Source organism: Argopecten irradians, chromosome 15 (assembly GCF_041381155.1).
Source record: "Argopecten irradians isolate NY chromosome 15, Ai_NY, whole genome shotgun sequence".
Taxonomy (NCBI): Eukaryota; Metazoa; Mollusca; class Bivalvia; order Pectinida; family Pectinidae; genus Argopecten; species Argopecten irradians.
The window spans coordinates 20334678-20478856 of record NC_091148.1 but is presented as its reverse complement, the minus strand read 5'-3'; the positions used below and the strand labels follow the sequence as shown (position 1 = coordinate 20478856).

At 33.8% G+C, this 144179-nt stretch overlaps 5 protein-coding genes and 1 pseudogene across 5 annotated transcripts in view; 3 read left to right on the top strand and 3 right to left on the bottom strand.

The window, feature by feature from the left end:
• The window catches only part of LOC138309178 (probable serine/threonine-protein kinase pats1), a 12710-nt gene extending 8539 nt beyond the window's left edge, over window positions 1-4171 (bottom strand). Inside the window, exons 1-3 of the mRNA XM_069250331.1 lie at window positions 3813-4171; window positions 2793-3008; window positions 2401-2534 (exon numbers count right to left, since the gene is read on the bottom strand). Of these exons, the coding sequence (XP_069106432.1) occupies window positions 2401-2534; window positions 2793-3008; window positions 3813-3864 (402 nt within the window). The 5' untranslated portion in view covers window positions 3865-4171. The remainder of the gene's footprint in view (window positions 1-2400; window positions 2535-2792; window positions 3009-3812) is intronic.
• Window positions 4172-21905: 17734 nt separating this feature from the next.
• LOC138309723 (uncharacterized) lies at window positions 21906-29417 on the bottom strand (annotated as a pseudogene).
• Window positions 29418-30504: 1087 nt separating this feature from the next.
• Window positions 30505-40959, top strand: LOC138309722 (probable serine/threonine-protein kinase pats1). Its single transcript, XM_069250941.1, has 7 exons — window positions 30505-30753; window positions 31054-31184; window positions 36246-36586; window positions 37273-38179; window positions 38484-38523; window positions 38713-39018; window positions 40221-40959. Exons 1-7 carry the CDS (start codon window positions 30507-30509, stop codon window positions 40511-40513), a joined length of 2265 nt encoding a protein of 754 aa, XP_069107042.1. The 5' UTR covers window positions 30505-30506; the 3' UTR covers window positions 40514-40959.
• A 6068-nt stretch (window positions 40960-47027) lies between these two features.
• LOC138309017 (uncharacterized) lies at window positions 47028-77674 on the top strand. The gene is made up of 2 exons (XM_069250110.1): window positions 47028-47277; window positions 74200-77674. The coding sequence occupies exon 2, from the start codon at window positions 74243-74245 to the stop codon at window positions 75275-75277; it is 1035 nt and encodes a 344-aa protein (XP_069106211.1). The 5' UTR covers window positions 47028-47277; window positions 74200-74242; the 3' UTR covers window positions 75278-77674.
• Window positions 77675-78236: 562 nt separating this feature from the next.
• On the bottom strand, window positions 78237-85072 carry LOC138309016 (uncharacterized). The gene is made up of 8 exons (XM_069250109.1): window positions 84829-85072; window positions 83057-83227; window positions 82328-82502; window positions 80989-81274; window positions 80463-80570; window positions 79852-80100; window positions 78882-79007; window positions 78237-78510 (listed from the first exon to the last, which is right to left on the bottom strand). The coding sequence occupies exons 1-8, from the start codon at window positions 84995-84997 to the stop codon at window positions 78295-78297; spliced, it is 1500 nt and encodes a 499-aa protein (XP_069106210.1). The 5' UTR covers window positions 84998-85072; the 3' UTR covers window positions 78237-78294.
• A 5357-nt stretch (window positions 85073-90429) lies between these two features.
• Window positions 90430-105006, top strand: LOC138309198 (uncharacterized). Its single transcript, XM_069250349.1, has 5 exons — window positions 90430-90580; window positions 92692-92728; window positions 95268-95411; window positions 99957-100187; window positions 104405-105006. Exons 1-5 carry the CDS (start codon window positions 90578-90580, stop codon window positions 104437-104439), a joined length of 450 nt encoding a protein of 149 aa, XP_069106450.1. The 5' UTR covers window positions 90430-90577; the 3' UTR covers window positions 104440-105006.
• Window positions 105007-144179: the final 39173 nt, after the last annotated feature.

Sequence of the window (144179 nt, the reverse complement as noted above, 5' to 3'; positions counted from 1 at the left end):
TTAGTTGACAGACGATACCATTCATTGAATGTGACCTAATTTATGCACGCGAGACAGCAAATGTGACCCTAGGATGTAGTTATCTGAAGTAGATCGTGACAAAATACAAATCAAGTGCTAGAAATCTTCGAAATCACTTTTCCGATCATGCAATGGGGCAGCAGGCAAATTCTAAAATCCCACCTTCAGTGAAGGCTTTGCTGGCAATAAATTCATATAACAAGCATAAATAATTTAAAAACCTGCTTTAAAACATAACAAAAAAGTATGCTTAGTGTATAGACGATACCATTAATTGAATATGACCTAATTGATGCACGTGACACAACCAATATGACCTTAGGATATAATAATTTTATGCAGGCCATGTCAAGATCCACAACACAGCCCATGTCATGCTGCAAAATCATTGAAAGGTCTTAATTTTCAGCAAAAATATTAAAGTTTTTGAATGCTAAGATAGAACAAACACTTATTTAGGTCACTGTGACCTATTATTTGAAGTTTCATCAATTTTCTAAACTTAACTTCACAAACCTTTACAAAGATTTTCAGGCAAAAAATACAATAAAAGAAAACAATCTCTATTATAATATTAAATTAATTTGGACTTAAACAATGAAAATTTGACCTCTGAAATTACTATGAGCCCAGAAATATCGGATTTTCTGAATTGCATACAATATGCAGCTGACCCTATTGTGTCTTCGTGCAAAATATTTTGCTTATCACTGCGTGGCCGTAAAACGGTCCAAAATGATATCCCTTCTTCGGCATTCCAAGTTCAAAGTCACTAGAAGATTAAACAATTGTTTTAATAATGATTTCAATGCTACCCGCGGAAAAGAAATTCAAAACGAAATGATAAACTTTAAACCTCCTGTGAAATTAGAGATTTGAATTATAAATCAATTACCGACTGCGGATTCATGGTTCAACATATTCGACGTTGACGTATATATTCGAGGAATATTTGATTTAGCGATTTTATATTAATAGGATAGCCAAATGTAATTAATATGTTTTCTAAATATCAAAGAAACACAATTTAACAAAGCATAGGATGTGGATGTGGATGTGGCGCAGTGGTAGAAGGCGCAGCTATGTTTGGCTAGGCGATTGGGTGCCGTACATCGTGAGTTCGAGGCCGGAATTGTGTTTCTGTGATATTTGATATGTTTACAATATATACATGTTTATGTCTTATGTGGCCGACAGCAGATTCAGCATATAACCTCTATCAAGACATTTTGTACTTAATATATATTATATAATATTTAGGTAAAACAACTTCAAATGATGAAATATTCTGTACCTAATTCATACATAATATTTAGGTTGTCAATATGGCATCAAGACTTTATCGGTTTTTGATTGCTGCGGGATTTAAGTGTATAGGCAATGTAAACCGTAAGGATTTTTTTTATATTTCGTTAAGGGGAAACGGCAAATTAAATGCACCGGAACCACCCTCTTTCGATACAAAAAAAGCCAAATTTGCCCTTTGCAAAAATATCCCAATTTATGGTATTAGAAAATATAAGATATATTGAAATGATGTAGCATCATCGGGTGTTAGTCGCGTAGGCTCACTTATAAAACTATAAAACAAATTATGTTTAATGCAAAGTCTAGATAAATGGCCATTCAGTGGCGACATATCAACATCAATATCACCATCAGTATAATAGTCATAGCAGTATCAGAAGCTCTATTTAAAGCATGATCAAGTTTGATTCAGTAGCCAATATTACTATTTGGTTATCTATATAAACAACCTAGTAGACATTTATGATTATTAAGTAAGACTTCAGACCGTAGCAGCTCAACAACATCACTTTTAAAATCAGCTGTCCTTTTCATAATTATACTATTTTTAGTGGACCAGCTCTATCTTTTCTGTATTGATGGTGGTGAAATGAGTGCAGCTGTATGCCACTTTTGATAAAAGGATTTAAGTGTGTTTAAGTTATGCATATTATATTATGATTATATTATGATTATCAAGTTCAGCTTCTATTGACAGAAGATATTTTTCTTCGAATTTGTGCTACATTAATATGAGCCATATAAAGATTATGCATGGAACCTTGGCGACTTTCAATAACATTCAAACGAGCAAAATAAGAGAGAGTGTACTTAAGAAAATAATAAATTAACAAAACATGAACATAATGGGATATTCTGATACTCCGGATAACTTACACGGAAAATGTTCATACTATTTAGATAAACGATATGTGGTGACAACGAAAACAGGAATATATGAGATGGCCTAATAACTTTGGGAGACATATACATGTTTTCTTTGTATATACATACACTTAAATTATGCACAAAAATAAGGCATAATCAAGTATAGCTACGCTCGAAACTTCCACGTCGTCTAAGTTTACTTACCGAGAATTGTGCCTTTAACTCGTCAAGGAATGTTCCTACCAATATTAGTGGGGGGTAATGTTCCTTCGTTCTTCCTGTATTATACTCCACTGCCGAGAAGGTTCCAATCATCCTTATCCATTTCTTCAGTCGATCTTTACCCAGAAAATATAATTTAGTAACTTACAATATAATTTAATTTTATACCATTGATATCATATAATCCTTATTCATTTTCTATTATACCAAAAGTAGCATACATTGGATACGTTTAAAGTCAACAAATGATGAAGTACGGTCGCTCTTAAAACATTGGATAAAATATTAAAATGAAGAAGAGATAGCAAAACACGCCATTTGTAATATAATTTATTATCATAATTAATATGATAACATGCATCTGTTCTATTTACCTGTTTCCTGTTTGTCTTTCAGAAATTCTTGTAACTTGAAGACTAGTAAGTATATGCCATGTGACGATAGGAAGACATTGTGTGATGTCTGGAACTGCAAGTGACCACCCATATCCCAAAGGGACACAAAAGCCATATCAGATCTAGCGGTGTGTGTAGCATTTTGAACTTCGATTAATTCCATAAACATTTCGTGAGTAATGTTCGACGAGAACACTGGAATAAGAAAACGAGCATTTATCTATACAATTCATTTTTTTATTCGATTTCATAGTCTCATATGCTTCACTACATCAACATTATGTAGATTCCATCGTCGGTATTGCCCATTTCATCAGAATCATGCATTGAAATTATGCATGCTGAGTGGGTTCGAGGTAGAATCCTATAGAAGAAATACACGTCCAAACGTTAACAACTGTTCGAGAAATTAATATCATGAGATTCATTGTGTAATGGAATGCCAAAGAGTATATATTCTTTCAAAAATAGTAAAAGGTGCGAGGAAAAAGAAAACAGGACAACTATACCTAACGATCTGTGTATTCCTGTCACATGCGTCGAGAATAACAGTTTCGACATCGGTGTAACGTAAACATCATGTTATATCAACGTCAAGTCAAATCACCACTACTGAAAATTGTCACTGCGCGCTGCTGATAAGGTATTATTTCAAAAAACGTACAACAAATGTAGGTACGGTGTAAAACAATGTATTTAAATGTTTTCCAAACTATGAAAAAAAGAAACATAAGTTGACAGAAAAAAAATGTATGGACACTTCTCATGGTCCAGACATATTTTTCTCTATAGGTGTTGCTATTAACACCTACAGTGGCGCCAATTAAAAATTTCCCTATAATTTGGCTATCACACAAATCGCCGCATATATCATATTGAATACAGTAGTTATTAAGTGGAAGTATAAGCTAACGAGCTTCACACAATAGTAAATCACTCCAATGCAGATAAATACCCAATCTACAGATAATATAAAAAATAAAAAAGTATAAGTATTACCATCAGACTGATTAACTTCACTTGCAGGCGGTTTCGTCATCATTGCGGCCATTCGTGTTCTCAATACTTCTTTGAATTTTTTGTCATCATCATGATTCCATTTCTTTGTCTTTGATCCCAAGTCTATTGTAAACCAATGCTGATATAAATCGGCTCCTTCTGTTGGTTTACGTGACGTTAACTCGACATCTTTATCTCGAAGACGGCAACACAGAGTTGTCTTGCCGACCCCTTCACGGCCACAAAAGACAGCTCGGAGGTGTTGAAACCTCTCCCGTCTTCCTTTAAACTTTGCCAAATAGTCATCGATGTAACCTGCAATGATTCCGCATGTATTTTAGTAATTTTAATCTCAATAGTAGGGCATACCACACTTTCAAACTACACTTGCACTATATATATTCGGTAATATTTCAACCTTTTATAAATTCTCATGGATATTGTGTTTTACTAAAGAAGCTTAATAACACACTGCTATGCTGTTTCAAATGTATGGATATCACATTAAAGTTTAGTAACGTTATCCCGTAATTCACATCCAAATACTAGCGACGGAAGTATAACTTTTTGGCAAATACTAATACTTATAGTGTGTACACAATCAACGAGTGATTAAGTGTAGCATATTACATCCTTTCTTGCAGGCGTTGTCAACAGTATCAGGGTTTTCCATGTTGGATGAGAATAAAAGCCTAGATGTGTCTTTAGCGCCATCATGGATCGCTTCCAGACTAGTGAGCATGTCATTAATATGAAGTAAGTATAGAAAAGATGTAAGTATCTGATATTTGAACTTTGAGTCAACGCGGTCAAGAACCATTATGGGTTACCGCGATATACATATTCGACTGTAGAAGTCATGAAATGTGTTGTATATTAATCATAGTTTGCATGAACGCCTTGATTTCAGATTTAACCAATTTGGAAAGAACAAGAGAAAAGCAAAAAAAAAAAACGAAGTAAAGATTAACATTATCATTAAGTATATTGTCGATTTGTGCTGTAATGGTAACCGATAATCCTAATAATAAAACGATTCATTTTATTTAAACTAATTAAAATGTTGAAATCATGACCTTGAAGATGTGTATAATTACACGTGACAGAAGAAGGAGTAAACAAGTTCTGAATCTAAAGTTAATATATTGAAACATTAAACTGAGGTAACGATTTCATTGCATTAACAAAAATATATGTTAAATCGACAATGTATCCTGAACGACATTTAGTGGGAAGAGAGATTCATATATATGTTGGTGACATTTATCAATTCATCCGCATGAGTTTTCAAAATCTTGTTTACAAGTTTCGGTTACTTTCAAATTGAACGCTGATATACATTGATATCTGGTAATCTCTGTCATATCAATAACATAATGACTGATATGATCTTTATGAAGCCATTATAATAATTAATTAAAAATCCAAAACTGGAATTAATAAAACAATTTCGCTTCAAACATGCTAAGCTTCTCCCACCGAAGAATATGTTGAAAGATATCAGACGATATTTAGTTAAGAAGTGGGAGATATTAAACTATTTTAATATACCTCTACTTTATTTACTCTATATAAAATATACTTTGTTAAATTTACTAGCTCCCTGCTTTTTTCCAAAAACCTTTCTCAGCTGTGTGTTAGTCATCGAACTAGCACACCCCTGGAACCTAGCAGACCCTTGCACTCGGATATTTCCGTTTAACCAATCAGATTTGAGGTGGGCGGGACTTGTTTCCGATCACGCCAGCAGTTGTTAGGTGACGTAACAATTGGACGGATCTATTTTCCGATCACGCCATCTCCGTTGACGTACTCAGACGACGTTAGTATCGATCGTAAACTGTTACCGAACACGTCGTCATGTTTATCTTGTAAGTGGGAGGCTTGTGATAAATGTAATAGGTTCAGAGGACAATACCTTTTACATGTACGTACAGTTGTTATGTATATATTTAGGCTACCTGTAAGTGGTTAACGTCTCGGAATTTCAACAATATTTATATATAAATTTAGTATTATGCCTAGTGGTATAAATGATGAAATATCGAGAAATCATAGCGGAATCAAATTTTAACCTGCGGTTTGAATAGAAGCAAAATAAAACGGACATGGAATCATAGTTATCATCTCGGAATAATTTGTGTGTTTGAAGATAAGATTACGTAGATCGATTACAATGTAAAATTATCTCAATCTATAATGATCATTGCCGTACGCGACAGGAATATATAGCGTATGAGAGAAATATATTTTAGTCTAATCATAGCTTTTGTATGTATCGGTATATTAAAACAGTTAAAGTATGGGATTGAGGGATATAGCAAGTTTCTGGTTTCCCGAGACTTGTCTATTTCCCGAGACAATATATTGTCTCAGATAGAAATAAATTATCAAACATAATCATTGTTGTTTATTTGGAACTTGATAAACCAGCTTTACAGTCAATACATCTTGTCACCTGACCTATTTCTTTAACCGACTTGTATGCTAAATACTTCTTATCTTGGATTGGCAGAGACAATCAACTCAACTTACATTTAAACTATTTCGTTCTATTCATTCGTTGGGAAATCTAAGTAATTCAAATGAAAGGATAATCGATCAACGATAGTTTTAGCATTTTATAGTCTCTTCATATCAATCTCGTTAAACCATTATTTTTTTTATTACTAATGTAAAGATTACTTACCAGCTGTTTCCAGATCAAACCATACCAGAGAGGTAGTGAAAAGAAAAGCAAATAAATATTTATATAAGAGAATGATATAATATTGAAAATAAATGAGTTTGTACTAATACAATCATTATGACTGATATGATCTATATGAAGCCATTAAAGTAAAATATCCAGAATTGGAATGAATAAAACAAAATCGTTTATTGCCATAACGACGCACGACGGACGACGCGTCGCATGGCGAAGGGCAAAAGGCGATTAGAATAGGTCACTTGAGACTTCGTATCAGGTGACCTAAAAAAAAACTGTGAGATATCAAATTTAGCTTCTAACAGTTTTTAGGTAATACTGCAAACATATTGTCTAATGTAATGCAAATGTAATACATTTCGACAATCATAGTAATCATAGTTATGTAGATTTCATTTTTGTCGACTTTAATGAATTCACCTGCACGATTTCTAAATCTTTTCTCACATTTCGAATACATTGTCTATTGAACGTTGACAGACCTTGATGCCTGATAATCTAATCCACATCAATAGCATAAATACACGATATTATTTTCATCAAGTCATTTTGATTATCAAATTTATATCCGAAATGGAAATGAATGACATTTTTTTTGCTCCAGAAATGTTAAGCGTTTCCCGGCGAAATACGTTATGGAAAAAATTCAAAATATACTTAATCAAAAAATGTGATTTATCAAATTAAGGTTCAATTTCCATTCGTTATTAAAGTGGTCTAATTGAAACTCGATTACCTAGCTTCACATTGATCTCTTTGATGGACTTGAAAATGAAATGCAAAGTGATACCCATTTAACCTTTAACCTTTACATAGACAATAAACAATCATTACAGTTTGATCAATTCTGTTCTGTTCATTTGTCTTTACATCTTAATATTGATTAAGAATCCATAATCTATCAGATCATTTTTTCTTATTGTATTGCCTCTATATGATAATTCCGTTGAAGCATTAATTTCAATATGAGATATAGTAATGATTACTTACGTCCTGTTTCCGGATCATGTCACATCAGAGAGGTATTGAGAAGTGAAACAAAATGAATAAATACGTTAGGAGTATAATATTGACAACAAGAATGTTAAGACAATGTAGAACAATTTACGGTAAAATTATACCATCTTTCAGAATGCATGATGGATCAGGTCAATTTTCATATTCTATCCCCTCAACATACTTAATATTGTAGCTGTGATAAATTAAGTATTATATGCATTTACGATGTTTTCAGATTTTACCACGACCGAAAAGAAGTAATGAAGTGAAACAAGAAATGAAAATTGAAAATTAGATTCATAATATTGTCATGAATCAAATGTCGAGTTTTCTAAAGGAAACTTTTAAAGGAAGGAACAACAAATTTGTATATCGAAAGTAAATATATCAATTCATCTGCATACAATTTCTAAACCTTTTATCACATTTCGATTACATTGTCTATTGAACGTTGATATACCTTGATGCCTGATAATATATATACCACATCGATAGCATAGTAAACGATATGATTTTTGTCAAGTCATCTTAATTTACAACTGAATATCCGAAATTGAAATAAATGAAATCATTTTGCTGCATAAATGTTAAGCGTCTACAGAAGGAATGTGTTATTGTAAGATATCAAAATATATATATTTTAAAACTGTGATATCAAAGTAAGGTTTCATTAGTTTTTAAGAAATACTACCAACATATTGTCTAAGGTAATATCACATTTCATTAGTAATCATAGTTGTCTAATGAAAACTCGAAAAACTAGCGTTACATTCAATAAATTGTGTCGACTGATTTGTCACTTTGACTGGCTTGTACATTAAATACAAAAGTAATACCATCTAAGATTTACATACAATATAAACTGTAATTACAAATTAGTAACTTTGTTTTGTTCATTTGTTGTAACATCTAAATATTGACATATAATGCAGAATCGACCAATTGATGCTTCTTATTCTATCGCATCTACATACTATTCACGTTGAAGCATCCATTTTAATTTAAAAAATATTAATGATTACTTACGTCCTGTTTCCGGATCAAACCACAGCAGAGAGGTAGTGGGAAATGAAACGAATTGAATAAATACGTTAGGCGTGTAACATTAAATACAAACATATTAAAACAATGCAGAGCAATTTTTAAGAAAGATACAGATGTATTGTCTCGTGTAATAATACATTTCCATCCGTCATCATAGACGTATAAGGTAAACTCAGTAAGCTACCTTTACATTCAATAAATGGTATAGACTGATGTATCTCTTTGACCGAATTGTTAATTGAATACTAAGTAATACCCTTTTTAGATTATCTTAGACAATGGATATTAATTAAGATTTGGTTAATTTGTTTTGTTCATTTGTCGTGAATTCTAAATATGTTAAGAATGCATATTCGATCAGATTTTTCTTCTTATTCTATCGCTTCTTCATAATAATCTCGTTGAAACATTGATTTCTATATGAGATATAGTAATGATTACTTACGTACTGTTTCCGGATCAAACCACAGCAGGGAGGTAGTGAGAAGTGAAACAAAATGAATAAATACGTTAGGAGTATAATATTGACAACAAGAATGTTAAGAATATGCAGAAGAATTTACGGCAAAGTTATATTATTTTTAAGAATACATGATAGACCAGGTCAATTTCCATACTCTATCCCCTCAACATACTTCATATTATAGCTGTGGTATATTAATTATCATATGTATGTACGCCATGTTTTCAGATTTTATCACGACCAAAAGAAGTAATGAAATGAAACAAGGAATGGAAATTAAAAATTAGATTCATAACATTATCATGATTCAAATGTCGATTTTTCTATAAGAAACTTGTAAATAAATATTCAAGTCATGATAGTGATAGAAGGAACAACAAATTTGTATATCAAAAGTTAATATATTTTCAATATTTTTGTTGACTTTGATTTATTCCTCTGCATATGATTTCTAAACCTTTTATCACATTTCGGTTATATTGTCTATTGAACGTTAACATACCTTGAGACCTGGTAATCTATACCACATCAATAATATAATACACAATATGATTTTGTCATATTAAATATCAATTTAATATCCGAAATTAAAATGAATAAATCCATTTTTTTTTCAAAAATGTTAAGCTTCTCCCGAAGGAATGAATTATTGTAAAATATCAAAACATATTTTATTAAACACTGTGATATCAAATTAAGGTTTCAGCAGTTTTTAAGAAACGCTACCAATATATTGTCTAATGTAATATCACATTTCCATTGGTAATCATAGTTGTCTAATGAAAACTCGAAAAAATAGCTTTACATTCAATAAATTGTGTCGACTGATTTGTCTCTTTGACCGACTTGTAAATAAAATAAAAAGTAATACCATCTAAGATTTACATATAAAATAAATTATAATTACAATTAAATAACTTGTTTTTGTTCATTTGTCGTAACACCTAAATACTGATAAAGATTGCATCATCGACCAATTGATACTTCTTATTCTATCTCCTCTACATAACAATATCGTTGAAACATTGATTTCTGTATGAGATATAGTAGTGATTACTTACCTTCTGTTACCGGAACAAACCAAGCAGGAAGGTAGTGGAAAGTGAAACGAATTGAATAAATACGTTAGGCGTGTAACATTAACTACAAACATATTAAGACAATGCAGAGCAATTTTTAAGAAAGATTACAGATATATTGTCTCGTGTAATAATACATTTCCATTCGTCATCATAGACGTATAAGGTAAACTCAGTAAGCTACCTTTACATTCAATAAATGGTGTAGACTGATGTATCTCTTTGACCGACTTGTAAATTGAATACTAAGTAATACCCTTTTTAGATTATCTTAGACAATGGATATTAATTACAATTTGGTTAATTTGTTCTGTTCATTTGTCGTAAATTCTAAATATGTTAAGAATGCATATTCGATCAGATTCTTCTTCTTATTCTATCGCTTCTTCATAATAATCTCGTTGAAACATTAATTTCTATATGAGATAAAGTAATGATTTCGTACGTGCTGTTTCCGGATCAAACCACAGCAGGGAGGTAGTGAGAAGTGAAACAAAATGAATAAATACGTTAGGAGTATAATATTGACAACAACAATGTTAAGAATATGCAGAAGAATTTACGGCAAAGTTATATTATTTTTAAGAATGCATGATGGATCAGGTCAATTTCCATATTCTATCCTCTCAACATACTTAATATTGTAGCTGTGGTATATTAATTATCATATGTATGTACGCAATGTTTTCAGATTTTAACACGACCGAAAAGAAGTAATGAAGTGAAACAAGAAATGAAAATTAAAAATTAGATTCATAACATTATCATGAATCAAATGTCGATTTTTCTAAAAGAAACTTATAAATAAATATTCAAGTCATGTTAGTGATAGAAGGAACAACAAATTTGTATATCAAAAGTTAATATATTTTCAATATTTTTGTTGACTTTGATTTATTCCTCTGCATACGATTTCTAAACCTTTTATCACATTTCGGTTACATTGTCTATTGAACGTTAACATACCTTGATGCCTGATAATCTATACCACATCAATAACATAATACACGATATGATTTTATCATGTCATATTACATATCAATTTAATATCCGAAATTAAAATAAATAAATCCATTTTTTTCTAAAAATGTTAAGCTTCTCCCGAAGGAATGAATTATTGTAAAATATCAAAATATATTTTATTAAACACTATGATATCAAATTAAGGTTTCAGCAGTTTTTAAAAAATACTACCAATATATTGTCTAATGTAATATCACATTTCCATTGGTAATCATAGTTGTCTAATGAAAACTCGAAAAAATAGCTTTACATTCAATAAATTGTGTCGACTGATTTGTCTCTTTGACCGACTTGTAAATAAAATAAAAAGTAATACCCATCTAAGATTTACATATCAAATAAATCATAATTACAATTAAATAACTTGGTTTTGTTCATTTGTCGTAACATCTAAATACCGATAAAAATTGCATAATCGACCCATTCATACTTCTTATTTTATCTCCTCTACATAATAATCTCGTTGAAACATTGGTTTCTCTATGATATATAGTAATGGTTACTTATGATCTGTTTCCGGATCAAACCACAGCAGAGAGGTAGTGAGAAGTGAAACAAAATGAATAAATACGTTAGGAGTACTAATATTGACAACAAGAATGTTAAGACTATGCAGAAGAATTTACAGAAGAATTTACAATTTTCTAATAATACATTTCCATTCGTCATCATAGACGTATAAGGTAAACTCAGTAAGCTACCTTTACATTCAATAAATGGTGTAGACTGATGTATCTCTTTGACCGACTTGTAAATTGAATACTAAGTAATACCCTTTTCAGATTATCTTAGACAATGGATATTAATTACAATTTGGTTAATTTGTTTTGTTCATTTGTCGTAAATTCTAAATGTGTTAAGAATGCATATTCGATCAGATTCTTCTTCTTATTCTATCTCCTCTTCATAATAATCTCGTTGAAACATTGATTTCTATATGAGATATAGTAATGATTACTTACGTCCTGTTTCCGGATCAAACCACAGCAGGGAGGTAGTGAGAAGTGAAACAAAATAAATAAATACGTTAGGAGTATAATATTGACAACAAGAATGTTAAGACTATGCAGAACAATTTACGGCAAAGTTATATTATTTTTAAGAATGCACGATGAATCAGGTCAATTTTCATATTCTATCCCCTCAACATACTTAATATTGTAGCTGTGGTATATTAATTATCATATGTATGTACGCCATGTTTTCAGATTTTAACACGACCGAAAAGAAGTAATGAAGTGAAACAAGAAATGAAAATTAAAAATTAGATTCATAACATTATCATGAATCAAATGTCGATTTTTCTAAAAGAAACTTATTATATAAATAAATATTCAAGTCATGGTAGTGATAGAAGGAACAACAAATTTGTATATCAAAAGTTAATATATTTTCAATATTTTTGTTGACTTTGATTTATTCCTCTGCATACGATTTCTAAATCTTTTATCACATTTCGGTTACATTGTCTATTGAACGTTAACATACCTTGATGCCTGATAATCTATACCACATCAATAACATAATACACGATATGATTTTATCATGTCATATTACATATCAATTTAATATCCGAAATTAAAATAAATAAATCCATTTTTTTTTCTAAAAATGTTAAGTTTCTCCCGAAGGAATGAATTATTGTAAAATATCAAAATATATTTTATTAAACACTATGATATCAAATTAAGGTTTCAGCAGTTTTTAAAAAATACTACCAATATATTGTCTAATGTAATATCACATTTCCATTGGTAATCATAGTTGTCTAATGAAAACTCGAAAAAATAGCTTTACATTCAATAAATTGTGTCGACTGATTTGTCTCTTTGACCGACTTGTAAATAAAATAAAAAGTAATACCCATCTAAGATTTACATATAAAATAAATTATAATTACAATTAAATAACCTTGTTTTGTTCATTTGTCGTAACATCTAAATACTGATAAAGATTGCATAATCGACCCATTCATACTTCTTATTTTATCTCCTCAACATAATAATCTCGTTGAAACATTGATTTCTATATGAGATATAGTAATGATTACTTACCAACTGTTTCCGGAACAAACCACAGCAGAGAGGTAGTGAGAAGTGAAACAAAATAAATAAATACGTTATGAGTATAATATTGACAACAAGAATGTTAAGACTATGCGGAACAATTTACGGCAAAGTTATATTATTTTTAAGAATGCACGATGAATCAGGTCAATTTTCATATTATATCCCCTCAACATACTTAATATTGTATCTGTGGTATATTAATTACCATATGTATGTACGCAATGTTTTCAGATTTTAACACGACCGAAAAGAAGTAATGAAAGTGAAACAAGAAATGAAAATTAAAAATTAGATTCATAACATTATCATGAATCAAATGTCGATTTTTCTAAAAGAAACTTATAAAATAAATATTCAAGTCATGGTAGTGATATAAGGAACAACAAATTTGTATATCAAAAGTTAATATAATTTCAATATTTTTTGTTGACTTTGATTATTCTGCATATGATTTCTAAACCTTTTTTATCATCACATTTCGGTTACATTGTCTATTGAACGTTAACATACCTTGATGCCTGATAATCTATACCACATCAATAACATAATACACGATATGATTTTGTCGTGTCATATTAATTATCAATTTAATATATACCACCTTATGATTAACAATTGACGCAATCCAATACAAATAATAGATCTCAATTTCCATATTTTCAATGTTCACTTGTGAATTCAAGAGTTATTGATGAGAAATTGCATAATCGAAATAAGATAAGTTATTTTTATTCGCTAATCGCACTCTACTTAATTTTCGACTTAGAAGTGGTCTTCTTTTTTATTTGAGAGTATAATCACTGTGAATAATTTGGCTTTTATATCAATTAAACCACAGCGGTAAGAAGTAATTAAAAAGTGAAACACAATGATAATAAAGAGAGTTTAGGAATCACTTTATTGACAAAGAGTGGGTATATCTAAATAATGATATATATTGTTATTAAATTATTTTGTATGTTACTCGCGTTAATATCTAGGCGAGGTATGGAGGGTATAGGCATGTTGCTCGTTGTCCCATTCCCACGACATTCGGCCTATGTAAACATAATGACAAATATACAATTATTCTGAAATGGAGTGTATTCTTCGAACTTGTTATCTACGTGTATCCACTGTAAAATGAATTAACCACAATGGTTACTTTGATCACTAAACACTCCTATTACCACTTGTTAATCTTACTTACACTTTAATCACACTCTGACTAATTCCCCTCATTTTTAGGTTTTGATTTCTTTCTAATTGAACTGTAAGAATAAACAGTCTGGATCACCAATTCGATTATTATTATAATTAACATTTATTTATGTGTGATATATACTACTGATGTCTTTGATAACATGATATTACTAACTATCATGTAAGTCATGGATTGTAGTATACGTTAATGGTGTATGTTTTATTCAGAGCTTTGGGTTTAGTAAATGTAGTAAATTGAGCACTTTATTGTAAATTACGATGCAACAAAAAGAGTAACATCAGCATCATGACCGCATAAGTTTTTGTTTTTTTTTTAATGTAAACACTTACCCACATGGGAATTTGAAATCTATTGGGTATATGTGTGTTAACGTGGTGTAAAACTGCTTGAGGTCATTGTGACGGTCAATTTTATAAAACGGCATTAGTGTATAATTTACTCATTGTTTTGATTGTTTGATTGCTAAGTGTTGTTGATGTATCAGAATCTAAATGTGGCAGCGAATTAACGAATGAAACTGTTTATAGTACTTCTGTCCGGGTAAAGTAAAGTAAAACAGTTATTCGTTATTCAAATGTGGCGCGATTATCATTATCATTTAATAGGATGCCGGTTTGTTTTGAAGCCTGTCTTAATTTCAAACTACGTTATTTATTAAGTTGTACTTCATCATTTTGTCAACGTTATCGCTGCATATATTCTAATCAAAGCTGAACCAAAAGGTCAGACTGGAATCTTAACATTCCTCATTAACCAGTAAATGCCTCATGTGCCCTACACTTTGTCAATTTATAAATGTAAACAGTTATCTAATCAGGTAGTTGTAATTTGACAGGCTCAAACGGGCCATCGTTAATTTCATATTAAAATTGCATAACGATATTAAAGCAAAATGGATTAATTCAGTATGTACATTTTTTTATTGAAATTTAATTTTAACTCGTTGTCTAAAAATAACAATCCGTTTGCTGTTGATCAAATTACTGTTATTTAAATAAATGGAACTTTTAAAATTTCTCATTCCTCTATTTCAAAAAACCACACAGTTACATCGTTGATATAGCGTAATTGCCGTTTTTGCATGGGTTACATTCACTGATTGTCATTACTTACAGATTACTGTATGGTATGTCCATTTACTTCAAGTTCCATTAATTATCATTTCGTTGCTTGATATTGGTATTTACCCCATATATACATTTTACTGATGTCAGGATCTATCTAAAACATTTGTATGATATTCAATAAACGTGATGCACGTATAACTTACGAAAAGTGACAGTTACGCAACGTTTTAGTGAATGAGGCGACAATTATAATTAAACTGCAAAAATGACAATTATCTCCAGCTATAAACAACCTCATAAAGAAAAAAACTATTCTTAATCATGCATATGGTATTCAAATGTAGGCTTGCAGTGAGTTCGAAAAACGAAATTGATTCTTTAATTGAATTATTAACTTGTTAACAAGTTAACACTAATATAGCATTAGAAATGTTAGTAAAACATACATATATTTAGAAATACACGTCACTAAATCATTACGAATACACACCTCTACATGTAGTTGAAAGTTACAATACGACACACTTGTTCACTATCCCAGGCTACCATAACTCAACCATGGTGTCGGATCTGAAAAATATAAGAATGTACATAGTATTACGCAATTGTACAAATTGTGTTGATAAGATGATATACATAGAAACGAAGACTAACATTTTACCATATGTCTCCCTTTTCTTCACTTTTCTGTTTAAAACTAAGAAAGCGTTTTCTTTGACTATATATAAGTTCACAATGAGTGATATACGCCAGACGTATGCTTGTCCTGGGAATTTTGAAGTCAACATGGCACAAAACTACCCTGTAAAAACTAACACAAAAATGTATTGGCAATTAAAACTGCATCAATATCAAATCAACCTTACATTAAACCAGTCTGGAATGCAAGACCTGTGAAACAACTAATTACGTAAGCCATGGATCCGTGTAACATATCTTATCTTTACATGCAGAATGCAGGCAAACACAAAATATTAGCATCGCTCATTCTTCAAAGAACAGTCAAATTACATAATAAGGGCTCATCCCAAAGTAACAAACTAACACGCTTACATCCGTCACCGTGATTAAAGCCAAATGATATTGATTTGGTCAGTGAAACTGCTTTAAATTAGTAAGTTTTGCTGAACAAGACCATTCAATATCGGTCACATATTTAAACGATTTAATCCACGTAGTTCTCAATTTGGTTCTTACGTTTTCTAGCTCCACTGTGCTAATATTCTGTGTTCTATTTTAACTCAACACACCTTAACTTGCATCAATAGATTCGGCTTTTCCCTTCGAGCCCCATCGGATGCGAGATAGAGACAACGTCATTAGATAACAGTAAACACAATGTTTGGTATAGCGTGCTTCTGAACAAATCATTGATGGTGATGTTAACGAAGTTTACAATGAAGGAGAAAACTCTGTGACAGACTAATACTTACTTTTACACACTTCGATGTACAAATGTAGTCAAAATACTTCAGGTCAAAGATTTTTTGTGTTAGAAGGAAAAAAATTTCTGTAATTTTATTACCTTGCATATTAATTTATAATGTTTGATATCATGTTTTTGGGGCCATTCATTTAAAAAAAAAACTTTGAAGCCGTTATTCCAGTATGGTACATGATCGATATCATGTTTCTTATGTCTCATTCCTGATAATTATTGACAAGAAGTCTTTTAGATAACACTATTTTATCCCCTTGACCTTGAATTAAGATCAATTGTCATTTGAACAATCTTAATAGCTCAATCGATTTCGGAAAATCACGAACTTGCATTAACTGATGAAGTCACCAATCCCGATTCCAATATATAAAAAGCAATAAAATAACGACCGATGCTATGACAATTTAAGTGAATGTTTAGGATGATAGCAAAATTCCATATTAATATCCCCTTGAAAAATATTAATATTATATTTAAATCATTTACGCCAGGAATTCATTTTTAAAATCAGTTTACTGAACATTGTAGTCTAAAAGTTGTCAATAGCCAAATCATTGTCTATGTACTTAAATTTTAGGCTTGTAATATATAAATATTTATCAATAAATACCGCATGATATAATTCTACATATGTGAAATTCAAATTCATGTCGCATTTTCAAATCTATTTAATGATTAACTTGAATAATGTTACAGCTTCAATATAAAATAAGGAATGTAATTTATTTAGAATAGTAATCAATTTTTGTGTTATAAACCCATAACATAAAAAATTCCATTAATTAATTTATAACATTTTCTAAAGATAATGTTCAATTCAATATTACAAAATTACCATTTGGGACTCTTTTGTCTATGAAATCATTACGCGAGTCAAACCAATCAGAAGCAACGTTAAAAACGCGACACCCTTTGTAAACTTGATTAGGCTATTATAAATAAATTTACGGACAACGATATAAATAAATCTCGTAACAAGAAAATTGAAATTATCTGTTCTCTTTATAAAGACAAAAAACCTATACTTATCTTACGGACGAACAATATCTGTTCAATGTTATCAATTAATCAAAATATCAAAAATACCTACAAGCAAGGGCAGATAATCCACTTATACAATATGAAAATAAAATACTAAAACAAAATAAAATACTAAACAAAACCTACTTAGTTTGATACGTCTGGGTTAGATAATGAAACTGCTAGAATATACTTTTAAAGTGATTAAGAACGTCCGATTACAAAGGCTATAACGAATAATTACAAGTTGGAAAGATGATATCTTAATGAAAATGAAGTGATGAGTAAGAATTCTCCAATAATTATGCATTTATCTAATAGATACAAATATTATCTTGAAATTAAAAAATCAGCTTTAAATTCATGATTAATTTTTAACAATATGTACTATGCGTTACCATACTTACGAATGTATTAAAGCATTATTTGATAATTGAATTAAGCGTGTAAGAAGTGTGTAGACAGTGTAAGCGTACCTTCTAGATATCACATATAAATTTCCGATAGAAAATAGGTACTGTGTTCGATACAGTCATCAAATGTCCATGACTTGGATCCTAATAAGATATAAATATGGATATAGATGCATATTTGAAAATAACATATGTTATGATATGTCGAATGTTTTAGACTTCAATAACTGTCGTTAAATTCCTTGTGAGAAGATATACATTTAATCTCTGTCGTGATTTCTGTGAACAAAATATGAAAAGAAGTATCGCGTAATATGATTAAAACGAAAAGCATATAACTCTTTCAAATGCAAAAATACACAAGTATTAAACCAAAATGGGAAAAAAAAATATTCAAGGGAAGAATAACTTTAATTTATACGTGTGTGTTGAATGCATGCATTAGTAACTAGTAAAAAAGACATATTAGAGCATTTGATATTCGATTTTAACAATAAGACAGGGCTACAACTTTACATTACCATGATTTATAATATATTACTAGAATCATGACGAATAAATTTAATTTTTGCCATAGGAATAAAAAAAACAATACAACCGATCATTGCATTAATGACATTAATTGCAAATTTTATTTCATTGATTGCAAATTGTTTCTCAAGATTGAGAAATACATTTTAAGTCAAGTGTCTTTTACGATATATGCGACTTGAATATAATCATAAAAATAGCAATGTGATTATTAGTAAAACTAAATAATTGACCCGGGTAAGGGGACATAACTCATATGGGAATACCTCACACACCTGCTACACACTATACATTCACACCAACATGTACAGCAAAAGTGAGATTATAATAATACCTTAATATTTAACATATTTATTCAATGGCAGGCTTGAACCAAAAATCCATGTGCAATTATTGCACTGGTCACTGCTACCAGCAACTATGAATAGGATTAATTATTATGAAGAAATTATATGAATATATTTTATTCACAATTTAAGGATACTATTGAATGTACCGGTGCTGTCAATAGTGATGCTCAACCTTAAGCTTATTAGAAATATGTGACCGTATGCGCGATTCGGCATGTCTGAAAGTATAGTTTGAGTAGTGAAATCAAATCAGGAAATTATACCTGTTACGTCGTATTATCTAAAGTACGCCTATAAGTGTTCCGAAAAGCAAATGTATACGTAAACTTTTCAAGTTTATAGACAACTCGAAAACAAAAAATTTATCCCCCGTAGTGTGTGCACCTTAGTACAAACTAATTTCATTTCGATCCAAATTCAGTAAAAGCTTTCGTGAAAGAGGCTATAGCCATGCATGAAGATCGGTCTCTGAATGAGAGATTGACCAATCATAGAAAGTGATCAATAGTGCGAATTAAATATATGAACTCTATTATACGGGCATGTTACAGTGATATAGATCCGCGATGTTATCGCTGAGTGAGCTTTAATCAGTAAATCCAAATTTAAATAGGTCCCCTTTCAATATATTCATTTTACCTCTTTTTAATTCCATGTATTCTCATCAATTTGAAGAATAAAGAATGATGCTGATTTCTTTAGTAAAACACAATTAATAAAATTATCTCTGACATCATTTCCATGAGAATTTATAAAATGTTGAAATATTACCGAAGATATAGTGCAAGTGTAGTTTGAAAGTGTGGTTTGCCCTACTATTGAGATTAAAATTACTAAACTGCATGCGGTATCATTGCAGGTTTACATCGATGACTATTTGGCAAAGTTTAAAGGAAGACGGGAGAGGTGTTCAACACCTCCGAGTTGTCTTTTGTGGCCGTGAAGGGGTCGGAAAGACAACTCTGTGTAGCCGTCTTCGAGATAAAGATGTCGACTTTACGACACGTAAACCAACAGAAGGAGCCGATTTATATCAGCATTGGTTTACAATAGACTTGGGATCAAAGACATGGAATCATGATGATGACAAAGAATCCAAAGAAGTATTGAGAACACGAATGGCCGAATGATGACGAAACCGCCTACAAGTGAAGATAATTACTCTGATGGTAATACTTATACTTTTTATTTTTTTTTATTATCTGTAGATTGGGTATTTATCTGCATTGGGGTGATTTACTATTGTGTGAAGCTCGTTAGCTTATACTTCCACTTAATAACTACTGTATTATATATGAATTATGCGGCGATTTGTGTGATAGAACAGCCAAATTATAGGGAAATTTTTAATTGGCGCCACTGTAGGTGTTAATAGCAACACCTATAGAGAAAAAAATATGTCTGGACCATGAGAAGTTTCCATACATTTTTTTCTGTCAACTTATGTTTCTTTTTTCATATTTTTGGAAAACATTTAAATACATTGTTTTACACCGTACCTACATTTGTAGTTCGTTTTTTCGAAATAATACCGTATCAGCAGCGCGCCGTGACAATTTTCAGTAGTGGTGATTTGAATTTGACGTTGATATAACATGATGTTTACGTTACACCGATGTCGAAACTGTTATTCTCGACGCATGTGACAGGAATACACAGATTGTTAGGTATAGTTGTCCTGTTTTCTTTTTCCTCGTACCTTTTACTATTTTTGAAAGAATATATACTCTTTGGCATTCCATTACACAATGACTTTCATGATATTAATTTCCCGAACAGTTGTTAACGTTTGGACGTGTATTTCTTCTATAGGATTCTACCTCGAACCCACTCAGCATGCATAATTTCAATGCATGATTCTGATGAAATGGGCAATACCGACGATGGAATCTACATAATGTTGATGTAGTAAAGCATATGAGACTATATTTACATTTGCTAGGCTTGTTCACTATACGCAAGTACTAGCCGATTTTGTTAACCATAACTGCATGGTAACATTGAACTTTGAACTTGCGTATGAAAATGTTCTATGCAAAGTAAAGGGGCTACTTTTTTAAAAAGAAACACATGGCTTTGTTTACATTTTGACACAACATTACGTGTATATTGTTGTTTTTCATAGAATTTTGGGGAAATATAAACAATACATTTATATCATCGTATTTTGTTTAACCAGCTGAAAAACTTAACCCACAAAATTCACTGCTATCTTTTTTTTGGCCACAAAACAACAAAGACTGTATATATGTCGAAATTGAGCATTTATTAAATGCCAGTGATAATCTTGTTTTACATGCCAAAAAAGATGGGGGTAGCTTACAAATAAAAAACGCCATCCCATCATTATATCAACAGAAAGAATAGTATCAAATTTTAATTCTGATGCAAACAAATTATATAAAAATCTTCTACTACACTTGTCTGGAGGAAATTACAGAAGGGGAGGTGGTGGGTATTTTCAATTTCTTTCCCAGGTCGTTGCAAAGTGTGTGAAATTTTTTCATCGAAAGTCACGTGATAAATCAACGTCACGTGACTACTAAGTAAGGGAGATAAATCCCAGATACGGAACATAATTTTATACTGATGAACCGGAGAAACATAATAATAGATGAAAAAATAGTTGATATAAATTACTTTATGCTGTGCATAAATCCAATTATATCATCGTATTTTTTGTTTAACCAGCTGAAGAACTTAACCCACAAAATTCACTGCTATGTTTTTTGGCAACAAAACAACAAAGACTGTGTATATGTCGAAATTGAGCATTTATTAAATGCCAGTGATAAACTTGTTTTACATGCCAAAAAAGATGGGGGTAGCTTACAAATAAAAAAACGCCATCAACTTGAAATTAAATAACGAGTATTTAATATCAAGTGCCCCCCAGCCAGTGAGATTTATGTGGGTATATCAAAGAATAAAAAGTTATTTGCAAAGGTATAAAACTGACTAATACAGGTTTTAAAAATTGAATTCTTTAACATAAATACTGTATCTGCATAACTTTCTTGAAATTGAATTTTGAATATTGCCCATACACCTTGTAATGGAAAATTAACATAACTTGCTTTACACATATTAACATTTTATATATTTGCATACACTTAACCAGCAATTAACAAGCAATTCAGGAGTACCTCCTCAACACAGGTCTGGGTTTGGTGTATAATATTGCATAAATATGTTGACTGTTGCTATAAATAGCAAATCAACGTGCTACTGTTAAATAAAATGAGTGTAACTGTAAATGAATGCAATTCAAAAAGAGTTGAACATAAAACATGTATCCCAGTACTGTCTCAAGACAGACACTGTTTATAAAATGATTGTCACTGAAGTGTTGTAGAACAATGTTCAATATATTAACAGATGTATCACATGTACAGTGCCCTAGATAGTTAAACAGAGTTCACATGTATCACAGTGCCGCCTCAGGCAGCCACTGTTTATCAAAATAATTGTCACTCTAGTATATATATATATAATATATATAATTTATATATAGTTAAACATTTCACATGTTATCACAGTGCCGCCTCAGACAGTCACTGTATCAACTTGATTATCACTCTAGAACATAAACACAGTTCATATGTATCACAGTGCCGCCTCAGACAGTCACTGTATCAACTTGATTATCACTCTAGTACATTAAACACAGTTCATATGTATCACAGTGCCGCCTCAGACAGTCACTGTATCAACTTGCATTGATTATCACTCTAGTACATAAAACACAGTTCACATGCATCACTGTGCCGCCTCAGAGAGTCACTGTATCAACTTGATTGTCATTCTAGTACATAAAAACACAGTTCACATGTATCACAGTGCCGCCTCAGACAGTCACTGTATCAACTTGATTGTCATTCTAGTATGTATACATAACTATATAAACACAGTTTTATATATGACAGTGCCACCTCAGTCAGTCACTGTCCACCAATATTTGGCACAACCTATACATTTATGGTATATATGTCATAGAGTACATAACAGAGTGTTAGGGAATGACAAACCAAACTACGAATTAGAAGAATATAGAGCAATAAACAAGTATGTAGTACGTTGACCATGGCTTTCATACAAGAAAAGTGAAAATGCTTCTTGTAAATGGTTCTTATTAGATATTTCAGATGTTAATGTGCATGCACTCAAATACATATATTCTAAAGTATCTGTTGACAGCATCTGATCTCCATCTACCTATCAACCTGATATGATCTTCAGGTATGTTGCATTGAAAGGCAGTTGTTGCTGCACCAATGCGAAAACTTTGAGATTTATAATGAGATGTGTTGAGACTCGCAAAGACAGAGTCTGGTTCAATTATGTGATGTAGAAAGCCTGGGACACTGGGAGAGATCCATCCATTTTAAATATTGGACAACAAGCACCGTTATTTCTGAGGTTCATGTGCTTTGGCATAGCTCGAACAGGACATATGCGTTTACATGTTTGAGCAGTAATGTACATCTCAATAGGCTTCTGTGAGGTGTGGTGTTTGAAATTATGAAATGTTAGAGACATATGCTGAGGCTTTTTGTGTGTTATCTCTAAACACAGATTCGAAACCTGTAAAAGATTTTTATTTCTACAATGTGGAGATTTAGATGTTATTTCCCCCACTCTCAAAAATGCAAAGAAACTTAATGAAAACATTGCCTTCAACATGTACTGGTCAAACCTGTTAGGTGCTGTATGGCAAAGAGCAATCATAAGTTTCTTCAGGATAGCAGGTGTAATAGGGAGGCGTACGTCTGGACTAGCTGACAAATTGTATACACCTTTTAGCACTTTTTTAATCAAGAAACACTGTAATGGATCAGCATATCCTTGCATTTTCTGACCATGTGCTAACCCTGCCAAGTATGTAGAAATGGTATTTGGTGATTTCTTTTGGTCATACAACCAAGCAATGTAGTTAACTACTTTTGCAACTGTTAGTGGAAATTTGAACTCACTCCCAAACATTTGTAGATGAAATCTGTTGTATGAGTTCATGGCGGTAGAATATGCCAGGTGCGTATTCTCTGATACTGAGGCGGCAATCAACTGCCTTGCTGTTGCTGTCAACGATGCAGCAAGAGTTGTGGAACCTTGGTAGGACATCGATCCATAGCCGGTGCGAGTGTCCTGAACCGATCTATCTGTAAACGGGACAGTAAATCAGGTAAAATATTTAACCTACCCGGTATATGCTCAGCTTGGAACATCACATTATGTTTCATACATACAAAAACCAACCATCTTAAAAGGGTCATGACATAGGCATGTTTTGGGGACATTTTGTTGATAATTTCAACCACAGCCTGGTTATCAGAATGAAACAAGATACACTTGTCAGCAAATTTGTGCCCCCATACTTCCATAGCTAAGGTTATTGGAAAAAACTCTTTCATTGTTATATCATGGTTTTTCAAACCACACTCACTCCACTGCCCATAAAACCATTCTTTCCAACATACTGCTCCAAAACCTATCTTGCCTGATGCATCTGTATACAAATGGAGCTTGGATGAATTCTGCCACACATCATCTAAAAAGATAGATTTTCCATTAAATGACTCAATGAATAAAATCCATGCCTGAATATCTAAACGGGCTTGCTTATTCAGTCTAATGTAATGATGAGGTCTTGACTTGCCTTTCGTGAGATTAATCAATCTACGTAGGAAAGCTCGGCCAGGGACAACAACACAACAGGCATAATTCAACAAGCCAATTAAAGATTGTAACTCCCTTAAAGACACCTTTTTCCTGTGTTTGATTGAATGAAGGGCCAACTTAATTTTGTCAACTTTCTCTTGTGGTAATCTTGCTTGCATTTTCATAGTGTCTAACTCTATTCCTAGAAATGTCAAAACAGTTGAAGGGCCCTCGGTGTTCTCTGATTTTATCGGAATGCCCAACACAAAACACATATTTATAAACTGTGACAAACTTACAGAACATATACCCGATTCTGGTGGACCTACAAACAAAAAATCATCAAGAACATGAAGCATGTTCGGTATCCCAAACTTTGTACAAGCAATCCACTGCAAGGCTGTACTAATTTTCTCAAAAATTGAACATGAAATTGAACAGCCCATTGGCAAACACTTATCATAATAATACTGACCCTGAAAAAATATACCCAGCAACTGATGGTCACATGGGTGAATGAGGACAATACGAAAAGCTGACTCTATATCAGTTTTTGCTAGCAAACAACCTTGACCAAGTTTTTTAATGATGCTAACAGCATCATCGACTGTATAATAAGACACTGAACAAAATTCATCTGGAATATGGTCATTGAAAGATAGCCCTTCAGGAAAAGACTAATGTTGAATCATTCGAAATTCACCTGGTTCCTTCTTTGGAACCAAGTCAATGGGAGAACATTTAAACGGAGTTAAACGGAGGGTTGTGAAAGATACCCGCTATTTTCCTGCCATAATTTCTTTGTTTAGTTTCTCCTGTAATATATCAGGATGTTGAAAGGCTGATATCAGATTTCGACTTACTCTAAATTGCTGTGGGCCTTCAAAGTTTATACGAAAACCTTTTAAAAAACCATTACTCAAATACTTCTTTAGATCCTCATCATAGCCTGTCAAAAACCTGACCAAGATATTTGCTTTGACTGGTGTAACAACTTCAGTACCAGTCGACTGCATACTACTTTGCGCCGAACTGATTTTTGTTTGGGACTTTGGAGTTGTTTGCTCTCTTTGAACAATTGAGGACGGAATGGGACTGACCACACTGGAAGCAAGAATGCTGGCATGCACAAGATTGCTTGAGACATTTGCCTTTTTTATGGAAGGCATAACATTGTCCAGTTGGTATTCTGGATTTGTGTCTCGCACGAAATCCCTTTGACTTACCTCGAAATAGCTGGTCGGTATTAGGATACGACCTAGGGGTGTTTGCCATTATCCAATACTCATTATGGAATTCTCCCCAAGGAATAGATCTGACCTCAATATCACGTCTAACATGTTGGTCGTAATCCAACCAAGCCATTCCCGGTTCTCCTACTCGCCAAATCTCTGACCAACTCACCATGTTTAATGACATGAGGGGTTTCTTTAGGGTATTTCTCTGAATAAACAGCCACAAACCTCAAAAATGCTGTTGTCCATTGCTCAATGTTGCTTATAACATTTTTAGGTTTTGATTTGGTCACTTTGAAATGTGAGTGACCAGTAGCCTGATAGCTTATGGAGTCGGAATGCGAAGCTCTCGTTTGAGGCAGCAATTTAGCAAAGATAACATATTTATTTTGCCAAATTTTGTTTTTCAATTTAACATCAATTTGACTGGATATTGGGCAAGAAAGGCGAGCAGAAGATGGGGTAGCGAGATCATCATCAGAACTTTCATAGTCACTGCTACTACTAGTAATATCACTATTACTGCTACCACTACTAATGTCATTGTCAGATTCTGTACCTGATGGTGAAAAAAGATGGTGACTCTCTACGCGTTTGCTTTCGTTTGTGATTCCGAGACCGTGATCTGCCTCTGGCATCCAACCTTGACAGAACTTGCTGCGTGATATTATTTACCATTTCAGCTTGCCGCTCCTCATTGGTTAATGGTACCGGCTGGTCCATTAATTGAGCTGCCTCATGGTCACCATCATGATGACCATATCTTGAGGATACCTGCAGCCTTTCTTGGCTGGCCGATCCTGTTGCTGCTGTTACAGACCTCTTTCTCGCAGGCCCCTGTCCAGCACTAGCTAGAGTTGGCATACCTGTGACTTGTGCACGGGACCTGGCAGGTGGTACTGCTGTCATCCGTTTTTTGGGCACAGGTTGACTTTGTGCTGTCTTTTCTACCTGTCCACTGTCCTTGCTCTTTCTGACCATCTGTAACATCAATCACTTGTTAGCCAATTCAAATTAAACACTGCCATATATTATCAAATGAGTCTGAATGGCTGAACAGGTGCTATGTATATATTAATTCATTTTCATGACCAACCATGCATAACCTTTTGGAAGTTTGGTTGATATATATGATTGTATGATAATATGATGTATTTAAGCACCTGCCAGAACTGTAACACAAATACTGTTACAAATAAATGATGAATTGATCAATACACACATATATATGTGTGTAATAGACTGATATGGCCTGGAAGTGCTGGCTAAATTAAACTTGTGCTATATATATATATATATATATGATATTTGCACAAATTTGCAATAACTTGCAATTGGTAATTGATAATTTAACACAGCACCTTAAAGCTTTGCAACATGTTTAAACAAAAAATGTTACAAATACACGACCATAATCTGACCTGCAGGTCAAGTAGCAATTTTTATATATGCATGCACATAAAATATAAGCATGTCAATGAATTATGGCCTAAAATTGCTGCATAAATGCCTGTACATGTGCAAAGCCACTTACTTATTATAATAATACATTCTGAAACAACAGCACTTTACAGAAATGTAACACTACTAAGTATTGTTACAAATACACGACCATAAACTGACCACTCGGTCAACTAGTATAAACACCTATGATGGTAAAATGTATGGCCTGAAGGTGCTGTATATATAGTTACATTTGTATTATCAGTATAAACAACTGGTAAATGGTACTCGTGCTAAACAAACACAGCATGAACAGCACCTTACAGAAATGTAACACCGTTACAAATACACGACCAAAATCTGACCACACGGTCAACAAGTTATGTGCACTTGAATTGTATCACTATATGATACATGAATGATATTTATATGTGGCCTGAAAGTACTGTGTAGGATATATAATCAGTATGAAACATCTTGTATTTCCGGTATACCACAGCCTTTACAGAAATGTAAGACACTTACAAATACACGACAGCAAACTGACCTTTATAGGTCAACATATAACCACCATACATGTATCAAAACGGGTATGTATATATATATATAGATACAAGATGAAGATTGCAATTGTCAAATGCATGCACAAAACAGATAACCAAACACCGGCTTGAAATGCCGGCTTATAATAATATCTATTTTCAGTTTGGTAACAAAAGCAATTAATTACGTAATGCATGTATCACATAACAATAATGGGGTACCGGTCAAGATATAAACTGACCCACCTGACATATTCTATTCATGTAAGTCAATTACGGTGAGTGACTGACATACAAATGTATAAAACTCTATATATATATGCGACCATACCCACCTTACTACTAGGCTACAGCTGTTTCAATGCTGATACCAAGACACCTCTCAGATTATTGTAATACTTCTTATTCCCTTCTGAGTTGAGGTGGACACCATCCGAGTCATAGACTTTCATTTGACTTTCTTTTGACCAAAAACCTGTCAGTTTATAAAACTTAACCCCGTCTATGCCTTTCACATAAATATCCAGTCGACGGTTAAGTCTTCTGCTCTCGCGTTAAACGACACTGTATCGACAGCATATCGAATGGGTCTGGAAGGGGGGAGGCGATGTAACACCTGCATCACTATAACATGGCGCACTGCGAATTTATACCTAAGGACTAACAACAGATCAATCATTTGCCGGAAAATGTCCTCCAATGACTTAGATTGATCACATAAATCATTCGATGCCGTTTGTAGAATTACTATATCCGGTCGACGAGATTCCACTAACGGCAGGGTCCTCCTCCGAATACTATCAATACGAGCCCCCCCCCCCCCCCCCCCCCCGCCCAGACACTGAACCGTCACTTCACTTGGACTAAAATTAAAATTCCTATTTACTCGAATGTCTGTCGAACTTTGGACGAAATCATTGATCCTTCGTATAAAAAGAATGTCCTAACAACATTGCCGTCACTACCATGATTAAGCAGATCTCTGTAAGCGCGGTCACTCAACAGTTTGTTTACAAACAAAGGGCTGTGCTAAATATAGTCGCTCCTCGAAGCGACAATCCAAAAATTTGGAAATAATGCTACTTACATCGGCAATATAAGAGAAATTTCCCTTTACACACACCCCTGGGATCTCACCAGATGCTACGGCTATTCTGGATTGGCTTTTAGTAGTAAAATATCTGTCGTATTTTCAATTTCTTTCCCAGGTCGTTGCAAAGTGTGTGAAATTTTTTCATCGAGAGTCACGTGATAAATCAACGTCACGTGACTACTAAATAAGGGAGATAAATCTCAGATACGGAACATAATTTTATACTGATGAACCGGAGAAACATAATAATAGATGAAAAAATAGTGGATATAAATTACTTTATGCTCTGCATAAATCCAAATATGTTTTGTATGTATCTATGATACCAACATTTTTCAAATTAACAATTGTATAAAGAAACGGGAAAATATCCCGACCGGGGCGAGGTGCAGTGCTGTCAAATGTAAACATTACCTCTGTGTCCATCCTACGATCGCGTCTTCGAGGTGGACGGGCGTGAGCCCCTCTAACAGAGAGCAGTTATAAACATATCCTCTTGTCTTTGTTCTTTGAGAATTTAACCATGTGTGTTATAAAGCATGCACCGCTAGTAATCCACGTATTGACAGTTGCGCGTCACCACAAATATATTTGTACCCATCGAACACAAGTGAAAATGTTCCGTCTGTAGATGGCGATGGATCTAAGCGTAGATTATATAATCACATGGCTCCTAAGGATGTAATATCGTCAAGTCAGACGACAATCTCAAACACGTTGAGCTACTTGAATATCGGTGTTTTGACAACTTCGGCAAACTCCAGTGTGTAAGCGTGCGTCAGGTTCGCCTCGCTGCACAAAAACGGTCACCGAGTTCACACACGTGGCTGAGAACAAATTCTTTGTGTTATTTCGCTATATATTAACTTTTAGCAAAATTTAATATATATTTAAAGTTCTGATCAGATGAAAAAAAAATTTCTCTGAAATTTACTTCGTTTGTCATGTTTATTTTACAATGAAATATTGAACTTTATTGTCGTCGCGGATGAATAATTCTACCTCACGTGAAGAGTCATCTTTCGCTGTTCAATTGAGTAAGCTCCTCCCACTTTTAACCGACTTTTATTGAATAATTACGTCAAATTCAAATCACGATTTTATAGTATAAAATATAAATAAATAAAGTCGTATGAGTGTAAATATAGGGATTGGATTTCGCTTTTATGTTAACCATGCTTGTATGGAGCAATTCCTCTAAGAATATATTCAGAATATATTCTTAGAGGAATTGCTCCATACAAGCATGGTTAACATAAAAGCGCAATCCAATCCCTATATGAAATCGAATAAAAATTGAATTGTATAGATAAATGTTCGTTTTCTTATTCCAGTGTTTCTCGTCGAACATTACTCACGAACACACCGAAATGCTTATGGAATTAATCGAAGTTCAAAATGCTACACACACCGCTAGATCTGATATGGCTTTTGTGTCCCTTTGGGATATGGGTGGTCACTTGCAATTCCTGACATCACATAATGTCTTCCTATCGTCACATGGCATATACTTACTAGTCTTCAAGTTACCAGAATTTCTGAAAGACAAACAGGAAACAGGTAAATAGAACAGATGCATGTTATCATATTAATTATGATAATAAATTATATTACAAATGGCATGTTTTGCTATCCCTTCTCCATTTTATTATTATATCCAATGTTTTACGAGCGACCGTACTTCCTCATTTGTTGACTTTAAACGTATTCAATGTATGCTACTTTTGGTATAATAGAAAATGAATGAGGATGGTATGATATTAAATATCAATATTTTAATTTTATTTCAGTTTAATAAATATCAAATAATATAAAATTAAATTATGTTGTAACTTACAAAATTATATTTTCTGGGTAAAGATCGACTGAAGAAATGGATAAGGATGATTGGAACCTTCTCGGCAGTGGAGTATACAGGAAGAACAAAGGAACATTACCCCCCACTAATATTGGTAGGAACATTCCTTGACGAGTTAAAGGCACAATTCTCGGTAAGTAAACTTAGACGACGTGGAAGTTTCGAGCGTAGCTATACTTAATTATGCCTTATTTTTGTGCATAATTTAAGTGTATGTATATACAAAGAAAACATGTATATGCCTCCAAAAGTTATTAGGCCATTAATTTATTTGGTTTGGTTTGGTTTGATTAGCTTAACGTCCTATTAACAGCCAGGGTCATTTAAGGACGTGCCAGGTTTGTTGGTGGAGGAAAGCCGGAGTACCCGGAGAAAAACCACCGACCAGCGGTCAGTACCTGGCAACTGCCCCACATGGGATTCGAACTCGCGACCCAGAGGTGGAGGGCATGTGGTAATATGTCGGTACATCTTAACCACTCGGCCACCGCGACATCATATATTACTGTTTTCGTTGTCACCACATATCGTTTATCTAAATAGTATGAACATTTTCCGTGTAAGTTATCCGGAGTATCAGAATATCCCATTATGTTCATGTTTTGCTAATTTATTATTTTCTTAAGTACACTCTCTCTTATTTTGCTCGTTTGAATGTTAGTGAAAGTCGCCAAGGTTCCATGCATAATCTTTATATTGCTTATCTGAATGTAGTACAAATTCGAAGAAAAATATCTTCTGTCAATAGAAGCTGAATGTGATAATCATAATATAATCATAATATAATATACAAAACGGAAACACGCTTAAATCCTTTTATGAAAAGTGGCATACAGCTGCACTCATTTCACCACAATCAGAACAGAAAAGATAGAGCTGGTCAACCAAAAATAGTATAATTATGAAAAGGACAGCTGATTTTAAAAGTGATGTTGTTGAGCTGCTACGGTCTGAAGTCTTACCTAATAATCATAAATGTCTACTAAGTTGTTTATATAGATAACCAAACAGCAATATTGGCTACTGAATCAAACTTGATCGTGCTTTAAATAGAGCTTCTGATATCTAGACTTTGCATTAAACATAATTTGTTTTATAGCTTTATAAATGAGCTTACGCGACTAACACCCAATGATGCTACATCATTCAATATATCTGATATTTTCTTATACCTTTAATTGGGATATTTTTGCGAAGGGCAAATTTGTTTTTTTTTATCGAAAGAGGGTGGTTAAATTCCGGTGCATTTAATTTTGCCGTTTCCCCTTAAAGTGAACAGTCGGGCAAGGATGGCTAAAGTCAGTAAAAATGGTGTGAATGTATCCAGTATAATTTCTTATGAAACAGAAAAATAAAATCTCTCGGCAAAATCTGTCTGCGTACAAAGAAATTTATTTAAACTATAGCAATCCTAAAACGTCCTCCCGGCTGACTATGTCCGTGGTTGCGTTTCCACGCAGCCTCGCTTTCAATGCTTTCAACTTCCTTTATTTCAATGGTCAGAACTGGGAAACGTAAGCAGAACTTGATAGTCCTAGTAAAAAGTGAGGACTTTTGGAAGGGCAATGAACGCATTTAGACTGGTTTTCTTTGCCCGACTATTCACTTTAACGAAATATAAAAAAAATCCTGACGGTTTACATTGCACTTAAATCCCGCAGCAATGAAAAACCGACATGATTAGTTTTGAAGCCATATTGACAACCTAAATATTGTGAATGAATTACATACAGAATATTTCGAAGTGGTTTTTACGTAAATATCTGCTGTCGGCCACATAAGACATAAACATGTATATATTGAAAACATATTAATACATTTAGCTATCATATAAAAATAAAACCGCAAAATAAAGTATTGCTCAAATATATACGTCAACGTCGAATATGTTGAACCATGAATCCGCAGTCGGTAGTTGATTTATAATTCAAATCTCTAATTTGACAGGAGCGTTATAGTTTATCATTTCGTTTTGAATTTCTATTCCGCAGGTAGTATTGAAATCATTATTCAAATAATTGTCAAATATTCTAGTGAATTTGAACTTGGAATCCCAACGGAGGGGTATCGCTTTGGACCGTTTTATAGCCACACAGTGATAAGCAAACTATTTTGCACGAAGACATATTAGGGTCAGCTGCATATAGTATGCTATTCAGAATATCCTATTTTTTTTCTGGGCTCATTGCATTTTTTTTGTCTGCAAATCTTTGTAAAGGTTTGTGAAGTTGAATTTAGAAAATTGATGAAAACTTCAAAAATTAGGTCACAATGACGTAGTTAAGTGTGCTCCATTTAAGCATTAAAAAACTATTTTTGCTGAAAACTAATACTTTTCAACGATTTTGCAGCTTGACATGATTGTGTTGTGGATCTTGACATGGCCTGCATAAGATGATTACATCCAAGGGTCAAATTGGCTGTGTCACGTGCATAAATTAGGTCATATTCAATGAATGGTATCGTCTATATACTAAGCATACTATTTTTTTTATTTATTTTTTATATTTAAAGCAGGTTTTCAAATTATTTATGCTTCTTATGGGTTTATTGCAACCAAATCTTTCACTGCAGTTGGGATGATAGAATTGTGCCTGCTTCTCCATTGCATGATCAGAAAAGTGATTTCGAAGATTTCTATCACTTGATTTGTATTTTGTCACGATCTACTTCAGATAACGATATCCTAGGGTCACATTTGCTGTGTCACATGCATAAATTAGGTCACATTCAATGAATAGTATCGTCTGTTAACTAAGTGCATGCACTTCTGGATTTTCCATGCAAGTGTATATGTAATTTACATTTGTTTTAAGAGAAACTAATGAGCAACATCTAAATTGCAATTATGAGTTGCCTACTGCCTCTTTGCATGATCGGAAAAGGCGACTAAATCTGGGATTTCAATTCCAGGGGCTACCTAGATAAAATATATTGGATTTCTGTCTCAATCATCACATAGAAAAGGATTCATTCTCAGGAAGACTTTCCTATCACTACAAACCAGTTATTTTCAAGATAACACCCTCTTATGGTGAATGCTAGATGTTAAATATATTGTTTTCTAAAGCCACTAGATAGAGATCCAATATTTAGTCGCCTTTTACGATCATGCAATGGGCCAGCATGGCACAATTCTAGCATTATATTTGCATTTTAGGTGTTGCTCGAGATTCTTTCACAAAACCAACTTAATGAGCTTAAACACTTGCTTAAACATTAAAAACTTTTAAGTTACATAATTGACAGATTATACCTTTCATTGAATATGGCCTAATTCCTCCCCATTGCCCATCTTATGTGATCCTAAGATGCAGTCATTTTCAGCAGATCACGACAAAATCATAATAAAGCTCTACATCACTCTATAAAATGGCTGAAAATTTAAAGCATTTTCATCTAAGAAACTACAAAATTAAGATATCAAATTTAGTCGCCTTTTACGATCATGTATATCATACAATTATAGCATCCTATCTTTAGTGAAATAATCTCATAAGACAAGCTTAATTATTTTATAAACCTTCTTTAAGCATGGGAGAACAGAGGATGCTTAGTGACCAGATGATACCATTCATTGATTATGACCTAATTTATACACGTGACATAGCTAATGTGACCTAGGATTTAATCATCTTAAGCAGGTCAAGTCAAGATCAACATGCAGTCTAAAACATCAATCTCAAACTATAAAATCGTTGAACAAATCAGCATATATGAATGTTTTTAATGCTAATATGGGATAAATACTTAACTAGGTCACTGTGACCTACTTTTTGAATTGTTCACCAGTTTTCTGAACTGAACTTCACCGACCCAATATTTACATCCAAAATTTAAATAAAAGATATATTCTCTTTTATAATATTTAGTTAATTAGGACTTCAACAATGAAAATATGAATTTTCACTTTTTGATCTTTGACCCCTAAAATTACCATGAGCTCAGAAATAAAAATCGAATATTCTGAATAGCATATGCAGCTAACCCTAATGAATCTTCATGCAAAATAGTTTGCTTATCTCTGAGTGGCCGTGAAATGGTTCAAAGTGATACCCCCCCTTTCTGATCCGTTTTAATCATCAATATTTATAACGAAATCATCTAAGTGATCTATAACATTATATATCATACAACTAGATTTTCTGCTGAATGTTTCGAGAAAAAAAAATTCAATATATATGTTTATATAGCACGATATTACTATCTAAATTCCGCTGTAATCACATTATTCAATACCTGTAATTTGATCTGGCAGTGGTTATAAATTCAAACAATATTTCAGTATATGTCTTTCTAAACTATTATCCTACTTCAGGATTCGTAGTTAGAAATCGGTATCTTTTTGGGCAATTTCGTTAATATCGTTAACAGCATCAAAACTCAAATGAAAATGACTTCAAACTGAATTTTAGAATTTAGAATTTCTAATCCACTGTCGGCAGCAGATACGTTGTACGTTATTTAAATCCCCAACTTAATACTGGCTGTTTATTAGGGATTTAAATAGCTTTCCTAAAAAAACAAAATATGGCAGCATAAGTGTAGTGGTAGCCACATCCGTAATACATTCATGCTCTTTTACGAACAAAGAAATGAAATATATGTAGATGTTAGATAGCTTAAACAAAATATTTGTTTATTTTGAAGACACATGTATGATATCGAGATATCCACGTAACCTCAATTCATATATTGAATATAGCATTGTGTTTATGCAGCAAATGATATGTGTATTATATCCATTGGCGTCGTTATTTTTTTCTTACCCGAAACAACTCAATTTGATCTGTTTTGAAAGGGACATGAATGAATGTCCACTACGAAACAGGAATTTCGTGAAGGCCCACTACCTTTCTGGCTTTCATACTCTGTTGATGTCTCACCAAGAATTTCAATCCATACATATTTATAAATTTTATCTTCTACAAAGAAAGAGCCCAATGAAAATAGATGATTGCACTTTTTTTTCTTCCTTTTTGCATTAAATACGTCTTATGACTATTAATTGTTTAATCAGTATTTATCAAATTGTATGACGATATCAAGAATGATACTAAAGTCTGAATAATTTAGTTTTAATAAACACGAATTTCTCTTATATACCTGGGTTAACAACAACTGACATTAACCTATGCTGTTTGACTTTCTGTTGATAAAGGTTTTAACAGATAAATTTTATGATTTTGTTTAGGGGGACTACAAAAGTCGGATAGACGACATAAAGTCAAGCATAATAAAGTTCCCGGAGCTGTCGTCTCACAAACATGTCCGGTTCTGTACAATAGACAACACTTTAGACCCTAAACAAGGTAATGAGAACCTGGAGAAGCTGCGTGGACAGATAACCAACCTAGCAGAACACCAAGACCAATGGGGCAGGGAACTTCCTTACAAATGGCTTCATTTCGAGATGGAGATAATGATTCAGAGAGAAGAGGGAACCAAGATACTGACGTTAAATGACGTGCTGCAAATCAATAAAAAGTCTATCGCACCATTTAATGATGAGGAAGAAATCAAAATGGCCCTGGAGTGAGTATCATGAAAGCTACGCATTATCATCAAATGCGATCATATATAATAATAAAACTATAACAATAGTGTTTTGTCAGCATCAAAACCTTGTTCAACATTAAAATCTAATAATATCGAGTAATCAACGTGTTCGTAAAAATAGTGGTTATCTCATTCGATTTTACATTTTGTATATCATCGACGTTTACTTAGTAATATAGATATATATCATTCATAATAGAATATACATACTGCATTTAACATGCTTTAAGAACAAGTGCAGTGATGTGTAACTCAACATTTAAACATTTACTGCATATTAATACTTCAATCATATCTATAAGATTTTGCAATTTAAAGTATTTGATTCGATATCTTTTGTAACCGTCTCTTTATTGTTCTAGTAATTTCTGGAAGTGTCTTCCAATCCCTACATAAATTGCAAATAGTCGTTGGAACAATGTTCGTGTAAGAGTTGGAAAGTCGAAATACTGTATGATATTATCAAGATCTAGAAACAAAAATTAAAATATTGACATGTTACCTGATAGGGAAATATTAAAACGACAAAACGTTAAAGTATACTTTTATTACTTTAATAGTGACAGTCACGACACATTTTGAGTATGATAGAGGGTGCTGTTATATTATCATGTTTATGGTGATACAGTAGATATTTGAGAGTGTTGTGATCTTTTTTCTAGATATCTACACTGTACGAGGTCGGTGATCTATTTTAGGGAGATTGACTGCATAGTCAACGATCCACAGTTCCTTGTGGATTTTTTCTCTGTGCTGATAACAGAGGATGATTTTTTTCTGAAGCAAGACGATATGATCCTGGCCCGCGATCTAGAACAATATAAGACTAAAGGCGAGCTGACTCCAGAGTTGATCAATGGCATTCTCAACCAAAGACAAAACAACGATTTCCTATGTCACGCCGACAATTTGCTTGCATTGATGGAGAAGTTTGGCCTTATTGTAAAAATGCAGATAACTGACAACACTACGGGTGATGTCCGCTTCAGTAAGACGTATACCGTCCCAAGCAAACTTGCAGAGCTCCAAGATCTCAAGGATATCACCTACTCTCTGAAACAACTTGCTGTCTCAAAAACTCTGTGTTTGATATTCAATGACTTGGTACCAGAAGAGTTGTTTAACAGAGTCTTTGCTGTGGTCTTGCGGACTTTTAAAATATCAGCACTACCCGGAACAGCTGCACAAGATACCATCTGCCTTTTCAGGGGATTTGGATGTTTCGAGATCAACGATCTTTGCAGCATGATACTGTCCATGCACTGGGAACGATCAACCATAGCGGTCACTGTGTTCAGTCCTTCACAACCAGAACTTCCTCCAGGATCGGGGCGTCATGCTAGGGAAACTCTGGAACAGAAATTACAGGAGACGTTGGCAATGAGCTGTCAACAGCATTACCAGTATTCGTTCAAAATGCACTGCGGCTTCTACCTGAATCCATACGACACTCCAGTGGATATATACAGTGTGATGTACGCCCACGGAGGGATGCCCTGTAAAGGAGACGACTGTCGAGGGAAACATAAATTGACAGGATCGGATCTACTGGTTTGGGGTATAGCAGAGGTATAAATAATCTGTAAATAATATATATATTAGATACAGTTTTCTTGAAATAACGTGTTTGATATTTATATTAGTTTACGTGCTAAATAACATAGTTCCATTAATTGAAATATGAAAAGAAAAATACTTGTTTGCATTTATGTAATACCGTTCTAAAAATCTAGAATTAAAATTTCACTCAAATCTAATTCAACTAAATACCAACGTCAGTATCACGTTTCATCTCTACCAACAACATTCCCAAACATGTTAAGCGTTAACATCACTTCTCTGTAGTAAAGTTTGTTTTCCAATCATCGTGCAGGCCGCCGGGATAACACAACAGAGACTCGGATTCGATAGCGGTAAGTAGGCACCATAAAGATAATTGATCCATGCAAAACTACGCATCATGTATTGACAGATTCGTTTTTGTTTGCCTCAACTTTAAGTGATAATGTTCATGAATTATTTACTTCTACACATTACCCAATGTACATGTATTTCAAAATACAATATATATCACTAATAATATCATTCATGCTCTATTTTAGCGGAGACATTCCTTGACAGGAGGCCAACACCGAAGGAACTCGGTCGACTCTCTTTTGTGATAGAGTCATCTCTTTGTGTCAAGCTTTTTATCGAGCTTGGCCTTTCAGAAGCTCAGATTTCGAATATCAAGGACGAGGCCAGGATTTCCGGGGTTCAAACACGAACTACAAAGATGTTTCTGGTTTGGACTTGTTGTTATCCCAATCACACATTTCGTCACATACAACTTGCCATGGAGAAAGCTCAAATGACTTGTAATGACCTAGGCAACGCTATACATGCAGGTTCAGAAACCCTCACACTAGGTATATTTAATAATTTGAAATCAATAGACTGTATAAGAATGCATTGATTTAAATAATACCAATTATCAAATCTTTTTTTTTTTTAAACAAACAAATATATTCAATAAATGCATGTTAATAACAATGTTCTTCCTTTCTCAGAAGGACTTACATACCAATTTCCATATTTTAATTAAGTATTTCAATTATGCACTTCCACAACTTTCACATTAATTACATATATAATCATTGTTTACACATCCATTCAAATTATCAAATCATGATTGCCGTAAAAAATGTTTTTCCTGATTATTTTCCCTATACATTCATGTTATCATAAGTAACAGCATTTTCAGGTCACATGATTTCTGTAATTTTGGTTTAAATCTTTTTCGCATCGGGTTATTTCGCAAATTCGCGAAATCCAATCGCTCTCGAAAATGACCTGGTCTACAATATTCCTAAGTTTATCCATTTGCGTAGTAATTCATGTAATCAATGTCATATCACTAAACGTGTCTGTGTTAAACGTCTCTGAATCCGATTGGCATAAATATAGCTGTAACAGTAAAATAGTTAATCAAGTAACTTGATTGATTTAACTGCTCATATGTTTCTATTTTTTACTTTCAGTTTCCCGTTTAATCTATGTTAAACCAGATGGGAATATATCAGGCGATGAACTCCCATCTGGTCAAGCATATGCGTATGTTACGTCACTGAAAATGTATACATACGCCTATATATAACGGTCAAAAATTTAAAATGTGGTTTTGTAAAAGTGTGCGGTCTTTAAATTCGAATAGTATTACCGTTTTGACAAAATAGCATGGACTGAAAATAACCTTTCCAACCGGTCTTATTTTTTTATGGGGGGGTGTGCTTTATTTAGAAGCTGATGGTATGGCTGTTTCGTTTATTGAACTTGGTGGCATGAACACTAGAGCAAGCGGGGAAATTAAAAAGATATACACGTATGGTTTTCAATTGTAATGATCATAGAAATGGAATAAATGATAAATATAAGTCATAACCGGTGTCCAGATTCGACATACAGTTGATATGAAACCCATCCGGATGAAAGGTAAATATAATGGCGCATGTAAAGGATATAATACGATCACGAGGTGTAATATGAATATTTTGGTGACATATTTTACGACTACATATTAATTTGATTCAATACTCAGTGATTGACAACCGTGTAAAATTATTTGTTGCAGATGGCATGGAATCAAATGAGGAGCTTGTGAAACCTGTAGACGTCGATAAAATCACATGTATTGTGAACAATATCGGTAAAAATTACTTCAATTTGTTTCTGGAGCTTGGGCTTTCCGCCTCTGCCATAGAGAGATGTGAATTGAATCACCCTGATGTTGAACGACGGTTCGAGGCTCTCCTTAAGCTTTGGATCTTTAACTTCCAAGATCAAGCAACCGTCATCAGGATACTGAAGGCAATGAAAATGTGTCACATGGACTGGGTTGACACTGCCTTGACATATTGTCGTTAAGTGCTGTCAGCTCTGCCAGGAAATCACATAGGGAAAGTGACATCTTATCAACCGACATGAGTCAGTTAATCGATTCCATGGTACCACCTTCAAAAAGGTTACATACTTTTAAGATACGTAATTTGTCTACTTTGTAGTTCATTGATGAATGCTTTTTGCATCGTTGGATAATTATGATTTTATCTTTTGTGTTTTCTTTCCATGAAGATGTATTCAAATGTATGTGTTTTTCGTTTTGTATATTGCAATATGCTTTAATCATGCTTCAATTACTGATATTGCTTTGGATAATTCAATACCATTTAGGGGCCCAATGAAATGTTTCTAATCATCAATCCGTATAAGGGTAAAATACTATCATCCTTTACACAACGTATAAGCGGCATTTATCAGTATTTAGGCAGGTTTTCATGCTACTACATGTTTTTCGCAAATGTCTAATCTCATCAAAATTATGACAAATTGAGTTCCATATACTGTCATAACTATTACAAAAAAGGGACGATATCGGTTAGTTAAGTTCAAATACCATTTATTTTGTCATGGAAGCATTATATATTTCAAAGAATGTTTTTTTATATATCAACATTGCGACACAATGTCCGTATTATTTTCATCTGATTAAATCTAAAGCTTAAACACCCTTATTAAAATCATATTGGAAATGGAACTTCCGAATTGATCTGTATATGCTGAATAACATTCAAAATAATAATATATCACCATTGCATATCAAGTCATCAAACAATAATTATGAAAATGAACACTTGAACGCTTTTCATAACCTATTGGTTGTGAATATCAATTGAGATATTAAGTACGGTTGTAAAACTTATGTAATACATCAGGTTCTTATGTCGTTGAATCTGCTGATGACATACGGCTATGACATCGTTCATTTGAGTAGAAACATATTTAATATATGAATACGTTTAGGGGTGGTCAGGAATGTCAGGGGCCACCTGTCCAATCAAATGGATTTATATACTTAGGTTTCATCCTGCTCTTCGACCACTTGCGATCTTATATCCCGAACCTGGAGAGGGATTATTGATATGAATAGATTCGCAATCGATGTAAAATAAATAAAGTTCACAGTGATAGGCCGTAACAGCAATCGAATTATTAACATGAATTAGAATATTTTTGATTTGGCAGATTTGGTCAGATTTAGTGTGTAAATAAATGGTAATGTTATTTGATTTTTTTCAAAATTCCTTTCTGATAAATATAATTTATCTAAAGGCCCACTATCTTTCCGAAACGGCTTTTAATTTTTAAAATGGGAATATAAAACAAGACTGATAATTTCGAAGTGTTGCAAAAGTTATTAACTTACCGTTAATATTACATTTATCATCACCTACTGAACAATTTGATTAAAATAAATTAAATATTATTTTTCATAACGTGGGTTATCTTATGTTTCCCGTCGTCGTCCTTAATACTGCGCGGTAGTTGACTATCACAGCGCCAGACGACACAATAGCGAAATGACTCTCCACTGTTTTCATATATTTTTCAATCTTGCATATATTGTTGTAACCTCATCATAGGCCATCGGTTATATTTGCAGATGTTATTAAAGTTGTTTTTAAGAAACAATCATGTTTTGCTTCAGAGATTTAGTGGGACTTTAAAGTTATGATTGTATTTTTCCCAGACTTGTTATGTGGGTATCCTACGTTAAATGAACGCTGAAAAACAATTATCTTGAAAGATCTCCAATGTACTGGATCATTATATTTCTTAATTTCTTTTTTCAACAATTTACAGTTTCTGTGTATTCCTTTATCCGTTGATAATTGATTACATATTATTATATTAACATTATCTTTACACCATTGATGCTTGATCGATTCAGTCTTTTTGTCTGCTTTCATCTCGATATAATACCTTAATGTATTCTCGATGATTATTAGTAGTTTTTTAATCAGTTTTATGTTCTCAACTTTATTTTTTGATTAAGCGAAAACGCTACAATAGGTGTGCCGCTAAAACACGTACGTTTATAGTTCTGGGATATAGTTATTCACACAAACTGATGTAAAAACCGTACATAAAATATGTACGTATATAATCTTCTGGGACATAGTTATTCACGCAAACTGATGTAAAAATCGCACATAAGATATGTACGTATATAGTCTTCTGTGACATAGTTAATTGAACAAACTGATGTAAAAATCGTACATAAGATATGTACGTATTTAATCTTCTGTGACATAGTTATTCACACAAACTGATGTAAAAACCGTGCATAAGATATGTACGTATATAGTCTTCTGTTACATAGTTAATCAAACAAACTGATGTAAAAACATTATATGAATGTATGTATATGTTTATGTAATGGAATCCTTCAGTATGAAAAAATGTTTATTTTTATTTGCTCGTTATGCTGTATTGACAAATAAGTTTACAAGATGATAGAAGGAAATATTTAAATCGCAATGAAATACATTGTATGAATGTATTTATCTGATTAATATGTAAAAAGTTTATTATATTTGTAAGTTATTGTATTATACGAGACATGTTTAAATGATGATCAGATTGCTATACGTCTAATAAAACGATTATATACTACTCAAAACCGCTGTCAAATTGTTTACGCTCGTAGTTTCCATGAATAATGCCACACTATTAATACTTTAATCCAGTTATGTGACCGTATACATACTTAAAATGTCATGAATTTGTAAACTTTCGTAGTTGACTGGTCTAATGATTATCACTTCGTTTTTGAAAACAAACATGTCTTAACACATGTGACAGTTTTGAATTCGTTTTCTCCCATTTCATATAACTAATCCTATTGGTCAATTCTTAAGTTTTACTAATAATCACATTGCTATTTTTATGATTATATTCAAGTCGCATATATCGTAAAAGACACTTGACTTAAAATGCATTTCTTTACTTAATTAACATGTCTTAGGATGTATTTGTGTGTTCTTATCTACATGGTATTATGATGATTCAACTTTCAATTTGTATATATTAAAAGATTGCAAACGATTTCTTAACCATTTCATTTGATATTATTAATATGGAGAATTTGTTTTACTGTATGACTTTGTGTGTTATCATTAACTAGAAACAATTCACTTGTTTAAAAAGCAAAGAGCACTTTTGTTTAAAAATAGCCTTATCCGCATTAAAACCACAAAATAATCTTGAACATTTGCAAAGAATGAATTAAACACAATATAGCATGCAATAAAAGGTTTTTGTTTCTGTTTATTTCTTCTCAGTTTAAAAGGCTATATTAAAATAATGAAAGGAAGCATTCTCCAAGAACGTTCGGAGTATCAACGTCACCTTTACAAAGCTGGCCTCAAGTTCGACTTCATTACTGATTAACGTCAATATTCTCAATATTCAGATTAACTACAGAAGTGTAAAAAATAAGGGTATTTAGATAAAGAAACAATTTTCTTCGTTATCTGGTTCAATGTATTCAAATTTTAAATCGAATTGAGAATCATTCAGACAAATATCCGGCCTACCTACAAATAAGAAAAATCCATCTTCGACTTCGATTATTTGAAACTAAAACAATATAAGGTTAATCCAAGAAATGTATCAATAACATATTACTTTTGTTCGATAAATTACAAAATGCTGATAAGCTTTATTGACGGATATCCCAGATAATGTATGAAATAAGAACTACCTGTATCATAGTGTCATTGTTTGATTGAATGTTTCCACCATTTCAGTTATTCAATAGGGGTATTAGTGACATAAAATATTAAAAAAAACCACCTCCTTCTATTTCTATACTTTGTCGTTTATTGTTGATGAAATTACTCGATTTACAATCAGGATTACTATACAGTTCAAACCTATAAAGAGCCATAAAAGGACACGGGATAATGATCTTTATAGATAGATGGTGTTTATACACAGGTTAAACTGTGTTACAATTGGTCAGTTTAGACACTAGAAAAAATGATTGTACTACTTAGCTCAGGTATATACAGAGTGTTGGCTCTATCTTCACATCCGTATATTTTCTAGGACCAGATACTATCCAGCCATCCAGCAGTATCTTTGTTTTTTTGACGCTTGAATACATATAAACAAGATTACATTATTCGTTCAGTTTAGCAAGAAACGTTCTACTTTTAAAATGTAAATAGTTTGTCCATCATATTGAGAATTATGTGAACAAATTAAACACGTATATTTCGCTATTTTTATAAATGTAGCGAACTTATTTGTGCACAGGAGTAACTGTGCACACAGTACAGATAGTATACGACCCCATTTCAAGGGCATCTGATCGAGGGATATTATCTTCTTGATGCTTCAGTTCGTAAATTATGCGAGCAAGTGCGTGTTTAAATTCACCATGAAGGAGTACCTAGCTATGTTGACAAGTCCTGTGAGAATGATCATTATAATCATTATAACATCGGAAATATCTCAGAATATATTTTAACTTTTCCCTATACTATCCAATCATATGGGAATGTACGGACGTACTTGTTTATTTTCGTAAGAAATGTCCCTTTTTATATTATTCTTGTTCTTTTGTGTTTGTTGGGGACTGTCATGTGTTGAGATACGTTAATTAGGAACATAGATATTAAGATTGTAAAACGTTCATGTATGTCCCAGATAACGTAATGAGACTTTACAAGATGACAATTAAAGGGAAACAACTCTTGTGTAATTGAGACGCTTTCAGCGTCATTCATTCTGTTTACTAAAACTCGTCCATAGATATGTAAATCATAAACCTTATATAACACTATATGGTAGAGAGTACTTAAATAGGACACCTCCTGTACTGTTTCTATAGATTGTACCACACCGTACCTTCTAGTCTAAGGAGTATGATATTGCAAAAGAATGTATTCAAATATCATCCTATTCTGATTCATATATCAGCTCTTCGGCACATCTCACCTTTGTTGCCATAGATAGCATCATTAGAAGAGGTGTCACTTGAAAGATAATCTGGTGGTATTTCCATAGAGTTCAAGGCTTAGGCTTTAATGTATTACAAAAGTGATATTTTTGTAGTTATATAAGTGGTTGAACATTTTGATTTGCAATTTTTTCTTCGGTAATCTATTGAAAACTATAAGATTTGATGAATTAAGCTGTGAAAATCATTTAAATTGACAGACAAACATTTATGATGCCTTATAAAATGTATTACATAAACGGCCTAATATTCAGTAATATTTTGCCTATCTCAGTAGTATTACTTAATTTTAACCAGTTTTAATTGGGTGTGCCGAACAGAAAATCAATTGTGACGTCACGAGAAAAGCAATAAGGAGACGTTAATATGACGTAACGTCAGTATGCGAGGACACCGGCCACACTGACTGCCTCCGCCGGACCAAAGCAACTTAATTTGACGTTAAAATTCTTCTAAATTCATATGAAATTTTAATAAACTCGACATTAAAACTAAAATTACGTCAGGAAAATGACATGGCGTCACAGTTTCGATGGCGGAGAGACAAAATTTCATCATCCGTTGAAATTTTGTAAAACGTGTTGACGTGAGATTCGACGCGGACTGTGGGTTGTAACTATGTGATGAAACGTATCTTAATTTGTGTCCAGTTCATAAGAAACTTGTTCATGAGAATATCGATAAGGGAAAATCTGCCAAAGAAGATTTTTTTTCGACTTCGGAATTTGTCAGTTAGCTTAGTAGCTACGTTGATTCGGGGTGCAATCAGCCTATGACTTTAATTATTTTTTAGTTTCGGAAACGTTACAAAGAATTTCTGTGATAAAGAATTATTTCGTCTAGTCCCATGGGATTCGTTATGGCAAAGTTGTATTTTATGATGTAAAACTGAAACTAATATATATATATATATGCGACTTATTAAAGATGCTCCACCGCTAACTAATGGAGATTTTTCACTATCAAAAACATTTAGTATATTCCTTCAGTTACAAAAGTTACTCACTTTTCATTATTACCACCATTAAAAAGTTTGAGCTTCTAATTTTACTTTAGGTTAAAAAAAATATAAAAAAAAAATAATTAATTGCATCCCGAAAAAATTGCGTGGCACTATATCCTATAAGGAATGAAGTACTAATTGTCCATGCACCAAAGACAAAATAAATTATTTACATTATTTATTGTGTTAATTAGACATATATCTACATGATTAAACACCAGTTACTGTTCAAATGATTAATATCATATATGGTCTGTCGGCGGTGGAACATCTTTAACATCTGTATGATAAACACCACTCGTTCATCCACCCGTATTAAATCTCTCCACAGCTGAAATCGATAAGGACCCAATCAGTCTTTTTTTTAAAACGACGACTTCAATGCTAGTTGTGTTAAGCTTGACTTAAGTGTAGGAATACTCGTGAACGGACGTTCCTATATACACGCACAGTAGTTGATTGAAGTATTTTACTGAGTAGATCAACAATAAATATTGAATATGAAATCTACGTGGGGAGGCTAACGTTATTCCCGGAAGAGCCATAAATCTGTTTGGAGGCCCGAGCGGGTGTACGGAAGGGTCGACGTTAGGATTAACGGGATTATCGATGAGAGGATAAACCAGTGTATTTGCCCACGTGCTCACGAGGAGCTTTATTTAGATGTTCGGTCAGCAACGTCATTGATCCGGGTCAAATCCAAGGTAATACATTGTGTATAGCTATTGGGAGACAGATGATGACAGCTTGTGCTGCACTTGTAGTGAACATATGTGAATTCAACGTGTGGTCCTGATACATGTTTAACAGTCATCCAAGGTAGGTTTTGTGTTCATATTATATCCTATATTACCATTGAAATTATTATCTTATTTACAGATCACACCTAATATTACATATGCATATCATCATGCAAGGGACGTTCTTATTTTATTAATTCTTTCGAGAAAAAACTATTCACACATAATAATATCAAGATCTATAAATAGTATATAGGCCTATTATCATTTTGTTAATGTTTCTCTCGTGCTTAGCAATTAAAAGCTCAAATGCATTAAGAGAAAATTTCGAAACACGTGTTATACGCTCGTTTGACCCAGTGATAAACTTAAATATAGTATAATTATCACACCACAAATGCAAGGTAAACAGATTACCAGGCTCCCTAAGCAGGATTACTCCCTATTGTACTGCCAAGGACTTCTCGAGCAGCTTATCGCAAGGAGTATTTAAGGATTGGTGTAGCTTGATCTTTAATGCTAATTGTTTCATACATGTAGATATAATTGCATACTGTATATGCTGGTAAATTTCGCGAGTTATTCATGTTCGCTTTATTCGCGGATTCACTGAAATTCGCTTATTCAAACACTTACGAAACAATTGCTGCATTTTGTGTTCCCTCTTTGGCATTGCGCTCAAGCAAATATACTCCGAATTAATTGCAAAGGATATCTTAATAACATTGACACCATTAAAACGTGATTGTGTACCGCGAAATTAAAACCCCTATGTTCCGTTTACGAACCCACGGAAAAAAACCTTAAAAACGTTTTTTTTCATACAACCATACCACAATATATTTCATAATTCAAACTGTAAAAGTAATTATTATTTAATTTATGTTTATCAATAAGTCATTTAAGATTGTTCCGCTCCAATTTTCGGATAATTTGATATTTTAAAACATCTCATTTTCTAAAGTGCGATTTATATATAAAATTGATAAAAAAAACATATTAAGGAAAACTGTCACCTTTATTACGAAAACCCGTCTTGAATCGCAAGGTCAATGTTATGTCATTATTTTCACATTAAACCGGTATGGTTGTTTTGGGCTGTATATCTTATGTGCGGAACCTGTTTGCAAAAGTATATTTTGTAGAAACGAATATCAAGTTTCAGATTTTTAACCTTTATTTGATTTAGTAATGATAAGGCCTTGCATTATGCATAAAGATAAGAAAGTACTAGCCTAATAGTGGTTTGAAAACATTGGTGTTGCCAGAATATAATAAGCCTAGGTTTACTTTATATATGTCTTATTATACCTATACGATCAAGCATATGTGATCTTTATTAAGCCATGTTCTGGACTTGGTACAATTTTCGTATTTACAGACAGTATCACATCGTTTAAATACATGTTTGCCCTCAAGCAAATTGATTTGGTGAATGATGAATGGAGCATTAAAAACATCGTCTTCGATGTAGTGAATATAAGAGTTATACGATGACTTTTCATAGACTAAACATGATATAGTTGTGTTTATCATAAGCGGATTCTCACAAAAGTTTGCAAACATTTTTTTTCATACCCCGATGAAATTAAAAAATAGTGAAATCAATACTTATAACTAGTTTTGTACTCTATTTGATAAAATGAAGTATGTTTAAATGTAACATTATAGTGGTTTTTCATGGGATTCTTTATTCCGAATCAATACGCAACGTTTATGTCTCTATTGTGACGTCACGATAACGTCGGGGTTTCGCACCATTCTCGGATTTTTTTTTCATAGTGGTATGCAAAAAAAAATTGGCCAATCAGAAAGCCAGATTTGGTATGAAAACAAAGAAAAATTAATTATACTTGAATGAAAGAGAGAGGAGGTGATACAACATCAGCAGTCGTTCTTTTTCTTCTACACTAATCGTATTTAACATAATTTCGCAGCTATTTTTTGTACAATTCACAGCCGAAAGTTAAAACTACTGTTAAAAAATTCTACTTAACCTTTATAGATAGATGATATGATACTATTAAACGTTGATATCTCCGTATAGCATTACTTTAGAGAGTTCTGAAATGTGTTTTACAACACAATTGTTTACAAAAGCTATTATTCACATTAGTATGGGGATTGGATTTCCTTCACTTAAATGTTTAATGTATGTACAAATAAAGATACCGCCTTGGGATACGTGCGATAAAATTTAATTATATAATTTATAGCACACAGTAAAATCATGTGAATGTGTCAGCTTATTCTAATATAAAATGTCCTATTATTTTAATATGTATGCAAGTAGTATAGTAATGCATTATACTGTGCAGAAACAATTATAACCAAAATAAACCATTGTTATGTTTCTTTTATTTAACAATATTCGTATGTGTATGGATTGAGGATGATTAAACTTGATTGTTAAGCTAATGCTAAAGTGGAAGTAGAAGCAAAGGTCACAGTTTACCATTACATTAACCTATAACTTACGGGCAAATTTTACCAGGCCAGCGAAGCAAGCAAGGATAAATCTGTATCGATGGGTAGTGAATATAAATATAGTATTCGACATAAATTTTTTACACTACCACTTCACGGTATGGGTCGGTGAATAGACATATATTTGACCTAGATATAAATGTGGCATAATCTTTCGAAATAGTTGGTATGATTATGCATTTGCATTAGAAAGAGTTATCTTTCCTTGAGGGAAGTTATTAATCGTTATGTCATTGTCAATGCGTGCATCATCGTAGATGTTGTGTGTCAGTACTGTAATATGGATATTCCTTATTTGCATATTACAGAGTTATTAGCCCTTGCGGTGAGGTATTGATTGTGACGTCATGTGTTTACGAGCGTAACGTCATACTTTTCGGAGAAATGTGTATTGCGCTCAGAAAACAATGACGTAACAATCGATATCTACCCGCAAAGGGGCTAACTCTGTAACATACAAAGACAGAATATTCGCGATTTGTATGTATACAAATTTCGCGATGTTGTTATTATCGTGATAAGCATGTCTGTTTACGTTTTTCAATATATCTTCATTCATATACAGAATATTTCCCGTTGGGAGATTTTCGCGTTAAGAAAGTCTTCGCGTGTTTAGCGTAAATTACCCCTCACGAAAATTACCACATGCACAGTATGTGACCTTTGTCAAATATAAGAGTCGCCCTCTCGTTATACTACAAATCACGAGTGACCTTGCTCGCAGTGATGTTTAAAAGGTAACATGAGAACACTTCAAGGAAGCATTTAAATGATTTTGAGAAAGGGCGGCAAAAAGGTACTCTGTGATACTTATTGAACCGACGATAGTTATAGCATGTCCAGAATGACCATTGAGTGTAAGAAAAGGTCAAATGGCTCGGACGTGTAATTTGAGAAAGAGAAAGCAATTAAAATGGACGATATATGGCTTCATCACATCATGCCTTTGTCCTTGAACACTACAATGGATGTGCTTATCTAAACAGTTATATCGATCGACACTAACTATTGGTGTATACTATATACCTTGTTAATGAATAAGTGTGTTAGCTAACGCTCACTCAATTTCACAATTAATTAATATATTCATTTCACGTTTGATAATATTGTCCAATAATGATAAATATATTTTTTTAATTGAAATTAGTAGTGTAGACGTTGAATTCAATAAATATAAGAATTTTCTCTATCATCGATATTTTTCAGCAAAATAAAATTTAATTTGTTCATGTGAAGCTAACAAATCATTTCATTTTCGTCAAATTGGTGTGAATGGACGGTGAAATGAAATACATATCTTAATTGAAATCTCGTTGAAACACAAAAGTCTCAATGGTAATGATTTATTGATTTGTAATGATTGTGTATCGGTGTCACTAGTTTAAATGTTGCAATAACTACACATTCAGTTTGTCAGCGACAAAACGACAATAGTGTGTCATTTCAGTGGTTGATTTTCCCTGAAATGCTTATTTTTCACAAATGTATTTCATTATAATATAAGAATATCATATCGCCTCTGTTCAGTTACTAGACATATTAGGCACATATTTAATCCATATCATTGAACATGTCCAGTGAGAAGTCATTAAACTTGCTATTACAATCTTTTTATATTTTCTACATTAAATTCCATTAGAACCCTAATAAAACACTAGAGGAAGACTTTGCAAAATACAGTCCATTGTAATGTGAAAATATATACAATTACCTGTCGTAATTGAACTAGTTAGATAAACGTCGTATCACATACTTTGATAAAGAGTCGTGTAAGTATGGAAGCGCTAGGCAGTATGTCGACCGAGTTTACGTTGGGGTTTTTTGGGTTTTTTTTTTTTTTTTTTTTTTTGGGGGGGGGGGGGGGGTTTGTTTTTAAATAAACTGTTAATATATTGTTATCACTACTGGAAATTGACTGTCACCTTAAGACAGGGATAATGCAAAATTTCAAAAAGGATACACACAGATAATGATAGCTACATGTTTAATCTCACACTGTCCCTTTAATGAGTGTAGCACCACGTTCTGTCGACGAATTCTATACCTACCTTCAATAACTATCTGATGTCGCTAACAGCAATCAATGTATATTACACATATATGATTTATGACTAGTCACCTCCTCCCTTGGTCATTCTTACAACACTGTCAACAGTGCCGTGTCAATATTGATAGTACATATAGAAGCTTCGGGATGATTAATGACTCTTAAACGTGCAATATTACATAGACATTTGTACAACTAGAAATGTTGTTCAAATTTAATCCTGTTACACCTGTCACGTTTCTGTCCCGAGATTAACTCATATTATTTTACCGTGACTGGTCGGTAAGTGGGTTTTATGTTCCATTAATGACAGTCAAGATGAAACATAGTGATATATGTGTAGTGCTATTTTTGACAGAGTATAATTTTTTTTCTATGCTATACAGGGATATCCTCTAGTAACTACGAAATGAAAAATTTGTATCGCCCTGAGGGTGGAGGATTACTTACTTACTTTGAAAACGTGACATCATCAATGCATTCAACGCAATCCATTATTGATGACAGTATCAATTGTGAGAAATATATTAAAATATGTGACTATCAGGTGGCCAGGAATATCTCAACATTTTGGACAGATTTTGGAAGTCAACCCTCATAAGCCAGGGTTTGGCAAGTCAAAACATTTTACTCGTGCGGAGACATCCCTGTCAACTTATCCGGTCCAAGAAAGAGTATATATATATTTTTTTTCTATTTTCGTGGAATTCTTGTCGAATATTTAGAAAATTCACCTTTTTTATAATCCAATAATGAATCATTTTAGTTTTACATTAGTATCATCCAACCCCATTTTATACTGTCGATTGGGCTATTTTTGATGATTTACATTAACAATGTATGTACATTGTACTTATTGTCTCAACTTAATGTAACATTAGAAGATATTTCACAAAAGCTTTATTATCTATGATAAGAGTATTGTTTTTTTAAGAACAGATCAATCATAACAGAAAGACTAAGCATGGATGAAATATGATTTATTATGCTTTTTTTTCGCGGTGACTTCATTTCGCGTTTTTTCTTGCTCGACGACATTTTCTTTTCGATTAAGTTTCGCCATCCATTTTCAAGGTAAAACGTTCTATTATACCCACCGTTGAATCTTTTTTCGCGGCAATTTTTTTCGCGAAAATAATTTACACGTGAAAATTATTTGGTATACATTGTACATATACATTAAAACACTGTTGTAGCATCGTAACCAAAAGGAAATGTATTGATAATGGCGTAATCGTAATAATATTCCACGAACTTTATAGTGCTAATTAAAACGGGAAATATACTGTTAAATCTACCCTAACAAATTCTAAATATGAAAAAAATGTACATAATATGTACATTTTATTGATACATACAATTACTGATTAATCACCTTAACGCCAAAACTATCAAAACGCCAATGGCTGGACACTCCTCTACTTTCAGCAGAACATATGACTATATATAAGCATATCGTTCAGCGAAAACTATCAAAATGTAATTGTTTGAACACTCCCCTCCATAAAGCAGATTTTTTTCTCGCAAAATTAAACACATACACTGTCTTAAAATAGAAAATTAAGAAACGATATAGATATTTTCATTTTTGAGTGAGAGCCACTTCAAATGCATTAGGAATGAAAGAGCATACATATCGCAATATTTGACAGTGGTTTCTTTGATATTGTAGATGAAGTGTGTTCTAAACTAACACAAGGCCTTGTCTTCAGACATTGACAATAGTCGATCATGAAATGTACATTTCACCTCAGAATAAATTTACACAGGGTGGCTGGAAACCTCTTGAACTTGAGTTGATCAAATACGGTAATTCTACCTCACATAGCCGTGATATCCAATCGATCATACCCGACACTTTTAATACAGTCTCAAGTGGCTGTTACACGGGGGGGAGGTTGACGGTAAGGTCACAACGGAACCGAAACAAGTTTTATAAACAAATAACAGAAATTATCTTTATTATTTTCCTGAAGTTTGTCTATATCGATTCGATGTACATCTGTATATGTACATAAAGATGTGATATGTTCAACTTTGTATATCAACACAAGCCTACAGCTAATTACTGCCGCCATATTCTTGTGTCAAAACGGCCTAGATCTCGTTTCTGGACTTCGACAAAATTATAAGAATAGTTTAGCCATATATTAGACCTAGTGTTTCAACTAATGCTGGTTAAGTCATTCATCCCTAAGAACACACTTGGACTCTCCTTAAACAAGAACTAGAACGGGCCATTATGCAATTTTGTGGTTAATAAGTTAAATAAATTACCAGCTTATTTAAGTTTTGTTGCATGTGTATGCATGTGTGTGGATATAAGTACTGTATCTTTATAAATATTTAAAATAACTATTTAATATTCTTTGACAATTACATTTGTCAACATTGACAAAAAATGTAAAATCTTTGTGTTTATAACAGGGGTTTTATTCTTAACTAGAAATATGCATTGTTTGATGGTGGAGATATAATTGAGATTACCGTTCTTGTAACAGTCATGTTTTAACGCCATTCTTAAACCAATGAAGAATACATCAACAAGGTTTTTGTGATAGTCATCATATATATTATATAAGTGTAGATGTATAATTTCATACCTACACACACGAAACCTTTGTTCAAGGGTCATCGCTGTTAACAGATCCTTAGATGACATTCCATTGTATACGGTCTGGTCGGAATGCTTTCATTATGTTAGGGTTATTAGGGTAGAGGGAAGGGGGTAAGGGTAAATGGTATGGGTTAGAGGGTAAAGGGTAATGGGTAAATGGTAGCGGGTAAAGGGTAGGGGTAGAAGGTGGGTGGTAGAGATTAGGGGTAGAGGGTAAATGGTAGGAGGTAAAAGGTAGTGGATAAAGCGTAGGAGGAAGGGGTAGATGTTAAAGGGTAGGGGTAGAGGGTATGAGGAGATGGTAGGGGTAGATGGTAGGCGGTACAGTGTACAATGTAGATGGTAGAGGGCAGGGATTGAGGGTAGGGGTATAGGGTAAAGAGTTAAGTGTAGGGGTAGGGGTAGAGGCTACTGGATAATTGGTAAAGGTAGGGGTAGGGTTACAGACACGTATGTATGTGTATGAATTATATCAAAACAAACCAAAGATTAAATTATCTTGTGATCTTTTCTTCTTAAAACATACAATAACCTGTATTGTACTTGTGTGTGTTAGTACAAATCCACCATTTGGTAAGATAAAGAAAGATAGTGATGATGAAATGGTTGTTTATTGTTATATTGGTGTCTCTATATTTGTTGGACTTTACAATCGATTCCAGCCATTTCGTCAATGATAAGGTCATAGGTCAGTCAAACAATATGCTTGAAATAGACGGATGTTTTCCTCATAGCATCGTCATACATATAGCGGTAAGATAAGAGGTCTATACGACACAGGGACATGTCCATAGTCACATACATATTGTACCACGTTTGATTCGAGCCGCCTCCAGGTAATTAGATGAAAATGGTCGTATGATTTAATCGTGCGCCTGTGTATAGGACCATTAACGCAGGAATTGTTTTGGTATGAATGCATTAAGTCCTTTTACCTTTACACATATTAAGTGAAGTATTTTGATACTGATTTAATCCTATTTTTATATACGCCTTTAAGAGAGGAAAAACTTTAATCAGTACATTCCCGATATATTTATAAACATATACATTTAATTTACTACATATTTCTTATTACTACACCCTATGTTTATTTACTGCGCGTTACCAATTCACCCACTTCAATTATGTGTTCATCCGATAAGAAACTAGTTCACTTTAATACATGATTTATGAATCTTGATATAATTACACCACTATATACATCTGACTCAGTGACCCCCTCTGTATAAAGACAACCTGCTTATTACGACCACTTTCTTGAAGTTTCAAATGGCTTTCAACATTACTTGTCTATAGAAACATTTGCCTTTGTCTCCTGGATGGTCTCTATAGGCAGGTTTTAATGTAAGTTGAACATCACATTGAATCATTATAAAATGTGAGTATGTACTAAAGAAAGTCAAGTATTATTACGTTGAACTCTGACCTGGAACTGATTGGAATTTATAGCTTTCCCATTAGCTTAACGGTTAGCTCAGGTTACGACTAAAGTACACATTATATGTATTAACTTTGTTTTTCTTTCTTACTCTGAATTCAACTTTTTCCCCTTTTTTACTCTAATGCCATTTATGCATCGTTCAGCTGAAAAAAAACCAAATAATACATACCAATACAATTGCTTCACGAAGGTAACGATTTGTTGATTTCAGTGTAAAAGAAAATGTCTAAGTTGAATAATTTGTGCCTAAATCACGGAGTTTTTTTATCAATTTAACGAATGTTTAAAATCAACCAAATTTATCAAACGGATGATAAAGGATGGAATGAAATTATACGAAAAATAGGTTTTGTTTTTTTAAAATAAAAATTGTACATACGTTATGTATGCATATATATTCCAAAAATGACACGTGACTATATATTGCAGAGTGGTATTTACCAAATGCACTTTGGTATATTTAACAAGAAAATCCTAACTTTAATATCGATCGAATGCATTCTTAAGATAATGGAAAAAATACACAGGACCTCATGATATCACAGATTAGGTCCCGATTTCTTGTAACAAAAGTGCAGACTAAAGTCATATTTAAAAGTTTTTCTTCTTGAGCAAGTTATATGAAAAGTTGTGATTTAAGGCAGTTTTCCACTTAGGTTTGTTTCGAGAAATCAGGGCCAGAAATAACGGTCGATAAAGGCTTTATTTCTTGTGTTCTTTAGAACATGCACTGATGTTATCAATCATCTTCGATTGGCATCCGCGTGGATGTTTGGTCATTTTAATATCAAAACTATTTACCTGATATTATCGTTCAGCCATGTCATCAAACATCAATTTATATTTCATGCCAAGCGTTTTGTAAACGTTTTATTTTCCTGGCAACCTATTTGCTACGACCGGTTTGTACACGAACCATATAACATATCTATTGCTGAAATGATCAAGACAACCTAACTAGCACCATTGTCCGAGAATGGTTGCAGCTTCGTCTGGTCACAGGTCTATCGATATACTTGTCTGGTCCGTTACTACAGTACGCATGGGAAATCAGGGCCTGGCATCAGTGATAAGAAGGACGTTTTATGATATAATTAAGACCATTTATGAATTCACGGCGATACAAATATTGATTTACACTTCACAGTATGGGACATGGTTGGTGTCAATAATATACTCTCTGGTAGCAGAGTTGTGTATTGTTGAGTTCGCATGCTGTAAAAGACAAAAGAAACCTGCTATAAAAACACACCTCTAATTGAAACCTACAGCCAATACTTTACATCATTTAATTTCAGCGAATCCAATATTTTGTGCCGTCGTTAATAGCAGCATTTTGTTGATTGTAACATTTTCGAATATGTATGTATTATAGGTCAAAATATCGTAAACTGATGGACAGAAATTAAATTGTATAGCTTACAGCTGATTTGATAATCCAAAGTCAGGAAATGTCTGTTGACCCACATCTTTCAAGGCATTTCTAGATAAATCAGTTATTGTTTGATAAGCTGAGTGACGTTTAGAAAGTCAGTGACAGCTGAGGTCATTCATGAAGTACATTACGTATTCAGTTCGCCTTTTCATGTTTTGGGAGGCTTCATTATTTGCATGTTTACCTGTCTTTGTAATACTATTTGTACGGCTTAATTTGCATATCACAGAGTTATCTGTGTTTGCGGGGACAGTTATTGATTGTGACGTCATGCATTTGCAAGCGTAACGTCAATTTTAGAGAAAAAGACGTGCGTCTCTATCACAAACTAATGATGTCACAAAAATACCTTTCGGCAGGGGAGATAACTCTATACAAAGGCGGACTTAAACTACCTCACAGACGTGCACTGCCAAACAAACGTTCCAACGAATCAATTTTTACTTTGTAGATACTGAGTAATGCGTTACACCGAATTCTTAGTAAATTTACGATAGCTGTGTCTATTTCGTCATGAAAAATTTCGCCACGTAAAAACCGTTAATGATTGTATACAAACCTAAACATGATTCACGTACTAATGGCGTTGATATGTTAAAAGAGACATGTCGCCGAAGATATCAAACAGCACACCCCATCCGGTCACATTATACTGACACCAATACTGAAACAAACGACCCACTTCTCATTTTATGACGGGAGCTAAACAGAACAGAACTACAAATGTACCGCTGTTTTCGACCATGGTGTTCCTTTGCTCCGATAAATAACCTTACGCTTTTCTCAGAGAAGTGAACGAACGCTCATCTCAAGACCAAACTATGAAATAGTCGTTAACCATGCCGGGTCTGTTTCTACAACGAGTTGACAAACTTGACATCCATCGTGTTTTTCACATACAAAAGATATAGTGATATTATGGAAAACTATCATTTATAACAACAGATACATTATAGTGACGAATAACGTCTTCTCCAACATCACATTATTGTTATTTTCTGATCAGTATTCTCATATTATGTGTGAGGACACATCTGAACTTGCTATGAACTGTCGGGTTGCACGTCAACTAGGCCAACTGTTGTATATAGTTAGTACTAACAAAGGTGACGCTCATTAGATGCATATAATAACTAAATAACAATATGTTTATTATTTCTTTCTTAATTTAGTATTGATATAGTGACAATGCCGCTCTCCGAACCTTTTAACTGCCCTACGGTTAACCCCAATTACATGTCGCTAAATAGCCACGTGTGTGGAAATACTGCCTGTCATTGCTCCCTTGTAATGAAACATATAGCTTTGCCATCGAACGCATGGCAACTAGTATTCCAAGCCAGCATTCACTACATATTAATATTATTAAATAGTTCACGGTGGCCGAGTAATTACATATTATCACAATACCTCAACCTCTAGGCTCTAAGAATGTAGGATATTGTAGGATAGCCACAAGGTACTGTCCGCTGGGCGGTAGTGTTTTCTCGTTGTATTCCGGTTTTCAATTTCTACATTTTATTTTTCTTTAAATACGAAAAGGGATAAAACAACAAGCTAAGCCTATACATGTTCTCTCCCATTGGATATATTCAGCCTATCTTAAAACCGGAATACGAGACAGCCCCCCCCCCCTAAACAAACCAATCCAATGTTAGTAGACGTATAAAAGACTGATCGTAAAAAAATGTCTTAAGCTAAATTAATTTAGTTAGTTTAGTTTAATGTTCTATCTATATTTTCAAAACGATAACTTTACTGAAGACAAAGTCTGTCGAAAATGTAGTTTCGTTTAGAAACTTCCAAGCGGTTTTTATCCAAATCATTATTTGTATATTGATGGGTTGAATTTGCTAGTGGTTATTATGTTTTTCTAACGAATGTTTCAACGGCCTCTCCGTTTTAAGTCTTCATTACGACATTAGAGTATGTTTAATTGTAGCCTTTCCGAAAGGGAGGTGTTGGGCGTGGCTAGTGAATGTGTTTTGGAAGACTGTGGTATGTTTTTGTTTAATTTGGAGTAGTGGACTTAACATCATAGTAACGGCTAACGTATAGTATAAGGGCGACCTTCCCAGTGTACAATTGGTTGTGTGAATGTTTTTGGAGGCTGCGGTATATTTTTTTGTTGCATTTTCTTGAAGAATCTCACTCTGCAATGTGACACAGACGACATGTTCAACGGGTTGAGATGTCCCTGTCCACTTCACAGCCCCATGTAGGATTCTATTGTTCCATTTCTTTGTCATTTTGCAACTTTAACTCGTGAAGTAGGCTTTCTCACTGAAACATGTTGACATTTTATTAACACATGTTTATCTACCCCTAGACTATGGAAATGTCTTTTAAACGTCTTTCTTTAGCTATTATACCAGACAAGCAACATCCATCTCTACCATTCCACAGACCTTGTGGATGAGTTTAAGAAACCTGAGATTATGATTGCATGTACATTGTTTTTAATATTAATTCAATTTTGCTTGTTACAAACATTTCCGTTGGCTTAAAGAATTTTATTAGTCGATACAGGACAACAATGACTTTGACGTTTGTATTGCGGCTTCTGATTGGCTGATAAACGTCGTTATGATTTCATAAATACTGAATTCGGAATTATTAAGAGATTAGTTAGAAAGTTGAAAAATTTGAATAGATTTTCATGTTATGCACATATAACAAAAACAGTCTTAATGTTCTTTCGTATATCTCAATAACATAGCAAATCTATTCAAAAAATAATCCTTAATTAATGTAAACTAATGTCTATAATCTATTAAGTATAGGCCCCATTAAGTATTGTGTCGATAGATACAAAATGACCTTTTCTCTAGCTATGTCATATAGGTACATGTACAACATGGTACTAAAATTCCACGTCCATTAAACATCATCAATAACGAACCCATGCGATGAGATGAACAGATCGATATGTATTGAGAATAATTTACGATTAATGGCGGAGAACGTGTCCACTTATAAGTTCGATTGCGATGACCATGAGAGTTAAGTTCAGCGTATAAATGTCACATGACTGATGACTGTGCGGTCGCGTGCGGAAGGGTCATAAAACGTCTGGTCTAAGCTTGACAAGGTTTATGTTGTTAGAAACATGTGCATGAAATACAGAGGAAAATAATTGTAAGGGTTTTTCGGCATATACCATGTGATCATTTAAACTAATATGAAAATTTATGCACGAATAGAAATTCCCAAATCTATTTCGGGACTTTTTTTTTCTCTGACTTCATTACGCCATTACATCAGCCAATCAGAAGCAACGTTACAAACGGCAACGTCATATTGTCCTTAATGACCTGTTGAAACGGTTTTTTAAGCAAATTTTTAAAAGCGCTTGTTACAATAATGAACCATTCACTGAGAAAATAAAGAATGTTAAAAAACAAATTCATGATAGCATATATATACAAGTATCATCTGATAAAAAACGAAAAAGGACAGATAGGAAACAAAAACAATAATGCCTTATTAACAGTGTGTTTTATAGCAGGCTAATTACATGGCCCTGGTTTGACTCGTGTTAATCAGAAATTTCAGAGATTTTATTGTGATAGAACTGTAAAATATCGATTGATACTTCCAGTCCCTTTAACTAGAATGGATGAGATCATTCTAACACAATTTAAGGAGTTATCGATGTATATTTACCACATCACTTCCGCGTTTTTCTATGTAACAAACTCATTTCAAGATTTTTACATATTTACATTTCTACTATATAAAATAACCAAGGCAAAGTGAAGTAGGTCTATATATGGGTATAACTGACATCCAAAACGTGACTATTATGACGTCACTGATGTTGTCGTGGTGACGTCAACTGATCACCGTCAAAATGTCTGTTCCATCTCGGGGATTAAATCGTCGTTAATAAACGGTTTTCCTTGTCTAGCTTAAACAATGTTAATGCAGAGACCCCAAAATGAGTTGATACTGTAAATATAAGCATTAAACTATCTTCCTATGACATCTATGGTCTATATAGATACCTGAGCTTTGCAGAAAATCTTCATAATGCGAGCAAGCGCATTATGAGATGATTGTCTGCAAAGCTCTGGCAACTGTATAGACCATAGATAGTTTAATTCTTATATATTACACACGCGTAACATCACTTTCTTGAAATATTCTTTCTTATTAGGAATTTCACTACGGAATTAAAACAACTGTACGGAGCATCGAACGACGAAATATGAACTGCGCAAAAAATATTGAAATAAACGGTTTCAACAATAAATTCAATGGCATTGTAAGCTACGTTCAATTCGAAAAGGATTTTTTCAACAATAAGATTAGCTGAGATAAAAACAGACAACACATATAAGACTCGTAAAAAAATGAAAAAAATAAATAAATAAATAATCTCATATAATGGTAACCTTACAACTGATAATCTTCGTATAAGAAAGTCCAAATATAATCCAATATTTGGATTTATGACTCGAAAAGCGCTACCCCGGTTCTGCCGACTGTATGGAGCGGTTTATTTCGTTACATGTTTAACTAATAGCTTGTTTGTGCTTAAAGCTATATCGTTTACACCCAATCTTAATGACACGTATGACACGACATGAACACACACACTCTCTCTCTACCTCCCTCTTTATTCTCTCTCTCTCTCCTCTCTCTGTCTCTCTCTCTCTCACTCACTCTCTCTCTGTGTCTCTTTCTCTCTCTCTCTCTCTCTCTCTCTTTCTTATATATATAATATATATATATGGGACAAGGAAGTAATTCCAAGCGTGTGGACAAAACAAAATTGTCAAATTTTCGAGGCGATCTGCCCCTTTATAAAGACATACAAAACGAACACGATTACATAATATGATACGAACATTAATGCGGGAGAAAGCAGACAAATATTAAACTATATAGCACAATGGAGCGCAATTAACCCTTCGGCCAGTGGCAGCCGAAGGCCGGAAATACACAAATTTATCCATGCTGTTCGGCAGAACGCTAAAATATGAGCGATGACTGGAAAGCGTGCCACGTGTGACGTCAAATGTGTGGCGGAATTTATTTATGGTGCTTATTGGTATAGGATGCAAAGTTAGTCGCCTATCTCCTCGGTGTGTTGGCAAAGAAGCAAAGTCCCAAATTTAGTCGCCTTTTGCTGGGCAGCATGTAAAGGATCAAAAACGCGTAGAACAGAACGGGAAAATGCTGGAAGTAGGGATATATCCCTCTCCTCCCCTCTCTCCCTCCCTCTCTTAGTACAAAATGACCTGTAATAGGTCAACAAGGTCAATACCAACACGATGTTAATCTATCAATGGGAAGCTAATGGGAAACCTTATTTATAAACATTGTGTTTATGAATTCTTCTTATGGTCGTCTATATGCTAATCTCATTACAGAGTTTTAAATGGAGGGAATGGAATATAGTCTGTTAACGCTTAAGTATGCACAGGTTATTATGGAAATGTATGTTTCGTAATGAAAAGGCTACTTCAATCTTCATCAATGTGTATCTTTATAGCGTTCATGTTAAACATATGTTACAAGATCAACTACTACTGCCCATTAAGGTATGTCAAACCCTTAAGTTACTGAATCACCGATGCTGTACGTGCTAGCTCAATGTTAAAATTGCAGGGTAAATGAAATATCGAATGAAAAGCTGAGTATTACATTTCTGTCCATAATGATAGGGTTATTGTAGAGATATGTTGAAGTCAGTGTTAGATTAACTCGTTGACCCCTGAAAGTTCATAATGAACTGGTCTATGCATTAAATAATTGGACCTTAGATGTGTATAGAGGGGTAAATGAGTTTAAAGAAAGCGAAAGACAAAGTTATTGAGATCATTGTGAATTAAATTTATCATCAAAATACATCTTGAATTTGAACTAATTTCAGACTTAATGCTGTAAAACTTGTCAACAAGGCATGTATCGCTTTGAATGGTCTTCAATATCATTAGGTTTTGTACATGAACTTCTTTACTGTAAAATCTATTTTAATTCCATTAGCCGTAAATAATTAAATGCAAATCGTAAATGGGAACTTGTTTTGTGTAAATGTAAACAAAATACAATCACGTTGATATAAAATCAATTTAAGAAATAAAACATATAAATGAAATTATTTTTTGATTTAAATGTATGAGGTTCCACTGCACTTGGTAACACTAACAGTTTAACAAAAGGCACCCTTAATATATTCATATTATTGAATTGGACAAACTTTACTCATGGTAATCTTGTCATAATTACAATAATTTGGTTCTGATGATAAAGGTAATCGCATATATCACTATATGTAACCTAGCCTTTTTAATAAATAAAACATAAATTTGTGAATGGTTATGAATACGAATTTGAGGAATAAATTGAATATTACTGTACAAGGATAAGAGAATTTGAATGGCAATACGACCACGGACTATATGTTCTGCCTGCGATCACAACTGAGAGTTGAGTTATTTGCTGCTTTTACATGTACATCAAAAGAATTGAAAAACGGTACACTGTGGTTGACTGGGTGATGTTGAAGATGGGCTTCACTGCTTTTGTATTTTTAAAGGGAAACTTCTGAAGGTCTGCGCTTTCCTCAAATAGATACAATGTATTGAGAATAATGCATAAATAATATATTAAATTAGACATGTTTATTTTGTAACAATTATAATAAAAGGTAAAAAAGGGTAAATAGGAAAACATTTTTGCTGATTAACGTAATTTAATATCAGGGACATTGCAATTGAAATTCCATTTATGCAACTTAATAAAACAATAACCTAGTTTTTTTTCACTTATCTTGAGATACATGTATATGCAAAGAATATTATATCTATAATATATACATTTTACATAACGTTTGATATGATATATATGTTAGACTTTCTTTGTCGGTATGCTTTTTTATAGAATACGTATAGGCGTTTATTTAAAAAATATATTTAAAAATATGTGTGATAAAATTTCCTTGTCTTTGTGCTTTTTGAAAAATAAGTAAAGGCACCTGATTGGAAAATAAAATATTATACGGTTATTTCAATTGTGTCTGCAGTAACTATGTATTTGGCTAACGTTGTTCAAGTAAATCTACGTCGTACTGATGTGCTGTATGGATTTACATTTCCCTGACACCGGATCATGGAAAATATCCCTATATCACGACTGCGTCAATAAAACGCTTGTTTTACGATGACAACAAAGTCAAACCTTGATGCGGAATGTTATACAGTGTAATATGATACATGTTGTCAATTAGATGTTTAAAATTCCAACAGGAATCAATCTTAACGATCGGCCATCAGAACACGATCCGAACAGTAACCGATTAAACAAAAACAAAACCGTGCAACACAAACAACCTTACGCATGCGTACTTCGTCCGTTCCTTAACCTTTGTTACCGACTTCCTGTTTATAGTGGCGGTAATTTGATCATGTGATTTAATTGTCAGCTGATGACGTAAATTCTATTCCATTTAGTGACATAAATAGTTTGATGATATCGAGCAGACAGTACGTATACAGTGAGTATACGTGGCCTAATTCATAAAAGGAACCACAAACATTGTAATTGGATCCTTATGGTACATATTATATGAAATGTTCAAGAACGATCCAGATTTAGCGATTTTTATCAAGATTTAATATGAAAAGAATACCGTAAATATCAAAATAAACATTTCATAAACAAGTACATACGCAAGAAACACGATGAACACTTTTAATTAACATTGGCAGTATGTATGAAAGTGAAAAGATGAAAATAATTTAATTTGGTTTCAGCCAATATTCATCGCCTAACTCCCCAAGTTATTTCATGGTGGATACGTGCATCTGTAGCACAGGTGGCGAGTTAATTGCCCCTGTCGGTAACATTTCCATCTTTTCCCGATTTAATGGAAATGACGTCATAATGCTTCCATCTGTACTTTACTCAGTCTGAAGAGAAAGATTTTCATTATTGATATAGATAAACTTATATGCCATGTAGGTATATGTTTCAAATTCAACAAATTCCATTAACAGCTTTACAAAAGAAAAAAAGAAAGGCTATGCGTGTATCACGTGCATCATCAAAAACATTAAGAGGCATCCACTTCTGTAGGTTTTTTTTTCTGTTTGCTCTGATGGTACGGTACGATCACGGCACTTCGAACGCGCAAGTAATAAATTATGTATGACCGAGGCGCCCTCTATCTGCAACTATCGCAACACTTCTCTGCGTGTTAATACCAACACCTTAATGATCTATTGAAATTCTCTATAGATTGTAGATTGAAGTGCTAAATAAAATATACTTGCCTTTCTATAGTAATCGAGATTCCACAATTGGGTCACATCAACACCTATATAGGTCCCCAGTAATGAGGTTAGGTACCTGTAACTGTATGTTTATATACACGTTGGGCAGGTGTATCTCAACTGTTGGCTATTTAGGGTACTGTGTGATTAAACTGTTGGCTATTTAGGGTACTGTGTGATTAAACTTTCCCTAATATCGACACTCAGGAAACATGTACATGCATAATAACGAACATTTTTGAACAGTTTTTGTATACTGACGAACCTTTTATATAACAGCTTTTGTATACTGACGAACCTTTTTGTAACAGCTTTGATACACCCAGACCAGGTGCCAAATGCCTGAATTTTCCGTTCATTTTATATAAGGCCTGACTTGGAGCTAGCATGCAAAAATAACGATTTAGTTACCAAATGGATTACAGCTATGGTGTGATCAGTTGCTTAACCGCAGAACCTCCACATTTAGCCATAGACAGAAGGCGAAAGCACAAGTAGCAAATGTAATCCAAACACCTGGAATGTACAGGTAATAAGAGTAAGAATATGTAAGAAAATTAAATAGGTTCTTCGCAAAAAAACCTAGTTATGTCCTAAGTGTGGGTAAGGAAATGAACAGTAATTGAATATTAAAATTCAATGTTTGTAATTTTTCCCGGGGGTTTAATTTCGCAAATTGAAGTATTTGACTTTGGAAGTCATTCGAACGAAACACTATTATATGTAAAACAATTATTTTGATCAATACCGTAATGATTTTGCGAACATGTAGAAATCTATACAGAGAAACGTCACATTGAAAGTTTTATCAAACGCATGATCTCATACACGAAAATAAAACTCCTTATTAAATTGTTAGATCTAAGATATGACACGTAGTGTATTTAAATCCAATTGATATTTAAAATTTGACATTGCCGCTACCTGACATTTCATTTCGCCCGTCTGTCGTCCCTTTATCGTTACAAACCTCTAGGAGGAGATACTGTCCGTGCTGATGCCCTACAACATGCTTCCCCTTTTGACCTTCTAGTCACCTTTACAGTTTGACTGTGTCACTAATGTCATGTGTATGATTAAAAGAGGCGGTTTATCACCATGAGAGTGTAGTTTGTATAATGTGATAGCGATATAATGGGTTAGGAGATATCAGTGTATCCCCTCATCTCCTATAAGACCACTAGGATTTTCTGACAATAACTGACATCTTGACCTTGTCATTTTTATCTAATTCGAAAACTTTCGTGATTGGCATTCACAATAGTAGTAGCATTACTATTACTTAACGGCTTTAGTCTAAACCGTTGTTTATTTCAATTTGATGAGTAAATCACAAAATATTGCGATGTAAGAACTTAAAAAATGTGTCTCCTTAAATTGCAGATTAACAACAGAATATTGCAATGCAAGAACTAAGAAAGAGTATAAAATACTGGTATGAATCCAACTCCGAAATAAAAGAACATTGATTATCATTGATAATTGAACATTTTTGTATTGCTTATTTTCAGAATTGAGCAAGCTAGTGATACATGTAACATTGAACAAAGCTTTATGAAGTAAGTTTAAAATTAGCATAATAGTTGGTGATATGGGTTTCTATATTTGGGGAAGATTGAGACGAGAACGTTAGGAAGAAAGTAGAGACGAAAGAAGAAAACAAGAAAGAGAGACTGCGTGGTGGATGAAGGTCAAAATCTTAATTCAGGGATTCTTAATCAGAATGTCAAACTAACCGGCTTTTGTATTGACCCGCTGAATGGGGAGAATTTTAACTAATAATTGAAAAAAAATGTTTGCAAACAATTGTTTTATTCATAACTCGATAAAATTTTAAAAAATTGACATCGATGCTTTAAATTAATCTTATGATCTATTTGATAAAATATACGAAAATTTACCATTCTTGTGATTTTTCAAGGGATTTTTTCCGAATTAATACGCAACGTCAAGGTCTCTAGTGTGACGTCACGATAACGTCGGGGTTTTCGGAATTTTTCATAATGATATACAAAAAAAGTATTGGCCAATCAGAAAGCCAGATTTGGTATTGAAACAAGTTAAAATTAATTACATAGATATGAAAGAATAATTATCAGTAAGAACCTGTGTTATTTGCGAATTCGTTGGACACAACGAATATTGTATACGCAAATATGAGGTGGCTAACAGTATATAGTGTTACTGGAATATCAACCATCAGCTTCGATGTCATTATTTACTTAATTACATGAGGTAATTAACAAAGAAATGTGGGAATTTATGTATGAATAAAAAATGTATCGTATATCATTAACGCTTTCAAATGTATTGCAATGGAAATTGCATTAATTTATATCTATTGAGAGAAGAAATGTATTTATATGAGACTACAAAATACCTTTTCATAGTATATTACCCACATTATAGTCCTGTATCAAAAACATAATTATACTCAAGGCTAATATACCCCGTCAAGTCATACATCTACGATTCCTCACAAAAAGCACCTAGTCCTTTATTCGTAGCCAATTTGTACACACCAAAACATAATTAAAACATGAATATACTTAACTCATACGTTCGAATGTAAATGGAATGTTCCTTACTTGTCCCTCTCCTTATATGGTAACATGTAGATCAGATTCCCTGTTCCGAAACTGCACAGAAGAAAACAATCAGGGGTTTACCTATCTATGCCATCAATCAGCTGTATTTTGGTGGAAATGCATTTTGTATCGCTTGGTCGTAAGTATGCAGAGCGATTTTGACTGGAAAATTATACTGAATATATAAACACCGTTTTAACCAACTTAAGCCTTCATTTGCTCAACCATTAACTTTGTTAACTAAAAATTGGTAAGAAAAAACACATTAATCACAAAACAGAAACATATTAAATCTACTAATCATCCTCTTTTGATGATAGGTGTGCATGTTTTGTAGAAGTTAGTGTGTCTTCTATCATACTTACAGTTATAATTCTGGCTGATCTCATGCAATACAATCATGTCACCTGTCGATTTTCATATATTCAAAAGTAAAACCAGCCTACCTTCTGAGAAAAAAAAATGTCAAGAAATCCGTGATGTCACGATGCTATATTCCACGTTTAACCATGTAATACAACCTTAGTACCGTCACGACGTCAACAAACATTAATTTCTCAGTAAAATTTTAACATTTTTTTTCAGAACGTAGACTGGTTTTACTTTTAAAGATACAATCAACATGATTTGCGTTGAAAATATGCAGTTTTCGTATATGGAGAATGGGTGTGCAGTTGCGGTTTTCTTCGTACTCATTTTAAAATGGCGGGGTATCATAATTCCAAAAGTGCTGCGATAACACGTCGCGATATGAGAGAAAACTTCTCTTATACTTTGAAGAATAGGATTATCCCTATCAGTCATATCACAGATATGAAATGGTCGTATAGCCCATAATGCAAAGTAAAACCCTTTATATATAAGGTATGAGTGTGATATATGTACGAGGTATATATTCTAACAAATAATGTATCACATAACATTTCAATAACTATTTATCAGCGAGAAGCGATGCAATATGGCCGACTTTCATCTAAAATACAATCAATATCGGGGTTACGAGATCCCAAAACAACCTGGCTAAAGTGCAGTGTACTATTTACCATCAATTAGTCTCACATTCCGATGATCACAATGCTCATGACGTCAAAATAAGCGGATGGTAGTTCAAGCACTGGTGAACGCCAACTGCGTTTGATAAGGTTTAGTGGTTGCATATAATAACCATAATGATTACGTAACCAAAGCGAGAAACGCTTTGATCGATTATCAAAAGATATATAATTCATATTGAAATGTTTACGACTTTGTTTTCAAATCCAAGATTTCCGTTTGGACAGGGAGTACAATACTTAAAGTTTGATGTTGCTGTGTTAGACGTTTTAAAAGAGGATAAGAAATTGCTTTTGTTTACAACTCTGTTATCTCGCTATGCTAGAGTTCGCATACATACCCAGTCATAGACCGATCAATGATTTCCTGTTTCTTGATGGCTATTTCGTGTTGAATATTTGATATACACGAAGCATTAAATTCATCGTCTTTCCTTTATTCCTTCCCGGTTAGATACCCCCTGTGACTTCTATAAAAGGGTGAAACCAGCCTAAACAACAATGTCTTCTTTCAACGAGATTAATTAGACAGGAACTTTCCATCAAAAATCCCCCTTACATCTCCCTTGATAATGTCTCTATCTTTTGCCTCGAGTTGAGGCAAATGCCTCAGTGAGATAGACTCTGGGTTTAATACCCTTGCTGAGACACAACAGAGGTTTTATAAAAGGGGGCAGACGTTTGCAACAAATTTGGTATTGGGGATTGGAGATTCCATTAATGAATAACGTGTGTCCGTAGCCAACAGTCGATAGATTTAAAACTGAAAAATTCTTACCCTGCCTATATCTAGCGCTCAGAATAAAGATAGAGAAAATGAAGTGGGACGACTGGTTTGCCCTTTGTCAGTATTATGTTACAGAGTTGGTTAATATTATACTGACAAAATATCAGAAATAAGAAGTTTTACAGTGTGTACATTTATATATCCATATTCTGTGTTTATGGGACAACATACTTGTTTTTTCTGTTTCTTCAAATGACATTCACAGGTTAAATCATTCAGACGTATGGATTCCAATAAATTAATGGAGAAAATGTCAAAATGTTCGCCCATTATGGCTCATACATATATAACTTTAATGTATACCGTGAATACAATAAAGATGAGTTAATCAGATTATTACAAAAGAAAAAAAAACATGTCTTTCTTTAATTCATTTGTCATGCAAATTCTGTAATTTAATGAGATACACTTTTACAAAAATATCACTTACGGTCCGTTTACTGTACAGCCCATCGTATGGGTGTATGTATATTTAAATACACAGTTACGATATACACTAGTGAAGCCTCTCACAGCTATATATACTTACACCATAAGGAGCACTGCCAACAGGCTGTCTCGGATACTTACTTAACTCAGCGGTATAGTATTCTTTATCTTCTGTACATTTACAGGTAGATGAGTATTAGTGAATTATAGTAATTGAATATAGATTTTGTAAATGGTTGAAATTCATAAGCATTTCGGGTTAATAAAGTATTTGAACTTAACATGAATATATGTCAGTTATGTACAGATAATTTAAACGGTTGAAAGTTAAATACAATTCTGGGATGATAACGTGTTTGAAATGAACACTAGATGAATATTTGTCAGTTATATGATTGAAAGTTATAAGCATTTTTTGTTTTATAACGTGTTTGAACTTAACATTGGTTTCTGTATTGTGTTCAAATACATGTAAATGTATGTTTTTATTGTAATATGTGTATATTGTGTAGGGTAAAACAAATGATGTTAATCAATACAATTCTTTGTGTTGGAGATAGCTACGCAGTTTTTACATCGGAAACTGTAAACTTATCTCTTTTGCGAGGTAAACATTTTCGCGAACCAACACGAGTTTAAATGTGTTGATGCTAATTGTAATAAACGAAATATATATGAAGGCACGAATGTAAGTTACAAGCATTGATTGTTAAATTATGTTTGAATTATGGAAATATTGTATCGAATTCTATTGTAACAATGATTTGATGGTGGTATCAATTCTGGTCATTCATTCATCAAAACCATATAGATTTCTATTGCTCTGCCATTAAATTGTACTATTTTATATTTTTTTTATAATAATCTCAAAAGCACCAAACATCACATTAATTTCTCCCATACTTGACAGGGTTATCCGTCGGTTGCTAGGGAAAAGATAACTCTCTTTTACCGCGGTAGGGGAAAGACAGTTCACACGCGCTTGATAGTGACGTAATCATACAAATGCGGCGACCATTTTTAAGCACAGCGATGTTCTTCTCCATTTCTCTTAAAGTATGGGAGAAATAGAATCAAACATGGGTCTCTCAGGTGAACAGGGATATCTAGACCCTCGTGAAGATTTTGACCATCACCCTCGGCAAGCCTCGGGTCGACAAGCCAAATTCTTTCACTCGGGTTGAGTTATCCCTGTCCACCTAACAGGCCCTTGTAAGAGTCTATTAGTTCTTCAGTAATCGCTACGACTTGTCTCACACAGGTGTCATGTGATTGGCGTAGACGATTGAAAAGTCGATCGAATAGTTTACAAACACTTAAAGAAAGAAATGAAGATTTTACTGAAGTATGTAAGGAAGAAATGTTCTTTGATTGCAATCACACACAACTTGAACATACCGTAGTCTCCCAAATCACTAACCTGGCACTTCACACACGCTGACCACCGCATGCGTGAGAGGCCGTCCTTACATGACCCTTGCGGAATAGAAAGTCAATTATAGTCAAACAGCCAAACAAACAAATAATTGTAAACTTCATAATGAGTGTCTGCTTTACTGATATTGTAGTAAATGTCACTTTGTATGAGTGGTTATGTCACAGTGTGCACGTGATCGATGATACAAATACTTTGCCTTTATTATTATCATTTATTTCCGAAAATTCTTTACTTTTGGAGAATATAAAGAAACTAATGATACCATCCGTTATTTCAAGATTTAATTGAGGTCGTTCGATTTCCAGACATACATGTATATCACAAGCCCCCAATCTCCAACGCGCGAGTTCGAATCCAATGGATGTGGATCAGTTACCCGTTGCTGACCGCTTTTCGTTGGGTTTCTTTTTTTCTCCGAGTATTCCTGCTTTTCTCCATTGACTTAATTTACACGTCCTAAATGTCTTTGGATGTATATAGGACGTTAAACTAATCAAACAAGACCAACCAATTGTCGTCGACTTGATGCAAGTGTTTTGTATGATTATTTAATTGGACTATCAGGTGCACACTGCTGCATGACAATGAACCTGTAAAAGAAGGAAGAATCGATTTATTTATCATTTGTGACAGGGGAGCCCAAGGCCGTGAACCCATTAGAAATACCGAGTATGTAATATCACACTATAATGAATTGTTCTCACTTATCAAAACGGAGCCAAAATAACACTTAAAGGGAAGCTATAGAACGCGCAGGTAAAAGGTAACCATTTAATCAAGTACCGATATCATTAAACATTAAACTATCTTCTTTATCAAATATATGGTATGTATCTATACCAGAGCTTTGCTATCTTCAAAACCTCATGTATTTATATAGACCATAGATTTCATAAAAAAAAATTCAGCTTAATAAAATGAATATTTACATAATTTACTCATTTTGGGAGTCTCCTCTTTGAAGCTGTGGGGTGTAGACCAAGTGTATCTTAGATGATTTACATTGTAATTCATAAAACGAAACAGTAATTTCGACGTTTCGACGTCTACATTAGGCACGTCATATTAGTCACGGTTTGGGTGAATATTAAAATACTATGAACTTTATTTTCATTTCAGAATATTTTATTGTTGGTAACAAGCAATATGCCTATACACGTCCTCTCCTTAAATAATAACTGTTCACACAAAATATTGATATATAAATTAAGAATCAATGCCGATTACCATTTTATCAAATAAGGAATTTCACCTCTACTTGGTTAGTTTATATAGCAATTAACTAAATAACTATTGAGCAATAAGCCTCATTGTACATAAATTCAGTGACTTCAAGTTTCATTATGAACAAAGACACCTCAAACCCGTATAGCATTACACTCCAAACAATTTCGGGAATAAAAAATCTGATTTTGTGTATTTATATTGTTGCAGTGACATAATTTTTAATTTTATCATACACTTTCATGAGATATCTTAAATACCGTTCTCGTATATTTAAGAAAATATTTAGGGATATAAGCTCTTATGAGATGTAAATTGATCAAAATCATTTGATATTTTAGTTATGACTCTCGATCTAGAATGAAACCGACTTTAATGTCTACTTAAATAGACAGCTCAGCACCAGCTGATAAATAATTTGTTACTTACTGAGACGGCAAATCGTCAGTAACGTTATAATTTATTCTGAATTATAACCTATATTTACATTTCCTTGTCAATGCCACTATTTCGAATTTGCATATTACAGTTATCTGCGCTTGCGGGTAGGTATTGATTGTGACGTCATGTTTTTGCGAGCGTAACGTCATACGTTTCGAAGGAAACGACTTGAATTGCGCTCACAAAATAATGACGTAACAATCGATACCTACCCGCAAGGGAGCTTACTCTGTAATATGCAAATGCATAATATAAACTAATCAAGGCAAAGCGAAGTATATGACGGCATAACTGACACCCAAAACGTGACCATTATGACGTCACTAATGTTTCATCTTGTGGGTGAAATCGTCGTTAATACATGGTTTGCTTGGTCTACCTTAAACAATGTTAATGCAGAATCCCTAAAATGATTTCATAATATAAATATAAGTATTAAACTATCTTCCTATGAAGATAGGTTAATGCTTAAATAACGCAACTTTGCTTGTAACATGTATGCAATTGCATTGGCTTAAACAATATGTTATCAGCTTATAACGTAAATCATGACTTCGCCGTTTAAAAACGTCGCATTTGATTAGTGAAAATGCAGCGTAATAATTTTCTAAATGGAATTACAGGTGAAAAGATTAACTTGAATATATTTCTTATTATCATTAACTAATACTTTAACCACATGATCAGTTATACTTATTTCTGTTCTATATTTTCTTTATTCTATTTGTAGATGATGGAATGATGTAATCTTCCGAAGTACGCACGTATCAAAGATGGCGAAGCGTCCGAAGAAAATTGTGTACGGGGACCAGATACAGCGGTCAGAGTATAATGATGGTGTCCTTAGAAACAACAACCGAGCTAATAATAGACTCTCTCGCGAGATGATGATGTACGAGAAAGCACAAAGGGTCATATTAAAGGACCTTGGTAAAGAAACACAACTACTACGTACAAAACTTAGCATGTCCAGCATAGCTTCCCCGCGTTTATCAATCGCTAAGAATACTGTGTCAGATATCGAACCTTTTGCTGTGTTTGGCATGTCTGCCAATCCCAAGAACAAAAAGGAACCAACTCGGAAAGTAACTTTAAAGCCTATTTATCCATCTGCTGCGGACTCCATCCCGACCCCAAGGGGAAACTTCAATCCAGTATCAAGTGTCGTAAGTTCAAAAGGTTATGTTGTGGTGAGTTCAAGCTCACGAAACGGGTTAGTGGACACAAGAAACGAGAAAGTGAACTCGAGAAATAGCTTTTTGGAATCACGGAACAGTGTGCTGAATTCCCGGAATGATTTTATTGATGGTTCTGTTAGTGCAAGAAGCGGTGCCCTTGACCCACGGAGCGGAAAAATGAACTCACGTTCAAATTTGAACAATTTCCGGAATAGTGGGGTTCAGTTAAGTGCGTTAACTACTACGTCAGGTAAAGCCCAGTCTTCAAAATCTAGGAAAGTGTTGAAATCTGGTAAAACTGGACTTTCTAATACAGACAACGAAAGTGATGTCTCACCAAATGAGCCACGAGGAGGAAGAGTAAGTGTTATTTCTGATATAAAGAGTCGACAAGCTCCGTCCCGTCTGAGTTTTATTGAAATCCTAGCAGAAGCGGAAGAACGAAAAGCAAAAGAAGCAAAACTTGAACTTGAAGTTGCAACTTCTATGCCTCCATCAAAAACTCCGGTTCGTCCAGTTGATACCAATGACGCAACATCGCAATCAAATGACGTTATCAAAACAGCCAGGAGAGGAAGTCATATAGGGGCAACACCCAAGGCTACAGCTGTAAGTGCCGACCATGACTGAAAGGTCAAGGTCTTTATGTGTCTAATTCAAAGAACCGCTGAATGAATGGATCGAATTGAAGGAGGATCGTCAGTTGAATTGACATGACACCGAATAAGCTTCAGAGGAAAGTCACGACCTTTAAAGTCGTTAAGAGTTGTCTTACCTTGATTTTCATGTCACGCCAGGCTTTCGCAAGAAAAGATTAGTATTTGCTTCGACAAGGTTGAAGACGAATTCCTCGTGAACAAATGGTATATCTACATTTTTAACATGTAAAAGGTTATTGTTAAATTTATAAAACGCCGCATTCTTGACTATTGTATGCAAATACTACGACCAAGATGATTTAACATGTTAAAAATCCATCTATAAAAAGATTGTTTTACAAAAGGTAACCATACTTAATATCTACTACATGGAACACATGTTTGACAGCGTTTGTAAAGCTCAGAGTCCATACAGAGAAGTAAATAAAACAACGTATAGTCAGTATAAACTAGGAGTACTGTAAACCCATTTTCTTTCGCGTACACTAGATTTCACGATTTACGCTTCAAAACATTTTCCCGGATTTAAAACTGGATAGAAAAAACATTTGATTTAATTGTGAAAAATTATATGTGGAAGATTTCAATACGCACAGATAAATTTTCGCGAATTTATTTCGATCGCGATATTCGCGAAATAAATCGTACAGGAAAGGCACATTGTAGGTTTATGGCACCTGTTCTTGTGAAGTCAACGAGATTTAAAACAACAAATCCTGATAATGTTTCTGTATATCTAGTACCGCCAGGTGGCTCTTCGAAATTATATATCGGTACATCCTTGGGAAAGGTAAACGTTTATAAGTGTCATAAACATAAACAAGTTTAGTAAATTAATGATATACAATCAATTGCATATCGAAAAATGCAATTCTACTCTCTAAAGGTTCACCTCGATGAATGTGCTGCGGAGATAAAAAAATGTACTACACTTATTATTGTGTAAGTCACATCTATCCTTCAATTGATAATGCAATTGTCGGGATACATCTATCATATCAATGCTTTCTATATATTTGGCAAATTGACACTAGCTCGAAATAGTCGGTATTAAAAATTATAGCAACTGCGGCAACTGTACACCAGTTTTCTTTCGCGACTGTTAAATTTCGCGATTTCCATTCTTTAAAACAAGTTCGCGAGGATGAACATTCGGAAATTTAAAATCTAAATAAAATCCCTTATGAGTTTAGGTTAATGCTAATACGCGGAGATCAAATTTCTCAAATTTGCATGGATCGGGAAATTCATCAAAGTTAATAGCACGCGATAGAAAGTTTGTTCACAGTATTCGACTATTCTTGTCTAGAGGTGAGACTTTCAAGTTTTCAGGTAACACATGCATATGTTATATCTAAAGATAAGCCGTACTTTAATATAGGGCAGAGAAACAAATATAGCTTATATTCATTAAAAATAAACACATATTATTTATCTATCGCACTGACTGGATACAAGAACAGATAACTCTGTTTATCAGGTATTGTTTTTATAGAATATTCCAGGGGTTACAATCACTGTTATTTTTTGGTCCATTGGCGAACATCACAATATCAGAAGCACACAGTGTTTCATTGTCTGGCTTTGATGTTGAAGTCGCTGTATCTACAGTCTTCAAAGGAAGTCTTTGTGGACATGTTATTGGCCAATTCTTTTCTCCGGAACTACCTTCAGATTTTCGATGAAATATTCCAGAAATGGATATCGCGACAGTGATAGTAACCCATGGAATATCGAGGATGGGTGTTAGTCGGATCACCGTTTACGTTTAAGAGTATTACATTTGTTTATTACATTCTGTGATAATGTTGTATTTATTTCATGTTGTTTATAATCGTTATTTTATAACGAATTCTGATATATTTAAAAAAAAAACACTGCTGACAGTATGATTATCTGTCTTATCTTGTTGTACAGTATTTGGTAGATATTGTATCAAATTAGTGAAAGGAAAGATAACTCCTGTTCGTTTTTTTGGAATAGGCCACCAACAGTTAATAACATGTTATTTATTGTATGTATTATTGTATAAAAACTGTAATATTTATTAATGAAAAATACATGTCCTTAATTAAACTAAATTTTGTTCAAATAACAATAAGTTTAAGGAATTCAAAAGAATTAAAAACACAAATACACCAATTGTTTCAACTTTTTTTATGTTGACGCTTGAAGTCAGGCATTAAGAGGAATGACAAAAACACGATTTATGACTGGGCCATGCAAACGGACATTTGTGTAATTGAACAGTGGACAATCTATTCAACTTAGTATTAATCTCGTATTCCCTGCATGCACACACAGCACATTCAGGGATTCCACAATTTAAAAGCCTTAGTTATCGCTAGGACGTGACCGAATACCATTTGTATACTAATAATAACCCTTATTCTTATCAAATGAAAAGATGAAGTGGTTATGATGGAATAATTGATGGCAAGACATATTACCACTTGTACTACACATCCAGGTCACGAGTTCGAATCCCGTGCATGTAGTGCAGTTGGCAAGTACTGACTGTTGGTTAGTGGGTTTTTTTAATATACAAGGAATATTTTATTAATAACATTTTTTACTTTTATTGATTTATTATTCCGCACATGTATTTCAATCTGCTGCTATAACTTTTTATTACTTCTTTTGATTATTTCGCGCCTACATATTTAGTTCTACACAAAACAAATTATCATTAAATAATCAAATGCAACACATTTATTTTGCAACAAGTGAAAATGATAACTAAATAGGAAAGATGTAAGCGTTATAATTGTATTTTTGTTTAGGTATTTCAAAAACATATTCCCGCAAAAACAACATAATTATTTACTGTAAATGTTGTGTTCTGATTGGCCTATATTGTAAGAAAATATCAAAACCCGATAATTCACTGTGAAAAAACCACCATATGAAATAAAATAACAAAAACAGTATTCAATGATTCATATGATATATTTGTATACCAGAGGAAATATTATGATAAGGTTTGATTTAAAGCTTGATTTTATGCTCGAGTTCAGATTCCAGAGATTTAAGTCCGTCCAGTTTCCGTAGACCATCTACATAGATCCACTCCATAGCTCTGTAAGGCGCGAGAAGCTTACAAAAGTACAAGCCGCTCGTGCTAGCGCGTGAGGCCTTGTACGGCACTTGGTAGGATTCTGACGTAACGTGAACGCCATCTACGTCATCATCATATTGAAGTTCCTGTAAAAAATGTTTAGACAAATTTCACTGGATACATTTGACATAGAGGTTAAGACGAATAATCTCCCTTGTATATCAAATAATAGAAAAAAAATGAATCTCTATTCTCAGCTTAGTTATAACCCAAAGCTTAATATTACGTTTTCTTTAAATATCCATTTGCAGAATGTATGGACATCTTGGGTGTGTGTCTTAAATTGAGGTAGGTTTCATTGCGACAGTGACCCCAATGTTGCTGACAATTATCGATTATTCATTGTTCAACTAATTCAATTGCCAAATAAACATATATAAATAATATAAGAAAAATCATTTTTTCTAAAAAATAAGGATTAACTAATAAAAATATTACAGAATAGTTTGATATTTACCTGGAGCATCCATAACTGAACGCTTGGGGCTTCAACATCCGCTTCCGCTACAACAGGGCGTCCTCTTTTGGCGAAACGACTGACAGCAATGGGGGATGCCTGTCCAAGTGCGTACTGCAGCGCCGCCTGTCAACATTTACGGTAAATTGTTATTTATGTATTATATATACATATACGTACAGTACAGAATAATCTGCTCTTGTTTGCTGTAATTGATTGAATGATTATGTAATTACGAGCGTAACGCCATATTTTCAGATAAACTGAAATTAGTTTTGCTGATCATTGTTAAATTATCCTGTTTGTATAATAAAAAGAAAGAAGGAAACAAACAAACAAAACTCACAAATAAAACAAGAAACAAAACAAAAACAAAAAACGAAAACGTCATAATCGATACCTACTCGCAAGGACAGATAACTCTTTATAAATTATGCAAAGATGAAGTGTAGCAGTCCAATTTCGCTCTCTTTAGATTTAATTAAGAGACTAACAACCAAAACACCTAATTCACGTTAGCTCTACAGATTTGCGTTGCTTAAAAACGCTAAGCACTTACATTTCGGTCAACCAAGCCCATATATTTCAAACGTGAAAAAAAAAGTTATCAATATGTTTCGTATATAAACCGTCTCTTCTCCAAATTTTCAGCTGCATATAGCCGTCGTTTAGGAATCACACTGAAGTTAACTTTATTATTCACCATTTTGCTACAACCTGCTCGGAACTTTTTGAGTAGGACTGTTTCTATTATGAATATTATAAATTATGTTCCCTTTGGACAAATTACGCGAAGCTGTAGTAATTGTTATGTATTCTAGGTTTGATGCAATCTGATAAAGTACGTATATAAGGAACGCACGTAGAAGCAAAAAGAAAACGTTGAAATAACCTGTAAGAAAACATAACATTTTTTTCTGGTCCTACACAATAAAGTTAACATATTTGAATAAAAAACATATATTATTACCTGATTTATTGAATTACAGCTTTCGTTGTTTTCCATGTACGTTTCATTAGGTAAGAAAGCCTTGACTGCATCACGTGACTTCATCTCTGCTTGGAGTTGGACGGGAGACATGTAGAATGTGGAAACATCTAATGGGTTCCGCTGCATAGAGACTTGTGTATAGGTTGTTATGGTCAGCAGGCCATCTTTAAACCTCATTTCCGGTGTGGATCTTTGTAACTGACTCTCGGATACCACCTTGTTTATAATCTGGTGAATGAACGTATTCAGTCATGGGCCCCAGTAATAATCTATTAGTTTTTCATTCACATTTAAAACGATAAATTATTCGCTGTAGCATTAGAATTTTCGCTGATTTTGCTTATTTTAGTCTCCACGAATAAATTCATGTGCAAGCATTAGTCAGTGCATTTATACCGGAATTGATTGCGAATATTAGCGCACCGTTATGAGTTTGAAAGCTGATTAAACCAAGATATCCAGAAGCCAATACATCCAAGTTTTCAGTATACATTAGACAATGCATATTTAGGAACTCAAGTACACAAAAACACGATACAATATATTATGCATACGAACTCTGACATAAGAGGTGTCCCGTATATACGAACCCTGACATTAGAGGTGTCCCGGAGTCCAATAAGAACCGTTTGTGCCTCACTAGTCCACTTTGATACGTGCAGAGGGTTGTTGGAGACACTCTTCATGTTCGTCAACGGCTAATAATAAATAAGGATTCGTATAGTACATTGTATGTTTAAATTTCAAAAAATATATTTTAATTGATTATATTTACAATACTTATTCCTATCGGTTTAAAGAATATGTTGCAAAAAGACATCAATTTCATCGATATGAGTGTATTTTATTTAGATTTTAAAACTGATTATGCAAGTTAAAACACTTAATTAATTTATATTTCTAATAAAAAAATACTTATTTTTTATTTATTCATATATACGTTATGACGCAAGCATTTAGATTCACTCAAACGTTATAGTTAAATTTTGTATAAAAATATAATATTACATTTCCTTGCGTCTGGAAAAATACTGGGAATAGAGAGGGCTTGAGAGCGCAAATTATTGGATTTTTTCAAATCTGGAGAACAATGTAAAACATAACACATCATCTTACCGCCATGATGTATCCTGTGGTTGTGTACCCCTCTAGGAGAGTTTTCCGGGCATCGGTGATGATGGTACTAGGATTTGTCTTAACGTTTGCCGCCATGAAGGCGTTTGTATACTTAGCGATCAGCGAATATGCCGTCGTATTGGTCACTTCCGGTTCAATGTCGTACGCCTGGACCTCACTGGGCATGGGACCGGAAGCGAATTGGGCGTGGTTGACTCCCTCCAATGAAATAACTGGTGTTCGATACATATTGCTTTGGTTTCGTTGTACTTCTAGTACGAGTTCCCTGAAAACAAAAGTTAAATCTTGTAGTAGATATCTGCTGGAAACAAAATACACCTCTACATGTACATGTCTGTTCGTGGCTTTCAACGATTTTCTCAGGCACATCCGCTCCGAAATATAAAAAGAAATAAATGACTATTGCATCTCTAAATTTTAGCGACAGTTTAATTAGTTAAATATATAATAACTGTGTATAAGATCAATTTAGTGATATCTACAAATGCATATTTATGCAAGCGTATTATTCTTTTTGTGTTATTTTTTTGTTTGTTCTTTATTAATTGATTATTTTTTGTCGCGCTCGTAACTTGACCAGTCGAGTTATAATGTACAGTTGTTGACTGGGGTTGAGGTCAACAGATGATTTGTTGGACTCGAAGGCAAACTGTTGCCCTCAGCCTTCGGCCTCGGGCAACAGTTTGTGTGAGGGTCCAACAAATAATCTATTCCCGAAAACTCAGTCGATAACTGTTTTGTTATACCCATTGACTCAAAACAACGCATTGGCGTCACGAATTGCATGTGCGACATCACTCCGGTCCAACAACACATTTTAACAGTCGATTTTAACAGTTCTTTGGATCGCTCGAAGGAAAAGTTCATTTATCGGCATTTTTATCAATAGAGTTTATATAAAAACTGATTTTTAGGGGTATAACAACACGTTGATAAAGCAACGTCACCTATGTGACTTGCAACTTGGAACGTCGACTTAACTTAGGACGAAAAGCCTGTCGCAATAATGTCAGATATTCACTCGGCTTCCAAAGCTGATTATTACGACAATTTGTGTTATAATTCGTCTTGCTTACATACATGTAATGATCTAGTCTAAGTCGAGTTACTATAATGCAGCCTGAATATGGTCCGAATATCAACTGATCGATTGATTGGTCATTTTGAAGAAAACTCCAAACAGTAAGAAACAAAGGCAAATATTAGTCATAAAATAAATGGAATCTATCATTCAAACTAAATCTGATATGAAGGGAAACGAATGACATATCTCCTATAGATTTGGCACCATAGCAAGCTAAGAGCATATTTTACTTACTCATAAGACTCTTGTATTCTCGTTAATCTGGTAAGACCATCAAGATCCCCAGCAATAGTCAATACCGGAACCGGATATGACGTAGGTTCAACAGTCCGTGTCAGATAGGACCCGAACAAAAGCGCTCCCGAAAGACCTCGATGGTGATTAAGAACATAGTTTGCTGTGATCTGCCCTAATTGAGCCAAATACAAATAAAATAATGAAAAACATCATTCCTGAAGTAAAATTGTTAAGCAAATGATTCAATTATGCTTGTTACTTTTCATTGGCTTAAAAATGTACTTTATCAGCCTATATAGGAAAAAATGGCGTCGCCGTTCCTTCTGATTGGCTGAGATGACGGCGTAATGATTTCATAGACAAAAGAGTCCCGAAATGAATATTGAAGAGATAGTCTTTAGTAAATTGAATTATAAGGATTAATTTGAATAGATCTTTTATGTTATGGAGATATAACACAAAAATCTGAGTGTACTCTCATTTTAAACCGCTTCGCGGTTTATTTAGAGTACACTCAATTTTTTGTGTTATATCTCCATAACATAAAAATCTATTCAAATTCATCCTTAAATATTTAAATGATATCACATTAGTTATGTTATGGTTTTCAATTAACAGAGTTTAAATAACAATCTTCTTCGGGCAATTATATCCCGCTCATTTTTGCCTCAAACTTAACCTTTCATTTTTCATTTTCAAACGCAAAAAATGCAATTCGCTACTGACCTCCAAGACTGTGCCCAGCAAGGAAAATGTGGTTCACTCCACGTTTCTTCAGTTCCGACTCAGCTTTGCTCACAGCGCCCCCTATCTGCAACGGGTTTGCGAGGTTTCCAAAAAAGCCATCCAACAGTGCTACCCATACCTTCAGATCACTGTCAGCTTGGATTGCCTCCCCTTTGACGTAAACAGATACATTTTATTTGTTAATAATATAACTTTGAGAGCATCTTCCGTAGTAACACGAGTTGTCAATCACTAAAGATGACAAAGAGGTAAATGACATCAGAGATGATGGTACAAATTAGAGGATATTTGCGTTGCGGTATTTTCACTGTGTATAATTTACTATTATTTGTTTACGCAATTTTGATAGAAACAGAAAAGAAAACTATAGTATATAACATTACATAATGTATTGGCTTTTTTATTTTGTTTTTGTTGTTAAAGCTCTCAAATTCCATTAAATTGACCTATCATATTGCTTAATACCACAAGAAGACCCATATGTTCGGGATTACATCCAGTTCTCGTTCCATTTGACGATAATTCGCTCGCACGCATAATCAATTGACCTCAATAGTGCTTTTATAATTTCCAGTCTACAAGAACTGATATCAAAACGAAAGAGTGCCCTTTTAGTTAAGGCACATCGATTTATTATCGCAAGTCTTATGTGGAAATAAACATTCTAGTGTCAAATTCTGGCGGTATGTGTATGTTTGATTTGGCAATGTGATTTTATTTCATGGTAGCTATCAGACAGACAGCGACTAGCACAGTTAGCATCATACACAATCCTTACGCCGAACGAGCACAATTATGTAAAAAAAAACATTGTAGATCTAACATTACGCGCGACATTTTTATGTCGTTTTTCAGAGACCATTTAGTTTCATCTCAAAAATATAAAACAACACCAGACATAAGTAAACTGTAATAAATTGAGCTAGAAAACCTTTTTAGGGTGATTTTCGATTATTGGTTCTGAGTGCTGTAAATAGCGGCATAAAGCGTGAAATATACAATAATTCAATTTCTGATATACAGAAACGATTGCTTGAAATTACACAAAAAAGAGATAAATGTCACAGTAACACTAAGTTTATCGTATTGTCGCATTTTGTATATTCATATTCAGTGGTCAAACCTGATAAAATAGTTGACGTTTTATTTTTTTCAATAGGAACTTTATGGAGACAAAGATGCGATATTTTCAGTCGGATTTGCATTGTAGTAATTTCTATTACGATATAAAATCCACATAAGTCCAACACGAGTACAATTAGCCGTCATTTCTCTTCCAATATTGAAAGCAAAACGTTTTGACAGACGTGGTCGAATATCTAAAGGCCGTATTATTTTAGACTGCTCCATTAGGGAGCCCACACGTCACGGGGGTCTAGATGCCCCGAGAAAGGGGTTAAAACAGTCTAGTGATCAAGCCGATGTTCCACCGCCGATAGACATAAACAATAGCTTCATTTGGACAATATTTGATATTTAATCATGCATATATATAATTATGTAATTAACACAAAAAAGACATATAGATTGATTCGTTTTAATTTTGTACAATTCATAAACATGAAAAACATCGTGACATAGCTTTTAAGGGATGCAAATTAAATGTTATTATTTTGAATACTTTCAAATGCCCTGTCGGTGGTCGAGCATCTTTAATAATATTTTCGTACCTACGAGACATTTCTTGGTATCTATTCTGCTTTAAGAATTAAGCTTACGATTGTGGCCTTTTTGAATTGAAAGAATCTTACCGACAGGTTTATAGGCACTTCCACTTATGTAGGCCCCGGGAACAATTATGAGTCCCACTTCCGGTCCAGTTTTCGTCGGCGTCAAAATGGTGACCGTGATTCTCTGTTGCGATGGAGTTACAAATACCGTTAAGATTACGGACACGAGAAGTGTTTTAAAACTTTCCATTACGAACTTCTTAAATCTTCGACACAACGACACCCAAACAGATCAACTATCAAAACCGGAAGTGACGTGTGACTGTTAGAGGTAAAATTGATGTCATGTGATTGTTACACTGATTGTTCAATGACGCTTAATCAACTTCAAATGAACTTCGCTTTTTAATTTCATTGGTATTTCTAATAATTATTCATATGGTTCTTATAACGATACAAGAATAAAACATCTGTAACATGCGTGTCAGAAAAGTGTGTTCTGAAATCATTCATCTCTATCATATAATACGAACGAAGTGTAACGTTTTGATGCTGGCGACTAACTAAACTTTTTCTACGACGTGACATACCAAAGTGGATAAAGAAATCATGTGGATTATCTATAAGAAGCATGATTTGATGATACCCCGAGCAGTTATCTCTCATCATGGCCTGAATCGAGCCTTGTTAGCTTTCGATGAATGCGCCAAAATTCAGCAATATGAATGGCAGGAAACGTTTGACATGACTATCAAGAAAATAATGACATGACCTCAGAATGATTCATTATCACACGAATGTCCCAACGGTAATTAAACAATCGTAGTAATTTTAACATAAAACTGGATCGTAGATCGCCGAGTGCGTTGGTCAAGTTGACTAGAGGTTGATAAATGGCCACGTCTGGTCCCTTATCAGTTGTTTGTTGAGATGAATTGCTGTACGTGTCGGTACGGCTATCACGATGTTTATGAAACGTTATGAAAGTTAGAATCACCTTATATGTTTATCAAAACAACAATTTGCTATATTAATTGTAAATAACAAACTGCCGCATACTAATTGGTATATACATTATTAATACTACGCGTTGTACTAAGAGATATTTTATCTCGAAAATAATCTCATGCAATACTGGTCACTTCAAATTATATTTATTATATCGGTTGGGTTATATGTCCTTTATCTCTCGGGGTCATTTAAGGACGGTCTCTTATTATACAACGTGTTGCCTATGTGGTTGCTCTTTATGTTTGGGAGGCCGCTGCACTTTAATGTTGTGTCTCTTTGCCATAGCGGAAACTCGTGTTCACTTTACAGCGCTTACTCATTGACCACCATAAGCACCGAACAGCACTCACTCCCCGCTCAGTTACATAATACTCGCCATGACAAATTATTGTCCCACTCACATTCTGCTGGATGTTAGGGCAGGAGTGTAGTCGCTCAATTGAACATACTTTATTTGTAGTGACCTTGGTAAGCTAATGGAATGGGACAATTCATTTTGTGAGTGCATTGAAATGTACATATACATCGGCAACACACCATCTCTAATGATGTTGCAGTAGTTGACATCACAAAATATGCCAACAATATCCACTATATGATTCCAGTATGAGAAATGGTCAAACTAGTTCGCTTTCCGTCATCGCACACTTGTGTGCCAAATCCTTGCTCGTGCTAGTGAAGTAAAGCAACTTTTGTATGGAGATACTTAAATCACTATTACAGAAGCGTAGCTATTCTATCATCAAATAACAATTTATAACAGATATTAAGCTGGGTATTTATAATCATATCAAATTATACGCCGACCATGAAGCTATCACACACTCAATGCCACTGCTGCCTTTGGTTTTGTGATTTGTTTTTGATTTATTATATTTACATCCTATTAACAGCCATGATCAGGACGTCCTCTGTGTATATGTTGTCTTCCATGTATGACGTAGGAAGTGTCTTGGGGAGACACCGGTATATTCGTGTTGTGTCGTCTTATATTATAAGACTCTTTCATATGTGGACTTGAAGGATAGGGATATTCTACCCGAGGGTCACAAAATGTTGTAAAACCCGAGGCTTGCCTCGACGTTTTATTGGATTTTTAACTGCAATGTTAATCCGCCATTTTTAATAAATTCTAGAACAACACAACTGCAAGTTGATATCCATACATGGAACTTACGTGATAGTTTGAACGAAAATCCCGTTGTATGTATCTTTTAAAGTAAATCCATCCTAGTTTCTGAAGAAATTCTCAAAATTATACCTAGAAAATCCCGTAATTTAGTTGACGCCATGACGTCACGAGGCTTTCTTGCAATGGTAGCCATGCAATGCAGCCTCAGGCGACATGAGTGTATTGCCTTATACCATCCAGTATTACATGTGTAGGTATGAGAGAAATTGGAACTCTTGCCCTTTTTATAGTGCTATATCACTAAAGCATGCCACCGAAGACACCAAACAACAACATCCCGCCCAGTCAAAATGTACTGACAACGAGCGAACCAGTCGTCCCACTCCCTTAACGCTGTGTGCAAAACAGGAGTAGAAACTACCACTTTTATAGACTACGATGTGTCTCGGTCAGAGAACACAACTCAGAGTCTTTCGGTTCACAGAGGCAACCGCTCAATCAAAGGCCAAAAGTGAAGTGGTGTCAGGTGTGGCGTTAGAAAGAAGAAAGTAAGTTTGGAGGAAAATAGAGATAAGATCCTTAATTTATTCGCCTGTTTCGTTGATACATTGTAATTAAGACAATAGGGGTATCAGGTACAATTCTTACGACCTACATGCAGGGCTATTTTTGTTCTCTACATGTATATACCGAATTAAGCGATACGGCAAATGTATGCAAATCCAAGAGGCAGACTATAGAAAATTGAATTGATACGACTGATAAATGTTCTCAGCAAAGAACATACATAACCAGGACAAAACATTATGAAGGAAGCTTTAAGCTACTGCTAGTATATGGCCTACAAATGTCAGCCTTAGATGTACAAGAGTTACTTAGTAGCAGGTACCATAGAAGAATATTGGCTTTTGAAGCATAACACGATATGAGCATGAGAAGACAAGACAATGCAAAATCAGAAGTTCGACATGATGACATCGTAAAAACAGTGTCAGTGGATAATTTGGTTCGATTTATTATATTGTATTTACATTCTATTGGAAGCCAGGGTCATTCAATGACGGTATCCCATGTATCTGATGTAGCTTCATGCGTGTGTATGCAGTGTCTGTTTTATGTGACTGCGGTATAATCGTGTTGTGTCTTCCAATGTACTTGAATTCTTTCCTTTATAGACTGTAATATCACTGAAACGTTGTCACCGAAGATACAAAGCAGCACCCGGTCACATTATACTGACAAGAAGTCAGAAGATGACATAGCATGAATATTCTGTATTTGCATATTACAGAGTTATCTACCCTTGCGGGTAGGTATTGATTGTGACGTCATGTATTTCCGAGCGTAACGTCTTACTTTTCGGAGAAAACAACGTCACTTACGCTCATATAAGATAATGACCTAACAATCGGTACCTACCCGCAAGGGAGCTAACTCTGTAATATGCAAAGACGGAATATCGCAGTCTTCACAAACACGCACCACGCACTTTATACACACGACATGCACCCATCCTTACATGACCCTAGCTATCAATTGGGCGTTAATTAATCAAACAAACAATTTAATACTAAAATCACTTTACTTTCGCGGCTTATAATTTTCGCCATTTTTCGTTTGAAAGAAAGTTCGCAAAAATTAAATTTCGTGCATTAAACATATTGAGTGGAATTTTTATCAATAAATAAAACGTAGCTAGTAAGTCGTGAAGATAAATTCCCCGCGCATTTATACTTAAATCGCAAAATTCGCGAAATTAAATCGCACGTGAATGAAAGTTGGTTTTAGTACCCAAAAAGGAATTAGGCAAAACATTCCTCTTCTACATATAGGCTTATATTTAATGCGTGATGAATTAGAAACTGCTAGGTCCGTATGACGTCACCGTGATCATGTCTAACTGAAAAACACTAAACTTAAATCAGCAATATACTTGGATAACAGAAAGATTGTGTAATGAATAGTTATTCAACACAAGTTTGATAAGTTGATCAAGACTTTCTGATTCACCCCGTGACTTAAGGCTAATACACAAAGCGTGTTAAAACTAACAACTGTTAGCCGTTGTAAGTGAACAATACGTTGTGGATTAAGGGTTATGGATTACGAGGTGTGAAAAGCGTAGTAGCTATCCGAATCGTTTGAAATGAAATCAAAGTATCTGAATGAATTGTTAGCTTAATATCAATTTTACTTCTCGTAATTTCAAATTATTTCAATTATTTTCTCAATGTATTAACCTAATGGTAATGTCATTTGAGAATAAACTGTTTGGCTCCATTTCAATTATGAAATATTCCTTTAATCTTTTGCGCACTTAATAAAAAAAAAGTTCAAAGATTTTTTTGTTGTAATGGAGAGAAGCATTTGTTCAGAATCCCCCTCCAAGGCTAGATATTCGCCGTGAAATCTGATTAAAAGGTCACTGGTGAAAATCAACAGAGGCTAATCAGATCGAACCGAGAGCGATAAGAAATATTCACAGTTATAGATTAATCGACTGATACATTATGTACCTTGACCATTAAGCTTGGCACATTTGACAAGTTCTTGGCTTTAATCAGAGTATAGGTGATATATATATCGACAGGTAACGGATAGTAAATTTGATAGATCGATTTTGTGTCTTTACGGTCTTAAAAGATACTGTAAACTATAATATTTCAGCGAGATAGAAATTTTCGCCAGAATTTATTTATTTATCACATTAACGTCCTGTTACATGTAACAGTCAGGTAAGGACGGCTTCCCATGTACGCAGTATGTGGTGTGTACGATCATACTATGAAGTGTGGACCGACGACACCAAGCAAAACATATCATACAGTTACATTATACTGACAATAGAAGAACCAGTCGTCCCACTTCTATAATGATGAGCGCTAAGCAGTAACAGAAACTACAACTTTTTATGATTACATGATTCATTCCCGCTTATAACGAAGTAATTTTCCTTCCCTGTCAAGGTTCTTATAATATGTTATATTTGTATAACGAAGTATGCTTAATTTAGTCTCCAGAGGTTCACCATAATGTTTTACAGTATGTGAATGCTTTTTTTCTTAATAAGAGCCTATATGGTCGCGATTTTTTATATTCTCTGAGACGTTGTAAATAGCAAAGATTTGCAATAAAGCATACGCGAGAATGAAGTGATTTATTCATTTCAAAATCTTTTATTGACAATTAATATAAATATTAATACATTATTCATACATAATAATTATTGATTATATATCAAAAGTTTGATTGAACAATAGCCTAGACCTGCATTGTATACTAGTCATTTCCATAAAGTGGTGTTTGGAATCTAACCTCATATATCTTTCATCTTGAATAAACCGATCTTTGATCCATACTTTGTTTTTAAATCGCTATCGAATAGTTTGTACAGGTACACAAGTTCAGAGGTATGTCAATATCGATATATACACTAATCTCATAATAACCTACTCAAGTACGGATAAAAACACTTCACGGATTAGTGTGAACAATTCAAAGGCGTGATCTTTAATTCAAATTTACAAACCTCACATTTAACGCCTCTGCAAGCAGTACGAATAATCAATGTTGTTTATGTTTTCGTGAGTATCATCTTGAAGTTTAAGAAAACATATTCATTGTTTTAGAAGAAAGTACACTGCCGAGTTCGACGTTCGATCGCCGAATTGGAACTTTAGTCGGAAAATGGTAAGTATCCATTGAAGAGAATTAAATTTAATTCAACAATCATTCGTACACGCTAACGAATGTAAAGTTGATTACGTTTCATAGGTAGCTTGTTTACCATATAATGCATTTTATTCTTGAATCATATCTCTCAAATATCAAATATGATTTATCAAATTTATCATTTCATCATGCTTTTTCGAATATTTTATTTTCATGATATTATTTTTTAGTATGTTTACATGTCTTAAAACTGAGATGATCATAATTTAATTTAAGACATCTGTTAGTAGATAAGCGTAGAAAATCATTACATATAACAGAATCCAGGTTTATAGTGCTAGCTCACTAAAGTATAATGTCGCAGATACAAGAAAATCTCTCGTCTTACTTGTAGCACAAGCTCACTAATTTAAAAGTATAAAGTCGTAGATGCTAGAAAGTCTCTCGTCTTACTTATTGTGCTAGCTCACTAAAAAAGTATAAAGTCGTAGATACTAGAGAATCTTTCGTCTTATTTATAGTGCTAGCTCACTAATTTAAAAGTATAAAGTCGTAGATGCTAGAAAGTCTTTCGTCTTACTTTTAATTAGCTCACTAAAGTATAAAGTCGTAGATACTAGAAAGTCTCTCGTCTTACTTATAGTGCTAGCTCACTAAAGTATAAAGTCGTAGATACTAGAAAGTCTCTCGTCTTACTTATAGTGCTAGCTCACTAAAGTATAAAGTCGTAGATACTAGAAAGTCTCTCGTCTTACTTATAGTGCTAGCTCACTAAAGTATAAAGTCGTAGATACTAGAAAATCTCTCGTCTTACTTATAGTGCAAACTCACTAATTTAAAAGTATAAAGTCGTAGATACTACAAAGTCTCTCTTCTTACTTATAGTGCTAGCTCACGAAAGTATAAAGTCGAAATTACTAGAAAGTCACTTGTCTTACATTTGTAATTAAAGTGACTAAAGTCACTAAAGTATAAAGTCGTAGATACTAGAGAATCTTTCGTCTTATTTATAGTGCAAGTTCACTAATTAAAAAGTATAAAGTCGTAGATACTAGAAAGTATATGGTCTTAATTATAGTGCTAGCTCACTAAAGTATAAAGTCGTAGATACTAGAAAGTCTCTCGTCTTACTTATAGTGCTAGCTCACTAAAGTATAAAGTCGTAGATACTAGAGAATCTTTCGTCTTATTTATAGTGCAAGCACACTAATTAAAAAGTATAAAGTCGTAGATACTAGAAAGTATATGGTCTTACTTATAGTGCTAGCTCACTAAAGTATAAAGTCGTAGATACTAGAAAGTCTCTCGTCTTACTTATAGTGCTAGCTCACTAAAGTATAAAGTCGTAGATACTAGAAAGTCTCTCGTCTTACTTATAGTGCTAGCTCACTAAAGTATAAAGTCGTAGATACTAGAGAATCTTTCGTCTTATTTATAGTGCAAGCCACATAGTATAAAGTCGTAGATACTAGAAAGTCTCTTGTCTTACTTAAAGCTCACAAAGTATAAAGTATAAAGTCGTCTTATTATTGATACTAAAGAAAAGTCGTAGTCTAGAAATCTCTGTCTTACTTATAGTGCAAGCTCACTAAAGTATAAAGTCGTTGATACTAGAAAGTCTCTCGTCTTACTTATAGTGCTAGCTCACTAAAGTATAAAGTCGTAGATACTAAAAGTCTCTGTCTTACTTATAGCTAGCTCACTATAGTTTAATGCCGTAGATACTAGTAAATTAAGAAATACTCTCGTATCAATTATAGTGCAAGCTCACTATAATATAATGTCGTCAGTACTAGACACACCTAGCATCATAGTGCTAGGTCAATGAAATACAATTTTATTGCTAAAACAATCGAGTAGCATGTACTGAAAACACGTTAACCAGCAGTCTATTTCTCTCTGAAGAACACTTTAGAAATAAACCCATCTGATTATCTAAATTAGTATGCGTTGCTTTATAAAAACTGCTATTGTCACTTATTTTAGACTTTGGTGTGATTCTCATCCTCACCCTGAAGAATACTTCCGTTTGTTGTTCTTTAATTGTCATTTACCACTATTATCTATATTATATGCAAAGGCTGAAACCTATGTACGTAATTTTAATTTACATTATCATCTTCCTACAGGCGGAAACGGAATATGTAACAGCCGAAGATTTAAAACGTAAGTATAGTCACTTAAAATTACAAAAGTTGATTTATATTCGTTATTTAATATCCATGCAAAACTTACATGTATCTACATTCTTCTAACATGTTCGTTATTTTCTCCTTTCCCATGTTATTCCACAAATGGATTAGATATTCCAAACAGATCACTTTAGACATGTTTTAAAGGTTTCTTTTAATTTTGAAAATGGATTTAAATGTCACAATAAAAGCATGTTTGATTTTGTTGACAGTGTGAGGACGCTGTTTTTACTAGTAAATTAATTCCCATTTTTCACAGATACTTCAAAAACTATTAAGGAAATAGGACACAAATGTTGTATAGTGTAACAATGGGAATGTATCAGGGCGTCGTAATGAAATAAAAAATAAACAAATCGTGACGCATCTTCAATCTATTTTTTGTGATTTTAGATGATTGCAGATTGTGAACGACTGAAATTTGGCGTCAGCTCGAAGTCGCGGAATCAGTTAATGCATTTGACATTCTAATTTTGTTATATCAAGATTTTGGTTTGAATGTGTTTTCAATACATTTTACGTAAATGAATCCTGGTGAAATTGGAACTTGTTTCCATTTTTATGATCACTTTCTCGTGTTGTGGAAAAGCTGTAGGGAATCAGGTTTTAATTCTTCACATTTGTCCCTTGGAATTGATAGTTAAACATCACTGTGTCTGTACACGGGAACACTAAAACAAACTAAATAGCATTAATGTCGGTAAAAACAAACCAACAAATTCCACATACTGGAATCATCCTTCAAGTATGTTCTAGCAGAACGCAGGAAGCAGATTGTCATAAAAACACTCCACAATTACACCGGACTGAAAACATAAACCCGAATTTTAACAATATACTCGAAATAAGAGAAAAGTTTTACGCCGTCTCTCTTCCCAGACTTAAGACTAAATTGTTTATATTGAGTATTCATTGATGTCATGTGGCACATTCCACAATGTAGTTAACCGTGACATTATTTGACAGTATTACTGAAATACCAATTAAAATATTCATAAATACATACGCCACATAGTCGGATTTTTGTTACAGTATAACTTTCAACGGTCTGGTGTGATATGTTATCAGTACTCACGAATCAAGAACATGTACAGGTATAAATAATAGATGAAAATGAATTTGGCATTACTGCAAAAACAATAATTATATTTACATCTGAAGTGCAGCTAAATAAGTGCATACGTTCAGACCATGAAACCAAGTTGTGGTCTGCACATTCCTTTTACATTTCCACAATGTTATTAATAATTGTAAATTGATTTCTGCATGTATGTTTTCATCAAAACATACATAAGACCAAAATAAGATTTGTTCATCGCACACATTCTGTGTTGCAACTAATGTTTATAAGGCATGATACATTTTTGTAAGTCCATTTGAATGATTTACATAACGTGATTTATCAACCCTTGTGGTTTTCGACAGACTAGTAGCTTGTAAAAATGTTTAACTTCTTATGAGCAGCCATGGTCATATAAGGACGTGTCAGGTTTAGAGGTGAATTATCTCGGAGTATCCAAAGAAAAATCCACCAAGCTAAATTAGATCCTTTAGTTGCCATGTTTTTTTTTTTTTTTTAATTTGTTATTCGAGTTTCGCTTAGCATATACAGTAAATCTGCCTTAGCGACCAACTAGGTTATACATGATTGAAGATTCTACACCGTTTCTGAATGACAATTTTTGTTTATTAAAACAGGAGCAAAATAATAATAATAAAAAGTTTGAAAGAAATACAAAAAACCGGAGCAGATACATTAATATTCTACTTCATTTACAAAAACCAGTAACTTTACGATATTAACATCAATGTCATTGTTGAACTTTTTCATTAACTTCACTATCAAACTATTTAAAATCATTTATTGCCTTCCAAAAAGACTCCATGACATGATACTCAAAATGGAATGAGGCACTGGTTGTGAAAACGAACAAAAGATAAACAAATTGTTTCATATGCATTTTCGTGTCAGACATATTCATACACAATAAAACATCAATTATTCCCCCATTGATAAATATTAGTTATACTTTGTCGGCAAGAGCGAGAGCATCTTTGATAAGGTTTAAACTTTTCTAGGGTTCAAGATGAGTAATTTCAACACAATATGCATGTAGGTTACATATTAACCAAATCCCTATATGAAATGTTCATGGATCAAAAAGAGCTTTTAATATTATAATAACCATCAAAATGTAAGACTGTAGATAATAACAATGCTTAAAATGAGCATAAGTTTTAATTTTACAACGTTGAATCAGAGCTCAAAATGAATTTTAGCAGTACTGCCAAAATTCATAGTGTTAACGTCGACTTCAGTCCAGAAAAATGAGACAACACCGTTAATACAAGATGTCAGGTTTATAATTTCGTGAATGAATCATTAATTAATTACTTAGTGTTTTCGGGTATAAAGAAAACATTTCGTGATATTGAAATTAGTTTATGAAGTAAAAGGTTCATTTAATTCATTAATCTTATTAACCCTTTATTAACAAATTAATTGTTTTCAGGTATAAAGAAAACGTTTCGCGATATTGACGGTAACGGAGACGGACGTCTTACTAAACACGAACTAAAGAGAGCCTGTAAGACCATGGGGGTTCGGGATAACACGGAACACATGAAGGACATGCTCACAAAAATGGACGAGTGTGGTAAGGTTAAATTTCTCTTTTAGATTTATACTTTCCGTCTCAGGATGTTGCGAAGTTACTTCCCTTGCGGATATGTATCCATTGTGACGTCATTATTTTTTGAGCGAAACTCACGTCGTTTTTTTTAAGAGTATGACGTTACACTACACGACGTCATAATCAATACTTATCCACAAGGGCAGATAACTCTGTAATATGCAAAGACGGAATAACTTATTCAACTGTAGTACAGTAAATAAAAATATTTCTAAATAAAAATAAAACATATGTACTGTGTAGTTTTAACCGGCATCCATTGTAAACCAAAGTCAATTCAAATACCGGAGGTAACTGAAGCTGGTGGTTCTAATATAACCCTGCTGGTCTATCAGTGTTCACTCTTGACGGAGTGAAACGAAGGGAAGTAACTCTGACAGATTCGACTGGGATCCAAACATTTGCTTACCTTACGCTTAATTCGATTTAGGTAATTTTCACCTAATGCCTTTAATTCCGTTCTTGGATACGATTAATCAGATTGTTTAATCTTGAATTTTTATGAAAGACTGATTATGTTTTCTAACAAAAAATGCCACGGTGAGAACAATCCGGCCACGAGTACAGGAAAGGTGTTAATTTATCTAGAATAAAACCGGGTGATAGAGAAAATTGAGGACGGAAAGTCCAAGACATATATGTAATTATGGTATTTAATACGTCAGAATCTATTTTCTGACGGTGTCAATGTCATGGATCTTAATTCTAGATCTTTATCAATCATATACGTGTTGTGATATTGCTGATAACATATTTTCCTGCATGATGTCTTAGTAAACTCATTTACCCATGAGGACGTATTTGGACTATTCTTAAGTTTTAGGACAGGCACAGACCATTACTGGTTTCCAGATTTTCATGGGTTAAAGCAGTATATCCGAAACATTATACCAACTGAGGAGTCTGAATATTTCTAGTTTCGATGTTTGTGAGCAAGTCCCTCCATTAGATGCGTTAATATTTAGTTAGGTTATAGCAGCTAATACTAGAGATCAAACACATAAAATTCATTAGAATGCAATGTAAGGCAGATATTTCTTTCAATGCTCTGTAGTGATAACAAAGGAAATTCTCGTCACAACACGTGAACGGTACCGTACAAAAATCAGAATCGCTTTGGAATTATTGACTCTTATCATATAGTTTCATAATGATTTGTTTTAATCGTGACCATCTCGGCTAGGGAGGATTTCACTTAAGCTCGATAGATTGACTGTCATTCTAGTATAATTGTGCCTGAGGTCCTGATTACCATCCTTAGCGGATGTACATTTTATTTATTGCAGTTACATGTATATAAATATATATGCGCTTAGTTACTTTAGCGCCAGTGTAGGGATTAGGGGGGATGATCAGGGTTGCTTTTGAAACATCGCTGTCAACCTTGATAAGCTTTCTAGAGGGGAAAGTATGTAACCCTAATGAGTACTACCACAACACACGTCTCCGCATCGCAATGCAGCTATACTTCTACAAGAAAGAACCTATCTTAAGCTCGATAGTTTGAGCGTTAACCAGCTAGAGGACCGGAGTTCGATCCTAATGAAGGCAGTGATTTTATTGTATGATAATGCGCTTTGCGCTCTGCTTTAATTATAAAAAATTTGGTCGCAGTGGTTTGTATATAATTTGTATTCGGTATCTGAAACTAAGCTGATGGCGCAAGCGTCTTTGGCTTAGTCGGTAGTGCTATAACATTTCCCACCGGAGACCGCAATTAAATTCCTTGTGGTGATTATCGGCAGAAATCATGCGTATTTCCCCTTGTTCTACAAATATGTTGAATTAAACTCTCGCAAAAAGGGGTTAAAGTGGATAAGATAAATGATTACTGAACGCAGTTGGTTGCTAATGGAAGTCTGACGTTTTATATTTTTAGTAATGATATATTAATATAGAAGTAAGCTAATAAAACAGTACTCAGATGACATATTTTCCCAGCAGGACATCTATAGTGGCGGTGCTAGTTATCTCACAGTATTTAACTCATTCATCCCTTAAATTTCAAAATAGACTGGTATATTCTTTGATTTAGAAGAGTCTAAATGTGTATTTAAGGAAGTAAGTTACAGCATGCTGAACGGCTGAGTTGGAACTTTTTAAGCTTGAATCTCGGGAAACCTTAACCTATATAAACTAATCAAGACATAAGCCTGTTGATATTTTCCTGCACTCTGTTGATCTCAATTATGACCATTTACTAGGATTCTAACCCTTAATGCGATGTAGGATCAGACAGAGAATTTTAGAAGGATTAACTAAGTACCTATCGGTCGCTGGTAAACTTTCTGTAACACAAACTAAGGCTTCTTACTATAAACTGAATACCAAGTAGTTCGAGTTAAAGAAAAGAGATTTTGCCGAATGCTCAATATTAAATAAGGTTCCCATATTATAATTAACACATGATCCAAATTGTATCCAGTGATTTCGCCCGTGTAATAGATTTGCATATGTCAATATTCTACTATGACTTAGAGCAATATTTCACTGGTTGGAAAGTCATTGTTACACCATGACAATAGAATAAGATGACGCAAGCAAAACTGAAGTGACTTCAGGATTTCGAGGACGGCATGACAAAATTGAATATATTTGTAATCCATTATAGATACTTTTTTTCAAATGAGTGATCATTTTATAAGAAGTTTAATGAAGCTCGTCTCAAAGTTTAAGTCTTTGGTCGCCAAATCAATAAGCCTTATATAAAATGACCACTCATTTACGTTACTTTATTTATATATATGTGTAACTTTAGCAGTTTCACTTTTTACTCTGAATTTTCATTGAAAAAAAAAGAAATTGAAAAAAATGTTTTAATGAGATAAAAACGTAAACACTCCGACCCCGATCGATTTTTCTATCTGATTTCAGAGTAACCTTTTCACCATTGGCAAGCAAAATATTTGCTAAAGTTTGTACCAGAACTATTTCAATTAAGGTTTAAATCTGGCAAAAACGGCTGAAATGCTGTATTCTGTAATTAGAAAATAAGGGATAGGGGTAGCATATATTTTAAAATCTTGGAGAAAAAAATAACACTTTTCACAGAAATGCTATATGTGTGAGCGGGTTAATTGTACAATAAATTGTTCTAACAGTCATGTAATAAAACAAAATATTGGGGAAATAAGGCCATAGGTATTCATGTATATGGCCAAGACAAATTCTCATAAATCCAAATGTTTGTCAAACAAGTTTCTATAAGTAGCAGACACGAGCAGACAGACATTTTTATTCTTCCTACACAGAAGGAATTCCTATTTCCAAAAAAACCCATATATGATAAAAAACGTTTCTTACATGAAAATGTTGAATTATTCTTACATCCTTAACTCGAATAAGATAGAATGATAACATTTTCAGTTGGTTATGTTTTTTCTTTAAATTTATTTATTCGTAAATAGTGTTTTCCTATTGATCGTTTTAAAAATACATATCTTTGTAAATTGTATTTCATAAACACATGTTTTTTAATCGTAAAAACATATATACATACACGCTTATTCTATAACTCACAGCAAAATAAACGCAGATGAATTGTGAACAAAGTACTCCTAATGTTACCATGGTATTAATGATACATGCTAATGGAAGGTCTATAGTGAAATTTTAATAACCAGTAACCGTTGACGAATATTGTCCTTTCATCTACTGTATCTCCATTATTAGGAAATACACACACTTTATGTATATTAATGTATTTTATATATATATAATTGTCACACTATATCGTAATGGTTGTCAGAAACATCATAATGGTTTCCGTATCTAGACCGCTACAACTGTACATAATGGTGTCTTTACTATTTGTAGTTTCCTTTTATAACCTTAGGTAGGTTATCCCTCCTTTCCTCCCCGATAGATGTCGCATCCAAATTTGTAACCCTATTATCATCTCAATGCCGTCGTATTACCATCACTGTATAACCATTTATAATCGTATTTCCTAATCAAGTACGTGCACAAAATAACGAGGTCATTAGGGGTTAACAAGGCAGTTTGTGGAAGGAAGCACGCTCGTTGTCTGTTAAGTACATCATACATCTCTCTCTGTGTTGACTTTCGAATATTAACTTAAGAGTGTGGGATCAATTCCATATCAAACAACCACGAGTCGTGTGAATTGTTTCTGCCACAATTATACTCGTTTTAAGCTGATCGAAATAGGTCAGTATAAGGTAACCCGAACTTGCCGAAATATGCAAATTATTATAAGATGTAGTGATATTTACAACATCGTTATGAGGATCAGTATAACCTGAATACAAGGTTGGCAAATGTGAAGCTGATTGAGTCGAACAATTGCACTGATCAACTAAATAACAATCAATTTGTGTTTCCTAGTCTACAAATATACCTCCGCCAAATACTCAAAGGTATATCTGTTCAGATGAATGTTATTGATACAACACATTGTGAAAGTTAAATTTAGATACTTTAATAATTTATATCTATTTCATTTTTTTTCGTAGTATAAATACAAATGAGTTTTGTTTTATTTAACAGGGAAGGATTATTTGACATTTAAAGAATTTGACGCGTTCATGCGTGACGTATTAGAAGCACATGCCATAGAAGAACAGTATTTAAAAAATGTTTTTGCTTCGATGGACGAGAACGGTGATGGCCATGCATCAGTTGATGAAATAGCAAAAGCTCTGAATATCACTATGGAAACAGCTCAGGAACTTATCAAAGATGGGGATAAAAATGGCGATGGGAAAGTCAGTTACAAGGGTAAGTCAACATGCAATGCTATGGCCCTGAAAATAAATCTTGAATTCTAGAGTATCATACGAGGACAGTCTCCTATCAATGAGATGAGTGCTAAATGTAGTCAATAAAAGACATCTCTTCAATTATTGAATCGTTAATTTTATGTAATGAGCTTTCAAAATTGATTTAGGATAAGAATTGATAATTATTGTTAAAAATGAAACGGAAAGTATCAAAGATTCAAGTATCGAATTGTCGTATTTCTTCAATTTCTGCTGGACATAAAATAATATAGGTATTAAATTAAGTAGGGCTCAAAAGCAAACAATACAGTAAGGGACAACAATAGTATAATTGTAAAAAGCGAAACGGCCAAAACATTTTTTCAAATATTATATTGTCAATTCGATTTTTTCAACTTTTCAAGATCGAATAGTTTTCAAATATGCAGAATACTCCTCTGAATGGCTAAGGCCATCAAACGCGTGAATGTTGAGAACATGAAAAGGTAAAACAAGTAAAAGTCAATTTAGTCATAGCAGGGCTATCTGTCAGTCACAAAACGTGGGTCAAAGTACCTGGCATGTGGAATAAACCGACTGCAGCAAAATATCTCGCATTTAATAAAAATTCGTCGTATTGCGTCAGATACATTATGTACATCATTTTTTTTTTATTATTATTATCTAATATATAATGCATCTTAATGAAATTTTAGACATATCTATGGAATGTAAAAAACCTGTTATTACCATCACGCAGATTCGTTCAGATTCCTCCTGAACAGTATTTCCTTCCTTATTTGTTTGTTATTTTGAATGCCTGCTATACAGTTTGTAATAATCGTTTGAACTATTGCTGCCATTTTACATCAAGACCATACAAGTTCAATTTCTAAAAGAACTTTTACCTTTCCAAAACAAATTAATTAAAACTTTTATATACTAATTTAAACGCCAAAACATCTCTATCCATGACACAAGGTGAAGTTAAAACATTAAATAGATACAAGATTCCCTGAGTAAATTGTAAATATATATTTTACATTAAAGGAACATTTAACTATTTACCCGTGTAGTGTATTGATGATATTGATTAAAAATAACACCAAACCTATTCATTTAAAATTGTTTGGGATGTTATGATTAGCGTAGAATTAACGGTAAGTTCATCACACTAGGGACTCCGCAAAATGATGAATAGGTTTGGTGTAATCCGCAGACGCCCTGAAGACGTCAAAGCAGCGGTACCTAATTTGAAGATTTAAGCTACACACTAGGCAGCCGAATATGAATTGAATTATACGCAGCATGTCTAGCATACTGTAAATGAAATACTTCCTTGGGGTTGATCTCGGAATCCGAATTAGTGTAAAATAGTGGTAGTCTGTCTAGTAAAGTGTGTTAACGACAACGGATTATTGCTTCTCAACAGAATGTACACTAAGCGTTAAAAATTCTGACATGTCTGAAAGTTTGTGGAACGTTCATATGGTCATGAACCAGTTTCACGACCATTCCTTAACTTTATGGATATCCTTAACTTAAATTTCCTCAAAGAAAACTTTATTTCAGTTTAAAAAAAAATCCCTAAAATCTGCAAGGCTTTCCTTCAAGGAATTTAAGGAATGTTCGTAAAACTGGGCCCAAGTGTGGTTTTGCTCCTCGGTTTGTTAACCAATCGGCGTTAGTAAGAGTACATTATCACAAGGAGACACAATATGAGCATATACAATGTAAACATGTAATCACCCCATGCAACATTATGCAAACCAGATATGTCACTTACAAATGACATCAGCTGTTACTAGGATCGCTTAATCCGTCTTAACATATTAAAGAGTTAGCCCTCTTGCAGGTTGGTATCGATTGTTACGTCATTATTTTGTAAGCGCAATTCACGTCATTTTCTCCGAAAATTTTGACGTTACGCTCGCAAACACATTACGTCCTAATCAATACCTACCCGCAATGGCAGATAGCTCTGTAATACGCGAATACGGAATTAGGATTGTTAGTAATGTCCTAGTAACATTTAAGGTCATTTATGGACGCAGTGTATAGCGTGTGTTATATGTGTGGCGTGTATGCATGAATGTTCCCGCCAACGATACCGGTACAAACAATGTTCCCGCCAACGATACCGGTACAAACAATTATACTAAAAACAGAAGCACCAGCCTCGTTTCACTCCTTTTATGATGAGCGCTAAGAATTGGAACAAAAATACCATGTATACATAATGTACGATATGGCATCTTTTTGCCTGGGGGACAAACCCAGAGTAATGCTTTCGGGGGAGAAAGCTCAACTTAAGGTCGAATATAAGACAATGCCTAAGGAAGTGTAAAATGAAGAATTGACAATTGAAAATAGCAACATAAAAATTATATCCCGAATTCAGTCGCTTTTCATGGACAACAGGATGTGCAACTTTAATAACATACCAGAAGTTTTAAAGACCAAGCAAAACTATGATGAAAAAGCACATTTTTAGCGAAAAGAGTGTTTTTTTTATGATTCCAAAAATGTCCATAGCTATTTTGATAATCCACGTTTACTTTTATAAAGATGTTAATTCATTAAGTTTTCAAATATTGGGTCATTTTTACATGAACTTGTAAAAGAACGTTAAGTCGATTATTTTCAATATTTTTCCATCGCTACATTATATATTTTTTTTCCTATGTGGACCAAATAATTTTAATCTTAACATATCGATTACTATTAATACAATGTTTCTTCCAAAGCTAACACGAAATATACAGATACATGTAAGCATCGTGCCGAACACAACTTCAATTAAACGTTATTCAAATGTCACGAGTTTTTTGTATAATAATAGAATAGCATGCTGCTGCAGGCAATGTTTCCTACAAGACAACCTAGAAATTAGTACATACTGTAAAACGGTGTTATCTGGGATTCAGATCGACTTTTGTTCGACATTAACAGAACATAATACTACATGGCTGATATCTAGAGTTATGTTGGCAATTCTTTGTTATTTATCACACGGGAAAGTGTTGCAAACATCTTGTAATTCTTCGATGAGGTAATTCTGAATACAAAGTAATGGTACAGTTTCCTATTTGGGGATGTTTTCGTGTATCGCGCGTGGCGCTTGTTACATTAATGAATGTGTGATTGGCTAATTACCAGTGCTGTGTATGCTAAATATTGTTATTTATAGATAACTATACCAGATTCGACCCTCGTCTGTAACGGTAACGCGTCCTTTGTTTGATAGATCGGCGCATGCTCTGTTAATATTGATCATGTTAAGGGAATAGTTTATAAACACCCGTCTCTATCAATCTCATGTTTTCTTTCGATCTAGTCTGCAATCATTCCTACGAGGGAAATTGAATCTGATAACAGCGCACATTTCTCCTCATAAGTTAGTTGGTCTTCATTCATTTTTTCTTAATCTTTGTGTCATTGCATACTATCGGTTAAAGAGATTTTGAGAGGACAAGCGGTGTAAGCATTATGTAATGTCGATTACAACGGGATATTATAGTTTAAGAAAAAATAAAACTTTCCAGGTACTGTACAACAACTTATTTCCATGGCAAATTAACATTTTTATCATTACTTGATTGGTAATTTCTTTAGTCAATATTTATTTATTTAGTTTCTTGGTTAAGACTCACTAGGATCCACTGTTGCAATCCTTAAGACATCAATGCGACGATAACTTAAAATAATTAATTATCAACCGCTATATCAAATTGCAATCAAAATAAGTTTTTAAACCCGTAATGGACGACTGGTTTGCCCGCTTTAACGCAACTGAGTTGGATGTGATGTCAGCTGTCTTTGTCGGCACGTTGTAGCTATGAGATAATACCATAAAATGGGTGATAATTCAAAAGATTATACCGAATTCATTGCAGCTTCCAAAAACAACACACACATTTCACACACGGGTGTTCTTCGATGACCTCTTCGCTGGTCATAGTCTAATTAACAAACCAACATATATAAATAAGAATTAATGTTCAAATAAATTCAGGTCGTTTTACACTAGACGGGTATAACGTATACCTACCGCGGTGTAGCAGAATGATAACTTTAAAGTGGCCATGAAGACATTTCACTCACGAAAAAAAAATGGGATAAAGTTCTTTGTTTATCATTAGCAATCTATATGCTAATAAAATGACTTTCTTTAATGCAGAGACTAAACCTGTACTTAGAAACAAAGCCATTTTTATTTTGTTTCCTCTGTTTCAGAATTTGCTGCACTGTATCGAAAGAAGGATGATTGATTTGGAACAAAACAACTAACGTAGTACATCGCTACATTGCTACCAACCTCAAAACAGGCGATGAAGACGGAGCGCTTGTGTAATTCATTTCATTTTTATATGTATGTATGCATGAATATTAGGTGAATTTATTGAGTTCATACTCATTATTAGTGAAAGAGTATATGTGAAAAAACTACAGTAACCTTAAATTGTATATTGATATAGATGCTACTTAATGGTTATATATTGTGGCCGATTTAAGGAAGCATATGTTTGTGTATGTAAATTTCATAAATGACAATAAAAATATCATGACACTGAAAACTGGCATTTGGCGATACTGTCATAAAAAGATGTACGCATGTTGCTTCTCGTGCGGTAAATTAAATTTCTACTCATAGAATAATCAGTTTGTTTAATATCAACATCATTATACAAAGTGTTTACAGTTCAACTTTCACCTGATATATATAGCGAAATACAAATACTAAATAAATCACTTTATATCTTTTATATTTAAGATCATAATTTTTTTCGATTATCTGTAGGCCTAGGGTGATCAATAAACATATTGTCTCTTTACTATTACATAGCTACTGGTGGTATTTTTGGTACAAAAACTAATCATCACAGACTTGAATAGGTAGTCTGCCGATTTTAAATTATCTTTATAGTAATTGCGTTTAGGTTCCAAAATCACCTCCGATATAAAAAGAAGCTTTGATTATAATCCATGAAGGAATACATTTAGAAACATAAAGAACACGGGATATAATTACATGAAATCCAGTCAGTTCTGTCTCATATCCTCCCCGATCTGACATTCGGTAGGCGATAGCTGCTTCTCAGGCAAATAACACAAAAATTCCTAATTATGTTCGATATCCAATTTCGTCTTTTTATGGTATAGAGTTGCCTCTATAACGTGACAATTCATTGAAACGTCATTAAATTGTGAAAGAAACTCGGTCGTTTTCTCTGAAAAGTATGACATATCGCTCGCAGAAGTATGACGTCACAACCAATGCCTACCAAGAAGAGCAGATAACTCTATAATATGCAAATTCAGAATATCTAATGCTTACATGTATCACTGGTTACAGACCGTTTTTCTCAGCGTTACATCAACGTATCCAGGAACCGTTCCAGTAATAAAACACAGCAATGTATCATTCTGTATTTCAATTAACACTGTAAAATGTTTATCATATAATCCATCTATAGTGCCCCTTGAAATATTTTTGCAGATGTTGGAAGTGTAATATAACTTAAAGCGTTTTTAATTGTAGGCATCTATAATGCTTTCATGACTTGAAGTTAGTAATTAATAGAGAGAAATGCGAAATAATACAAAAGCAGAGGCATAAATGCTTCATTCAAAAACTGACAAAATCGCCACAACTAAAGTTAACATACAGGCAAATGCGAAATAGCACTAAAGGTATCAAGGATTCACTATGCACACATCTCAATGATATCTTGCACTTAGGTATAGCCCTCGAAATCAAACATTCTCTATGATATATAGAGGATTCTCATGAGTTTCCCTTCATATTAAATTTATAATACCCGTTTAGACTTTTTAATTTTTGCGAGCCTTAAGCGATAACCTAAGCGACATTTTATAATGTGACGTTTTCGTGACGTCACATATTGACTCTTGCACAAAAACATAATCCTCAAGATTTAAAAGATATTCTCATCGTTTGTAATGTTCAAATCGATACGAGAGGATGACAATTGATACTGATTTTTCACACCGTTATGAATCTACAGATTAGTGGGTGTCGTCGTTCACTTCAGCATTCCGTAGTAAAATATTGTAAAAAAGAAAATCTTTTTCCACGCATAGCAATAATACCATGGATCAGAATCAGCCAATCACATTAAAGATAGGTTATATAATACGTGTGTAATAAAAGAATTATAAAAAGGCTTTATCAAATGGAAAAACGCGGAAGTCATATGATAATATAAAATATTTCTCAACAAATAATCCTCCTTGGAAAGTAAATTACATAGTTTGCACTAATATTTGCATGTCATGTAAACCAATGTTCTTTCGCGTTTGATAACTTTCGAAAACTTCGTATGCAAAACAATATGAATGTGAATCATCGCGAATAACGTTTATACCCTCTTGATCATATTCAATAGAAATTTTCCTTGAAATTTTCAATCCGCGAATTTAATCTTCTCGAATCTGATTTGAAAAGGAAAAAGTGCGAAATTTGATGACCGCGAAAAGACCAGGCGTGTAAAGCTTTGATGACCGCGAAAAGACCAGGCGTGTAAAGCTAACAAAGCCATGCTATTTGTATGCAAATTGGCAATACAGCAAAGAAATCAGATTACATGTATTTAAGATAAGGCATACGTACTTTGGATGAGATGAGCTGTTTAACTGCTGAACCCCGTATATAAGAAAAAGATAACATTGTCGTTTATCATACAACTTGCATGTATTAATATTTTTTTAATTCGCATTCTAGATTCTGAATGGAAATTTCATTCATCAATCAAAGGGCATTTACTGGTGTTAGGTTCATCATTCAAACGGTCAATACGACCCTACAATGATACCTTCAAGCTATTATTTCCAGACATAACTTAAAATTTCACAAATTGACCGATGACTATTGTCTTCACGTCTCAAAACACCAGACTTGTATGCCTGGTAAGGGTAGAGAGTTCAAAAATGGCTAGAATCATCGCTGAATTGATAGGAATTAATAAAAAAAACTATTCGTCGCTGATTAGTAATTATCTGCTAAAAATAAAAGCACCGGTCACGATACATCAAAGACCGGAATTTCATCCGTCTGTTAAAGGACATCGCCCTCGAAATTGGTGTCTAGTAGACATTCGACGTGTGAAATAATGAGGCACCACACACGTACAATCCTTGCGTGAATTGATAAATCAGTATATATGTCTATTTGTGATAGACAACAAGTCACATATCGGGTGAAGTGTCAGCATTATGAATGACCTATTCAAAAGTTTTGCTGTCGATGACTGTTATCTTAAATATAATAAATTGTTCATATGTAACTGTATCTACTATGGAATGACGGACAATTATTTGAAAAACCCGAAAGAAAAAGATCAGACGTTTGGCGATTCTTAGTTTTTGAGACATATATCATCTTTTACATTAGTCCGAGATACTCTGGCCCTGACACCAGACTTGGACATTATTACAGATAGATGTCTTGTACACCAACTGGTATAACATCTGTTATAATGTCTAAGTCTGGTGTCAGGGTCAGAATATCTCGGGCTATACCAGACTTACAGTCATAATGTCTAAGTCTGGTGTCAGGCCACCAGACATCTATCATTCATAATGTCTAAGTTTGGTGTCAGGGTCAGAGTATCTCGGGCTACACCAGACATCTATCATTCATAATGTCTAAGTTTGGTGTCAGGGTCAGAATATTCGGCTACACAGAATCTAATTAAGTAAGTTTGGTGTCAGGGCCAGAGTATCTCGGGCTACACCAGACATCTATCATTCATAATGTCTAAGTTTGGTGTCAGGGTCAGAATATCTCGGGCTACACCAGACATCTATCATTCATAATGTCTAAGTCTGGTGTCAGGGCCAGAGTATCTCGGGCTTCTTTTACATATGACCGCATTAATACCTCTCACCAAAGTCATGTGACAAAAGGACATAATTAGCGTAAGAAAGACAAATCATATATTGAAGGAAGACACCAGTATCTGTAAAATGTTATAACTACTGTATTAAGCTGATAAGTTAGTTGAATTAACACCTTCGAAAAAAAACGAAATATATCCGGTAGGTTGCATGTTCAACGGTGCTAACGATGCATGTAATATTTAAAGGAAAAAGAACTGTTCGTCAATTAACTTTTGTAAACTACAAGTATAACGTATGTAAACGGGATTTTTAAAGCTTACTATGTACAAACAATATTTCAAAAAGAGCTAGTAGGCATTAGCTATCGAATACTAGGTACTGAATGTTTCTTGAGAAGTACCAAGCTAAGATAACTGGCTAAATTAAAACATCTACATATTTTTTTTCGTATATGTAACTTTAAATCATTTCTTACGTTTGACTGAATTTTGATCCTGACATCAGGTTCATGGTCATGATGGACTCCTGATAGCAATTCGAGTGTTTCATCGAAAAAAGATTAAAGCATAATGATAATGAGAAAATTGATGAAAACTTGGTTAAAGTGACTTATATATTCTATATTCAACTCAATAACGTATTTTCAAAATTGAAATTCACAAACCTGTGCGTTTGACTAATTAAAAACATGATTTTGTACGAAAGAAGCTGAACAAAAAACTTATTTCAACCATTTGTAATATAATGACTGACCTTATTAAGAGTCCAGAAAAAGTTAAATGTTTTGAAAAGCATAAAAATTCGAACACATTTTGACGCGTCATTTTTGCAAAATATATAAATACTTATTACTGAAGGCCAACAAAAGGGCCAATAACAATGGACTTCTTTATAGGAACTGCGAGCATATAAGTACATAAGGTTCTTTATAGGAACTGCGCGAGCATATAAGTACATAAGGTAGTTTGTCCTAATTCCAATGTTATACAGTGTAGTCATTGTAAATTTAAATGTTCGCCATCGGCCATCCCCTCAATTTCCATGTATAACACTACAATGTATATAGGTTCTGTCCAAATGCAGTAGACATCATCATCATTGTCTACGTCTAGGGCTGGAGGGCACAGGAAGTCAGCATAATCATTATTGGTCCAAATGACTCGATAGGAAAGATTTTATACATAAGCATTTTGTCACCAATTGGCAATGAACTGATTGTTTCTCGTTAAAATACCACTACTTGATGTTATTTACCATAAAACGGAAATGGGCGTTGACCGTGGATTCTGGATTTATACAATTTTAAAATGGATTTTTTCTAAGAACGGCACAGTGTCTGTTTGGTAGGCGGCGCTGCCCTTTGATTTAGTGGTTTAGTCAGTTCTAAGATAAAATTACTTGGTGGAACTAGCAAAAGTACGGGACAGTATTCATCTAAAAATGGACACAGCCCTTAGATGACCTTTCTGCAATTACACTACTTGATATATCAAAATCTGGTAGACAGTTGATGTAATGATAAAGTATCGTGTATGTATATGCTATAGATTACAAATCAAATATCGGTGTGATGTGTCAACATAATGGATTGCATGTTCATATGGTTCCTCATACTATCGCTTTTCTGTCAACAATACTTAGACCAGAATAACGCTGTCAGTATGTGATAAAGCATTGATCTGTTTTCCTTTGGCAGTTATGGAATAATGAATGCCGTCTGGACAATGGCGAATCCAAATGAAGCTCGCTAGTTTTCATGTTTACTTTACTGTTTATTTAGATAGTGATTAGAGAAAATAATAAAATAAAAAAAAAATGACATTATTATCAACAGCGGAAGAACCTATTCAACAGTTTAAATAACTTGATGTATGACAGTTGTGAAATCTGGTTTGGAATCAAACATCAACTGCGTTTATTTCAGCATTTAACGTCTTTCAGTTGGCTAGCACTTCATGTTTAATTTATTATATTGGCTATAAATGCCAACTGGAAGACGTTCAATGCTTATATTTCGATTGATAACAAGTTAATGCATCAATAAGGAATAAAGAACAAATTATTGCCAAAGACAGAACAAACATTTGAACAAACATCTTCCGTGATCGCTGGCACGACAGACACTTATAATGACGTCACAATAAGTGGATGATACTTCAAAGACAGATGAAGGCCAACTGCTCTTGGTAAGAATACATAGTAGGGCTGCAGTGAAAATGTAAACATGGAAATTGTCTTTTTGTTCTATGAACCATAATTTGTGATATGTTGACATAAGCAAGCTGTTACACGGACATTTATTTTTATCTCTCAATCGCAATCGAAACAATTTAATGTACAGTTTTGTGAATTGATTTCGCGCATATTTTTGTTACAATTTAAACATTCCTTCAATCACCTTTGCATTTTGATTTTTCAATAAATTGTTAGAAGAGGGACGACTGGGTTATCTGTTGGCAGTACAATATCTCCGTTTGTGGTATGCTAGTTTGGTGTCTTCGGTGACGACATGCTTCAGTAAGAAAACACTTTGAAAAGGCCAGGTTCCACTATTGTAAGGAGACACAACATAATAATACCACGTGTCATACCATGAATATACCCCAGTCTCCCAAAACAAACAGACATCCACACAGCGTGACATATTGTACACATGGAAGGCCGTCCTTACCTGTCAATGACTGTTAATACGACGTTAAACCTTATGGAACAAACAAACAAACAAACAAAATATAATACATTATCTTATACTTGTTTAAAAATATTTTGGTCGATTATTACAATAATAATGTTATATTGTATGGGGTATATATATGGGAAATGATTGCATTATGCTCTAAACATTCAACTACGTACCGATAAGGGGCCGCAATTGCCAAATTGTCAGATTATTTTAAGTCCACCACCTCTAGGTCGCGAGTTCGAATCCCATATGGAACAGTTGCCATGCATTGACCATACGTAAGGCATTTTTCTGGGTACTCCGGCTTTCCTCCATCATCATACCTGGCACATTATTAAATGGCCCTGACTGTTACTAGGACGTCAAACTTAATAAACCAATTGTACCGAAATATGCAACAATTTCTGTTTTACGAAGGACGTACCATTGGATAAATTATCACGAAATGCTTTTTTTTTTAGTAAAGATGGTGTCTTTCCGCTATTCACATTACTTGTGGTCACCGATTGTATTAGCCTACTATCAAACTATTATGAACGAAATTGTTTTTCAGTGATTTTAAAATTTGATAAATTAGAAATATGCTTTGAATTGGGCTTTCATGAATACTGTAACCGTACAACATAAATGGTAATCAAATTTCTTTAGTGTATGGCACATTTAACTACATTTCCGAAAGTATCAAAGTATACGATTTCACTAAATGTCACCATTTCATCTGCCCCGAATGACATGATACTTTAGCCTTATGTTCGGTCGTAAAGTGGAATAACGTCAGTAAATATTTACCAGTTTTCCGTGTCTGGATAAGATAACCTTTATAGTATTGACTTCTCACATGTAAAAAAGTAAATTTAAGATCCGTGTACTGTTCGGAGAACATTCATCGTTAAGTTTGGTATGTGAATCAACCCCTGTCATGTTTCAATTGACTATATATTTATCATCTTTGTATATCCTATTCTAAATTAATTGTAGCTATACTGAATATCTTTGCTTAAGACAGGTTTGGCAGTCTAAGCAAATTAAAAGTTGCTTGACCGCATGGTAAATTAATAAGATTAACGTGCTATTAACAGCCACGCAAGGTCCTGTAAGTATGGTGCACCGTGTTGCGATAATGTTGCTGTGTGAAGTGCGTGCTGTGGTGTAATGCGCGTTTTTGGAAGACTGCAGTATGTTCGTGAATTGATTGCTTGTTTTGGAAGACTGCAGTATGTTCATGTTGTGTGTGAAGTGCGTGCGTGTTTTGGAAGACTGCAGTATGTTCGTAAATTGATTGCTTGTTTTGGGAGACTGCAGAATGTTCGTGTTGTGTGTGAAGTATGTGCGCGCTTTGAGTGACTGCAATATGTTCGTGAATTGCGTGCTAGTTTTGGGATACTGTAGCATGTTCGTGTCGTGTTTGAAGTGCGTGGGTGTTTTGGGAGACTGCAGTATGTTCGTGAATTGCGTGCTAGTTTTGGGATACTGTAGTATGTTCGTGTCGTGTATGAAGTGCGTGGGTGTTTTGGGAGACTGCAGTATGTTCGTGTTGTGTGTGAAGTGTGTTCGTGCTTTGGGAGACTGCAATATGTTCGTGTTGTGTGTGAAGTGTGTTCGTGCTTTGGGAGACTGCAATATGTTCGTGTTGTGACTATTTTGAACTCGTAAACTAAATGTTTTTATTTCTAGCTGGTACATTTCTATGAACTGTCATCTAAAGATTATTCGAAAATCTATTCAAAGAATATTTACAATACGATGCATATAAACCTTAAAGATGCTCCACCGCCGACAAATGGTATTTTTCACTATCAAAAACAGGAGCAGATGATTTAGTATTTTTCTTCAGTCACAAAAGTTACTTACTTTACACCATTACCACCATTGGAAAGTTTGAGCTTCTAATTTTACTTCAAATTAAAAATATGAAAAATAATTAATTGCATCCCGAAAAAATTCCGTGGCACTATATCCTATATGGAAGGAAATACTGATTGCGCATGCACCAAAGGCAAAACGAATTATTTTATATTAATTTTTGTGTAAATCAGACATATATATACAAGATTAAACACCAATTATTGTTCAAATATTGAATATCATTTATGCTCTGTCGGCGGTGGAGCAATTTTAAGAGACTCATCGTTTTTAATTAATTAAGATATGACTGAAACAGGTAAAAACATGATCTCATGAAAAACGTCAATTATATATCTTATTGAAATCATTTTTAAAAAGTAACGTCTAAAACTACAGGTAATTCTGTGAATAAGGAGTCTCCAAGTATTCACTTATCAATGCAATTGAGGCTGGAAAGTACACGGGTCCTCATGTTGATAACCCCGAGGGATATCAAGAAATCCCCTATCAGGCGAATTAACCAGCCCCAACTACCGTAAATACTGGTTATGTTTGTAATAAATACAATAGATGCTGTGCTGTTCAATATGATACTACGTTTAATGATAGATAAACAGACTATGTTTCATTTAATGGGGTTGATATTTTGTCTTAAAGAGATAGGTGTCCAGTCTAAGTACCAATCTGGGGAAAGAACCGTTCATAATGTTCTATGATTTATAAACTACAATCGGGCACCTCACAGAAAATTACTGATATTTAACACGTCACGAGATAACAAAATTATCCTGGGAATTACTTCTCTCTTTCCTTTGTCAGTCTATCTCTCAGGTCATAAGCATCTCCAGTTATTAATTTAGATATTACTCTCAAGTTCATATGTTTGACTACCCTTCAGCAAAACAAGTTATTAATTTAGATATTACTCTCAAGTAGAATTTGTCTAAACGATTTATGGTCTACTACAAAAATACATTTTAACCTTAAAGGAGTAATTAAAATAATACAAATGTCTCGACTCTCGACTGTCCTCATGTACATGAAAACTGATATCAGCTCTGTACAATCCGTCTTGAACTTCCAATACATGGATAGTTTAGGGGCATGAGATCTACTACGTAACAACGGAGCAGAATTTCAATAACAATTTAATTATTTAACTAATCTAATGAAAAGTAAATCATCGAATATTGACAACTCATTGATAATTTATTGATAATGCTAATATTTGATCAAGCATATTTAAAAACGTCTTACAGCCATTTGTGAACCATTTTAAATAACGTAAGATTTTTTTTGTGACAATATTATGTATCTGAAAAGGTAAAAGAGGTGTTGTAAGAGCGATTAGTTCTAGACGTTAAATGTGCTTAATTTCGTTCGGGTTCGGCTACCAGAAATTTTGAAACCACCAATTCATAATTGCAGCGATTGAGCTATTATTCCCAGTGCACATTCATATCATAGTAAACGTTATATATATTTGTAGGCAGATCACAGCGATACCGTCTACTCCTGGACCAGCTTTCATTATAAACAGTTTATTACCATTATAAACACTCCCAATGCACACCCAGACTCCATTTCCCTTTAACCGAAACACGTTTAATTCTTACTTTTTTTATTTTGATATAAAGTAAAAGGTTTTTGATAATTTTAGACAGCTCCACTTTTTTTTAGCTTACTGCTAATCCTAAACTTATCAACTATTCCTGATCATTAACAAAACTTATTACTTGAATGTTAATTTCGATAACGCGGGTCGTGTTATGTTTCTCTCGTTTTCCTAATTGACTAGCACCACTCAGCGCCGAAACTTTAAAATAATGCTGTATTGTTAATATATTCGGTTTTAAAGATTTTGTGAATTTACTGTAGATACTCTCGAATTACAAAAACCCAAATGACATTATATCCCATCGATAAAACTGAAATATACTACTTGGTATGCTAGCTTTTATTTCTAAACAATTCAGTAGTTCGCAGCAATTACATTCCTAGAGAACATCACTGTCTCTATTGGCTATTCATTGGCTATTTATCTCCGCCGTCGTAAAATCGGTCGTGGTGACACAGCATTGCAAATACGACAATACATACTTATTGGTCATCAGACCGTTTGCTTGACTTGGCAACATCTACATCTAAAAGAGGACATCTGTGTCATTTATATGCTTTAGACTTTATTCAGTGTTTTTTTTATACTGGATAGGATGTATCTGTGGCAAAAAAGCTTGCTAGTGCATGCAATGACATTTTTAGAATTGATTCTAGATATAAGTACACCGAAGCAACGAATACGATTTCTCTGACGATATTTACATTAAATATGTCTTTTTTAAAATATTTCTCTCGTTTTTATAATCAATTCCAATCTCTCAGAACCCCCCTCCTCTCTTTAGTTTTTTTTTCGCAAGATGCCATACAATTCATGCTCCAAGACTTTTTTAACGATATTTTTTCCTGACAATACCGCATTGATAACATATTGAAAAGAAACAAACGTTTTATCGCAAATTTAAAACAAGTTTGCGGAGAGCAACATTCGTGGATTTAAAACAAGTTTGCGGATATCAACATTTCAACAATTTAAAACAAGTTCGCAGAAAACAACATTCGCAGATTTAAAAAATGAAGATAGATTATTATGAATATAAACTCACGTTCGCGAATATATCATTGATTAAGAATTTCGCGAAAACTAATCGCACGCAATGTGAGATTTGTTTAAGACAAAACACCGACATTAAAACGAGAAATGATTAAAACCTTTTCCCTGTTGAGATAAATCAACACCCTATGTCCTCCTTCAAACGAATTGCATATGATCCGGTATCATTGTTATTAGTTTAATTCACACACCAAAACATTATAGGAAGTATTCATTACTTGAATCTCGATTAGCACAAAATAGAAAATGGTGAAGTGGTAAAGTTCCAATGCCTGATAATTATAATGACATCACTGCACTGAAATACAACTGTACTTCATTCGGCTTTAACGTATTACCAATATTTCTGAAGACAGGATTATATGAACATTGAGAAGTCGAAAGTTAAGAAAAGTGGTTTAGAACTTCTGCCGTCTTTATCGGAGGGGTAGATTTTAGATTTTAAAATAATAGTATATTACGAGTTGAAACTAACACCTTGAGGAGCATACTGGTTATAAAATAGCTCTCTCCCTCCCCCACCTCTCTCTTTCTCGTTCTTCCCTCACTCTCTCCCTCTCTCTCTATCTCAAATACAACTTTTTATATTATGTATATATTATCTTGCAAATGCCATCTTGTCTGTAATTTGAATGTTTTATTATTTTTGGGAACGGGCTTTATATAAGTTGTATAACTTGTGCCCAATCCCATTGCACATTTTGCAATAAAATATGTTTAAATCAATACCAAGATTTTTTATTGATAATGAATTACGATTTTTTACGATTTTTAAGAAAAGTCGGCATTTATCTTATCTATATCATCGAAGAATGTTTAAGTAATTAACGTAAATGGACGTTTGGCATGGCGCGGCGTTATATAAATGACGTTGTATTCAGATCATCTGGATAATTATGTAAGATTTATATTTGTTCAACTGTTATAGCCAATGTAGTGTAACTGATAAAAATATGACAGTAAAAATGACAGGCCCGTTTTCTAATGAGATCATTAAGCGATAACAATGCACCATTATTAAGCTTGTAAGTGCGATGATGCGATGATAGGCATATTCATTTTTGTCTTTTGTTGTGTCTTTTAATCATCATTCACTTTTTTCAGTTTATATATGAAACATCACAAGAATGATAAGAGACAACAAAAGAAAATTTCATTCTTTTTACTTTTTTAATCATTATTCTCTTTGATGATATAACAGTAGGAAATCTAGCAGATGACATACATGTGATATTTTTAAATTGCATTTGTAAAAGACGCTTTGCTATACATCTTCGGTATAGTTTTGTTTCTTGTAATGTTGATTTGTAAGGTCGTAGTTTCGTTGTGGTGCAGTGTGTAACGCACAATTGTAGGTTCCGTACGTTTAGTGCGTGATGCAGGAGTCCACTGACTACGTGGTTTTCAATGGATGCTTACATAGCAAACACAGGGGCGTTAAACATCGATATTTGGTTGCGGTATCTAAAACCTGATACATCTAATGCCACGGTAGCTACTTACAAGACATTATTCTATATAATAGAAGGGAACATATAGATGTAATTAGGAATTATCAGTTTCACAACTACAAACATATAGATATAATTAGGAATTACATAATAACCCCAACAGAACTTTACTTCCATTTAGCTTTACATATATAAATGTCCCATTATAAATAGATATACATTTTGGATGACCTAAAAGTTTCCAAGATTTAATATATAGACATACTGTAGATATATGTATATTTTTGATATTTTGTAATAAATATAATACTACTCGCTATTGTAAATAAACACACAGTTACAAATTTTAAATTATCGCTTGCTAACCTCTGGAACCATAGGCCGCATTTGCTGTAGTATCATGAATAATTCATTACCCAGATCCTGGTCATTTGATTGGCCCCGCCTAAAACCAGGCAGATGTAATCAAATGTCGTGTCTCAAAACATTCTTCGGGTATAATTTGGAACACTTTATATATGTAATGGCGTATGTGATACATGTATATACAAAATATGTTTTTGATATTTTGTAACAAATATAATACTACTATACGCTATTGTAAATAAACACACAGTTACAAATTTTAAATTTCTAATTCTAAAATTCTCAACATTATTATTTAATACTAAATTCTGTTATTGACTATTCTGAACATCTCCGGTTTATTTTCTTTCATATCATGAAAGACGATGCAATATGAGTTCACCGCCTCACTGTTGGCCTTCTGCTGAGCACTCACCCCTGTGAGGAAGGATCTAGGTTCTGTTCCCTGGCCGAGACAAACCATAGTCTATAAAATTGAAGTTTCTACTCCCGCTTCGTGCTTAGCTGTATAGTGGGAATATTAAAACTGGGTTGTATTTGTCAATAAACAAAGATCGAATGGAGAGTCGTGACATATTTATGGCAATGTGTTTTAGTAAAAATGCCACTATAAAACGGAAAATACAATTAGCGCAATTATACTTGAATACAAGATATCTGATACCAAAGACGCTTAATTCATATAACAGCAAATTTAATTCTACCATGTATCATATTTACTATAAGTCAACATTTATATGAAATCTTACACCTAACAGAGAAGAAACCAGTCGACAATATGTAAAGAAATAAACATATCTAAATGAATACCAAATTAAACAGGTCCCTTGAGAATCGATCACAGATCAACAATACATTTTAAATGGAAATAAATGAAAAAGAAAATGGGCATTAATGGGATGTTCTGGCTTCTGTTGAAGTAATGAAATTGTCGTCTTTTATTTAATGTCATGCCTAACCCTGTTATTGACCTAGGACTGACACAAAACGATACTTAGTTCTATTTTATATCGGACTTAACACTAACAGGTGAGCGATTTATTTTAGTAAAAAGTTCATTCAAAATGTCCCCGACCGCCCTGGAGCAGTAAACGTTAGAATTTACAGACGACATTACACAAACTTTACGAGAAATCATACATATATATTCTCGGGAAGCTTACAAAAGTATTGTTTCATCACACAGTTTTCTTTGAAAAGTACAATAATCTCCCATAATATAATTCTACTTGTAACTTTTCTACTTTTCCATTGGCTGAAACATTATGTCTCTGTATATAAAGTCGCATTTAATTGGTTAATAAAACAGTTATTTTTTTCTAAGAGACTAATATTCACCAATAATAATTGAACTAAGAGAAAACAGTCTACCAATAACAGTTGAAATACAGGGAAAAATGCATTATATACAATATTAATTTGAAGTTAGTTTTATGATATGGAGATATAACAAAACTCATAGCTTATTTTCATCATAAATAACCACTTCGCTAAGAGAACACGCATATTTTTTTTTGTTTTTACTTTTTTTCTACTTTTTTATTTTTTATTTTTTATTGTTATTTTTTTTATTTTTTTTTCTCCTCTTTTTTAGTTTTTGTTGTTATTTTCTTCCTCTTTTTTTTTTCTGTTGTTGTTGTTTTCTTCTTTTTTTTTGTTTTTTTTTTTGTTTTTTTCTTATTTTTTCTTTCTTTTCTTTTCTTTTTTTTGTTTGTCACAGCTACATGTTAAAAGGATTGGATCTATTGATTTTACTGTTTCCCTTAGTGATGTAGCACTATTAATTTACAAGAGTTCCTCTTTAACAAGGAGACATCATATGGCCATACAGCAGCCTCCCAAATCTTAACGATATTCACACGCGCAGCTTATATAACCAAACATATCAAATCGAAAGGACTCCCTGGCTGCCTTCGACTGGCAACTCTTGAGTATGAGTGAGGTTATTCATAGTAATGTCAAACTATTTATCAGTCGAATGCTCTACTCCGATCCGAGAGTTTTCGTTTATACGGTGTGACTGGTTGGACATCTAGCTGTTCGTTTGTGAATTAAAGATAAATCTCATGTTTTTTATGATATTTCAAACGAGCCTTGACAAAATCCTCATAAGCTTATACAAAAAATGCAGGTCAGTGATGATTTTTACTTGAAATAATAACTTAAACAAATGGTCGAACCGGTTGTACCGAATACACGCAAACGGTCTGTCTCGTTCCGCCATTTTAACTCTGATCAAATTCTCTTAATACGAGGGTTGACTAATGGCCATGCCTGATGCCCATAGGATGTTGACATACTGCCGATCAACGTTATCCTGTTATCACCTTGTCCGATAATCTATAGGTAATTAATCATACTTTCATTGGTGAAACTCTGAAACTACCTTCACCTTCAGTATCAAATATATTTATAGTATACTCGAATAAGAACCCTGCGCGTTCAACTGCCCGAGTCGAAGGCAGCCCCTATGATACATGCCATCCTCGGTCCTAGGTGTTCGGCGCATTATCGCTTGCTAACCTCTGGAACCATAGGCCGCATTTGCCGTAGTATCATGAATAATTCATCATCCATATCCTGGTCATTTGATTGGCTCCGCCTAAAACCAGGCGGATGTAATCAAATGTCGTGTCTCAAAACATACTTCGGGTATAATTTGGAACACTTTATTTATGTAATAGCGTATGTGATACATGTATATACAAAATATGTTTTTGATATTTTGTAATAAATATAATACTACTCGCAACTTCTGTTTAACTTTAAATATGTGATTACTTTCAATTTTGTTAATTGTGTTTATTGTTTAGTATACATGTTTGATAATATATACTTGTTTCTCAGCTCAGAATACCTGTGTCATGCTTCAGTACTTATCCAGATCTGTATCGTTTAGTTTCTCGTTTTGTTTTTGTTTCACTAACACAAGGGTGCGAACAAGCTTGTTCATTGGTTGGCGGTCATAGCAAATACGGCCTATGGTCCGAGGGATAAGTAAGTTGTACTGTAACGTACACCTGGGAGCGAGGATTATACATGATGACCCGATCAAACTCAAGGTTATGGCGCATGAGACACCGTTTGGAAAATAATAGAAAATCTGTTTACATGTACTAACTCAGCCACATTTTATGTGTATTTGGTAGTAAGGGAGGTAACGTCTTATATGTATGGCAACGTTACTGTCAAATTTATATTGCATGCCATTATTTAAAATGAATGAGTCGCCGCTTTAATGCTAAATGTTCGCTGTACAGACTGCAATGTTGTAAAACTAAGGGTTACTTCCTTGTCTTAAGACTGAAATCTCTGTTCCGATAGATATGTAATCGTGGACAACGCTTCTCCGAAAACAATTAAATAAGAAATGATGCCAGAAGTTCTAACGAGAAACCAAAAATGGATGATGGAGCATTTCCGGTCCAGTTTGTGGGTGTCTTATGGATGATTGGAGAGCACTTCCGGTGTATTGCAATAAAAGGGAGACAGTCTGCCAGTCCGGCAATTACTACTTCTGCCTGAAGAAGGGTATTGATTCAGGAAAGATACTCAAGGACGTTAAATTGTTGGTTATCTATCGATATACAAAAGCTGCCGTGTCAGACCGTTTCCGATGCATTGCAGCTGAGAATAATTCTGTTGAGGTCAACAATTAATTTACATAAAACAATTAATATTATTAAATGTAAAGTTGTATAAAAAACACTGTGTGATGATATGTGAAGGAGAACAAACTGTTATTGCTTTAGACAAATCTTGTTATCTCGAGGTCAACAAGACCATCGTTAGACATCGTAAAATATCAGAGAGTAACATGATTTCAATTGAATTCGAATGCATAAGGAGTTTCCGACTGTTTAGTTCCCAAAAAAGCCTGGTGTTAGTCCATTTCCATCGTATGATGAATTCCACACTAAAATCAAACTTGAAAGAATTTCAAAATTTCTTCACACATCTTAATCTACATATATTGCCCAAACAACACATTTGAACTGTTGCACCTTAAATATCCAATCAGCAGGCTCCGAACCATTCACCTTTCTATGAAATCTTCTGCTCTAAAGGGGATTTCCAGAAATCTATTTTTGTTTTGATTTCGTGGTCCCTATTGTGTTTTCATATCTACTGTGTCTTATCTTACGCGGTCAGCATGATATTTTTAGAACACAAAATAGAAAATGTAAAACTCTTTTTGTCATTACTATTTAAAATTTCAGTTTTATGTTATGATATGATAAATAACCAGTGTAGATCTTATTTTGACATCCCGATAACTGGCACGATGTGAACAGTATCGCCTTCATTAGAGAACGAGTAGCGAGATCGAGGTATTTCGGCCCATTACAATGTTATAACTTATAAAATATAATTATATTCAACGGAGCCGTAATCGACATTTAACATTGAATTTTGATTTCGATTCCTAAGACAACTCGTACACTTTTATACCTCTTTACTCTTTATACTCCTGCAGTTTGGTCAGGTGCCTGATGAAGGGGAAAGGGTACACATACATAAAATGTTCACTGGTTATATAACAATATCTTTTTATAAGTCATGCCTTATCACCTGTCAGTGAGTAATACGTTTAGAAATTGGAATCTCACAGCCGGGCCTTAAATGCCACTGACCTTTAATACCGTATAGTTGCAAAATATTGCGGATAAAAATTAAAGCTTCGCGATTTGCTGTTTGCAACTCTTTTGCTGGAGTAAAATTTTGCGAAGTATACATTTATAGCCTTAAAAATCGTAATTCACATGAGAGAGAAAACCATGATTTTGATAAATTCAGCGAGATATTTATTTTCGGGAATTTAGCGAAATTGAGAACCCCGTGAATATTAACAATTATAGAGTAAAGCGCTAATGTAAAGTGTGACAAGGTTCACATTTAAGTTTCATTGATTTGTGTGGTATTATATGATAATGAGTTAATTGTATACAAATTGAACATTATCATGAAGGTAGATATATCCGTTATTTTGTGGGAAGTAGAGTTGAAGAGATTAAACGCTGGCAGATGAGAATTATTTGCACATTCGCAGTAATTAGGGCTATTGTGTATACTCGTAGTGTTAGAGTTACTTAGAGGAAATTAAGAATATGAGTTAAACCTGCCAGACGTATTAATTGTTTAGACATGTCAATTACGTGTCCAGTTCTATGGGTAAACGGTACAGGGTTAACCACTCCCATTTAATTGGTTGTTTGACCAATGGAAATATTTTGATGCTGTATGTTGTCAATTGTGTTATTTTTGTATAAATACGAATGTTTTAGAAAATTAAGTCAGATTTCGGATCACAGTAGTGACCGTCTCACGTAAAATACTGTAGTCAATTTGGACAACGTATCGTTACCGTATTGGATTATTAATTTTATCTTTACTGTACTTGAGGACTTTTGCATGTAATGTGTACTCTTGGACTTATGTATTGTGGATAATTCCTTGATAGTAGACCAGGAAAGACAGTACTAAATTATCGTAAATAAAGATACAGTAACTGTATATCGGTGTCGTCTCCTCATTGTCATTCATCCTTTGCCAAATCCATCCATCAATCAATTAACGTAAGATTTTTCTGATAGCTTCAAAAAATAAGAGAATTACTCTTGCACTTGAAAGATACAGTAACTGTATATCGGTGTCGTCTCCTCATTGTCATTCATCCTTTGCCAAATCCATCCATCAATCAATTAACGTAAGATTTTTCTGATAGCTTCAAAAAATAAGAGAATTACTCTTGCACTTGACTTCTTTAAGATATCGTATCTAGTCCAACACACTGCCATGTTCTATATCATCCCATCGGTATCATTTTAACGGCTTCTCCAATTTGAGGTTATTTTCATAGTTATCTAAAATATCTCATTATCAGATTATATCATCTTCATTTGACCTACATATCGTATTTCGCAATAACAATAAGGGATGGCATGAAACCTGACAATTCCCCGGATATCAAGATATATTGATGAAAGAACAATGCCGGCATTTTGTGTTTTGTTATCTTTGATCAGGTAATTTAGAGCATTTCGTGACTTCAAGTCATTCATGGAGATGGAACACGTTAGGGGGTGTTGAAGGTCACATCCTAGTTTTAGTATCACCTAAAACACCAAAAGTCAAAACCACTCTCTAATTATTCTATAGTTATATTTGAGTCATCCTAGTTACATTCCTAGCATAATGTACCCTATCATTTTTGCCTAATTCAACATTTAACAAGAAATATTTCACTGATAATGGAAATCCACTTTTGAATAGGATATCTTCTAGTTTATATAAATTAGGGGATAGATATTATGTCATTTTTCATGAATCTACTGGAGATTAGATCATGAATTTTAGTTTTAACACGAGACGAAACTGAGTGCTAAAAAGGCAAAATTAATTATCTTATCCAATTCTTGTCCCACGTGGAAAGCAGACACGAAACATAGAGGAATATAATACGTTGGATATGCAAACTGTATATATGTTTTGAATCAAACAAATATTCCGAACAGTATAAGATTAAAGGCTATAATTCACCATGTCTTGACAACTGTCAAAAACACTATACAGATGGAGCTTTTTTTCGGTTATTTTTTAATATGAGTAGGAACCTTAATCATGACATAGGGTTGAAATCCATGAGACCGTCAAGATATCTCTACTCATTTGAAACTCGCTTCAAACGAATTCTAAAAACCAGGTTGACTGTATCGTTTTCATGACGGTCATTATTAATGTAATACAGCCGTAACGAAGCGAAAGTTATTTCGATAAAAATTGAGTTGTAATGGAATTTTTTTTATCGATGAAAGATTTTGTAACTAGTGTTTTTAAAATTGGTATAAAGCATATCTAAAAGAAATATGAAATATTGACAAATCATTCGTTTGAAAAGACAACGTTTCAAATGTAATTTGAACATAATCTTAAAAAATCAAACATTTTGACAGTGAATCCTAATCAATACATATCGATCTGCTCTGCATACTCTAGAAGTATATCAGCTATAAATAACTATAAATCACTTATAAGCAATATGACGACATGATACAAATTACGATATTTACCGAAGGAGATCAAGAGAAAGCCAGAAAAATATGCGATAAATTGCGCAGTCACCATTCTCGATACCCAGGGGTTATCTTCTATGACGTTATATCCATCCCTGTACTATCTCATATACATGTATCATGTCAGTGATAGTAATTCCTTGCGTATCAAGGGTGAACAGTCATATACTTAATTTAAGAAGTATTATAATCACTTAGTAGAAACGCAACTCGCTGGACCATTAAATCGTGGTTATAAATCGAGGCATAAAAATGAAATAACAAATCTGCTATCTTTTTTAATTTATTAAGCATTATCCATTAAACCATAGGTAAAAAAGTTCTTATTAAATCCATATAATTTTGTTTCTGATTGTTAGTGGCGACATGGCTGTACATGCAAATTGTAGATGTCGTTGTACTGATCCGGAAGAGGATTTGATATCATTGTATTTGAAAGAATAGAGAATGGAAATAGATATCATGAGATCACTTTCTTTCTCATTCATTTTTCATAATATACCGACGGTAGTAAAATACTATCATTTGCACTAGATAACCTAACGTTAAGATGACTTTCTATAGGCCTTATATTGACAAGGATATATGTCCAGACTAATATTTGCAACGTGCTGAAAGGAACAGTTTATCTGCTTTTATGATAGATGTCCTTAATTCACACTATCATATTAAAATGAGAATAAATATTACTGTTGTATGCCCCAAAAGAAGTTAAAAAGCATAAATTGATATTCGAGGCGATCTTCCCGTTTGATCCTATATCTTTAGCGATTCAGCCATCACAAGTCCTCCTAATCGCTACATTATTATGCCACATTGTATCAATCGCGATAAACTACACGACCTTAGCATTTGTTTGGATCATTTGATAATAATCATCCGTGGATCATGATATAATATCTAACACAGACTATTTCTCAAAACATTTTTGTGAAGCTAATCAAACTTTCTCAGCGGCTATCTGTGGGACTATGTTCTCGTCTCCCATCTCCGTGGTATTACCTAGGTAACACAAAATAAAAATAATTATTTGTAACAGATGACATCGTGTAACTCCTTCAAGCATTTTAACTCGAAAAAGTCAGCAATTGACAATGCAATTTTTGTGTCAGTAAATGTATACATAGAAAAAAAACGGTAAAACAACATTAAATTGGTACATCATCACGCTGTTGAGATTGAAAGCATTTATATATCGCTCAGATAATCTTAACTTGACACAGTTCATTTTACAGAAATGCGATCATTTTAAAACTACTTACATGTATAAACAATCGTGTTATGTGTATATTGCATGTTTGGAACGTTTGATTTACCAGCAATGCAAAGTAAGTGGTTTTGGAGATTCAACGACAGTGCTGTCTTGTCAGCGTCATTCAAATGCTCAATTAAGTATATTTAGTACTCGCAGCGCTACAAACATCCAACAATCATGAACGGTAACACATTCAGAAGCATCGTAACGTTTGAAAGACATGCATCGTGTTGACAAGATAAAACGCTCCATAGGGAACCTGTCAAATCCTTACACCGAAATCTCCTTCCACATGTCGTTAACTTCGTGTCTACTGTTTCGTGTTAAACGAAATTGAAGTTAAGTCCCAGAGGTAACGTTTATTTATCTCAAAATTGCATTCCACTGATCTATTTCACGATAGTCCTCTTCTATTGTTAAATAGTCACCGCTACCCCATGTAGATGTTGTTTTCAACATTGGAGTCGTTTATATTTCCTCTGGAGTTGAATATTCTACAAGTCAAGTTATCAATCCCTTAACGCTTTATAGACATGTTTAAGAATTTTTTATCTAATTATTTTCGATTTCAAAACAAGATTTTGATTTGTGTGCCATCAGCTATTAATAATATTATTAAAACTTATACAAATAACCACAATGACAGAAAATAATCGGTCGAATCATTTAAGCAATTTTCATAAAAGTAAAACAGAAAAATGCAAAGCTAAAAACAGATAAAAAAAACTAATCTAACTGCAGTTCTGTATATCACATTATACGCCTCCAGTCGATCATTGACTTTGGTGATAATGATTTTAAAATAAACCGTATGATGCAATGAAATCGAGGAACTTAAATAAAATCAATTTTAATAAAGCTGAAATTTATCCGGTTTCACAGGATAACTTCTACTAGCTTTTTCTTTTCCTCTTCTTTTTCTTCTCTCTGTTCTTAAAAAAAGTAGATAGATTATTATTTTGTACAAACAGATTATTTCATAATATGTTCTGTTAACTAAGATAGTTCATAGAAATTATGTGCACATGTCGGAATAATAGGCTATTGAGTCAGCTAAGTTTCTAAGATAGCTAATTATCACTCGGTATATATTATAGTTCGCACATATGTATATATATTTATATCATATACTAACTGACAATTAAGCATCTGATATATGTCTAATGAGAATATAATTTTTTTATCTTAGAAGATAGTAGGTGCATCTCTATGGAAATTCAAGCCCTTACTAGGGATTTAAGACCAACATGGCAAGATGTTGGGATGCCCTGCCCTGTCACCACATATGGCTCCAAAGTATACACCATGTATAAGCATCTAGTGCAACACTGGGTCCAGATTCACCATGGGTTTATCAAAATGTTTATGTGTGTCCAGGGAACCTGTGTGAACAGGCAGCAATTAATGAGGCAACTTACTCATTCGCACCATCTGCCGGTGGATGTGGCTAAGGCCAGGGTCGGAGCCACCAAGAGTTCCCTTGAGGAGAACAGTGGATACATCTCGCCATGGGGAAGCACAACTTCCTGTGGATGAGGTGTCGACTCGGGCCAACAGTTATAGACAGGAAGCAGCCCGTAGGAGGAGGGAATCCATAGTTGTTCCGGATCTCCGACCGGAGCTCTTAACGATTCATCAGTCACGGGACGAGGAGGTGTCCGTCATGTTCAGTGATAGTGCCGTGCAGGTTACAACTTCCGTTATGGGAAGGGGGCAGGATCACACCCAAGACCAGTTGTGGTGTCTGAGATTATGGGACAATTCTTTCTAGAATAGGACGTTATAGGCGTTATGCGTTTTAGTTCAGAATATAATTAGGGAAGACTTCATTTAGTTCTCCTTTTCTTGCTGTGTGCTGTGTTAAAGTATATCCCTGTGGATACTGTGGTTTCTGTGATCTGTGATTATACATGTATGTGACATTTGGAGCGGTAACGCGTCGCGTGTGGTACCAGTGGATGTTCGTGTACGAACTTTGTATAAGATAATTGATTGCTGTATGATAATTTTTTTTCTTGTGTTGATCAATTGTGTGTACTGTTTATTTGTATAGGCTACATTACATATTACATATTATACATTTAGATTGTTGGATACTTGTAGTGGGGAAACATTATAATTTTAGTTGTTGGTCAGACTCCATGTGAGATAGACCACAACATTGTCATTATATAGTTGTTACTTATCCTGTATTATATTTAGATCTATAGTTTTATAGGCAAATATCTCACCTAGTATAATTGTAGGTTGATGATATCGGCCTAGTTTTCAAAGAGGGGGAGTGTAACGAGAATGCATTGTTTATACATACGTATATGTTATACCTCATGTTCTCAGTTAGCGTCGTTAGTAATATTCCGGAAGTCTATCTACTTCCGCTCTTGAATCATTCCGTAAGCGTTATGTAATCTTATCGTTCATTGGATGACACAAGATATTGTTAGCTATGGGTATAAATAGCGAGCGCACGTAAAAATCGTTAGTCAGACGGATGCATTGAGTCGCAGGTCAGCTCACTTTTCTCACTTTCTCTCCTTTTCTAATGTAGGATCTAGGTATATACGCACGTGTATGGTTATTATTATAAGTTAGGTAAATTGTTTTGTGGAACCCGGTCGGGGGTGGCTTATTATGCACGCACCCTGTCCCCAGTATGTGAAGATTTAATAGTAACTACTGTGTAAGGCAGGATGACTAGATTATAGGGACTATTCTGTAGCCTTTTAAATGTATTTACTTTAATATCCACGGGGTATAATAAATATGTGTAAGTTAGCGTTTATGTGCCTTTTTGTTTTATATCATAACTGGTACGGAACCCAGAGTACCGAACCTCGGTAGCTATATTTGTTCACATCAAGACAGGTGAAAACCTCGCCTGTTAGAAACTGTTACAGGCGATATATATATATTGATGCGGCACTTTCATCTCGGCATTCCGTTTCAAGCACCAAAATAAGCCTTGCATTGTAAGACACAAGTCGTGTATTTTGTTTACCCTGCAACCATTTCCTTATAAATAGCATTCAAAATGAAAACAAATAATCGGTTATTTACTTGGTTTCGCACGAAGAGAGACGCTCCTGTGACGCGCAAGAAAAGATTCATTCAGTAAACCAAAAAAGAGTGCACACATTTTCACTTCTATAGGAAATATATCCGCGCTTTCACAAACAGTTCCATAAATTCTGTACATTGTGTAATATCACTGAAACAGCCTGGATATATTCAAAAAGCAATACATAACTATCCATGAAAGATTTACTTTACAATACATACATTTGCCATGAGTCAAGAAAAAGACGAGCCCGCGTCGCCAGCAAAACTATAAATGATGCGAAAGAGGCATTTTTGGGACTCATTCAGCAAATATTTTTGGAACGCCATTAACATCGCATTTTGGACGCAGATGAAGAATATTTATCAAATTGTGATCTTTAAATTAAAGTTGTTTTTTTCTAAACATTTTCAAATTTTCTGACCATAAAGAATGAGTGTGGCCGCCCAAAAGTAGCAGAGGCGGCTTAACTTCTTCTAAACCGTGAACTTCGTGGATATAAAAGACCGCATCCAGTTCATACCAAGGAGCTTATGGCCCTAAACATTTCAAATGATTAGGGCACGAGGCTACTAGGTTGCAGCATCCGTATATGTTTATAACCTCCTTCAACACGTACAGTCGGGTAATGCTACCATCAGGAGATAATTTAGCGAAGTATTATAAGAAATCACAGACAAGGTTTTATCGTTTGTGAAAAGGTCACATTTTAACAAATATTACTAACCCTATAGCATATAGGAACTGAAACTGAGATCTCGCTGAGCCAAGAGGTTTTCAGATGCTTTTCTGAAACTAGCTACGCATACGTCTCCATACGGGATTTAGATTTTCATAATAAAAGTGAGAAGGGCAGTTGAATTCATTCCTGAATGAGATAATTCCTTGAACTCCTCAAATCAATATATTTGGAATGTCATTGATACTGCACCGCCAAGAGAACAGATATTCCTATAGATAACTTAAGGGCACAGTGAATATATTCACCATAGCATATTGGAACTGGAACTTACAATGTAGATGATATAATAAAGCTCGTTGAGACATACATTTGTTGATAATCAGATGATTTTCTGAATCTAGCCACGCTTACTTCTTCATACAAAATAGATTTTCAGAATAACAGTGAGAAGAGTAGTGGAATTCATTTAGCCAGGGGAGATTGAGAAGGGGTCGGCTGGCACGATTCTGTCGGATAGAACATTTTTCGCATTAATTTTTTTTTTCAGACGATGAGATTAAGATGATTTTATAGATTTCGTTGAAACTTAATCTCCAGCGGAAACAGGGAGATTGAGAAAGAGATTATTTTCAGGAAAGCATTTCAAAGAGAAACATACTAGATGAAAAAGCAAACATTTCGTAGAGATACTGAATGTGAGTTGAGATTGTTGAATCTGTTAAGCCCGCATTGAAAGGAGAACCAGATATGTTGTAAATGAGATATACCCTGAAACTCCTGAAGCCAAAATTTTCTCGAACAATGTTAAGACCGTGTCGCTACAGAGATACCGAAAGTAAGATATTTTCGTTGAACTGATTATGTCTACATCGCCAGCAGAAACACAGATGATGAGAGTTAGGCATTTTTGGAACTCCCTAAGCTGATATTTCCTTTTCTCCATTAAAGTCGCATCACCATAGAAAATACAGAGACATTTCTTGGAATTCTATCAACCGATATTTTCTAAGAATCTTTCAGTCCGCATCGCCAAAAGAAGCAGAGATGCTGGAAATAAGATGATTTTGCTAAACCTGTAAAGCCGCTGCGACCGAGAAAACATCAATTATGTGAATGAGATATTTTCTGAAACTCCTTCAACTATAGTTTTTGGAACAACATTAACACAGCACCGCCAATAGAAACAGATATTTCTATAGATAATTGAAGGGCACAGATAATGTTTTGAAAAAGAGTTAAAGCATATTCATCAAATTGTGATCTTTAAATTGAAGGTGTTTTTTCTAAACATTTTCAACTTCACTGACCATAAAGAATGAGTGTAACCGCCCAAAAATAGCAGAGGCGGCTTAACTACTTACTAAACCATGATTTGTTTGGATATTTAAGACCGCATTCAGTTCTTAACAAGGAGCGCCTTAAACATTCCAAATGATCAGGTCATGAGGCTACTAGGTTGCAGCATCCGCACATGTTTATAACCTTCTTCGACACGTACAGTCGGGTAATGCTACCATTAGGACACAACCTAGCGAAGTATTAGAATATTAGTTTAGATTATTAGAAGGAAAATATGAATAGTGATGGAATTCATTTAGCAAGGAGAGATTGAGAATGACAAGATATAGAATGAGATGAGGTCTTGGTTCGGCTTGTTCGGCTCTGCCGGGTAGAACAGTTTTCGCATTCATTTTTTTCAGACGATGAGATTAAGATTTTGTAGATTTCGTTGAAATGGAATCTCCAGTGGAAACAGGGAGATTGGGAAAGAGATTATTTTCTGGAAAGCATACAGGATGAGAAAGCAAACATTTCGTAGAGATGCTAAAAGTGAGTTGATTTTGATGAATCTATTAAGCCCGCGTCCAAAGAAGAACCGGAAATGTTGTGAATGAGATATTTTCTGACACTCTTGAAGCCAACATTTTCTTTAACACCGTTAGGACCGTATCGCAACTAAGATGCTGCTGAAAGGAAGATTCTTTCGTTGAACTGATTATGTCCATATCGCCAGCAGAAACACAGATGATGAGAGAAAGGCATTCTTGGAACTTCTTAAGCCGATATTTTTTTAAACTACATTAAGGACGGATTTGGAACGGCCTTTACACCGCATCGCCAATAGCAACATATACTTATATAGATAATTTAAGGGCACAGATAATATTTTGAAATATAGTTAAAGAATATTCATCAAAATGTGACCTTTAAATCGAAGGTGTTTTTTTCTAAACATTTTTAACTTCACTGACCATAAATAATGAGTGTAACCGCCCAAAAATAGCAGAGGCGGCTTAACTACTTCTAAACCATGAACTTTTTGGATATTTTAGACCGCATCCAGTTCTTAACAAGGAGCGCCTTAAACATTCCAAATGATCAGGTCATGAGGCTACTAGGTTGCAGCATCCGCACATGTTTATAACCTTCATCGACACGTACAGTCGGGTAATGCTACCATTAGGACACAACCTAGCGAAGTATTAGAATATTAGTTTAGATTATTAGAAGGAAAATATGAATAGTGATGGAATTCATTTAGCAAGGAGAGATTGAGAATGACAAGATATAGAATGAGATGAGGTCTTGGTTCGGCTTGTTCGGCTCTGCCGGGTAGAACAGTTTTCGCATTCATTTTTTTCCAGACGATGAGATTAAGATTTTGTAGATTTCGTTGAAATGGAATCTCCAGTGGAAACAGGAAGATTGGGAAAGAGATTATTTTCTGGAAAGCATACAGGATGAGAAAGCAAACATTTCGTAGAGATGCTAAAAGTGAGTTGATTTTGATGAATCTATTAAGCCCGCGTCCAAAGAAGAACCGGAAATGTTGTGAATGAGATATTTTCTGACACTCTTGAAGCCAACATTTTCTTTAACACCGTTAGGACCGTATCGCAACTAAGATGCTGCTGAAAGGAAGATTCTTTCGTTGAACTGATTATGTCCATATCGCCAGCAGAAACACAGATGATGAGAGAAAGGCATTCTTGGAACTTCTTAAGCCGATATTTTTTTAAACTACATTAAGGACGGATTTGGAACGGCCTTTACACGGCATCGCCAATAGCAACATATATTTATATAGATAATTTAAGGGCACAGATAATATTTTGAAATATAGTTAAAGAATATTCATCAAAATGTGACCTTTAAATCGAAGTTGTTTTCATAAATATTTTCTCAGCAAGTCCGAATCACAAGGAGAATCGCAGATGCTGAAAACGATATGATTTCGTTTAACATATTAAGCCGGGATCCACATAAGAATTATGTCGGCTAAAACTTGTATGATTTCACAAAGCCAATCAAGCCTGCATCGCCAAAAAACGGCGATGTTTTGAATGTTCTTTCCTGAAACTCCTGGAATCGATATTTTCTGGAAGTTCTAAAGACCGGATCATCAGCAAAAACAGGGATTTGTTTTACTTTCAGTCCGCATTGTCAGAAGGAATGATGATGTTGTGAATGAGATATTTCCTCAAATCGGAATCGCCAAGAAAACACATAGGAATGGGTTCTCTATGATTTCGAAGAACGCGTTAAGCCCACAACTTCCAGAAAGAAAAAAAAAGATGAGAAAGCAGAGATTCCTTAGATCGACAGATTCAAAAAGACCAGACGTTTAGAAGGAGATAATTTCATGGATCTCGTTAAGCCGCATCGACAGGGGAAAAATATCGATGAAATAAATGCATGTGATATTTCCTGAATCTCTTACAACAAGGGAAGAATCGGTTTTGTGAATGGGGCATTTCTTGAAACTCCCGAAGCTGATATTTTCAATAATAATTATTATTATGTTGAGAGTGGAATTATTTCGGTGAACTGGTTATACCCAAACTCCTTTCTGGCTATCTGGTTCTGGAACTCCTTAAGCCGTCGTCACCAGGAGACATAGAAATTCTGAAAGTAACATGATTTCGTTGAAGTCATCATATATACTATGGTGTATTCAATATGTTATACATAGCACAAGATAGATTTATCCAAATTATCCAGAAATTGCTAATCGATGCAGGTAAATATTCAACATGATAATTGTGGATTGAAAATATATACCTGTATAAGGTAGTTTGTATTAAGTAAACCGTTTTATAACAGGTGAATCTATTTAACTAGAACTTGGAAAAGTCTTTTTGCAGCAACCTTTTTATATTACAGCCCAGACAGATGCATATTATAAAACAAGAAAATTTCAAAATCCAGTATAACAAGACCTCATGGAAGATTTATTTGTAAGACAGTGCATCCCAAGTACGACGTTGTCGGGATTGACAACAACGACAGAAGTTTAAAGGTTGTCGTGATATGTGTGTGAGAAATAGTATGATTTGAATAGATGCACATACTTGCGTACCAGATACATGTTAGATTAATGAATTGTTTAATTTATGCAAAATTTGCCAACTTAATCGTGATTATTTACTATATGGCAATAAAATGACAGATTTAATTTTCTTACTTTAAATGTGCAGAAATTCTAAAACGCGAAACAACTAAGAAAATAAATAAATTCATTTCTTTCAAGCCAATTTTATTATAAGCTTTGTATCCTTTAAATGTTAATGTGCAGGAGACGTTTGCACACAACAGTGTTAAACAATAACAAAACTTAAAACACTACGTGTAGTATGCTTTCGGCACCGAATATGGACACGCATAAAATTATATATAATGCAATACAATAAAAAATAACCCAAAATGAACTGTTTAAACTATTCATATGGTTTGTTAAAGACACAAACCAAAATAGAGAATATTAAGTTTTTCAAATTTGAAGTGTAAAAAATGGCCAAAATAACGGCATACACATGTATAATTTTAAGAAAACAATTATTGCTCATGACTTTTGTTGATCTCAAGCCATAATATTTGAATACTGCTGTCAATTTTAACTTGCATTATTATTAGTGTCATTCCGTGAAACACACTATGCGTATCATTCCCTTAAAACAATTGAAACGGGGTAATTACATTTAGTTAATCGATAAGTACCGAATAACAATAAAAAGGAAAGAATGAATGAATGAATGATTGATTGATTGATTGAAACAATAGTGTGTATATGAGTAGATTTCATAAGCATACATATATAAGGTCTGGGAGTACAAAATAGTATGAAAGAAAGAATAGAACAAAACTTATTTAGTAAAGCCTTATTTATGCAAGTGAAAGATATGAGTGACGTGGACATTACTTATATATGAAGGCTGACCAAAAGGCCACAACCTTGGCAGCCTTCAACTTAAATATTTTGTATATTGTCTGGGAAATAAGGAATGTGTTTTTTTTTATTTTTTATCTATATATATATTATGAGTGTTTTGTCATTATATGAATCAACCAACTGATGAAAACACTATGATTACACTATGAATACAACTATTCCCGTGCATCAATTAGCTGATTTCAAAAAAACGCCAGTTTCATTTCAATAATAATAGCTCCCACAATGTTTTAATGTATAATCTCTTATGTATTGTTTCATATAGAGAATCAACTAAGGTTTACTGTAATACGTCAATCAAATCTTATTTTAACCATATTTCTTGTTTATCATATAAAGGGTAAATAATTATCAGGCCCCTGTGGTATTTACCATGGTTCTGACTCCGAACTCGTCCATGCGTATCGCAATCACGATCTCGAGTTCACCGCTACATCCTTACACAGACGATTAAAATTTTCAGCAACATGGATACAGGTTTATATAAAACACCCTCAAAGATGTTTCCTGTTATAGTATGTCTAAAAATTATTTGACTAAAGACTTAAATTAAATATACATACAAATGTACAAATATATGGCATGGTCCCTTAATTAATAATTCAATCTAATTTCTAATCACCCGTATATATAATCAGAAACGTATATCTACTGTACAAATCTAAACAAACATATGTATAAAGTTTGAAGATCATGTATAATTAAACATAAGAAGAAGCAGGCTTACATGATCTCTCTGACGGGTCCGTCCATGGCACAAAGAACCTATAGCTACGTACCTTGGGCCAGACCGAGGGCAAATCATGTATATGTATTTTGGAATATCCTCAATAAAATTGACGGAACTAGTAAACCAAACATTATTGATAAATCCATAGAAGATTTGTATGATTATTTCAAAAATTTAAACAAGGGAGATAACTCTAATAATAGCTTTGATGGCGAAATTGTTGATGGGGTATTTGATGATTTATTAAATAACGAAATTACTGAGGATGAAATAACTTATTCTATTGCCGGTTTAAGTAATAATAAGGCTCCAGGTCATGATGGAATCCTAAATGAATACTTAAAATCCACCGCAGGAATTCTTATGCCATTATATTGTAAGATATTTAATATCATATTTGATACGGGCTTCATTCCAAGCTCATGGAAAATAGGGATTATAAAACCTATTTAAAAGCGTAAAGGGGATCCTAAGAATTTAGATAATTATAGAGCAATAAGTCTTATTTCTTGTCTCGGTAAAGTTTGTAAATCCATATTAAATTGTAGACTAAACAAAATGGCTGATGAAATAAACTTGATAACTACTGCTCAGGCAGGATTCAGGAAAAACCATTCTACAATTGATAATATTTTTATTCCACATGTTCAAACTTCTATAATCTATTTCTCACTTGGTAAAAAACTGTTCTGTTCGTTTGTTGATTTTAGAAAAGTTTTTGATTCAGTTTGGAGACTCGGTTTAGTTCAAGTTCAAAGAAGCAATATAACTGGGAAAATGTTTAAAGCAATAATTAATCTATATGAAAATACAAAATCCTGTGTCAAAAATGGAAATGATGTATCTGATATGTTTACTTGCAACGTCGGTGTAAAGCAAGGAAAAAATTTGTCACCCTTCTTATTTGCTATTTTTCTTAATGATACTGAAAGTTTTTTTGAAGAGCATGGTGTCAATTGTTTGAAGAATATAAAAGATTTAGGTAATACTATTGGAATGTATATAAAACTATTTGTAATTCTTTATGTAGGTGATACAGTTATAATGGGTGAATCAGCTAACGATCTACAGTCAGCCTTAAATTTTGAAATTTATTGTGAAAATTGGAAACTTGAAGTAAACACAGATAAGACAAAAAAATTTCAAAGAGGAAGTCTCGAACTCGTCCTTATTTCACATTATTTAACAAAGAGATCGAAATTGTAGATTCGTTTTCTTATCTAGGAATATTGATGAATTATAATGGGAGTTTTCATAAAACGAAATTGAAACTGTTGGAACAGTCAAGAAAAGCTATGTTTGCTGTTTACAAGAAAATAAGAAACATCCCTCTTCCTATTGATCTCCAGTTAAAAGTATATGACTCCCTTGTTTTACCAATATTGATGTACTCAGTAGAAGTATGGGGTCACGAAAATATTACAGCTATAGAAAAGCTTCATTTACAGTTTTGTAAACGTATACTCGGCGTTAAGAAAAGTACGTATAACTATATGGTATATGGTGAATTAGGGAGATTCCCTCACTATATAGAGGTTAAAAACAGAATTATTATGTTCTGGCACAAATTGATTACTACTGATAATCTTTCAAGTAATATATAAGTTATTGTTAAACTTGCAAACAAATAATATCATGGAATTCAAATGGATGCATAATGTTAAAAATATTTTTTTAAGAAACTGGTTTGAATTATATATGGGACTACCAGAATGTATGTACATATAATAGAGAATATTTAAAATCTATCGTAAAACAAAGATTACAAGATCAATTTGTACAAAAATGGTTTAATGATATAGAGAATTCATCAAGAGGTCGTACTTATTCTATTTTTAAAAGTAATTTTGAATTTGAAAAGTATCTTGTGCAACTAAAGCCAATGGATAGACAAATCATCATAAAATTCAGAACCTCGAACATGCACTTACCTATAGAAACTGGAAGATGGACAGGGACCCCTGAAGTAAATAGAATTTGTAATATATGTTTTACAGATATTAGAAATGAATATGATTATTTGTTTCAATGCAGTAATGAAATGGTGGAACGTTTACGAGAAATGTATATACCAAGTTACTATTATAGAAACCATAGTGTTATCAAAATGAAAGGCCTGTTTACCATATGAAACATTAACTGTTCTGACAAATATATGTAAGTTTTTGAAAAAAAAATGAAAAACTATTGATTGAGCATGTACATCACTAATACATAGTTGCGCTATGGGCCCAATATACTTGTATGTTTATATTATGTATAGTGACCTCCTGTTACATACTTGTATGTCTGAGAGTAAAATAAAATATGAATCCGGTAAATGACAAACAATGAAACAACAGAGCTACTATGACGTGGCATTTCGGACAAACATACATTGTATCTACACTTAAATACATGATAAATGTGTAATTCCTTAATCCTGACAAATGGAAAGTACATTTTGTAGTAAACAACCTTTTTATATACATGTATCACACAAAAGTAAGAAATAAATAGACCACGGTAATAGTTTCTACATTTGATCGTAACTGTAGTATGTTTCCTGTTATCTGGAATAACAGTGATGACATGAAAAAGGTATTGTATTTTTGTGTATTAATGGATAGTAAAAGACACTATAAATCTTAATTTTAATCTTATCAATCTTTAGGGAATCCTAACCAGGTCGAGATCCGGAGGATCCGAAGTGAACTGCAGTTGAAACAATATAAAAAAAAAAGTTAAACGTGTATTTGGTTAATGATTTAATATGTGATCAGTTTTTATTTCTTATATTGATGCGAACTAGAATTATAGGGTCTGGTAATAACATCTGATTTTTGTTTTATTGTGCTTAGTACTAGTATTGATGTAAACGCCAACAATATCACTCTTCATCTCTCCCCGAGGTAAACGTGGGAGCTGAGGTGAGGTGAGAGAAACAGAGGGGAAAGACAGGAAAGACAGCGAGAGGGAGGATGAGTGAGAGAGATCGAGAGACAGAGAGAGATCGAGAGAGAGAGAGAGATCGAGAGAGAGAGATCGAGAGAGAGAGAGAGAGAGAATCATGTTAACCATGATCTTTATCAACTAAAAATCTTTATAAATCAAGCCAATGACCGAAGTTATTGCTGAAATATTTGAAAATAATTCAACTCATCAAATTTGCCTTCCATTTGACTTAATATCCTGTTTACTCGATGCTTAATGTAAATGTTTTAGTGTTACCGTTATCATCGGTTGGTTAATTTTACAGATAAATAATCATTATATTGGCAGCCCAAGAGGTTATAATGGATATGAGATAAAAAGATGAGTGGTATAGCTAGGATCTATTAATATCTTAGGTATAATGCTTAACACTAATATTCAAATCTCCAAAAGGAAATACATATTCATATAGTGATATATATGAACTTAATTGTCGAAAAAAGAATGATTCTATGGTAAAACGCATCCTCGATACTGTGAGATGATCCAGGAGTGTACAGATCGTAAGTGATCGGAACCCCTTGAGTATCACGGGTAAAATCTATTACAATTTTAAAATAGGTGATAGTAATCATCAATTGTATCGGTCAATCAAATGCGACTTCACAAACAACATTTTCCTTGAATACCAAGCAATAAAAAAATACTCGTTGGGGCCGAGGTGGCCAAGTGGTTAAGATGCCCCTTCATATTTTCACAAGCCCTCCACCTCTTGATCGCGAGTTCGGATCCAACGTGGGGCAGTTGCCAGACACTGACCGCTGGTCGGTGGTTTTGTCTCCGGGTACCCCGGCTTTCCTTCACCACCAAACCTGGTACGTTCTTAAATGGCAATGGCTGTAAATAGGACTTTAAACTAATACTAAAAAAATGCAAGCAAGATTTTGATAATTCTGAACTAACAAGGAAAGTATATATATCTAGCTTCCAGCATGTTTCACTGTGACGCTTCCCTAAATGTTTTCTTTTAGCCCACCAGACAGCTCTATTTACAATCTAAACATACGACTCCGCCTTTGAATGAACGTTCGGTCGGTCGGTAATTACATGCATATACTTTAACGTTCCCCACGTCCACAACATTATCCATTATTTTGACTCGGGTATGATGGTAGGGCCCAGGTTGGCAGTACTTTATCTATACAAATCTCCTTGATTACACAACTTACTTATTGATGTCCCCCTGCTTGTTATTTTAACGCGGATCTCCTGAAATAATCGTAAATTTCACGTGTAAACGTCTTACGAATAAATAACATTCGTTTGATTTGTAACATCCTGTTTACAACTAAGACAAAGAGTGTAACATGTATGCAGGTGGTAATTGCGCAAGGATTACTGGTGAATTTAATATACAATATTGGGTTTTTTTTACTGAAAGACGATTTATTGCCGTCTAACTACAGCAAATGTTACCGTGTCAACACACTAGCACTTCCCTTAAAGATGTTCCACCGTCGACAGATCATAAATGATACCCATCATATGAACAACAATTGGTGTTTAATCGTGTATATATATATATATATATGTCTAATTAACACAAAAAATAGTTTAAAATATTTTTTTTTTGCTTCCGTTGTATGCGCAACAGTACTGCATTCCATAAAGGACATATTGCCACGGACTTTTTTTTCAGGATGCACTTAATCATTTTCAATATCTTTATATTGAAATAAAATTAGAAGCTCAAACTTTTCGATGGTGGTAATGGTGTAAAGAAAGTATTTTTTGTAACTAAATAAAAATACTAAATTGTCTACTTCTGTTTTTTATAGAAAAAACTTACTATTTGTAAGCGATGGAACATTTTTACGGCGGTAACTTGCAAACGGAGACAGCAATCAAAATCAAATTATTTCGAGAAAAGATACAGTTTGATTAAAATTATTCTTCTGTTCTCCAGGTTTTAAAAAAGATATAGATTGCTCTCCAATTCTTTACATTACATGTATTCCCTAATCTGTTCCGTACCGTCTGCAGCCTAGTAATTATTTTACAGGAGCCAATTATTCGGAAAATTCTTACTCCGGACGGATATATTAGGAGCACCAAATTCGACAGTCCGGAAAATTCGCAGTCCGAATGCTTTAGTCTGGGAACGAAGGTGTCCGGATTTTAGGAGTTACAAATGTAAATGTTTTGTGTGGAATTCAATCAAGTTGTCTTATGTAAAGATACATAGCTATAGATAGATCTATAAGTTTCAATTCACACACATGTGGGACTACCTACACATTTGGCATAAAAAGGAAATAGGAGTTGAACGAAAACTAAATTAAAGTCGATTCATCACTAGTAACCCATGAAAAAAGACAACAGGCAACATTTTTCATACCGATGTACGTCTTAGGCATATAGAATAATTTTATCTAAAATGATAAAAAAAAAATCCTTAAACGGTCCGGTTCCGAGTTCGTTTTACTTAACCCTCTTGCTGCCAGAGTGTACATATATGTACATTGTCGGCTGGCTGCCAGAGTGTACATATATGTCCATTTCAAGTAATCCCGTGTGCGTGGCGTATAGCTCGCTTGATTTTCAACAGACTATCGTTATATTGGTCTCCAATGAACCTAGAATCACGACTCCATCATATATACAGCGAAAATATTTCATTTTGAAATAATTCATGGTACACAGTGACTTTTTAATGTCCCACTTTGTCAAAAAAAAACACACACATTTTAACACATGACGTAAAGATTAGGATATATGACGTACGGAACAATATGATGAACAAGGCAATGGTTTTTGAGAAACCCATTTACTTTTCAGCAGAGGATAATTTGTTAAAAATAGCAGAAGTCTTTTGGATTACAGTGATAATGTCATTACGATAGAATATTATAGAAGAAATACACAGCGTATTTGCGGGTTTTAACTCTGCTGCGATAGGAAACGGTCGCAAAATAATGACGTTATTGAAGCGGTTGTTCTAAAATGTATCATTGTATTGGGCCAAATTACGTTTCTCATCTAAATAAGATACAGTAGAAACACAAAATGAAAAGAAAAAACTCACTGCAATTACAAGGTTACTTTGGGTAAGAGGGATCTAATTACTGACGTCTGTATATCGTAAATCGTAAGATGTTGCACAGCGTTACAACTTCGGTACTTTATATAACTTTTTTATCTCAATTAATGTAGTCACTCCGCCGATTAGCACGTAACTACGTAATTTAGATGAGTGACACCATATACGAAACATGTTGATATGGAATATTATTTAGAAAACGATTCTGATATGGAATTTGATATATCAAACGAAGATAATTATTGCTATAGGCGAGGACCGCCAGATCTCGAGGACAATGGACGAGATCTTCGTGACGTATACACTTATGTGAGTTTGTGAAAGACATAAGGTTCATCGACTCGCCAGATATCAAATCGGATTCTATTGACTACTTTAACCTGTTTTCAGTTCCCGGAACGGAAACTCGTTTAAATGAGGTTATGTCCAAGATATTAACATATACAAAAGGAAGTATTTTGATCAAGACAACACCGTGCTATGGATTAAATGCATGAATGGCAGGATACAAATCCAGATAAAGTGACATGTGTATGGCTGTATCTCTTCGTCGTGACCGTCAAAAAAATGCATATTATCTTATTGAACATGTCCGATGATATGGTTTTTATACCATAATAATAATATTAACTGGAACAGGTAGTAGAACTATAGGTAGGCACATTAACATGTAGATAAATATCTGCTACCCAAGACACCAATTCCCCCAACAAATATTGTAGATTCAGGATATACAAATATTGGTTTGTTTATTTTTACGTCCTATTAACAGCCAGGGTCATGTAAGGACGTACCAGGTTTGTTGATGGAGGAAAGCCGGAGTACCCGGAGAAAAACCACCGGCCAGCGGTCAGTACCTGGCAACTGCCCCACATGGGATTCGAACCCGCTTCCCAGAGGTGGAGGGCTTGTGGTAATATGTCGGGACATCTTAACCATATACAAATAATATATGGGCTACGTAGGTAACTTTTGTAAACAAGCCAATATGTAAAAGCAATTATTATGATTATAGTGTAAATAGTTCATCTAGATCTACATACCTTTCACTGATAGCAATATCCGGTGTAAGAATATGCATACACATCGTGTAAAACACCCCTTTCCCGTTCCACAATTACACAACGGAAGCAGTATATTGTATCATACAATGTAGCACCACACTAGCAGACTTCAAGGCAGATATCCCTATAAAAGTCCTTGAATCCTTTACAACGATTCGCTAGCCATAAGATTTCTTGTTTTCTACATTTTTTCTTCTTTTCTATCTAGTTTTTTTTCTTCATTCTATCACGTTCAACAAAAACCCTTACTGTGTATAACCCCCCTCATCATTTACCAGACTCAAATATCCGTCGATATTGACGGATGGAAAACAATAGCAGTCATACCGATTCATTTCAATTTCTTTATTTCCAACTGCATTATTCAGCATATAGGATTAATGAAGAATAAAAAATCTGGCTTTATTCAATCGGACTTTCAAAATGGGTTATGAAATGTAGCCCGGGATTTGACAATCGACGAAAGTATTGTGAGTTTCAAAAGTAGTGTTGAACTATACGGATTTCCTAACTGTAAATTGGCAAAAAATGTAAAATAGAAATGAAATAAAGACGATAGAACATTTTGATCAGAGGGATATGAGAATTATTAATTGATACAGTATTATAAATTTGGACATTTATATATCCTAGCCAGGGGCGTAGGAAGCGGGGGGGCAGGGGGGGGCAACTGCCCCCCGTTCCCCAGGACGGGGGGGCAAACATGTCTTTTTGCCCCCCCATTTTCGCCGACTGAAATTTTCTAAAAAAGTTTATTTGAAAGAAAAAAGGGTCCTCCTGCACATTTTTCGTACTTCATTCTAGAAAATTTTCCGCTGCGCGGCGCATTTCCTAAAAGGTTCAAGCACATAATGTCAAACCTTAAATTGTAAAAATTCAATACACACAAACTAGACTAAAAATGTCCATCAAGGGATTCTATGTACTATTTAAAAAATGTCTCTTAAAAGATCAATTTGTTTATATGTCTTAGCGAGACAATTAATTCATTTTTTTTCTGTTACACAATGTACCGATGGTGTGAAGCCGGTATATTCAGATCGAGTAGGGTTCCATAATGTTATGACGACACAATTATCATTTCTAAATGCAGGTAGCTTTAAATCGAAAAATTACCATGTTAAGAACGCTTTATAATCATTAAACTTTATCGTAAAACTCATCTCAGCCATTCTAAATCGTAATTTTTTTCCAGGGGAAGAACCCCCCGGACCCCCCTTAACACCGAATTCTCGCGCCTTTGGGCGCTTACAAATTCATCAAAATGCATCGAAAAAACTCATCTAAGCTATTCTAAATTGTAATTTTTTCCCGGGGGAGACCCCCGGACCCCCCAAACACCAAATTTCTCGTGCTTTCGGGCGATCGCAAAATCATCAAAATACATAAAACTCATCCCGGGGGTCACCCTCAGACCCCTAATAAAACACCCAAATCTTGCGCCTTCGACGCTCACACGCTAATTTGGCCAATTTGCGTATTCGTTAATTTCCTTTTATCGACCCCACTGTCTATAAATGTGTACAAGGATTAAATTTAGTGATATATGAAAAATGTACATAAAGCATATATTATATGGTTTGGGAGTTGAATTAATCTCCTCCTGTAGGTGTGGTGGGGGGGGGGGGGGGTGTTACAAAATATTGAGGACCTTTGCCCCCCCATGACGTTTCATCTTCCTACGCCACTGCTAGCCTTCAAAGACCAGTTTTAGTCGTGGTTGGGGATATATAAAAGTAGGTAAACATCATACCCTACATGGCCGGATACACAGCGTGTAGAACGCCTAAAAAATCTAAAATGGTCCAAAAATATTTTAAGAAATACAACTAATTCTTAGATTCATATGATTCTGGCGAGAGCATTTTCAATTTAGAATCATTATCCATCACTGTACATTTGAGAATAAATAAAAACCGTACAATATGGTCAGACAAGCCTAGATTCCATTATTTATTTTAACACAGTGTAGTCTAACCACGAAAATACTCATAGGTTAAATCTAAGCGCGTTTGTTAACTTAATTT

Coding starts and splice junctions, on each gene's coding strand:
- LOC138309198 (XM_069250349.1), top strand. Junction 95,412..99,956: donor CACAAAAATGGACGAGTGTG/GTAAGGTTAAAT, acceptor TTTATTTAACAG/GGAAGGATTATTTGACATTT. Junction 100,188..104,404: donor TGGGAAAGTCAGTTACAAGG/GTAAGTCAACAT, acceptor CCTCTGTTTCAG/AATTTGCTGCACTGTATCGA.
- LOC138309016 (XM_069250109.1), bottom strand. CDS start 84,997: ATGGAAAGTTTTAAAACACTTCTCGTGTCCGTAATCTTAACGGTATTT. Junction 80,571..80,988: donor CCACAGGATACATCATGGCG/GTAAGATGATGT, acceptor ATTTATTATTAG/CCGTTGACGAACATGAAGAG. Junction 80,101..80,462: donor GGGACACCTCTAATGTCAGG/GTTCGTATATAC, acceptor TTCATTCACCAG/ATTATAAACAAGGTGGTATC.
- LOC138309722 (XM_069250941.1), top strand. CDS start 30,507: ATGTTCGTTTTCTTATTCCAGTGTTTCTCGTCGAACATTACTCACGAA. Junction 30,754..31,053: donor GAAAGACAAACAGGAAACAG/GTAAATAGAACA, acceptor TTCTGGGTAAAG/ATCGACTGAAGAAATGGATA. Junction 31,185..36,245: donor AGTTAAAGGCACAATTCTCG/GTAAGTAAACTT, acceptor GATTTTGTTTAG/GGGGACTACAAAAGTCGGAT.
- LOC138309017 (XM_069250110.1), top strand. CDS start 74,243: ATGGCGAAGCGTCCGAAGAAAATTGTGTACGGGGACCAGATACAGCGG.